Source organism: Thermobia domestica, chromosome 14 (genome assembly GCF_964235325.1).
Source record: "Thermobia domestica chromosome 14, izTheDome1.hap1.1, whole genome shotgun sequence".
In the NCBI taxonomy this organism is placed as follows: domain Eukaryota; kingdom Metazoa; phylum Arthropoda; class Insecta; order Zygentoma; family Lepismatidae; genus Thermobia; species Thermobia domestica.
In genome coordinates this window covers 191,062,371-191,206,549 of record NC_137467.1, presented here as the reverse complement: position 1 = coordinate 191,206,549, position 144,179 = coordinate 191,062,371, and the positions used below count along the sequence as shown (strand labels likewise).

The 144,179-nt window shown below is 35.5% G+C and overlaps 2 protein-coding genes across 8 annotated transcripts; one reads left to right on the top strand and one right to left on the bottom strand.

Annotated features, from left to right (window-relative positions):
• Nucleotides 1-21,556: 21,556 nt before the first annotated feature.
• On the bottom strand, nt 21,557-22,591 carry LOC145670187 (uncharacterized). The gene has a single exon (XM_081738563.1). It carries the CDS (start codon nt 22,589-22,591, stop codon nt 21,557-21,559), a length of 1,035 nt encoding a protein of 344 aa, XP_081594689.1.
• A 28,871-nt stretch (nt 22,592-51,462) lies between these two features.
• Nucleotides 51,463-115,913, top strand: LOC145670513 (uncharacterized). 7 transcript variants are annotated; one of them, XM_081739268.1, is made up of 3 exons: nt 51,463-55,481; nt 70,359-70,812; nt 91,663-97,037. In XM_081739268.1, the coding sequence occupies exons 2-3, from the start codon at nt 70,466-70,468 to the stop codon at nt 92,939-92,941; spliced, it is 1,626 nt and encodes a 541-aa protein (XP_081595394.1). In that variant the 5' UTR covers nt 51,463-55,481; nt 70,359-70,465; the 3' UTR covers nt 92,942-97,037. The 7 variants fall into 7 exon arrangements, with proteins under 7 accessions (XP_081595394.1, XP_081595396.1, XP_081595397.1 ...); XM_081739270.1 differs by lacking the exons at nt 51,463-55,481; nt 91,663-97,037 and adding exons at nt 62,590-62,839; nt 115,815-115,913; XM_081739271.1 differs by lacking the exons at nt 51,463-55,481; nt 91,663-97,037 and adding exons at nt 62,591-62,839; nt 90,391-91,600.
• Nucleotides 115,914-144,179: the final 28,266 nt, after the last annotated feature.

Below are 144,179 nucleotides of genomic sequence, written 5' to 3'. Positions count from 1 at the left end.
TCATCTAAGAGACCCAGAAAACTATAAATTTGACACTGATTCCAGCCATTATCGATCATTTTATATATATCACTTTCTCGCCTTCCCGCAAGTGGCGGAGCTGATCTTGCATTTAAACCGGATCGAAAATGTCACAGTTCATCAGAATGATCCCGAAAACTATGAATTAGACACTAATATTGGTCATTTTCGATTATTATTATATATAGCTCCCATACCCCCGTGCTGCGGCACACGGCATCAGAATATTCACTGTTAATCTCTGCTACTCCTAAAACTATTGATTCGACACTAATATTAGTCATTTTCGATCATTTTTAAATGTTTATCCTCTCTCCTCCATTGCACCCTCCCCCTCCCCAATTATTAGGGCTGAACGTAGATTGAAACAGCATCAGAAGTGTCACTGTTTGTCTCATTGATCCCGAAAACTATGGAGATTGAACAATAATATCGGTCATTTTTTATCATTTTTAAATTTCTCTCCGTCCTCCTCCCCTACGTTGCTTCGTCAAAGTGAATAGCCTAAAGTAATCCCTGCCCCTAAACTCATGTATGCTGAAAATGTGATTTAGATCGGTCAGGTGGTTCAAGATTGAAGTCAGAAAGACAGTCATTTATATTTTATTTTTTTACATATATTCTCCCCTCCCCCTCCCCTACGTTGGCTCGTCAAAGTGAAACGGTAAAAAAAACACTCAAGGCCCGACCTTCATGTATATAAAAAATTAGATCGAGATTGGTTGAGTGGTTTAAAAGTTATTAGGTTTTACTAGTTTTTATTTATACGTCCCCCTCCCCTCCTCCTAGGATGTACCGTTAAAGTGAAATTAGGAAAACGTTACCAGATCCGAACCTCATATATCTTGAAAATTTGATTGCGATCGGTCAGATAGTTCAATAGTTATTAAGTTACAAAAACAGTCACTTTCAGTCTTATATAAATTGGTATTTATATATCTCCCCTCCTTCTCCGCCCCCACGTTGCTCCGTCAAACTTAAATTACAAAAACAATCCCAGGTCTGAGGCTCATCTATGTGGAAAATTTTATCAAGATCGGTCGAGTGGTTCAGGAGTTATTAAGTTTTATTTATTTTTACATTCCTGCCTCTCAGTTCTACCATCAAAGTGAATAGCCTAACCAGCCCAGCCGTGAAACTCCTCCATGTTACAAATTTGATCAAGATCTGTTATGCGGTTCCGGAGATTTAGAGTCAAAAACATAGTGTTTTTCAATTTTATATATATTGAAATTAGTGAAAACTCCATAGTTTTCGATATTCGTGTAAAATACATAGTTTTCGCGGTCGCTGAAATATATATATATATTAGTAGTGTCGAATCTAAATATTTTCCTATGGGGGCAAGGTAAAATTTTACGGCACTTTCCACCAGCCCCTCCGCCCTTTCCAACAGAACGGCGGATGCATCGCTTTTACCACTAGCAATCCTCTACATTGAAACTTTTCCCAAATAGGCAGTACTGGCTTCGATAGAAGGAAAAAAAAAAGAGTTTGAATTGCCGGATCGGGGTAGGGGAAGAGAAAATTCACAGTGTTAGGCAAATTTCAATTGAATTAACAATTAACAATTAATCTGTAAATTTAATTGTTAATTGCAATTAACAACTGAAGTAAGTAATGGTTAATTGTTAATTGCAGTTGGCCATTAATAAAGCAGAATCAATTCCAATTAATCAATCGATTGAAAGTAATTGCAGTGGAAAGTAATTGCAATTGAATTTAGTCATTCAATTGCAATTGAAATTAATTGGCAATTAATTCAATTGCAATTGATTTCCACAGCAATTACATTCAATTGATTGATCAATTGCAATTGATTTTCACTGATTAATTTTCAACACTGTAGTTCAGAGAGGGTGTGGGGCAATGAAAACTTTAGCCACGACCAGTTGACCTACCACCCATCGTGACCCACGACCCACCGTGACCTTCCCTGACCCACCACCCACCATTAACCACTCTTACCCACTGTGACCCACAGACCCGTAGAAACCCATTATCATCAACTCTAACCCATAATTCATGCCCTCTTCTCTACTGACTAAAGAGTTTAAACTTGTAATAAAACAACGCTATGAAATTATCACTCATTGGAATTTGAATTTCTACGATCATTCACTCAAGCACCGCTCTATTACAATAACGGTGGATATGACCTTTCTAATATAAATAAAATAGAGTTTGTTTGAGTGTCTGTCTGTCTATCTATGTGCGGCCTGTGAACAAGACGAGTGGACGAAAGTTTTATAGATTTCGTCACGGGTAGCTTGGTCTAGGCCCCAGATCAAGACGAAGAGTGTTTTTTTTCAACCGGGACCGGCCTGGGGACCAGACAAGTTGGCCGAGAGTAACCAAATTTTGGCCACGAATACCTTCGTTCAGGACCCAGACCAAGGCGAAGCGTTTTTGACTAAATTCGAACCGGGGGTCTCAGGGGGCGTTTACCGGGACAAGTAAAAGTAGTAGAAAATGACCGAAATGAGTGTCAATTTCATAGTTTTCGCCTTTGCTGAGATCAATGGTGAAACTCCGATCGCATTAACTTCCAAATTCGCCCTATTCGGCTGCGGGCCGGGGGTCAACTGAGGGGAAGGGATACCGAAACGTAAAAGTAATCTAAAATGACCGATATTAGTGTAAAATCCATAGTTTTCGCGGTCGCTGAGATAAATGGCGATACTCCCACAGGCGTTGACTTCCAAATACAGCCGCCATCGGCTGCGGACCAGAGACGTTGTTTTTTCAAAATTGGAACCAGAGGATCATAGGGGCTTTTACCGGGATATGTAAAAGTAGTAGAAAATGGCAGATGTTAGTGTCACATTCATAGTTTTCGCGGTCGCTGAGATAAATGGCGATACTGTCATTAGCGATTATTTTCTAATTCAGTCACCATTGCATGCGGGCCGGGGGTGAATTGCGAGACATGCAAAATTATGGAAAATGACCGATATTAGTGTCAAATCCATAGTTTTCACTGTCGCTGTTATGAATGGTGATACTCCCACAGGCGTTGACTTTCAAATACAGCCGCCATCGGCTGCGGGCCAGAGGCGTTGTTTTTTCAAAATTGGAACCAGAGGATCATAGGGGCCTTTACCGGGATATGTAAAAGTAGTAGAAAGTGACAGATGTTAGTGTAACATTCATAGTTTTCCCGGTATCGGCTGGAGGTCAGAGGGGATTTTTTCACAATTGGAACCAAGGGAGTCTCATGGGGCGTTTACCGGGACATGTAAAAGTAGTAGAAAATGACCAATATTTGTGTCGAATCCATATTTATCGGGATTTCTCAGATGTATAGTGACATCCCCGATAGTGTTTACGTTCAAATTCAGCCCCCATCGGCCTTCCCAATGAAAGCACATGTACGTTGTTGGGTATATATTCACACAAAATATATCCAATTTTAGAAATGTTTCTTAATTGTTTTTCCGTTGTTCAGTTTGTTTACATTCATACTTTATCTGATCAGTGCGAAGAACGCGCATAACAGCTAGTACGAAATGGTAAAGTGTTTCTCATGGACCAAATTACAATGAATTCAATTACATAGATAATTATTATAATTATCATTGATAATTATTACCTTGTTGAATTATAGATACTTTTCAGTGGAAAAAGGATTAAAATTTGAAATCCAAAATCAAGGTAAAGGAGACCAACGTAAATGAAAAAAGCATAAAATTTTTAATATAATTAAGCATACCGAAACTTAAAATTTCCATGTAATTAAGCTTACTGTACAAATTGTATATCTCTTTTTCCCACAATTTAATTTCCTTGTGCTCTGAACGCTAAACACAAGCTTCAGCAATTATTATAATAGAAAGCAGTGGATATACAATGCGAAGCACTGTATTTTGTTTCTCAATTTGTTTCTCAACATCGATCGTTTTCGATTATTTTTTACAAATCAACCCACTACCAATTTCCCATATGTAGAAAGTCCTTCCTTCCATAAAAGAGATTTTAAAAATGCAAGGACACGTTCTGTTTATTTTTAGCTCCATATATTGATGTCGAATTTCGTCTCGAGCCGAGTTTGACAAATAGCTCCCTCGTTCAGCTCGTTTTGAAATCATGATCTGAATATGCTGGAACGAGCAACTATGAAAAATGTAAACAGTAACGTGGAATACTTTTAGTGGTGCTCATGACAGGGTTGAATTTTGTCTCGTACTTTTACTGCATCTCGAGGGGTACTTTTAGTGCATCTCGTCTCGTCTCGATGGCGAAACGACTATAGATTTTTATAACGAGACAGCGTCAAATGCCGTGAGCACCGGCGTCATTAACTTGTTCCGCAACCAACGAATTTCGGGATGGTTTTCTTGCATAGTTTTGTGCCATTTTGTACGCCTATTCTCACTTTTTGTGCGTCACCGCAAGTGGATCAAAGTGAGCCTACAAATATGGCAAAACAAGTTTTTTTATTTTCTGCGGATATACGTTTTTAGGGGGCAAACGCAACCACCCAAAATTTTGGAAGTTGAGGCCCGAAAGGCCAGAGGAAGTAATCCGAAGTGAATGAAATTGTGCACAGATATTGTAGACATAAAATGAGGGAATACGAGTTTATTATTTTCCTGAAGAAGAAGAAACGCATAGGTGGGACCCAGACCCTTCCAAAACTTAGATCGTGAAATATCAAAAGTGCTAATAACAGTATGTCAGAGTACTTGAAGGACATGAAGAATTTGAACGATATATTTTGTAGGGACAATACGCAAAAAATAAACGAATGTTTTTTATTTTGTGCGGAAAAGCGTTTTTAGGTGCGAAAGCCCCCTCCAAAAATTTTTGAAATTTGGGGCCCAAAAGGCAAGAAGAAGTGAACAGAAGTGAATGAAATTGTGCACAGATATTGTAGACGTAAAATGAGACAATTAGGTTTCTTATTTTCCTATTAAAAACCGTTGAGTGAGTCACGAACCTTTTTAACCGTTGGTTACGAAGTATCAAAAGTGCAAATAAGCATACGTCAGAAGTTCGTAAAGAATATGGAGAATAGCAACGAAGCTTCGTATAGGGACAATTTGCAAACCAATAAGTTAAACGTGTTTTAATATTTGCGGAGAAACAATGTTGGGGCCTATTTCCATCTGAAAAAAGTAAGTATTACCGTAATAGCGCAGGAAGGAGTGGACTGAAGCAAGTGAAATTGTGTGTAGATATTATATAGTCCCTATGTAAAATAGAGCATTTCGTATTTCTCAAGTGCCTCTATCCGTTTTGCTTCAAATTTGGCTGATCAACAGCAAACTGAACATAAATCAATACGTGTTCTTGTTTATGCGCAAAAACTTTGTAAGCGTTAAAGCTGCTTCCTGAAATACTATAAAATACGCTATAGTGTCTTTGCTTGTACTCGATCTGCCAAATTGAAAAAAATCGGATGGAGACAAGACACTTGTGAAACACGAAAGCCATATATTACATATCCAATATCTACATACAATTTTGTTCGCTTCGGTCCACTCCTCTCGCTACTCAACGCCATGGTCCATTCAACAGTTTTTTATTCTTTCAAGAAAATACGAAACACGTATTCTCTCGTCTTACCTCTATAATATTTGCGCACATCTCATTCACTTCGGTCCACTTCTTCTTGCCTTTTGGGTCAAATTCCAAAATTTTGGACGGGGACTCTTGCCCACTAAAACAATTTTACCCCGAAAATTAAAAAACGTATTCGTTTATTTTTATACTATTATTTATAGACAAAGTTTCGTTGCAATTTTTCATGTCCTATAGACACATCTGACATACTCTTACTAGCACTTTTGATATTTCGTGATCAAAGGTTTGGAGAGGTCCGTGCCCCACCTAACCTTTTTTTTCAGGGAAATACGAACCATGTATTCCGTCATTTTATGTTTACACTATCTGTGAAAAATTTCATTCACTTCGGCTCACATCTTCTTACCTTTCGGGCGCGAACTTTGAAAATTGTTTGTGGGTTCTATTGCTCCCTAAAACCGTTTTTCCGCAGAAAATAGAAAAAAGTATTCCTTTATTTTTTGCGTATTGTCCGTACACCAAGATATGTCGCAATTCTTCGTGTCCTTTACACACATCTGACACATTGTTACTAGCACTTTTGATATTTCATGACGAAAAGTTTGGAAGGGTCCGTGCCCCACCCAGCCGTTTTTTTTTTTCAGGAAAATACGAAACCCGTATTCCCTCATTTTACATCTACAATATCTGTGCACAATTTCATTCACTTCGGTTCACTTCTTCTTCCCTTTCGATCAACAACATTCAAAATTTTGGGTAGGGGCTTTTGCCCCCTATAACACTTTTTGTGCAGAACATAGAAAAACCCGTATTCGTTTATTTTTTTCGTATTATCCATACACAAAGTTATATTGCAATTCTTGATGTCATTTACATACATCTGACATACTGTTACTAGCACTTTTGATATTTCATGATCAAAGGTTTGGAGGGGTCCGTGCCTCACCCAGCCGTTTTTTTCCAGGAAATTACGAAACAGGTATTCCCTCATTTTACGTCTAAAATATCTGTGCAAAAATTCATACCCATAGGTTCATTTCTTTTGGCCTCTCGGGCGTTAAGTTCCAAATTTTGGGTGGGAGGTTTTGCCCCCTAAAACCGTTTTTCCGCAGAAAATTTTAAAACAACGTATTTGTTAATTTTTGTGTATTGTCCATACGTAAAGTTATGTTGCAATTCTTCATGTCCTTTACATACACCTGACATACTGTTACTAGCAAATTTGATATTTCGTGATCAAATGTTTGGAGGGGTCCGTGCCTCTCGAACCGTTTTTTTTTTAGGAAAATACGAAACCCTATTTCCTCATTTTACGTCTGCAATATCTGTGCAGAATTTCATATACTTCGGTTCAGTTGTTCTTGCCTCTCGGGTGTCAACTTTATAAATTTTGGGTTGGGCTTTTATATTGAACGTTTACATTATGTAACTTTTTCTTTTTTATGAGATTCTTGTTTGGGGGGAGTAGAGAAATGCTTTCCTCTGGTGTCTCTTTCTTGCCATTCATCTTGTTTGAACTGCTTAAGTAAGATAATTTTGTAACATTTGATGTCATTTAATTCCGTCACGATAATAAAATTGTCATTCTTAACAATTTGTTTTATTATTTTATTTGCAGTTTGCCACACTAATATATTTGTTACAAAATTGAGGTTTGGTCCAACGCCTTGCGAATTCACAACCAACCAAACCGCCGAGCTTTTTGTATTGCCTGCTATTGGAAGAAAAGGAGAATAGCTGGTGGTAATGCACTTTTGGAGTCGTGTATACAATCAAAAAGAAAATGGCATTCTATTACTATATTATGATTTCAAAGTTGATTTTAATTTTTATATCACAGCATATTATTACTGTTGTCCACAGAGGATTCTTTAAAATGTATATTCTGAACGGTACTATGTTACTTTATTAACACTTTATTATATTTAGAGAGTACGCATAAATGTATATTTATTTACAATATGTTATATCAATTAAATATGTGTGAAAAAATTATATAGTAAGACCTAATACTTTTAAACCACTAAACAGTTTAAATTTATATGTACTGTAAGTGGATTTGCCCAACTTGACTCTATTACTGATATTATAAACACATTAAATTTTTAAATGTTATAAACAAATTATATTGGGTAAAGGCTAGAAGATACATGTCTCACCAATTTATCAACATTTGCACATACAGATTTATTTTCAGAAAATTTTCAAGATACTTACTTATATTTATATTTTAGCACGTAACATTGCCATACACGACCTTTCATTCTACCTATTTCTCGAAATTCCAAAACGTTAATTCACATGTAAAGAAGTTCTAGTACCTCTTCAGAAATTCGAGTCACAGAGAGGAAACAGAGCGACGTCTATTATTAATGGTGGTTCAGGATTTATTAATAGTACTTCATCTCTATTTCTACATTATTCTAAATTACTTTAAAAAATAATTCCATCATTTGTAAATTAGTACTCTGCTACTTTTGGCGACTGCTCAGCTTGGCGGGTCAGATTTTGCACCTACTTTTTTGCGATATTCTACTCCAATAGGGTTGTTTATGGTATCATACGTTAAATTACGTTATCAACATTAAATTCAGACAGCGTTGCAGAGCGAGCGTTAGTGAATGAAGGCGGGTTAGAGCCCCCCATGGCACGTTGTTTTCTATCTTCGTTACCAAAAATTCGCTTTCTTTTCTCACATAAATCACTTCCACTTACATTTCCGTTTTGTATAAATCCCCTACTGCCCTAAAAAAATTGTGTTCGATACTTTCTTGACTACTTGAACATCACTATCACCTCATTTCTTTCGTAAGTCATCCTACTTTTTGCTAGTTTCGGCCCTCCAATACTAAACAATTACCTTACTTTTTAGTGCAAATGGAAATGGAACATAAAAAAAAACATATTATTAGTTATATAAAGTACCGTCAATAATTTTAAATTTTTTAACCTTCCAATTCTTTAAAACCTACAAGTAAATCATAATATATTAAAATAATGTAATTAGTCATATGGTTCTTATAATTTGGAAGATAAAGTAAAGAAATGGAAATAAATTCCTTCCCGGGAATTTATAAGCCAGTGGAAAAACCCGGGAATATTCCCATTTTTAAATTCCTTCCCACCGGGAATATTCCCACTGCCCAATTCTAGTTATGACAGGCTTGCCTGAAATCAAAACAACTTTTGTAGTAAACTGTGTGGTATTTCACGATCTATCAAAGAGGTATCACTCGCCCTATGTTGCGATTTGAAAATTCCATGTATACCCCTCCATACAAAAGCGGGGCGAGCGAACTTCTTTAGCACAAATTTCAGGCTTTCTGTATTGTACATTGACTCTTAACACTTTTCTTATTTGATGCGTAGTTTGCTTGATATTGGCGTGTAATACTCAATTTGAACACTGCACTTTCTATCTGAATGTGGAACCATTTTTGGCGGCCATTTTGAATTTTCCTCTGACATGTACACTAAAGACACATATGTACTCAATTTTTAAAACATATACCAGACCAGGTTGTATTTACTAGTTAATGTTGAATGCTTTGAACAATTAGTAGATATATGTATTTTTGAGTATCAAACACTGAGTACGTGGAGTATCTGAGTGTGAAGTGCTTATTAAGTAGTTCCTCTTCTTAAGTATTACCAACCAAATATTTCGAAATAAATAGCACAGTAACTAACAAAATCTAAGATCACGAATTCACACTCAACATTGAAGATTCAACCTTAAGTATACGATCAAATTATTTCCAGTGGTATTCAGAAACGTGTTTTCGGATTCAAGCGGTGCGCGTTACTAAGCAAGTGACAAGCACATTACTACTTTTATATGTGCGTGATGCTTGCTTTGCTTTGTGGACAAGCAGACCCACGGACGTAGGCAAGGGGTGGGTCTGGACATCCCTCGAAATCCCAACTTTTCCGTAAATTTACACTACTTTTAGTGTGGATTTCGAAATGTTAACATAATTTATCCTCATATTGAGTTTGGGCCCGTCCAGAAAACTTTTGGACCCATTCTGAAATAACTTCTGCGTATGTGCCTGAGCAGAGCCTATATATGCCTATACGGGGTGGAAACGGGAGAACTCGGAGAAAGTCCACACACACGGTGCTTGTCCACCACAAAGTTCACATGGCGTGAGCTTGAATCGAACCAGGGACCCCACACACCAGAGGTGAACTCTCTACCTCTGAACTACTGCGGCCCTTTTGTAGGGTATGGTAATACCAGAAATTATAAATAATTTTCATCTAGTGCTAGATAAATATCGTCCGTGGTATGAAGTAGGTCTGTCGTAGTGCTACGTGAATTACGAGAGCCTGAATTATGTACTGGTAAGATATACGATCAATCCCAGCGGGGACGTGTCCTCCCAATATTTGTAAAAAAAAAAGTTTTCGTCCCCGAACGAATATTTTTGCTCCGCGGAAACTGAAAATGTGTCTGAGGTCAACTATGACCAAAAAAGAGGGTCAACCACCTAGCAGTTAGCTACGTCCACAAAATAATTTTAGACAATATCGGCCTTATGCAGAGTCGTTCTGAAGTATGATTAGTACCATACTAAAGAGTTCGACTAACATGTTTCCTGCAGTCAGGCCTTTAATATGACGCTAATCATACGTCAAAATGACTCTGCATAAGATCCTATCCGCCTTATGCAGAGTCGTTTTGAAGTATAATTAGCTTCATACTAAAGGCCTGACTACTGCAGGAAACATATGTTAGTCAACCCCTTTAGTATGGCATTAATAACGCATCAGAACGACTCTGCATACGGCCCTATATGTCTAAAATTATGCGTCAATTAGTGATGGGCAGTGGGAATATTCCCAGTGGGAAGGAATTTAAAAATGGGAATATTCCCGGATTTTTTCCCTGGCCTATAAATTCCCGGGAAGGAATTTATTTCCATTTCTTTACTTTATCTTCCAAATTATAAGAATCATATGACTAATTACTTTATTTTAATATATTATGATTTACTTGTAGGTTTTAAAGAATTTGGAGGTTAAAAAATTGAAAATTATTTGACGGCACTTTATATAGCTAATAATATGATTTTTAAAGTTCCATTTCCATTTGCACTAAAAAGTAAGGTAATTGTTTAGTATTGGGGAGCCAAAACTAGCAAAAAAGATGATTTACGGAAGAAATGAGGTGATAGTGATGTTCAAGTAGTCGAGAAAGTATCGAACACAATTTTTTTTAGGGCAGTAGGGGATTTATACAAAACGGAAAGGTAAGTGGAAGTGATTTATGTGAGAAAAGAAAGTAAATTGTTGGTAACGAAGATAGAAAACAACGTGCCATCGAGGGCTCTAACCCGCCTTCATTCGCTAACGCTCGCTCTGCAATGCTGTCTAAATTTAATGTTGGTAATGTAATTTAACGTATGAAACTATAAAACAACCGAATCGGAATAGAATATCGCAAAAAAGTAGGTGCAAAAGCTGGCCCCCAATCTTAAAGAACAGCCAAAATTAGCAGAATACTAATTTACAAATGATGAAAAGGAACCATTTTGTAAAGTAATTTAGAATTATGTAGAAACAGAGATGAAGTGCTATTAATAAACCCTGAACCACCATTTGTAATAGACGTCGCTCTGTCTCCTCTCTCTGACTCGAATTTCTGAAGACGTACTCGGACTTCTTTTACATGTTAAGTAACATATAGAATTTCGAGAAATAGGTAGAATGAAAGATCCTGTATGGCAATGTTACGTGCTAAAATATAAAGATAAGTAAGTATCTGGCAACTTTTGTGAACATAAATATGTATGCGCAAATGTTGATAAATTGGTGAGACATGTATCTTCTAGCATTTATCAAATCTAATTGGTTTATAACATTTATAAACTTAATGTGTTTATAATATCAGTAATAGAGTCAAGTTGAGCAAATCCACTTACATATAAATTTAAACTTTTACTATATAATTTTTTCACACATTTAATTGATACAACATATTGTAAATAAATATACATTTATGCGTACTCTCTAAATATAATAAAGTAACATAGTACCGTTCCGAATATATATTTTATAGAATCCTCTGTGAACAACAGTAATAATATGCTGTGACATAAAATTTAATTCAACTTGGAAATCATAATATAGTAATAGAATGCAATTTTCTTTTTGATTGTACATAGATTCCCGGATAAATTCCCATTTTGGAAATCTTCCCGGGAATATTCCCAAAAAAATATCTTCCCGGGAATTTACCCATCACTAGTCACAACAGCATTACCACAACCTAATATCCTGCAAAGTAGTAGAATAACGTTTAGTAATTCTACGGGTATGTGCGATGTTAAAAATTGTAATTTCTATCACTGTAAAGCAAATAATTTCAACACTTACCATGCTACAAATGATGCTCGATATGTCCTCCATTCTGCTCCACACACCTTCGTAAGCGGCGGCATAGGGATGTTCGTACATCATGTAGCATCTCTGGAGTGATAGATGCTTACACACCTTGGATACGCGCCTTCATATCATCAGTAGTTATTGGTACGTTGGACATTACCCGATCCTTAACATAACCCCAGAGGAAAAAATCAAGTGGGGTTAGGTCAGGAGATCATGGAGGCCAGTGAATAGGACCTCGACGTCCAATCCATTTATTCGCCATACAGCGGTCCAATAAGGCTCTGGCCTGGTGTGCGTTGTGCGCTGGAGCACCATCATGTTGATACCACATTCTTATACGTTCAGCGAAAGGAATATTCTCTAACAACTCCGGGTATAGTACATCACTGATAAATGCGGCATGGGTATCACTAGTAAGACGTCCATTAAAAAAATATGGTCCAATGATATATTTACCAAGGATGCCACACCATACATTAAGAGACCACCGATGCTGAGGAGCAATTTGTCTCTGCCATAGTGGATTTTCCCTAGCCCAATAATGCATATTATGTCGGTTTACGTGTCCTGTGTTTGTAAATGTAGCTTCATCGCTAAACAAGATGGTGGATATGAAGTTGCGCTGTCTGTTTTCCATACCTTCTAACCATAGACAAAATTGCAATCTGGCATGAAAATCATTGCCAGATAGTTCCTGATGGAAGATGATATGATACGGATGAAACATGTACTCGTGTAAAATACGCACTACAGATCTTTGGCTAACTCCACTGGCCTGAGCGAGGTGTCTCGTGGTAACATGTGAGTCTACATGCACTGCTGCCTATATTCCTGTTGCATTTTCTTCATTGGTTGCAGAGCGGTAACGACCCATACCTCGTCCCCGGACAAGAGTACCATGTTGCCGCAAACGTCTCTCCAATCGTAGAAATGCCATGTGAGATGTTTGTTGGCGTTGGGGATTGCGCATTGCATACCTTCGCGCCGCGTTACGATAGTTTTTTCTACATTCGCCCAACACCAGCAACATATCTACACAATGATCAAACACCGCCATTGCTCTATTCAAACGCTACCCAAAATAATAATATTAATGCGATAGTGTTCGTTTCCTTGTACGGAAAACTTATCACCAAAGTTGATAATCCGTTCTTTCTACGCTTTTGAACCGTTCAACACACAAGTACAGCCCCTACCTACAATATCCACACTGCCACTTCCCTTTAAGTCACTAACACTCTCACTAACAGCTAGGCAATGTAACATCAATGATGATTTTTACGTTGAACACTACTAGTCAAGAAGAAAAAAAAATAATACCATACTATTCACACTGCATGAACAAACAACACACAGGTACATTCAAATGCTCTCAGTAGAACAATGAAAATCACATTCCCCGTCCCCTGTGTGAATGCAATATACAACGTTATCGTTGTACTATGTTCCGAAGGCCATCGTTTCCATTCCCCAGGCAATGACGTTGACGGGCTTTCCTTACTCTAACTAGGCACATGTTGAGATGTTGCCTACAAGTAGGGCCTAATAGGTACCTTCCTATCCCTTTCTCATAGGATTGTAGTGATTGAGGAACGACGTCTCTTTGCGCATACGTATTGGTATTATTCATTGTCTTCATTCATATTATTATTATTATTACTAGTTTTATTATTATTTTTAGTAGTAGTATCCTTCTTATTATTAGTCTTCTTTTTCTTCTTCTTCTTCTTTTTCTTCTTCTTCTTCTTATTATCATTATTATTATTATTATTACGTTAACCCTTATAGGTCGATTTTGCCCCCGAACATTTTACTTGTTATTCACTTACAGTATGATGATGGAACCTCGTGTTCGACATGTTTTTAGGCCTGTCTGTATTGTACATTGACTCTTAACACTTTTTATTTGATGCAATAATTCGCGGGATATTGGCTTGTAACACTCAGTTTGAACACTGTACTTTCTATCTGAATGTGGAACCATTTTCGGCGGTCATTTCTTTTCTTTTCTAGTGAAGTTGAACTTTATTTATAACCTTTAGATATGAATGCTTAGGCCGATATAGGAGAGACAAGAATGTGGGAAGGTAGCGCGGCTCTGGATTTGCACATCTCAGCATCCGGGTATTTCCCAGGTGGGACTGAGGAAACCCAGAGAAAGCCCTGCCGGAGAAGGGTTCGTGGTTACGCTCGACCTAGCCGAATGCCACTTGGCAAGAGGCTTGCTACCCGTGCACCACTGGCTGCGTCAGTATTGTCTGGTTCTGTACAAGGTACAATGCCGTTATTCTCCTGCTGCGACAAAGGAAGCTACCATCCCCGCCATCCAGTCCATGTTGGTTGAAATATCGTTGTTACCTATCGTTGGCCCACGTGGGACCAACGTTGATAACTGGTTGGAAGTTGAATAATGGTTGTGTCATCATTTGTATTGTCGTTGGCCCAACGTCGATCTATAGTTGATAAATGGTTGACGTTCATTAACGGTTGTGTTATCATGTGTCCCGTCGTTGGCCCAATGTCGATATATGGTTGATAAATGGTTCAAGTGCATTAACGGTTGTGTTATCGTTTCTATTGTCGTTGGCTCAACGTCGATATATGGTTGATATGTGTATAAAGTTGAATAATGGTTGTAATTACGGTTGACTTTTTGTTGGGTTAACGTTGTAAAATGCTAACCGTTGTCAAACTGTTGCGGTAACGGTTGATCTTTTGTTGGCCCAACGTTGACATAAACACTAACGGGTGAAACGTGGTTGAACAAATGGTTGACGCGTCATCAACGGTTGGGAAATTGTTGAAAAACTGTTGTTTTCTTCGTGGGACCAACGTTGAGAAATGGTGCGTTGGCCCAACAAACGCAAAGCGGACATGCCCAACCATCGTTTCAACGGTTGATAATTGGTGATGTCAACTAAAAATCAATATTGGGCCAACCATTTTTGGTAACATGGGTAAAGGATGTAATGGAGGAATACCAAATTTAGTACATAGGTTAAAGTAATCTCATATTTTTTCCGTCCTGCGTATTCACATCTAAAATTATGAAGCAACTAGCGAACATGGAAAAAGTATAAGTTATTGTTACGGTACATTAAGAAGCTGCCAAGTTTATACCTAATATAAATCCAGCATTTGATCATTGTGTAACAGAAAGATTCGGAATTGAATTTACAAACATGTTAAGTAGTGTACGAAACATCAATTATTTTCCACTTCTGGAGTAACCAATGTCGGACCGGCCAGGGCGGGAAGACGGGGATTCTCGCCTGGATCCGTTGAGTCAATAATAATAATAATAATAATAATAATAATAATAATAATAATAATAATAATAATAATAATAATAATAATAATAATAATAATAATAATTTTCTCATACTACCTCTGAAGTAGAAATAATTCTAGGCGAACAAATATATATATATATATATATATATATATATATATATATATATATATATATATATATATATATATATGATGGGTCCTCTTGTCGGGCCCCTTTCATCATTGTTGAGGCCCTTGGGTACAGTCATGGCCACATGTGCTCTTATAATTCGTTTTATCAAGTGCCTGGTTACTCTCTTCTGAATTCGTTTTATCGTGTGCCTGGTTACTCACTTCTGAAAATAAGTAAGGACTACACCACCTACCTACACCAATAACAAAGAACTTCAATTTTACAGTCGAAGTTTAATGGCCTATTTTAAAAAAGATGAATCCCAAAGTGCCGAACTGCCATAACGTCATATTTAGGTATAATGAATGCAGCTGTATGAAATTACTCAACACCTGATTATGGAGCCCTGAAGACTAGCCGGAGCCCTTCCTAAATTTCCTAAATTAGAAGTCGCTTCAGATGATAATCTATTAATGGTGTTATTTGCCTGTTTAGACCAGTAATGGCTGTTCCGATTTTGGGCTCCCCAGCAAAAAATAAATAAATAAATAAAATAAAATAAAAATAAAAAATAAAAAATAAAAAATAAAATTAGGACCTCTTGACATAATCGTAATTTCAGGAAATTGAAGGAGGTCTGGAGGTGCCACACAACCGCAGGGTTCCAATGAACAGAGCCTGTCGTCTGGGGTCTAATCTCCCAGAAACTGTCGGATATACTGGAGTATCGCACAATTTGGCAAGAACATCTCTTATACCTCATTATGCATACTAGAGACTCATGAGACAGAATTCTAAAGTAGGGTCCCTAAATCCTCACCTTGTAAAATCCGTACTTGCAGCCCTATAATTTTGTACTTCAATTGGGCTTTTCAGTTATCAATTCATTTTCTTACTGCGTTTAGTCATTTCTGGTGTAAATGAGGAAACGCCCTGAAAAAGCTTTCTATCCAGTCTCGGGAAATAAACCCACGAATTCGAAGTCAATGCTTTACCAACTAAGCTACGGCCGCTTTGTATCAGTATAATTTGCATTATATAATTGATTTGATTCTTTAAATCAGGAATTTCTATAACCACGTTTACTTTGAAAATAATGGATATTTGAGTCATGCAAAAGGATAATCAGAATCACGTGACGGCACAAAATTTTGAGAAGTGTTGCTATCAGCTTCTCGTTTCAGGTAGTGTATATTTACAACAAATGCGGTGCACATGCACACCGTAAATCCATCTCTCTGTCTCGCTATATATATGTGTTTCAAAATAACACCGATAACATTTGGTAGGCGATTCCTTACACCAGGAAAACACGAAAAGTATAGACCAACCTGCGTGCACAATGCTTCCTTCCGGAGTTATAGGCTGCCGAAAATATGAAAAGAAAATGAACTTTAAAGTCTATAGCTCCAAAACTATGGGACTTACCATAGTCGGGTCAATACTTCACTTAGGAACTACTATGTGCGCTATCCAAAAATTCATGTTTCAGAATCCTAAGGTTCTCATGTACAATTTTTCTATAGACAGTTTGGCTACAGGCATATAATTTGAAGTACTCACCAACTACCTCTATAAAACTCGTTGAAGAAGTACCGCAGGATTCTGAAACATGGGTATTTGGATAGAACACATACTAGTTCTAAGTGAAGTATTGACCCAACTACGGTGGGTCCCATAGTGTTGGAGCTATGGACATTTAAATTTCATTTTTTCATGTTTTCGGCATTTTATAACTCCGAAAGAAAGAACTTGTGCACTCAGGTTGGTCTATAATTTTGGTCTTATCTTGCAGTCAGGAATCACCTCCGAAAAAGTTGTCGACGTTGTTTTGAAACACCATATATATATTGCGATATGATGTCAGAAAGTGAAGGCGTTGCAACTTATCACACTTGGGTTTGGTAACACTGCTAATATCCACCGCCAAATAAGTGTCGTCTGCAACACTTCTATGCAATGTGTCGCTCTTATCCCTGCGTTAGTCGTTGGAATGCAGAAGACCGTTAAACATGCCACTTCCATTGTCGATCTGCAAGACAAAGGAAATGAGAGTACTAATTCCCTTTTTGTTTGCGGAAAGTGTTAAACCTGCGGAAATTATTTGTCGAATGTAAGTGCAGTATGGCGGCAGCTGTTTATCGCAAGGGAGAGATCAGTCAGGCCATCGATGTCAACGACTGGGAACAATATAAAAGTCTTTGAGGGTATGATGATGGAAAACAGACGAATCACAGTGGACGAAATTTCCTATGTTTTACATATCAGTCATTGTTCAACGTATTCCATCTTACAGGACAGGCTAGATTTGCGGAAAGAGTGTGCAGAAGTCATTGATGTGGTGCAAAATTGGTTACAGGTGCAACCGAAAAACTCTTTTTTCGACGGAATCAAAAAGCTTTTGAGATGTTCGGAAAACTGCGTTGGAGTGCAGGGAGATTAAGTAGGAAAATAAAGTGTGTTTCAATTTTCTGTGATTAGGATTAATGTATCTTTTCTCAAGTCATTTTACGGGTGTTTTAAAACCACACAGATAACATTTAGGAACTGATTCTTGACACCAAAGAAAGACAAAAGTATAAACAAACTTGGTGCACAAATGCTTCCTTTCCGAGTTGTAGGCTGCCGGAAACATGAAAAAGAAGTTTTAAAGGTCTTTAGCTCCAAAACTATGGTACGTACCGTAGTCGGGTCAAGACTTCACTTAAGAACTAATATGTGAGTTATGCAAAAATACATATTTCAGAATCCTAAGGGACTTATGCAACAACTTTTATAGAGGGAGTCTGGCTACCGACATATATATACCGTGTGTGTGTGTGTGTGTGTGTAACTAGAAGTTCTGTCCCTTTTAGTGAAGGTCTGTGTTACATTTGCACTGAAACCGTGAGTTGAATGGGAATGGAGATAAGGTGAAGGTCAGTTGTTGGTGTGGGTATATCTAACATACTACCTGCTTGTAGTACTACAGTTACACCGTGAACTTGCGTAAGGACAGTCAACATGGGACCTCCACATAACGTCATAAGGGTGTGAATCCGGTACGAGTTCAAACTGGGGTCAAATGCCGCTATAGCGGAGAGGAAGATATGCCAGGCCTTTTGCTGAGGTTGTCGTGACTACGTGAAAAGTGCACCTGTGGTTTAATAAGTTTAAGGAGGGTGACGAAACACTCGGAGACGCACCACATGTCGGAAGACCAACAGATTGTACAAAATAAAGATGTACAGGTAGGAATTGAGGGGAACAGTGGCCAGACATGTGAGGAACTGAGACATGTGAGGAGTGTGAATGAAGAAACCATTCGGCAGCACCTCCATCAACTTCGGAAGCACTACAAGTTGAGTCGATGCCTCCCACATGATTTGACTCCTGGCCCGAAGGCAACACGTGCAGACACCTGTGTTTCTTTGCTGCCTGTGTTTGTTTGTGAAGAAGGAGAAATTAATATACAGGGTGTTGACATGTGATGAGAAGTGGGTCCTGTACAAAGATCCACCGTTGGTTACCATCCCATGAACCGGTTCAAAATATCTGGAACAAGTACTGCACCAAAAGAAGATTCTTGTGTGTTTAGTGGATTGCTCGCGGCATCACGCATCGGGAATTGCTACCAGATGGCCAGAGCATCAACCGTATACTGTCAGCAGTTGAGCCGTGTTCAAGGAAAACTAAAAACTCTGGATCTTGCACTTCTGAATGGCAAAGGGGTTCTCCTGATACAAGAGAACACTAAACTCTACGTTACTAGGATGACCCGGGACACCATTCTACGCCTTTGATGGGAAACACTATTGAAATCAGCCACAATCCCAGGACATTGAACCGTCCGATTATCACCTGTTCCATTCCTTGGACGATCACTTTAAAGGGTGTCAATTCAAATCCCTAGTAGAGGTGCAAATTGCAATTGATACCTTCTTCGCTCCATGGCCCATCAAGTTCTACCATGACCGAATCCATGCCCTTCCAGAACGTTGACAGAAGGTCGTCGTTTCATTTCTTTTTAACGTTTTCTTCAGACTATAGCTCCGAAAGAAGCATTTATGCACCCAGGATGGTCTATATTTTTGTCTTACCTTGATGTCAGGAATCACCTCCCATAAGTTTCCTTTGTTGTTTCAAACACCACACACACACACACACACACACACACACACATATATATGTGTGTGTGTGTGCTTGTTTCGATGTGTGTATATGGAGAGAGAGAGGGCTCTTTATGTCTCAGGCCGCCACTGGAAGTAACTTGAATTCTTAATGCTGAGTAAAGTATTTAAATTAAATTGAGTTAGGGGCTGTCCATATATTACCTAACGGTATTTTTTACCACTTTTTAACCCTTCCCACACCCTGTAACGCAAGACCCAACCCCCTTTATTAAGTAACACTTTCTAATTTTTGTTTTTCAGCAATTTTGCTTATTTTGGGGGTTATTACAATAAAAACACTAATTTTAATGGTAGAAGGTTTCTTTACAAAATACTTGTATCTGAATATATTTGTAGTGTTCCTTCGCCAAAAAATCAAAGAATTAGAAAACGATAATGCCATAATAATATTTTAACCCATATTGTTGTTTAACTAACCATTCTTAATTCTTGGAATTGCACACTGTCGTTTTTCGAAAGATATCGTACCCATCCTTTTAGATCACAGATGATTGGCAAGGAGCGAAGATTACCGAAACATGCAGATAAAATAGAGTCTAAGAAACTGACATGGACCTTTTTTTTCAGGATCCAGGATGCTTTCGTGCATTTGAAGTTCGCCAGTGCCGACGAAGCAAAGAAGTTCTCTTCCTTGTCGACCACAGATTAGAAGCGTCGACACACATGAAGAAGCAGGGACATCTCGTTTGTCAAAAAGATTTGGAGCAGTTTTTTTTTTTTTTAATTTTCGACTTCAGTTTACCACTTTTCAAATTCTTCTTGTTCTATATCAGAGCCAAAATGTGAATAAGCTCGATTTCTCCAGAAATATTGAAATCCAAAAGTTAAAAAAACAAAAAACCGGATGAATATCCAACGATTCAGGTTTCTAATATCTTGCTTTCCTCTCCAAATCGTAGATCGTTCTGTCAAAGAATATATTGTTTCACGAGAAATAGTTTCTTCTGTTTCACATGCGAAGAAGAATAGAGTGAGTAATGATTCAAATCAAAAGTTGTAAATAATATTCTCAAAAATAGTGATTTAAATGTGAATGCGACGACATTTTCAAGCGGTTGATATCAACACTAACAACTAACTCCAGAAAAGCATATGTCATAAATGCAATGCTGCACTGAGGAAAAAATGTATGTGCCGTACGTAAGATCGAATGCTACATTTAAAAATCCTGTAGTTTCTGGACTTAACGTAAAACTGAAAAGGTATGTTTTATAATATTTTTTATATAGGTGTTCGATCTGTACGTACTTTCCGTATGAAAAAATATAGGCGCTCAGGGTCTCACATATAAATGGACATATCTAACATATAGCTGACGAAGGTAACATACATATATGTAAGTAATAGGCAGACTTAGATTTCAGACATCTTGCAACGGCATGATATAATATTTAATAGCATTCGGACAACGTATGCTCCGTACTGATTTCTGTAGTAAGCAAAATGATTCCGTATTTCCTATTTTTGTACAATATACCGCTCTTCGGAGACCGGATTTTCTCAGTGTGGGATACGAAGAAAACGGAGTTTTATTGTATTGTAATACATTCAAGTTTAATCGCCTGTCATGCTGATGTCTACTAGCATCTTCGAATCCCTTCTGTATGATTAAATTTATATAGGCAATAATTTGCAACTCCCCAAAATAATAGAAATATTTATTTATAAAAAGAAAGGAAATGAATAAAATTATTTGTTTGACAGATTGCATATAAACCTTAGAATAAAAATTAAAATTACAGCAAAAAAAAGAAAGAAAAAGAAAAAAGAGTTACCTAACGAAAACGTAAATCTCCTCCACCAACCTTGTTACTCTTCGTAAAGCAAAGCCCTTCCCCCCACCTTTACCGCGTTACGTAGAATGTGGATGACCTCTTATTCCGTACCGTATGTAAGTTGTGTACTGAATATACGGTTATACAGGGTGTCCGAGAATTATCTATACAACTTTACGACGTTATATTGAAAGAAGTTAATGTGATATTTACATGCGTTTTTTGCATTCAATACAGAAAGTCTTAAAGTTTTTTTTACCTGTTCAGTACACCTCTATGTGGGCACCATGTGTGATACGAAGCACATCCAGACGAAAATCAATTTCAGCCCATGTGCGCTGCAGCAAATCATCAGTTACTGTCTGAAAAGCAGCAAGGGTACGCTGCTTTAGCTGTTCAAGGTTTGCTACGTTTGTAGCGAAGACGATGTCCTTAAGGTACCCCCACAGGAAGAAGTCCAGTGGTGTCAGATCCGGCGACCGCGGAGGCCATGATATCGGACCGTCGAGACCAATCCACCTATTGGGAAAAACCTCATCCAGGTATTCTCGAACTTCTAAAGACCAGTGTGGCGGAGCTCCATCGTGTTGAAACAGAATGTTTGGTTGCAGATCCTCCAACTGAGGAATCACATAAAGCTGAAACAAATCCAGATATACCTGACCTGTGATTGAATTTTCATCGAAAAAGAAGGGTCCAATAATGCGATTATGCATTAACACACACCAGACATTTACCTTAGGGCTATGGCGCTCCATCTCACGTGTTACATGAGGGTCCTCGGATCCCCATATGCGAACATTGTGCCTGTTCAACTTCCCAGACACATGGAATGTTGCCTCGTCACTGAAACAAATCTTTTGCAGGAACTGGTTATCGTGCTCAATGCGGTTCAGCATGTAACAAGGAAAGTCAGTACGTCTGGGTTTGTCGGTTGGCAATAAGACCTGAAGGAATTGCACCTTGTAGGCGTGCAGCTTCAGCCGTTTATGAAGAACATCATGAACCGTTGCCCTGGGCATATTCAATTCTCTTGCCTCTTTGCGAACAGATTTTGTTGGACTACGCACAAAGGCCTGTTTCACTCTTTCCACATCTTCCTGACTGGTACTCGGTCTTCCAGCTCCTTTCTGGTGCAGAACACTTCCCGTTTCCGTGAATTGTTTATACCAAGCTTTAATTGTAGCTCTGGTTCGAGGATCACGTGCATACTTCGTCCTTACATTCCGCTGCACCTGAGGCTCCGACTTCGTTTCTATGTACCAGGCAACAAACTGTGCTTTTTTTGTGGTGTCCATATCTTCATTTATTGTTTGCTAATCTGTAAAAGACAAAAGAAGAACCTGTAAGACTTTCTGCATTGAATGCACAAAACCGCCTGTAAAAGAAAAAAACTTTAAGACTTTCTGCATTGCATGCAACAAACCGCATGTAAATATCACCTTAACTTCTTTCAATATAACGTCGTAAAGTTGTATAGATAATTCTCAGACACCCTGTAGTATATGGAAATCATTGAATGCACTGAAAATGAAAAATGACAGAAGGCTGCAAGGTCGGGGGCAAATCTGCTACAGCTGACGGTGACTTTCCTCTATAGAGATATGGACTCAGTGTTGCCAGACCGATCAGTTGGAAAATCAGAAGACTCGAAGATTAAAAAAAAAAAAAAAACAGGAGAAAGCAGTAGACTCATAAAGTAGCGGCATTTAAGTGTAAATCCAGGGAGAGAAGAAAATGCCATTATTAAAGAGACAGTGGTCAAAACAAGCAGTCCAGAATTCGTTATTACTTTCATTTCAAAGTAATACATGCAAAACATAGATTTGAATTTTAATTACTTGAAAATAAGTTCCATAAAGAAAATGCTTTCCGATGATTAGGTAATCCTTTGGAAGTAGCAAAACCCTCAAGCCCCCTTTATATTAATAATGTTTGATACACACGTGTGTGAAATAAGTCGTAGTGAAAAAGCAAAGTGTGGTGGGAAAATGTCTTATCATGCACCTAGCGATAGTATAGTTATATGATACAGTCACTTGTAATCATAACATAAGATTTTTCGCTGACGATCGTGGACAGGTGATCTAAGCAACTTTTCCAACCAGGGGTAAAATTAGTTCTGAAAAGGTAGGGTAACGCATGATGTCACACCATCACTCATGCCTATCTTTCCCTATTATAGATTTTTAGAAAGTGGGGGGAAGCCATAGATATTTTTGAAAGTGGGGTAACAACGTCGCCCCGCATTCCTCCTCACTTTCACCCGCACTTCCAACAAATGTCCCATTCTAAACAACATGTACTCGTAAATCTTTCCGTAAGTTATAAAGATCGATAACATACAGAGAAATTAGGTCTTTTCATGTAAGGAAAAATGAAAATTATAATATGTTTTTTAACTTCTAGAAGTAAGAAAAAAGCAGGAGATTGTTCACTTTTCATTTTCTTTCGCAGTAGATCAGTAGAACGTGGAAAAAGCAGATTTCCTCCAAAATCTGTAGTTCTGGCAACTCTGCTATAGAGTTGCGACTGGTCATAAAACTAGGGATGGACACATTTTTCCGAAAAATACTTTCTCGAAAAATGGATTTTTCGAAAACGAAAAACGAAAAACGAAAAATTTTTCGAAAAACGAAAAACGAAAAACGAAAAATTTTTCGGAAAACGAAAAACGAAAAATTTTTCGAAAAACGAAAAACGAAAAATTTTTCGAAAAACGAAAAACAAAAAATTTTTCGGAAAACGAAAAACGAAAAACTTTTTGAAAAACGAAAAACGAAAAATTTTTCGGAAAACGAAAAACGAAAAATTTTTCGGAAAACGAAAAACGAAAAATTTTTCGGAAAACGAAAAACGAAAAAATCGAAACAGAAGGAGATGGAACACGAAGGGACGAAACGAAACTGATGAGAAATTTGAAGTTGCGAAAGAGCAACATTTCCTTCCCTGCCTGGTTTGATTGAAGTTATAAACAAAAGAAAAGAAACGCATCATTACATACAGATAAGCTTTACTCCCTGACTGAAATTGAATAGTATCTTATTTCGCTGATGCGGCGTGTTCTAATCGTAATAGCTATTTGAGACTGCTTTTAGCTATCTCGTACTCGCCTTTGTTGATACGGTACGTGGTTTCGTATTCGCTGTGACTGAATATTTTCGTAACAATAAAAGATTGTTGTTTAGAGAAAGGACACGTGTCCTACGATATCAACACTTCTGATATGTTTATTGGCCTAGTGGGAGAAGCATTAGTTCGTTATGAGGAATACCCAACTGAGTTCATTATATCAGTTACCAACGCAGAGCTTGTTTCGAACTATATAAGATAACTGCAAGAAGAGATATTTTCGGGAAGTATTTACAATGGGAAAGTCGAATATATGGGAACATTTCACTCGTGAAAATGATGGTGTTTCTTCAAAATGCAATTACTGTCGAAGTATTATCTACAATCGAAATTCAACGACTGGCTTGTGGTACCATTTAAGATCACGACACGTTGGTGTTATACAGGAAACATCAAGATAGCAGTCACTGGAAGAGATTATTGAGGCCGAGGGTGATCCAGAGATGGAGCCACAAAAGAAACAGAGGTAAGTGATTGTACATTGGTGTCATTTGAATCTTCTAGCCCCCTCCCCGAGTGGGGTAGATAAGATTTATTTAGAGGATACTCGTGTTTGACACTCTTAGAGTAAAAATTAAAAAATAACGTGACACGAACACACTTAGTGGACTATTTATCTAGAGTAAAAATAAAAAAATAACGTGACACGAACACACTTAGTGGACTATTTATCTTTACACTCTTGTAACTTTTAGAATAATATAAAAAAAGGCTGAAATTTTGTTACAAACTAAGGATGCTACAGTATCACAAACATCCACAAAGATCCAGGCCCGTGCTGGCTTACTAATGAGGGCGGTGGACAAGTCTACCAACAGAGCGCCCATACAAACGTGATTACGTTATATATATATATATATATATATATATATATATATATATATATATATATATATATATATATATATATGTGTGTGTGTGTGTGTGTGTGTGTGTGTGTATGTGTGTGTCTGTGTTTTGGAAGATTTAATTCCTGTCTCCAAGATAAAAAGAAAAGTATAGACCAACCTGGGTGTAGAAATGCCTCGGAGCGATGACCATCCGAAAATTTTCGGAAAAATGCAAAAACAGACATACTCCAGAACAAAATGTCGGATTGAAATTGAGCAAAAGTGAATGTCCATTATTTTTAGTCATAGATTCCATTAGTGTACAATCGGATAAAGTGCAGTGGCGGTGCAAGGGTGGCTCCCAAAGAAACTGGGGGAGCACAGTTGTCTTCAATATTGGGAGACGGGCAGATTTAAGGCTTTTTTTGGTGGCGAAGGGGCAGATGAGACTCAGATGAATCTGCTTTCTGAGGTGAACATGTATATTATATATCAGGCGATGTAGATGAAATAGTGGTAAATATCAGTATTACAAATCAGTGCCATGAACTTATTCTGAAATCTGAATACATGCATATTTGTAATTGGTATGCTTCTACTTAGACCGCATTAAATTTTAGGACACGTATTTTATAATAACTTAAATAATGACTTTCCCAAAACTATGAAGAAAGAAAATAAATTATGTATGACGCAAGAATACTATTATTTGAGAAAAATGATGATGATCTCAATAGCATTATAGGAATCGTTACAGGAATTAAATAAATAGACTAACAATAATTAAAGACGAATTTAATGTATTGAAATTGGGGGAGGCAGGCTCCCCATTCCGCGGGATTTATGCCCTATCTACAGCTGATACAATTTTCCAGCATGAGGAGAGGCACATATCCTTTTCTGACACTTATTGCAATTTGTGTCCAAGTAACGGGAGCTGAATTAATACAGATTGGTGTGACGTAAATACGCCAGGATACGAAGTTCAGTTTGAAATATGAAAGAATACGATTCTTTTTTTAAAATGAAACAAGCCAAGAGACATCAATTTCATCTCACTTTCCTTTGTGGCAGTCGGACACAAATCATCACATTTCTCCCCCCAAAACACATTTCAAATCTAATTATTGAGGGGACAGTCTCCCGTAGTTCCAAGGTTGGGGACATGTCCCCCTCATCCTCTCGGGATTTGCGCCAATGACTATATGAATTTACTATATAGAACTGATATACAGAAGGACAATTAAAACCACTTCCCTCTCACGTGGTGTTTCGCAGGGTGCTGTATGCGCGGGACGCACTGCACCCTTCACGGGTTCTTCACCCACAGTAACAGCATGTATTCATTTTATAGAACTAAGCCATACAGAAAAATAAATAAAACCGTTTATCTTTGATGTTGTTTTGCAAGGGTGTCTTGACGGGTTCTTTTCCAACGATAACAGTATGTATATTGTATAGAACTGTGCCATACAGAAGCACTAGCGGATCCAGAGTTATCGTTTGGAGGTGCGGTTCGCTTTCTGGAAGATGAGATAGCCTAAAAGTGACCAGAATTTTAATTTGCAAAAATGGGACACATATGAATCCGGGGCTGGAGAGGAGGGGGGGCGTAAACCTGATTCTCAGATTATATTTTGTGACCCGATTTTATTATTATTATTATTATTATTATTATTATTATTATTATTATTATTATTATTATTATTATTATTATTATTATTATTATTATTATGAAAGTATATTCTTTCTCTAGAGTTAAATTAAATACGAACTTCCGTTTCGGAGGCGTGGCGGTATCATAATTCACTTCACACTTAGTCACCACAATATATCAGATGCACTGTCTTGCACAGTACTTACACAAAGTACTATATTGACGATTGCATTTATATGTCACCTGTTATCTGCCACGAGCCTTTCCCATATCTCCTCTGTGTATATAAATATAGCTTCCCTTTGTTTCACTAAAGTGATCGCAAGAAAACATGAAGTTTGATATAACTATCAATTTCATTATCCAATAGAATGCCTTGACGTTCGTCGACCCCTATCCATGACATTTTTTTTTCACTGTCTCTCTGATCTGATCTTTGATCTATGGCGCTATGGAAAGAACATTTCCTTAGGGCAAGATGTTGGATTTCCGTTACGTTTCGTTTTGCTAAACTCAATATTTCACCATGATTTCAGTTTATCAACATTATTGACATTTTCTTAATTGCGCGTTAATATTGCGGCTACATAAGTCGTACCAAAATCTTCTGATGTATCAAAGATGAAGAAAACATTTCTATGATTGGTATAGAACCCAGGATTCACGGGAAGTTGGGGAGTCATTGATAAGCCTTGACGTTATGTGTGCATGGAATAGTTCATTTCTCAAGAAAAGCTCCCAATTATACTCAATTGATGCATTTAAAGATGAATGTGTAAGGAATTCAATTTCTGGTACATTCAGGAATTTTTAACTTAGGCAGGAGAGAGCAAGAAGACAAATATAGGATACTATTACAAAAGTGTAGACCTCTATACATAGGGTATTTTGATTTGTTGCTTGAGCTTAACGTTCCATGGTAGTGACATGACGGCTAAAGGAGACGTGCACTTATTGATTGTAATGGAAACCGAACCACATTTTTCGTTGAAATGTACCCTGAACGGGAATCAAACTGGGGACTTTAAACACCGTATAGGGTATTTTGTCCGAGTACTCTGCTTTTGCAGTGGTATAATTGAGTATGTAAAAAAAAAAAAAAAAAAGACCAGACGAGGAAGAGGGTGTTGGAAATTGGCTCTATTAATTAATTTCTTAAAAGCAGCATTTAGAAACATGTATGCCTACAACAATAAAATTATATTATAGTATCCTTTACCTAGGTGGGATTTCGCTCCCAGATCCCCAATTTGTTCGGAATACGGCCCTGTACAATGTAGAAAATGCTTCTACGTGTATTGTGGCACAATATTTTGCGTTCTCCCTTCTGTGTCTTTCATATACATATAATTGAATCGAGCTAAAACGCTGTCACGAAATTCAAACACCTCGCAAGGCATTTTAGTCAACCCTCACCTTTTTTTTTTTTTTTTTTTTTTTTTTTTTTTTTGCCTTTCTACTGTACGTTAAGTGGCAAAAAATGCTCAAATACATGTTTCATTATTTCAAATGAATAATCAAATTAGCAACTTTCATGTCTCTAGCCGTAAGGAATCCCGAAATATAGGCATCTTATAATAATAATAATAATAATAATAATAATAATAATAATAATAATAATAATAATAATAATAATACAAAACGCTGAAATATATATTGAATTGTTTTAAGTGAGAAGTCCATATATCTAATTCCATGTTTCTAACCTTCAAAGATTCTTAGATATTGATATCTTAGTATGATAATTGCAATCCCCGCCCCCTTTTCTTTACACCTCTTTTCCCCATTTTACTGAAGTATCAAAAAATGTTGAAACGCATTATTTTAAATGAGAAATCAAAATCAAAATTTCAGTTTTCTAACCTTAAGGGATTCGGAGAGATGATCATCTTATTAAAATAATTCCCACCCCATTCCCCCTTCCTTTCTTTGAATTCCCAAAAATCCTTCCTTAGTGATACCTTAGATCGAAAATCTTATCTACTGTCCGAATTTCAAGTTTCTAGCTTAAGCGGTTTGGCCTGTGCGAAGATCAGGACGACTTCTTTATATATGACTACAATAACAGCTTGTAGCTTGTATTATTTCCTAAGAAAAGATGAAATGCCATTAAAAGTCACAATGAATGTTTCCGTGTTGAACCCCAAAAGTCACAGTTCTTTGTTGATGTAGTAGCTAGCGGACATACCTTTGATAATTGATGCATGAGGTTCTGTGGTTTGATACAAGGTAAGTGAACATAGAACGCACTGCAGTGGTTCAGATCCAACTTTAAACTCTAGTTCTCGTTCTGTAAAGCATCGCTTTTGACAAACGACATAAATACATATCAATCAATCAACCAACCGAAAAGTCTCCTTTTAGATTCAGAGAGCTTTTCGGTAAGGAGCGCTGAATATTCTATATTTCTCTTTATTCAAGGTAAACGTAATTGAAGATTCTGGTTTTGAATCACACATCATTTTTTTCTAGGATATAGTTTTAAAATATACATTTTTAGTTCAAAGAGTGATCCATCTTTCCTTCTTCCTACAGCTGTTCGTTCAACGAATAAATCATTCTCGCTCGTTTGCGGCTTATGGTGACAGTCTCAAGGAACTAGGGACAGAAGTATTCACAATTCAAATATGTCTGTATTAAGTACCATACATTTTGATTAGACTCTGCTAGGCTTGTCACACAGATTGGATCGGCCAGATTGAAAAGACAATATTTTTATTTCCGAAAGTAAACTGGAAGTAAAATACCTTTGGGGGAGCGGTCGCCCCCTCTGCCCCCACGTGGTCGTGGATCCACCAATATACAGAAGAATAAATTAAACTTTTATCTTTGATGTTGTTTTGCAAGGGTGCCTTACGTAAAAGGCGCACTGTACTCTTCACGGTTTCTTTACCCACAGTAACAGTAAGTATTTATTGTATAGAACTGTGTCATACCGCAGAATAAATTAAACCGTTTATCTTTGATTTGGTTTCACAAGGGCGCCTTACATAAAGGGCGCATTGTACCTTTCACGGGTTCTTTACCAACAGTAATAATATGCATTCATTGTACAGAACTATGCCATACAGAAGAATAAATAAAACCGTTTATCTTTGGTGAGGTTCCGCAAGGGCGCCTTATATAGAGGGCGCACTGTAACCTTCATGGGTTTTTTACCAACAGTAACAGTATGTATTCATTGTACAAAATTGTGCCATACAGAAGAATAAATAAAACTGTTTATTTTTGATGTAGTTCGCGAGGGCGTCTTATGTAAAGAACGCGCTGTATTCACCACCAGTTCTTTAGCAATAATAAATGTAAGAATTTATTAGATCTATATATATATATATAAAAAGTTGTACCTTTATTTATAATGAGATGTTTGGGAGGGCGCACCGGGTATGGATTCAAAGATCCAAATGTTTTAGGCTTCTATAATAGTAATAAATAATAACTTGGACGGGGCATGCACATCCACAGCACATTAGCACATTACATACTATGATCATGATATGATTTATTTCAAATAAATAGGTACAAAGTTGTCATCATAGGTATTCTGCCATTATTGGCAAGTCACTTGCCGCAACTGAGAAGCTTCCATGCTCCTTAGTCTTCACGTAAGGGATTGAAAATTTGACTTTTTTTCCAGAAAGATTTTATTTCGATAACTGCTTGGATGAGTATCATATCCAACAACATAGAAGATTTTCAACGGACGTAAAGATCATAATGCAGTTTACAGCAATTTGATATCTCAAACTGATCTGGAGATGTGATACACATTGGTAAAGTTTGCAACACTGGTTAAAATTATGTAATTGCAAGAATTTATTGTAATTACAAGTACCAAAATCTGTTTCTGTAATGTTATAAAAGCAAAGAGAATCAAGATACATTACGAACAATCCCCAAATACGTCATTTTTAGGAGTATCACTATCAGTATTCACGTTTTTCATATCTCCTGAACGATTTGAGACATCAAATTGCTGTAACGGCTCCGAGAAGTTTACGTCTTTTGAGAATCACCTACGTGATTAGACGTTCTGTTTATGTAAGAAATTTTTCGAAAAAAGTCTAATTTTTAATTTCTTGTATTCATTCGAAATAAGCCATGGTCATAGTATTCGACACTAAGGTATTTCGGGTTTGCATTTCACTGTCCGTCTCACTTCTATTCATAGACAGATCCAGGGGGGGAAAGGTTATTCACCTCCCTGAGTTTCACAATCACCAGTGCTGCAAAAGTCGGTGAGAGAGAAAACAGAATCTTTCACTACCTTCTTTCCTCACCGTTGAATTCGTCCTGAATCCGCCTCTGCTTTTATTAATACTATTATCAGGTTTCTAAAGTTTAGATGCTTGTCATATTGCAGCGTCCTTAATTTGCAACACTGAATAACAAATTTGTGTTGTAAGGTTTCGTTTAATATTTAGATTTGAGATATGTAATAACATGGCATAGTGGCGTTAAAAATATAACTTTATATTATGTTGGCAACACTATTAATTTGTTGGTACTGCAGAGTTTATTAGACAGAGTTCCCTTGTCGTTATTTGCATCTTACAAAATTCCAGCCATTTTTGTCAATTAGTTTCAAAATTACATGGTCGTATCAAGATAAATGGCCCATCTCAAATTTTTATACTATAAAGTGGAGAAGTTCCATATAATATAAGCCTAATTAATCATTTTTTTCTTTCTTTAAATGTAAAATCTCAAATGATTGTTGTGTTTTCTTCTTTTAAAGAGACTCAAAATATTTTTCAAGTGAAAAGAAAACATATAAATAGAAGATTCGCAATCTAGTTTTTATTTTAAGCTCAACACCTTGCAAATGTGTTCCGATGATGATGAGGATATTGGTTTTAGTTTAGCGTCCTACTCAGCTATAGAGACGTGAACTCAGCATAACATGAGATACAAACCACTTAAGCTCCAGGTTGGAATCGAACCCGTCTCCCGAACCGAAAACGCATACGCTAAACATATAGTCACGAGGGACCTCGAATGGGGCTGCGTAACTAAGGGAGATGCTGATGAGCAAAATAATGGATGAAATGGTGCAAAGCTATGAAATGAGGAAACGGGAGAACCCCGAGAAAACCCACGAGCACGGTGTTTGTCCACCACAAGGTCCACAAGGTGCGAGGTGGGATCGAACCAGGGACCCCAAGCACCGGAGGTGAACGCTCTACCACTGAGACACCGCGCCCCCATAGGAAATTGTTCAAGGTTACGTACATACAAAGCTCAAGCGACTGAGACATTTTCTCAGGTCAACATGTTCTCTCAAATTATGAAGTATTGACTGTATCCTATCGTCAACTTTCATATACATGGCTTTTCCGTTCTTTTGAGTAATGCTCAGCATTTCCATTCTTCTGAGACATTTTCTCAGGTCAACATGTTCTCTCAAATTATGAAGTATTGACTGTATCCTATCGTCAACTTTCATATACATGGCTTTTCCGTTCTTTTGAGTAATGCTCAGCATTTCCATTCTTCTGAAAACATGATTACATATAGAATCTTCCCTCAATAGTCTTCACAAGATTGGAAATGTGCAGGGGTTCTGGATAATATTTTGTTTAAGCATTTGTGTCAGTCTTCTACTGCTTTATTTGTTCGATTCCTGTGACTGCTACAATTCCAACTTTCCGGAGAAAAATTTGGATTTTCCAGCCATTGCTCCTAATCATTGAAGACTTCGACTCTTCGTCTAATCGGACAGCCTCCATGTTGATCAACAAACCATCAGAAATATACTCTACGGGTACTAGTGCCAGTGTTGGACACATCCGGACGTGACTGCGAATCTCTTTAATCTTGAGATTAGGGATGGCCACATTTTTTCGAAAAATACTTTTTCGAAAACTAAAAACGAAAAACGAAAAATTTTTCGAAAAACGAAAAACGAAAAACGAAAAATTTTTTTGAAAACCAAAAACGACAAATTTTTCGAAAAACGAAAAATTTTTCGAAAAAACGAAAAACGAAACATTTTTCGAAAAAGCGAAAAACGAAAAAACGAAAAATGAAATTTCCGAAAATCGAAAAACAGATTTTTCGAAAAAGGCCATCCCTACATAAAACTTCACAACAAAGAATAAAGCAGATATAACGCAAATAGACATTAGTAATAGTACAGTTAACAATCATAGATGGCAGCACCGACATAATGACGGACGTTTGAAAAACTTTCGTAGCGGATATAAAATAATTCGTAAGTAAGTAACGTGCTTTATCTCCGAATAAAATTAGTTGCTAGCTGTATCAAGAAATGTTAGCTTTTTACTATTAATTTATTAGAAGAATATGAATCGTGACAACAGCCAACGTTATGCCACGCAATATTTGCAAAATATTCATGCATGATGTCAATGTTAACGATAAACACTCCAGATCGATATTCATTTCGATCTATCAGCTGTGACGTACCACACGTCAGTACGGCTGTTTTTTTGCTACCTTCCTGCTCCTCATCCCGGGTTTTTTCTCTTGCCTCACTTCCGAGCACTGTACGTCAGACTAATCCAGCAAAGGGCGTCTAGTGCTACGAGTTTGGCACCTGAAACTACTCAACCTTGACGGCTATCCAAACGGGTCGTCTCACCTTACATTTTTCATCTCATAGCATCACATTATCGCTTTACTAGTTGGCACGGCTTTGTGCCCCTTCATCGGCTTCTCTGATGGCGGACCCTGGCTTAGTTTCTGGACAATCCTTAGAATGTCGTCACGATTTTTTACCGCCAGTTGTCCCTGGTCCCGCTGGTCACACTGCGAAAGTAGAGAAGCGGAAAGACCGCAAGGAGAGACATCGCCAAAACTCCGAATGCTCTACTGCTTCCGCAGCTTCTGGCACTTCAACTCGGACGAGGTCTCGATCACCTCAGAGTCGTACGAGTTTCGCTGCCAAGGTAAAACACTCACCACCAGCTAAGAAACAACACTTTGTTTCCGCCTCTGAATCGTCAGATATGGAAGCCGAAGGCACTTCAGCAGTACGCAAATCATCTGACCAAGTCATTATTTCATCCAACACTACTCCATCTCTGCACTCTTTTCTACTCCAACATTACGATTCTAAGTTCTCTAACGAAAAACTCATCACCTTGCAATTACGCAAATATCTACCTAGCCTCCCACTTCACGAAGTTGTAAAAACACGCAATGGCTATATCTTCAAATCTCCCGATCCAAATTTCGCCACTACCATTCGCAACAAAGCATCATTTGAAATCTTCGGTAAACAATCAATCCTCACCAACCTCACATCTTCCCGGCGTAAACAACCTCCTCCTCCGAAGCGACCTCCTATGCTATCTGTTGTTATTCGAGGCGTCGATCCTACCTATTCAGATGAGGAAATTACGGATGAATTACAATCTGAAGGGCACACAATTCACAAAATCATCCGCATTCGTAACAATAGCGGTGCCACCTACATGGTGCGTGTCCTTACACCATCCCAGGAAACTATTGACCGCCTGCTTACACAAGGTGCATATATCTATAAACGCAGACACCGCGTGGAACCTTCTCGGTCACCTGCGCCTATGCCACTCAGGTGTGAGAAATGTCAAGCGTACAACAGCCATTCAACGGCCCAATGTACAAATCCTGCTGTTTGTGGCTATTGCTCCGGTCCACACCAAACACGCCTCTGTCCAAATATGCAGCTCCCTCCTCAATGTTCTACGTGCAAAGATCAGCATCCTTCTTATAGTTACAAATGTAAAAGTAAACCTCTTCCTGACCAGGCACATCCAGAACTAGTGGCTCCCTTACGCACACAATCAACCTCAACAAACACAGATCAGCATGTTGATGATCCCGTGACAGTAGGCAAATTGTTGGAATTCCTTACACTTGCTCTTCAGAACATTCACCCCTTTCATAGACAGCACGTTCTCCAACAACTCACCTTAGCAGCAAAACAAACCTTTAACGTTTCTCTCTATGCTACTTATTCAAATAATTACGTTCATTTTCATACCATTCGATACGAAACTACAGTCTAACTTCATACATATTATGGATTTAAACTTTTTATTTCTCAATATTCGTTCACTCCCTAAAAACAAAGACCTTTTCCAGGCATTACTATTAGAAGAGCATATCACTGTATTTCTTCTAAACGAAACCTTTCTTAAAAAGTCCATCTCGTGCAGAATCCCTCGCTATGACTTGATCCGACATGACAATACTCTACCAACTCTTCGAGCTAACGGTGGAGCTGCCATTGGGTTTCGCAATAATCTGCCATACAGACATCACTCTTGTCCTCACCTGCAATTACCTGAATACGTCATCACCACCATTTATTTCAAGTCCATAGCAATTACGTTCGCTACAATCTATGTTCGACCTGGAAATCCCATTCCAACTGCCTTCTTTTCATATATATCAGACACGTACAAACATTTCATCATCCTTGCAGATATAAACCTCCATAGTCGATCGGCCCAGGAACGCACTCAGTTTTGTGACTTCATCGCCACTCATACTACTGGCATACTACTTGCACTTCCTTCTCATACTCGACCAATCTCAAACACCACACCAGACATCGCACTTACTTCCAATACTTTAGCTACTCATTGCACTGTCACAGTCCTAGATTTGCTCGGTAGCGATCATGCTCCTATCAAACTGACCTATCATACGGGTCTTGCATGTCCATCACGTTTGCCTACCTCTCGAGTCACACCTCGATATGACAAGGCTGACTGGCTTAGCTATCGCACTTATATCTCTTCTACCATAGAACCCTACCAAGGCCCAGTAACTTCTGATGATCTTACTGAACAAATTGGCACTCTCACTACAGCAATCCAGCGCGCATCTACCCTCTATATCCCGCAATCTTCATCAGTTCCATATCGCCCTAAACTTCCACCCCATTATCTTGCTTTGGTTCGACGCTCTCGCCAATGCTATCGCGACTACCTTCGCACACATAATCCTGATGCACTTATACTTCATCACCAATTGCAGCGTACTGTCCGGAATTATCTCTCCGCCTATAAACAACGCCAGTGGATTAAAACATGCAATAATCTAGCAGACACTTCACATCCAACAATCTATTGGAAACGTTTCAACGCTCTATGTGGCAAAACCTCAAAGACAACATATCCTCTCCTTGTGCATGACAAGCCGCTCCAATCAGATCGAGACATATCAAATGCCTTCGCCGACCATCTTCAAAGCATTTTTACACCATCAGTTTCCAATCATACCTACCGCACTCATCCTACTGCTCAAATCAACACTGATTCACCTCAATTACAGCCTAACATCACTCACACTCTTCCGCAACATGTCCTCACTGTTCCCATTACACCTCATGAAATCACCGCTGTACTACGCCGCAAGAGAAACACCGCTCCAGGATTCGATGGCGTTACTTATAGACATATTAAAGAATGTCCATTTGCTCTTCTATCACTACTTGCTCTTATATATACCTTTATTCTCCGCACAGGTCTGTTTCCCACTGACTGGAAGGTTTCGAAAACACTCATGTTTCTCAAACCTAAAAAGCCACCATCCGATGTTTCATCTTATAGGCCAATACAACTCACCTCCACTTTCAGTAAAATTTTCGAACGGATCCTGGTTAAAAGATTACACCCATACTTAAACGATCATAATATCATTCCACCACATCAAGCTGGCTTTCGGCCCTCATATTCAATTAACGACCAACTCCTTCGTCTTACGTCACTTATCACCAATCATTATAACTCTATTCAGCCATCTTGTCTTGTTCTCTTCGACCTCGAAAAGGCGTTTGATAAAGTTTGGCACCTAGGACTCATCTATAAACTTACCAAATTACGACTTCCTGTTGCATATATCCGGCTTATCTTTCATTTTCTTACCTGCCGTCTTGCCTATGTTGCCATCAACGATCAGCTGTCACACCCGATCTTCTTGTTATCAGGTGTTCCACAGGGTTCAGCATTATCACCACTCCTCTATCTGCTTTTTGTCGCAGACTTTCCTGACCTACCTCCGAATGTCTCTTTATTCCAATACGCCGATGATACTGCATTTCTTGCCCTCTGTCGCACTATGGCACAAATCAATCTTACTCTTCAGGAAGCAATTAATCGTTTCACGGACTGGTGCCACACTTGGCAACTGACCATCAATGCCGCCAAGACACAAGCCATCGTTTTCATTCCACCCCGAAAACGTACGAAGGTCCATCGAAATCCTACCAAGCTATCCTTACAAGTCAATGACGTACCGTTACATCCTGGCAAAACAGTTACCTATCTAGGCATCACATTCGACCACCACCTCACCTGGACACCACATCTCAATTCAGTCAAGGCAAAAGCATATAATAGACTTAATCTTCTGAAACGTTTAACAGGTACCACATGGGGTCTCTCTTCGAATCTTGTTCTTAATACTTACAAAGTCTTTCTTAGACCAGTACTGACATATGGTTTTCCCGCCTGGATCTCTGCACCAACCTCATATTACGAAAAACTTGCCATTCTCGAACGTCATGCATTTAGAATTGCCTTTCGCATCTCATTGCCTAGTCCTACACAAGACCTCTATTCTCGTATTTCTTTTCCTATTCTCAAGTATCACCTAGAAGCTTTACGCTGCAAGTTCATTACCGACCGCTTCACTCATCACCAGCCACTTCTTTTTGATACCATTCATTATCTTACACTTCATCCCTACCGAGCACGCTATACTTATACACCTCTACATTTACTCTTCACGCTATATCATTACACATTGCCTCCTAATCATCCAGCTCATATGCTCATAGAGGACTTTTGCATTCATGCTCATCTACCTCATATATTTCCATCTTATATCGCACAGTGATTTCCTCTGTTACTAACAGGGCTTCCCCATGTCTCCATCAGCCTAGAGCCGCCCCTAGGCAGAAGTTAACTGCATTCGTTTACTTAACATCTTCCTAGTGTTGTGACGTGTTTGCACCTCATGTCATCTATCATGCTCATAACATATTTTCCTCACCGAATAAATAGAATCTTAACGCTTTTTTTTTCTTCACTTTGCTTCACTCATTGTTTTGTCCTTTCCATCACCATGCATTTTTCAACTTTGTCCGTCATTACCTTCTTATACCTTGCTTACATTATGTGTTATTATTATTATTTTTTTTTGTATTGTACTATAATATTTGTATTGTATTTGTAATATATCTATGTTCCCAAATTCCTTCCACTACCGATGTCATAATGATTATGATCGCAAAGATCATAATGTCCATGTCATTTTGATTTAATAAATAAATAAATAACTGTATATAATGAAAACTATAACCCAGTCCTCTAGCCTCCCTTAGACCATCCAGAAATAACCCATGCAACAAACTTTTTCCTTTAACTTCCCATCCCTGAAAGAGGGCGTACCCCTCTTAGAGGTAGCTAGCTTTCAAGCTAGCATTAAAAAAAAAAAAAAAAATCAATGTTAACATCTTTCAGGTCGATAGGCATATCGACACCATCAGCTGTGACGTACCAAACGTCAGCACGGCTGTTTTTTGTATACCTGTCCTCGATCCTGGGACTTGCTCGTCAGATATTCGGTGAGCAACAGCTATCAGACTTATCTCAGCCAAGGGTAGCTTGTTGCGACACGTTTAGACTGGGGCATTTCCTCACCTAGACCACTATCCGAATGGGTGGTCTTTAACCTACAACCTGATACCCATATTTGTTGTATCATCTTTGTGTTTGCTCTCGCTATGTCTTCTACAGGACGAACATCTGTTGATGTAGACACTTCTGTTGTATCCACTAAGGTGGATAAGAGAAAGGAACGCCGTTCTAATCCAAGTCCTGAGCGTTCACGATCGCCTCATTCTAAAGAGGACCCCCAGTCTCTTTCACCACGAGCTAAACGTCATCACACACTTAGTGAATCATCTTCATCAACCACTTCTGGTCACTTCAACATGGATACAGACTTTCCATCACTACCTCGTTCGCAAAATCGATCTTCAGTCAGTAACCTACAGGCTCCAGCAACTACTTCCTTCCTACTTTCTAATTACGACCCGAAATATCAAGATCTCAAACAGCTTTACCTTCGTCTCACCAAATACGTTCCTCGTTCACAAATCACCCAAATAGTCTCGACCCGTAAGGGTATCATCATTAAGTCTCCTGATTCAAATCTGGCTGCTTCACTTCTTAACACCCACTCATATGAAGTCTTTGGCAGAAACGCAAATCTTACTAAGCTGGCTCCCTCTCGCACCAAACAACCACCACCACCTCGACGTTCACCAGCACTCTCTGTTGTCATTAGAGGAGTTCCACCTGACTACACAGACGACGAGATTGCAGAGGAACTCAAACTCGACGGGCACTCTATTCTTAAGTGCATCCGCATTAAAAACGCTTCTGGGAACACCTACATGGTCCGTGTACTTACAAATTCCTCAACAACTATTGACAATCTTCTCTCGCACGGAGCCTATATTTATCGCAAACGACACAGGGTTGAACCATCTAAATCTCCGGCACCCCTCCCTGTCAGATGTGAAACCTGTCAAACGTACAACTCGCACCATACTTCTCCGTGCCCGAACACACCCAAGTGCGGTTTCTGCTCCGGACCTCATAGTACCAAAACCTGCACGAATCTTCAGCAACCTCCACTCTGTAGTACCTGTGGTTCTCATGAACATCCCACATACAGTTACAAATGCAAAGCCAGACCCACAGCCGAACCTTTCAAGCCAGAACTCGTTGTCCCTCTGCGTCCTCACGGGACTCAAGATACTACTGTTCCTCCGCCATCATCTGTATACCAACCAATCTCTATTAATCAATTCCTGTCTTTCATTACTGTTACTCTTCAGAATATCCACCCTTTCCTTCGACATCACATCTTACAACAGGTTCAACAAACAGCTAAAACCATCCTTAACGTCGACTTCCAAGCAACCTATTCCGGTCCAACTGTATATTTTCACTCTGATGTGCTCCAGACGGCAGTGTAACCATTTTAGGTATCCCCACCAGAAACTCAAATCTTTCATTGCCTTCATCATGGAATTGAACTTTCTATTTTTGAATATTCGTTCCTTGTGCCAACACCAACCTCTCTTTGAACAACTACTCCGAGAAGAACATGTTAGTACGTTTCTCCTCAACGAAACTTATCTGACTCCACGTCTCCATCCCCGTATCTCTGGCTATCAGATAGTTCGCCATGATAATGCACTCCCGGCACGCCGTGCAAATGGTGGGGTTGCCATTGGCTTTCCTCCCAGCATTCCTCTCCGACAACATACTTCTACTGTTGCCAATCTCCCTGAGCATCTCATTCTCACTCTCTATTTTAGAAATATATCTGTCACTGTCGCTACTCTCTATGTTCGCCCTGGCCATCCCATTCCGCACGACTTTTTTCACTCCATCTCTGGAAATTTCCGCTCTTTCATAATTATGGCCGATATCAACTTTCATAGCCGCTCAGCCCAACAACAGCAGGATTTTCGAACCTATATTACCACTCATACTACTGGGTTTATTCATACTCTTCCGAAACCAACTCGCCCTGTCAGTAATACCACACCTGACGTGGTGATCACATCATCCAATCTCTCTCACCGTTGCACGATCTCAGTCTTAGATCCGCTTGGAAGCGATCATGTTCCCATTAAACTGTCTCTGCTCCTGCAACGCACTCCTGTCAATTATCAATCTCTTCCCGCTCGCACCACCCCTCGTTTCGACAAGGCCGATTGGGTTAGTTACCGCTCCCACATTGATATAGCTCTCGAACCTCTTCTGCCCCCGACAACCGAAACTGAACTTTATACAACTCTTGTCACTATCACCGACACCATTCATCTTGCATCTACGAAATACATACCTCAGTCTACCATTCATCCACACAAACCGCCCCTCCCGCCTCAATACCTTCCTTTAATCAGGCGTTCTAGACAACTCTATCGTGATTTCACCCGTACCGGCAATCCCGAATCTCTTAGGCTCCATCGTCAATACCAACGTACTGTCCATAATTACCTAGTAGCTTACAAACGCCGAAATTGGATCAAAACTTGCAATTCTCTCTCTGATAACTCCCACCCCACCAAATTCTGGAAGCGTTTTCATCAGCTTACCGGCAAATCCACACGTACTTCCTATCCACTTCTAGATGATGCACTACCTCTTCCCGACGATACTGCTAAAGCCAACGCTTTTGCCACCTACCTCCAGGAAATATTCACTCCTTCTGCACCAGATCCAGTATTTCGCCGACATCCCACTGACACTTTAGATCTTTTGTCACCCGATCTTCAACCTCACCCCGATCATCCATTACCTCTTCACAATCCACTTACAGCTCCTATCACCGTTTCTGATATCCAGCAGACCATCTCCCGAAAGAAGAACACTGCTCCTGGCATAGACAAAATCACCTACCGCCATATCAAGGAAGGTCCATATGTCTTGCTTTACCTTCTCTCTATCATTTTTACTTTCATTCTTCGCACTGGCTTCTATCCTCTACCTTGGAAAACTTCTACTACCTTAATGTTTCTCAAACCTGGCAAACCCCCACAATCTGTCTCTTCATACCGCCCTATCCAACTCACCCTTGTGTTTAGCAAGATTCTCGAACGTATCCTCGTCACTCGCCTTGACACCCATCTTTCAGCATATAATTTACTCCCTCTCCATCAAGCAGGTTTTCGTCCTTCATTTAGCATTTCCGATCAACTCCTCCGCCTTACTACTTTCATCACTAATCAGTTTAACACATCCAAACCTTCCTGCCTCATCTTATTTGACCTCGAGAAAGCTTTTGATAAAGTCTGGCATCTTGGCCTCCTCTATAAACTTTTCTCCTTTCACCTGCCCTACTGTTATATTCGCCTCATCTATCAATTTCTCTCCTGCAGACTTAGCTATATATCAATTAATAATCACCTTTCCTATCCTATCTTCCTTCATTCCGGAGTCCCCCAAGGATCAGCCCTATCCCCCCTGCTTTACCTTCTATATGTCGCAGACTTTCCCACACTACCCCCGAACGTTACCCTCTTTCAATATGCAGACGACACGGCCTTTTTAGCCACAGGGAATACGATTCAACGCATTAATTCTTCTCTCCAACCTGCCATAGACTCATTTCTTTCTTGGTGTCAGCAGTGGCGTCTTACCATCAATGCCGCTAAAACGCAAGCGATTATTTTCTTACCACCTGGAAAGCGCTCCCGTGTTCATCGCAATCCTACAAATCTCCATCTCCGTATATCCCATACTCCTGTCACTATCAGCAAAACAGTCACGTATTTAGGCATTACTTTCGACCAACATCTTAAATGGACTCCATACCTCAAGTACATCTGTACCAAGGCTTACTCACGCCTTAACCTTCTTCGCCGCCTTACGGGCACTACTTGGGGTCTCTCTGCTGTCACTCTTCTTAATACTTATAAATCTTTCCTCCGACCAGTCCTTACCTACGGCTTTACAGCTTGGATCGACGCTCCCTCTTCTTTCTATAAACGCCTTCAAATTCTAGAACGCCACGCACTCCGACTTGCCTTTCGTATCCGTCTTCCCAGCCCTACTCGAGATCTGTATGACCGTACTCCATTTCCGCATATTCTCTACCACCTTGAAACACTCCGCCTACGCTATATTTCTCAACGCTTCCAGAACCACCACCCCTTACTTTTTGACACCATGCACGCCGACGCCACTTTCCCAAAACGAGACCTCCTTCGCCATACACCGTTGTCTCTGCTTTTCTCACTGTATCATTATTCACTGCCACCTGACAGCATTGATCTTCCTCTCGTTTCCGATTTCATCACTCATCTCGATTCACCTTACATTTTCCCATCTACTGCACAGTAGTCCTACTGTATCAACAGGCCTCCCACTGTCTTCATCACGATCCAGAGTAGCCCTGGATCAGAAGATAATCAACATTTGTCCAACTAACCAAATACCTTGTGTTGTGACGTCTTCTGCACTTCATCCTCATCTCATCATCACCTAATAGTATGATCATGGTTAAAGGCCATGATGTCCTGCAGCTCCTCCAGTCAGTACCAGAGCTGAAAATTGATGCTTCCCCCCTAATGTTATTATGATTTTGAAATAAAATAAAGATTTAATAAATAAATTAAACCTCACTTAACCCATCTATCTTTCTCCTCACCCGAGATTTCCTTAATTCCTCATCCCCTAATAAAGGGTATGACCCTTTGGGCGGGGCTAGTCGTGCGCGGCTAGCAAAAAAAAAAAAAAAAAAAATCAATGTTAATAGCTGTCTTTTCACAATGCTGCTCCTAGATTTTAGATTACTTTTTGAAGCAGCACTAATGGGTTTTGTATACCCGTGCTGTGTATTTATTTCATATCGAAACAGCGCTAAAAGTGTCCAATAGTGATGGGCAAAATGATTCATTTCGGAGAGTTGGTTCATTTAGTCTGATTCACTGAAATGATTCGATCATTTAATTCGTTCATATGAATTGGTTGTCAGCGCATTCCCTTCGCGCAAGTGAATTGGTTGGGAATGATTCGCTCATTGAATCAGTTAGGTTTCCGCGCATCTATTTAGCGCAGATGAATTATTCGATCATATGAATTAAGTGGGAATTATTCGATCATATGAATCGCTTGGGCTACTGCACTTCTTTTCTGCGCAACTTAATAAATTCCTCGTGAGGAGAGGAAGTACACCACATGACACGGCCAGCGTTGCATTGGGGTGAGTGGTGGATCAGTGGTATTATGAAGTTTCAATAATATGGTGTTGCTCTGCTTGCATTGTTGTTATTTTGATATTAGGGCTTGAGGCAAAAACTAACACTGTTGCAATCACCACGTTTTTTCTGCCAATTTCAGTTCTCGAGGAAGTACTTTGTTGAAATATACTCCATAAAATTTTCACGGGATACTAGCAGTTTTAAGAATTTATTTGTAACTTCTTATTGTCGTACATATTAATATGCGGAAAAATATAGAGTCCTAAGTGCAATGTATAGGCTACATTCATGTTTTTGGTTTTAAATACAAAAGTACTATGCAATGAGTCCGTAGTAGTATATTAATTTCTGGTGCGTATTATTTCCCCAGGTTATGTACACTTTGTAAAGTACACATTATGTTAATGAATTTTATTCTGTTGTTACGTCTTACAGTTTTGCACTATAGGCTAAAGAAGAGGCGGATGATTAATTAAAGTAAATTGTTATCTCGCAATCCATTCTATTCTATCCTGAGGTCACCGTGGCTCACTGATAAAGCTGTTACCTCCGGTGTGTGGGGTTCTTGGTTTGATCCACTGCTAAATAAGTTTGTGGTGTACATCATGATGTCGGTGAATTTTGTCGGGTACTCCCGTTGCCTCCCACACTCTCATTCCACCTATTCTTCTATAATTATTTACTTGCCTTAATCATTCGTTTTCCTTAGATTAATGGACATAAACGTGGAGTGTTAAACTGCAAAATTTGTATTTTATCCTATTGCATTCTAAAAACATTTGTGCAACCCTTTAAAAAATTTGGGAGGGGTACTTTGGCCCACCCCTTAAATTTTAGAAATTGCTCATTTTATATATTTGGTATTATAGTACTGGACCCTAACATGTATTATTATGATAAATTTGAGTGGTTGACCTCGTTCCCTTTTAGGGGTATGAAATTGCCAAATTTTACTACAACCACGTGTTTGGTATTTTGGTTCAATTTATCCCCTTGGATGAGGTCCTATTACCTTATATGATTATATGGTTATGTATATTGGTCCATTCCCTATTATAAGACATGGGTATACTGATGCACCCCGGGAGGGGTACCTTGGCCCACCTCTTTATTTTGGAAATTGCCCAATTTAAACATTTGGTATAATAGTATAAGACCCTAATATATATTACTATAAATTTGGGTGGTCCATCTCGTTCCCTTTCATGGGTACGAAATTGCCAAATTTTAGTACAACCACGTGTTTCGTTTTGACCTAATTTATTCACTTGGATGAGGTCCTATTACCTAATATGATTATATGGTCATGTATAGGGGTCCATTTTCTATCATAAGACATAGGTACATTGATGCACCCCGGGATGGGTACCATAGCCAATCCCTTAAATTTTGGAAATTTTTCAATTTAAGCATTCGCTATCATAGTACATGACCTCAATATGTATCATGATAAATTTGGGTGGTCCACCTTGTTCCCTTTCATGAGTAAAAAAAAAATGCCAAAATATAAACATAAGCAATATGTTGTATCACTTGTTTGGTTTTTGGCCCAATTTATCCCGTTTGATGCGGTCTTATACCGTATATGGTCATATGGTCATGTATATAGGTTCATTTCCTTTCATAAGACATGAGTACATTGATGCACCCTTTAAAAAATTTGGGAGGGGTAACTTGACTCATCCACTCAGTTTTAGAAATTGTTTAATATAAGCATTTGGTGTCTTCGTACAGGTCTTCAATATGTACCATTATCAATTTGGATGGTCCACATCGTTCCCTTTCATGGGTAAAGAACTACCAAAAATTAAATTTCGGAGGTTATTGACTCCTATTTAGCACGTTATATGGTTTATTACCCTTATATGTTTATGTGCCCTTTTAAATTTGGGAATTATCAGGTAACAAAATTCGGTAAACGTTTTCTAGGACCCATTGGTGTTCCTCTTATGGCCAAATATTCAAAATTTAAAGGTTATTGACCGGTTTTATTATTGAATAACTACAGGATTTATTACTTTTTCATAAGACACAGGTGTATTTGTGTACCAATCTTAAATTTTGGGAGGGGTACATTTCTTATTGTCATATCAATAATTGGTAATTGGATAGTATCTCATTCATTGGGTAAATCATTGTGATCACGTGATCAGTTATTGACCTATGATGGGATTAGGAGTCCAGGACATTGGTACATTTAAACTTTGTAGGATAATTTGAGAATGCGTCATTGGTTTCGATTATTACAGCCAAATATAAACGTAAGCAATACGATGTACCACGTGATTGACCTTGATGAGGTAGTGTACAGGGATATATAGCTAAACTTATTGAATCTTATGACTCATAGTCTTAAGGGAATACATGCTACAACACTGGCAAAGTTATTGTTGATGCAATTTGATTGGTTGATCACTATCTTTCGTGCAATCTGATTGGCTGATCACTATCTTTCGTGCAATCTGATTGGTTGATGAATTTCAAATCTTTGCTGTATTCAGTTTTAAGTTTTGTTTAACATTTAAAAATCTTGGTTTCGTTCAACATTTTGCACTCACTGATAAATATGATCAAAACCGTTTATTTGTTAACCGAATAGTTAAAAACCGGATAAAGTTTGACGGTTAATCGTGAAACGTAAAATTTTTAGTTTGAAATTTTTTTGCTTGAAACTTTTTGTTTGAAATTTATTTTGTTTAAAATTTTTTTGTTTAAAAATTTTTTCGTTTGAAATTTTTTAAAATTTTTTTGTTTCAAAATTTTTTGTTTGAAATTTTTCGTTTCCAAATTTTTTGTTTGAAATTTTTTGTTTCAAAATTTTGTTTGAAATTTTTTTCGTTTCAAAATTTTGTTTGAATTTTTTTCGTTTGAAATTTTTTGTTTGAATTTTTTTCGTTTCAAAATTTTGTTTCAAAGATTTTTGTTTGAAATTTTTTGTTTCAAAGTTTGGTTTGACATTTTTAATGTTTGTGCACTCATTAGTAAAGAACCGGAACTGTTTAGAACTAAAACCTCTGGCAACATTATGGTGCAATAGTACACGTCAGAACATGTGGTTTGTTCTTGAAATGAAAAAGCACAATTCATTGAAATGGATCATTTTATTACACTCCACATACATCCATACCAGATAGTGGTTCTGGATATTGTCGATACAATGTATTTTGAACTTCTTGCACTAGTTTGTCTTTAGCGTATAATTTTAATTCCAGTTGAAGTCTTTTAAGGTCTAATGCAATATCAATTGGTGGAAACTCAATGTCCATTTGACCACAAATAAACTGTTTATCAATACAGGTATGCACCCACGAACGATGTTGACAACCATCATAATATCTAGATATATGTTGTACAATATGCATAACACATTTTTCAAAATAGTACTTTTTCAGGAATATACTTGTTTTGTTGCACACTTCCACTGCATGTTTCACACACTGAAATACGTTGATAAATTTGTTCCATTCTGTTTCCGTTAGATACACCATGTTGCGAGGGATATGAAATGTACTCTTTTTACGTAACAGCACCATCTTCTCTTCGAGGACTGTACGCATCACCACTTCATGATTTGAGCCTAATGATTTGACTATGGTCACATTTAGCTCATCATGAAAATAATCGTTCATTTGGTCGATTCGTGAACATAATATTTGCCATTCTTCACAGGTCAGTTGTACACCAAATTGTTCTGCTTTGCCCAATCGAATCACTGGTTCAAATGTTCTAGCACTGATACCAATCATCACATGTTTTGTTTGAAATATATTTATTGGATAATAGCTTGCGAAAATGAATTCTTTATCGTTAGAAGTACACATCTTTCCTCCTGAAAAGCACTTGCTCAAATGATTTCGTGGGATGACACTGTATTGGTTGATTTATAGAACTACGGCTGACGTCATTGGAAAGGAATGTGCTGACGTTTGAATTCATGGTTTCATCACAGTTGCTGACGTCATGCTGACCAACCACATTCATACAACTATGTCTGATGTGCTGACGTTTGAATTCATGATTTCATCACAATTGCTGACGAATCCGGCTATGTACTAAATTCAAATTGATGACTTCGACCCAAGAGTCTTTTATAGCATAAAGATACAGATCCAGTATTTAAGAAACGCAGCAGTTCTTCTTGTTTTGATGCTTCCATGGGTAAATATCTTGCTGGTAAAATTATATTCTTATCATTTTCAAGCTTCACTACGATTCTTAATCCAAACTCTGTAGGGATCATTTGGCTAGCTAAGATTCTATAAGGTACATTCTGTTGTAAATCAGTAATCTTGGTAAATGATTTCATCACATCACGTGTGTTTAGAAACTGCAGACAAGTAGCCATGATGATGTTATCATGAATACTAACGCGAACGATACTTATATATGATGCAAAACTGATGACGTTTCATTATCATGTTCTGACGTGTACTATTGCACCACAAAGTTGCCAGAGGTTTTAGTTCTAAACAGTTCCGGTTCTTTACTATTGAGTGCACAAACTTTAAAAATGTCAAACCAAACTTTGAAACAAAAAATTTCAAACATAAATCTTTGAAACAAAATTTTGAAACAAAAAATTTCAAACAAAAAATTTGGAAACGAAAAATTTCAAACAAAAAATTTTGAAACGAAAAAATTTTAAAAAATTTCAAACGAAAAAATTTTTAAACAAAAAAATTTTAAACCAAAAAATTCAAACAAAAAGTTTCAAGCAAAAAAATTTCAAACTAAAAATTTTACGTTTCACGATTAACCGTCAAACTTTATCCGGTTTTTAACTATTCGGTTAACAAATAAACGGTTTTGATCATATTTATCAGTGAGTGCAAAATGTTGAACGAAACCAAGATTTTTAAATGTTAAACAAAACTTAAAACTGAATACAGCAAAGATTTGAAATTCATCAACCAATCAGATTGCACGAAAGATAGTGATCAGCCAATCAGATTGCACGAAAGATAGTGATCAACCAATCAAATTGCATCAACAATAACTTTGCCAGTGTTGTAGCATGTATTCCCTTAAGGCTATGAGTCATAAGATTCAATAAGTTTAGCTATATATCCCTGTACACTACCTCATCAAGGTCAATCACGTGGTACATCGTATTGCTTACGTTTATATTTGGCTGTAATAATCGAAACCAATGACGCATTCTCAAATTATCCTACAAAGTTTAAATGTACCAATGTCCTGGACTCCTAATCCCATCATAGGTCAATAACTGATCACGTGATCACAATGATTTACCCAATGAATGAGATACTATCCAATTACCAATTATTGATATGACAATAAGAAATGTACCCCTCCCAAAATTTAAGATTGGTACACAAATACACCTGTGTCTTATGAAAAAGTAATAAATCCTGTAGTTATTCAATAATAAAACCGGTCAATAACCTTTAAATTTTGAATATTTGGCCATAAGAGGAACACCAATGGGTCCTAGAAAACGTTTACCGAATTTTGTTACCTGATAATTCCCAAATTTAAAAGGGCACATAAACATATAAGGGTAATAAACCATATAACGTGCTAAATAGGAGTCAATAACCTCCGAAATTTAATTTTTGGTAGTTCTTTACCCATGAAAGGGAACGATGTGGACCATCCAAATTGATAATGGTACATATTGAAGACCTGTACGAAGATACCAAATGCTTATATTAAACAATTTCTAAAACTGAGTGGATGAGTCAAGTTACCCCTCCCAAATTTTTTAAAGGGTGCATCAATGTACTCATGTCTTATGAAAGGAAATGAACCTATATACATGACCATATGACCATATACGGTATAAGACCGCATCAAACGGGATAAATTGGGCCAAAAACCAAAAAAGTGATACAACATATTGCTTATGTTTATATTTTGGCATTTTTTTTACTCATGAAAGGGAACAAGGTGGACCACCCAAATTTATCATGATACATATTGAGGTCATGTACTATGATAGCGAATGCTTAAATTGAAAAATTTCCAAAATTTAAGGGATTGGCTATGGTACCCATCCCGGGGTGCATCAATGTACCTATGTCTTATGATAGAAAATGGACCCCTATACATGACCATATAATCATATTAGGTAATAGGACCTCATCCAAGTGAATAAATTAGGTCAAAACGAAACACGTGGTTGTACTAAAATTTGGCAATTTCGTACCCATGAAAGGGAACGAGATGGACCACCCAAATTTATAGTAATATATATTAGGGTCTTATACTATTATACCAAATGTTTAAATTGGGCAATTTCCAAAGTAAAGAGGTGGGCCAAGGTACCCCTCCCGGGGTGCATCAATATACCCATGTCTTATAATAGGGAATGGACCAATATACATAACCATATAATCATATAAGGTAATAGGACCTCATCCAAGGGGATAAATTGAACCAAAATACCAAACACGTGGTTGTAGTAAAATTTGGCAATTTCGTACCCCTAAAAGGGAACGAGGTCAACCACTCAAATTTATCATAATAATACATGTTAGGGTCCAGTACTATAATACCAAATATATAAAATGAGCAATTTCTAAAATTTAAGGGGTGGGCCAAAGTACCCCTCCCAAATTTTTTAAAGGATTGCACAAATGTACCTATGTCTTATGATAGGGAATAGACCCCTATACATAACCATATAACCATATAAGGTAATAGAACCTCATCCAAGAGGATAAATTGGGCCAAAAGACCAAACACGTGGTACAACGTATTGCTTACGTTTATATTTTGACAATTTTGTACCCCTAAAAGGGAACGAGGTGGACCACCCAAATTTATCATAATACATGTTAGGGTCCGGTACTATAATACCAAATGTTTAAATTGGGCAATTTCCAAAATTTAAGGGGTGGGCCAAAGTACCCCTCCCAAATTTTTAAAGGAGTGTACAAATATACCGATATCTTATAAAAGGTAATGGATCCCTATACATGACCATATAACCATATAAGGTAATAACACCTCATCAAAGGGGATAAAATCGACCAAAAACCAAACACGTGGTATAACGTATTGCTTACGTTTACATTTTTGGCAATTTTGTACCCCTAGAAGGGAACAAGGTGGACCGCCCAAATTTACCATAATACATATTAGGGTCCTATACTATTATACCCAATGTTTAAATTGGGCAATTTCCAAAATTTAAGGGGTGGGCCAAGGTATCCCTCCCAAAATTTTTCAAGGGTGCATTAATATACCCATGTCTTATGAAAGGTAATGAACTCCTGTATACGCCCATATAACTATATAGGGTAATAATACCTCATCAAAGGGGATAAATTAGGTCAAAAAACCCCGAAATTTAAATTTTTGGCAATTTTTTACCCATGAAAGGGAACGACATAGACACCCAATACTAATAAAGGTACATACTATGGTCTTACCCTACCATACCAAATTTTTAGATTTGGCAATTTCCAAAATTTAAGGGGGGTGGTCCTATGTACCCCTGCCAAAATTTAGGGGGTGGGCCATGGTACCCCTGCCAAAATTTACAGGGGGTGGTCCTATGTACCCCTAGGTCATTGACCCCGGCCAGGGACCATGGGTCCTGAGGCAGGGACCCAGGGGCCCAAAAGTGTCCTATAGTGCAGCCAATACTACTATAATGTTTAAAGTATATATATTTTGTATATCTATAATGTAAGGTTTTATTAACTGTTATGTTGTTTTATATCGATGTATGTAAATTAGAATAATGAAAAATTGTACCTTTTTTGTTTTATATAAATTCATACTATTTAATATTGCATGTAGATTTAAATCTATACATATGTACACATTCAGTGTTCTTATGACGTGTCCAACTCATACGTTCACGTTGTGAACAATTTGTATGAAAAAGGATGAAAATAAATACAATACAATACAATACAATCATCTTCAAGTTGAGGCGAAGCTTCTTCTGTTTAGCGTGTCTCTACCGGAGTGTACGCTGCGAGAGTGCAAAACCAAGCAAGAAATTTCTGTCACGCATCCGTAGAGGTCTAAAATATGACAATTCTTATCACTGGATAGCTCCGGCTTCAAACCGTGCCAGCCACAAATATAATTTCAAATTGTTGCATTGGTCAAATCTATCGGAAGAAAATCAAACGTATTTGCTAAATATCAATATATTGATTTTGCATATATCTGAAAATTTAACATGTTAATATTTTATTTATATACCTCCTATTAAAAGCTATAGGATACATAGTATAGAATCATTAAAGAATATGAATATTCATATACTGTAGTAAATTTTACATTTTATACTGTTCGTCCTATATTTCATACTATAATATTTGTACGAAGTATATTTGCAAAATAAAAATAAGAAAATGGTCGGTTGTTTTATAACGATATTAGTTTCTAGCTAATGTAGAAGTAGAAAGGGATGTTCTCTTTGTAGAATAAATAACATATATACCAAACATTACTGTCACATTAGTTTGTAATATCAGAGATTAGGAAAAAAATCTTACAGGTACCGTTCGTATCTGGTGTTCCAATATAGGAACAACTACTACTGGTACCCGTTCGTTCCTAGTGTTCCAATATTGGAACATGGACATACTGGCGAATTAATTACGGAAAGACACAATTTAATATTAATCGTACAAATAGAAGCCTCTCATTCAGAAAAAACACAAATTTAAAAAAATCGGGCAAAAACGGGTTAATCCTCTAAACAGAGGTCACAATCTGAACGTTCGTTCTTAACACATTTTCTTACAAGCGAATTCTACAGACAGTAGCAATCATCCTTCGTTACTCTAAAAATACGTTCAGAATTTTACATTTAAAAATATCTCATATAATGGGCACAACACACATAGTTTACAATGCGAATACATAGTCATATGGACAGACTAGCATAACACAGTTCCTCACACATGCAACTCTATCCATCACGACTCTGGAACTCACAAAAGAAATAATAAACACTCCTGACCAGAGTATATACACTTGTTTATTAAAAACTAAATTCCAGTGTAACAGTCTCAACAACGTAACGTTGTCTTCATCAGACACTAACTGAAAGAGATATTTTAGAGCGCAGTTATTTATACTAAAAGTGAAAGTCCTTGTTTGCATGGGAAGCCACCTGGGTCGGACTTCCCCGGGCGTCATCTTTCGGCCACCTGCCCTGACTTCATTACCCTCCCACCTGTGTTTATCTTTTCCAGATACACCTGTTGTTTATACTTGACAAAATGCCATAAAACATTTTCTCTTAATCTACCTCTGATGCCTATTAGAAATAAAGTGTATATACTCTGGTCAGAAGTGTTTATTATTTCTTCCTCACACAATACCAGAACTAATTTTTCGTAATTTGTTATGATCTGATCCAGGGAAACATATTCGAAGTCAAACATAGAGCAGAGTATACGTATATTAAACCCAAATCTATTCATCACTAATCACACCAATACTTAATACATACTTTTTACAATATCCGACCATTAATCCTCTAAACAAAAATCACAATCTGAATGTTCATACTTAACACATACGTTTCACACATGCGAATTCTACAGACTGTAACAATCAGCATAAGTTACACTGAAGAAATGTTTAGAAACTTACCCTGGAATACACAGGGGGTGCTGGAGTACCCCAGACGTTATACTCATCGCCATTCTTGCTCTGTTCTCAGGCATATTTTTTGGTGTAGTGATGGGCAGCGGAAATATTCCCGGTGGGAAGGAACTTTAAAAATGGGAAAATTTCCGGATTTTTTCCCTGGCCTACAAATTCCCGGGAAGGAATTTATTTCTATTTCTCTACTTTATCCTCCAAATTATAAGAACCATATGACTAATTACTTTATTTTAACATATTATGATTTACTTCTAGGTTTTAAAGAATTTGGAGGTTAAAAAATTTAAAATTATTTGACGGTACTTAATATAACTAATAACATGTTTTTTTTTAAAGTTCAATTTCCATTTGCACTAAAAAGTGAAGTAACTTTTTAGTATTGGGGGGCAAAAACTAGCAAAAAGTAGGATGATTTACGTAAGAAATGAAGTGATAGTGATGCTCAAGTAGTCAAGAAAGTATCGAAAACAATTTTTTTAGGGCAGTAGGGGATTTATACAAAACGGAAAGGTAAATGGAAGTGATTTATGTGAGAAAAGAAAGTGACTTGTTGGTAACGAAGATAGAAAACTACGTGCCATGCGGGCTCTAACCCGCCTTCATTCGCTAACGCACGCTCTGCAATACTGTCTTAATTTAATGTTGGTAACGTAATTTAACGTATGAAACCATAAAACAACCGCATGGGAATAGAATATCGCAAAAAAAAAAAAAAAATAGATGCAAAAGCTGGCCCCCAATGTTAAAGAACAGTCAAAATTAGCAAAGTACTAATTTACAAATGGTAAAAAGGTACCATTTTGTAAAGTAATTTAGAATTATGTAGAAATAGAGATGAAGTACTATTAATAAACCCTGAACCACCATTAGTAATAGACGTCGGCCTCTCTCCTCTCTCTGACTCGAATTTCTGAAGAGGTACTCGGACTTCTTTTACATGTTAATTAACGTATGTAATTTAGAGAAATAGGTAGAATGAAAGGTCGTGTATAGCTATGTTACGCGCTAAAATATAAATATAAGTAAGTATCTTGAAAATTTTGTGAACATAAATCTGTATGCGCTAAGATTGATAAATTGGTGAGACATGTTTCTTCTAGCATTTACCCAATCTAAATTGGTTTATAACATTTATAAATTTAATGTGTTTATAATATCGGTAATAGAGTCAGGTTGAGCAAATCCACTTACATATAAATTAAAACTGTTTAGTGGTTTAAAAGTATTAGCTCTTACTACATAATTTTTTCACACATATTTAATTGATAGAACATATTGTAAATAAATATACGTTTATGCGTAATCTCTAAATATAATTAAGTGTTAATAAAGTAACATAGTACCGTTCAGAATATACATTTTAAAGAATCCTCTGTGGACAACAGTAATAATATGCTCTGATATAAAAATTAATTCAACTTTGAAATCATAATCTAGTAATATAACGCAATTTTCTTTCTGATTTTACATAAATTCCCATTTGGGAATCTTCCCGAAAAATATCTTCCCGGGAATTCACCCATCACTAGGTTGGTGCTTCCGTGTACTCTCATTTTGGATCATGACATTCACGGTGGTGGGTGTGAAGCAAATTGTCTCGTTTTAGAAGAGAATATATTAAAGGGGTGGGGTTCTCCCGCACCTCACCTGTGTATTTACGTACGTAAAATTCAATTTTTGACGAAATTCCTTTTAGATAATTTGCGTGCATATTTGTTTCATTGCAAGCAAATTTACAGACCTTGTAGTAAACATATTAGAAGATTATGATTCTAAAGGTAATTTTAGTGTGTCCGATGACAATATTGAAGTATAATCGGAAGTCGATGATGAAATTAGTGGAACATTCAACGTTCAACATTCATTCGAAGTGACATTGAGAGTAACATCGAAAATGATCCAGCTATAAGGGGAGCCCCTATATTAGGAAGAAACGGTCATAAATGGAATTCTCAACCATCCGCTCGGAGTTTCTAAAAAAAACTGGGGTTGCAGTTAGCTAGACCCTACATGCTGGACCGCCTCATGAAGAATCTTCCGACTAATTTGTCTATTGGTATTAAAAATATCCTTGGAATTAAAAAAGAACTGTCACCTGTAATTGATTCAAAATCTTGTCTTCCAAAGCAAGCACGATGTCATATGTGCCCTAGGAATAAGGACAGAAAAAAATAATATTTTTGTTTCAGAGGCAAAGAGGCTGTTTATGCTGAGCACAGAAAGTAAGTTTGCATTTTATGCAGTAAGGAATAGCTATGTCTGTTCAAAAATACCTACAAACTCTTATTGTGATTCTTGTAATTGATAAAGTAAGATAAATATATTTAAGTTCGTGTATTATAATTTTAGTAGCGTTTAATTATATGGGGTGCGCTGGCACCCCACCTGTGTATTCACGTAAGCTTTTGTTGTCTGTGTATTCCAGGGTTAATACATACTTTTTACAATATCCGACCATTAATCCTCTAAACAAAAATCACAATCTGAATGTTCATACTTAACACATACGTTTCTTACTTGCGAATTCCACAGACTGTAACAATCAACATCCGTTACACTGAAGAAATGTTTAGAAACGTACACATAAAAACATTCTATACCTTGTATATTTTTGGTAAACCATGAATAATGAGTTAATTAGCTAATTAGTTCCTATGCAGTTTTGATAACATAAAAAGCAAAATATTCAATTATTAACACGATACAACATAATCTGACACACTATCTCAAAAATTCCCGACAACATGGCCTACAGCTTTGTGAAACTCGTTCATACCGATAACTTTAGGTCTATTCCTGTTGCAACCTTCGACTAACTGCCGTTGATAAGGAAATTCCTTCTTTACAGCAGCATTCCTTTCACAGTTGTTTTGATAGCTAACTACGGACGCAGCCTCTGCGTTGCATTGGAGCGCATCGATTAATCTCCATATACTGGGTTGAGAATACCCATTTGTATTTTTTATTTTATTATTCCAGCCTTCGCTGATGTTGTTTGTCCTGTTTTCCCCGCTGATTGTAGAATCTAGCACATATCATATACATGGAGGAAACTGCAATCGGATAGTATTATTTATTTATGACTTCTTTTACGTGGCGAATTTAAGGCTCTGCAGCCTTCTCCGAGCACTTAACCACGTGCATACATTCTTTTTTGTTTTTTTTTTGAAAGCACCAATATATAGAAAATATTAACATTACAAAAGAAAAGTATTGATCTACATAAAAAAGAATATACTAATTAAGTAAAAAAAATAGTTAAACACTTCAAAAACAAAAATTGAAAATAATATACAATAGAGGAAACAAAATAATATGGAGAAACCTTAATTGCATATTGCATATAGCTGTACTAGAAGTATGAATATATAAGCTATACAAATTAACATAGGCTACCTATTGGTTGTGTGTTCACATGTTGGCAATTAATGATCTCGTAAAACGAAGATGCTTCATATCCTTATCATTACTTGAGAGAAGGGAATTTACAGATTTTTTAAATTTGGCAGCTGTAAAAACGTTGTGTATTGAGATAGACTGTTCCAGAGGCGTGTAGTACTTACTGTGAAGGATTTTGAGTATGAATCAGAATTGTGAATGGGTATGGAGAGGAAGTAATTATCTTATGATCTTGTGCTTCTAGTATGAAAGTCTGATAAATATAAAAATCTACGGGCTAGATACGATGGTTCTGACGTAGTAAGTATTTTGTACAATATGGTAAGATTATGTGAATTTATTCTTCCAACTAACGTCAGCCATGACAGATTTTATAAAAAGATGTGAGATGTTCCCTGTAAGTTATATTGAAAATAAAGATAATGCAGGCATTTTACAGTCTTTGCAAGCGCTTTGATTGATTTTCTGTTAGATCAGAATAGACTGAGTCGCAATAGTCAAGATGTGGAAACACCAGTACCTTGACAAGTTTGATATTCAGAGAAATTGGTAAGAAATTTCTTAGTCGATTTAACGTATGCAGGGTACCAGATGCTCGCTTACAAACTCCATTTATTTGATCTGACCAGGAGAGATTTGGATTTAATATGACTGACAAATTTTTGACAGTTGTGGAGAATGGAATAACAGTATTGGAGAATTTTATATTTGGGAGCTGATAGACATTAATAGACGAGAGAATTCTTGGGGTGCCAATTAAGATGCACTCCAATTTTGTTGAATTTAATTTTAAACCATGAGCCGTAGACCAGTCGCTTATTTTGTTTAACTCAGTATTTATTTTCTCAATCGCATTATTAATATCTTGTTGGGGAAAAGAAGCATATAACTGAAAATCATCAGCGTAAATATGGTATTTACAATAGGTGAGAATTTAAGGGAGATCATTAATGTAAAGGGCAAAGAAAAGGGGGAGTAGGTGGGGGTCACCTGACACCCGGTAGCTGAAAAATCGCCTTTTTTCCATGGTCTCCTGAGAGCAAGGACTCAATTTTCCAGTGTCTCACGATACGCTATGACCCACGCACCGTCCACCCATGGTCTTATACGACCTCTATGTTAGGGGTGTATTTGTTCCCTTTTATGAGCACTTTTTTGGGGGTGCACTCATTCCCTTTTATGATCACTTTATAGACTCGTTCCCTTTTATGAGCACTTTTTCCACCCCCTATTTTAACATAGCAGATAACACATAAGATTACGAAACATATAGCATAGCAGAGATAACACATAAGACTCGTTCCCTTTTATGATCACTTTTTCAACCCCTATTGGAACATAGCAGATAATACATAATACTACGTAACATAGCAGGGCTGTACTCGTTTCAACCCTATTTTAACATAGCAGATAATACATAAGATTTATTCTCTTTTATGACCACTTTTTCCATCCCTATTTGAACATAGCAGATAATACATAAGATTCATTCCCTTTCAAGGGGTGTACTCGTTTTGTTAGAACCTTCCCTCGTCCTTTCTCATCCAGGGCTTGGGACCGGCAATGGCGGAGTTAAAAGGTTAGGTTATTCATTTTGTAGACATTTTAGCAGAGTTTAAAAAAATAACGACGTTTGGTTATTCACACACACACATATATAATCTCATGTCAACCACCATCACACATACATGGTTTACGGATAACTTAATCTCGCGCCAGTGACCATCATACATACATGGTTTACGGAGAACTTAATCTCGCGCCAGTGACCGTGGTTTACGGAGAACTTAATCTCGCGCCAGGGACCATCACACACACACACACACACACACGGTTTACGGAGAAATTAATCTCGCGCCAGTGACCATCTCATAAATGAATAAAGCATAATATCATTAGCATCAATAGTGGTAAATGAGAATTTGTTTAAGAAATTGCGTAGTGAATAACCAGACGCACGGCATGCTAAATATAAAAAACAATAGTGTCCAAAAAATTGAGATAAATCACCTTGAATTCGTCTATTATTCCATGTATAATACAGACAGTTTCGTTTTAAAAACCTTGTATGATGATGTATATAAGGTGGAATACCATAGCTATCGAAATACTCCCCCACACGCATATTAGTTATATAAACAGCAACCCAATGTTCCCTAGTCTTATCACTAGAATGTGTATTTATAATTATGGCTGCTGGAAATGTATGAATAAACAGCGGTAGCTCATCTGCAGCATATACTCCAATAAAATGGTTTTTAGGCAGATTTTGTTGTAGCGCCTCATAAAGTTCAAGTGTATTTAACATTTTTTAATTAATATATATTTTTCTCTGGAAATCAATTTCTAATTCTGAGAATTCACCGTAAATAATCGCTGTTACAGGAGATGGCTACCTTAACCACACATCTCAATGTAATAAAATAAAACGTTGAAGTAAAACATCCAAAAACTCATCTCTTAATCTATTTACTTCATTCACTTTCATAATGGGTTTGTTGACTCATCGTTGCTCCTGCTAGCCTATCTTCCTGAACACTTATTAACACGGCTTCATTTCTACCTCAAGATTTATCAGTATACACTTTCCAGCTTAGGAACATGTAAAAGGTTAAAAAGAAATATAGCCTTGGCAATCACATGTTCACCCAAGTTCTGCGATCAATTCCCCTGCCGAATGTACAGTAACACAGAATGGGTCCTTTGTTTTCTTTCAACGAAAGAAAACAATACAATGAGTAGCTGACGAGGGCTGTATTTGCGTCGAATCACGTCGCACTGATTACGTCTTCAACACTTCCCTTCGGTTCGTAGGCGTCAAAAACTTACACACGCATATATATATATATATATATATATATATATATATATATATATATATATGGATATTACTTTACGAGCGGCGGTATTACAAAAAGAAGAGGCAAAATTTTTAGCGATAATAGAATTGCAGAACTGATGAATGACTCCGACTCAGACGGTTATGAGTTAGTAATGAATAGTAATGACATTGATTATTCTGTGCTCAGTGGCGTATTCGGGAGTGAACAAGGTAGTAACTCGGTTTCAAGTGAACCTGAGGCTGCGCCGGGAAAGAGAGAAAAAAAACGTGTCGTTCCTATTCAAAGACAGATTCTGATGTAGCTTAGAGCGATAAAATTCAAGTAAACGCAAAACCCCTGTTTAGTGGTGTCCCGGGAATTGATCAAAATGCTGGACTATCTACAGAGTATTCCGCATATAAAGTGTTTCAGCTGTTTTTACCGATAAAGTTTTATAGTAAAAAAGAAGTTGAGTTGATTTTGAATTGAACGTCCTGTTCAGCAGTGAGGCTATATGAGACGTGGACCTACTGATAAACGTGGAATCCAAACTACAAATACGTAGCATCCGCAAGTTGAAAGGAAGTTTTTAATAAATATTACGTTTATTGCAGGAATGCAAATAACCACTCGCCCGGGGCGAGTATTTAATATCATATGGAAGTTAAGTAAATTATTTTTATTATGTGATGTGGGCTAGTAACTTTCTTTCTTGGGCGAGTAAACTTTTGTTGCTTATTTGCATCCCTGGTTTATTGCCTGATATATAAAGTTGGACTTTGCGTGGGAAAGTGCTTCGAAATGTACAACACTAAAGAGACGTACTGGGACTCCTAGATCTGAAAACAGATTTTCTGTGAAGTGTATACTCAATATTACATATCAACTAAGGTTGTGTCGTATAATAAAGTTTGTGCTTGTATTTGTTTCTGTGCAAGTGTATTTTGTACTGCGTGCAGTAAGTGAAAAACTGACAGAAAGCAACAAATTTTCGAGGACCATCACATGCAAATCCAAACAAAATAAGAGTTCGCTTTTCTAATTTTGAACACTTGGCACATTTACTGTATATCCTGTTAATTTCTAAGAAATTGGTTCAAAATCTGTGGAGACATAAAATTTTAAAAATATCTAAAAAGTGCCGGACAGTGTGCATGACAAGTTTAAATACCCGTCCGGCTGAGAGTGTATAGCGCCAGGAAAGTGTGGCAACGTAGCACTCCGTATAAAGTGCGATAGGAAAGGGCGCAAAGCTGAGAAAATCATAATGTCATATTTGTGATTGTTTATCTTTTAAAACAAGTCAAAACAGTTTGGTTGAAAAAGCTACTTTAAGATCTTTCTAAAAGTTTTTTCAGATTGTAAATACACCGCAGCAATTCAGAGATAATGATGTCTCACTTTTTACTGAATAACAAGAAAATTACTATGTGTTGAGTAATGAAATTTTCAGAACTTACAGGTAATATATGCATCTACATATCGTGCACAGGAAATTATTTCATGTTATTTCCTTTCCGAGATATAGTCCTATAAACATTGATTTACCAAAAAAGTACGAAAAAATACGCACTTTTTCATTAATTTCTATTTTTTTCTCACTACACAGTACAAAGAAAATTTGTATGTCTTAAGTATTGAAAAGACAACATTCCAACAATTCCAACGAGGTACGACAATGTAATATAAGTTTTGACTGGACGTCACGGCAGCACCGCCAAGTCAGGGGCCTATCTTTATGAAATGGATAGTAGTTCAACTGTATTGTCCGCTGTTACAAGGACATTTACATCGTCAGCATATAGTACAATATGTTGGGGATACATATATTGAACAAGATCATTTATGTAAAATAAAAAAAGAATTGGCCCAAGAATTGAGCCTTGAGGAACACCAGCAGAGATAGTAGGAGTTTTGGATGGAAATGTGACTTGCTTATTGTTGATTATTTTTTGTACTTTTACAACTTGTTTTCTGTTTGTCAGGTACGAGCGAAACCATTCATGTACTACACCCCTAATACCATATTTCTGGAGTTTTGCCAGTAGAAGAGAATGTTGAACACTATCGAATGCCTTGGAGAAATCAACAAATAAACGTACTGCATATTTTCCCTTATCAAGTACTGTAGAAACCTCTTTAATAAAGTTAAACAACGCTGTATCAATTGATTTGTTTTTTTGGAAACTATGTTGAGAAGACGAGATTAGGTTATGACAGGATATAAAATTTCTCAAGCGCGATAACATTAGTGATTCAAAAATCTTCGAGAAAACAGACAAAATAGAAACAGGCCTATAGTTTTGAACATCATAAGTATTTCCTTTTTTGTGCAAAGGTATAACTTTTGCGGTCTTCAATCTGTCGGGGGAAAAACGCCTGATTCAAATGATAGATTTACAAGAAAGCATAGTTGTTTCACTATTAAATGCGCACTCTTTTTTATAATTAGGGATGGGACTTCATCTATACCTGCAGAACGGGTACTAGAAAGCCTTTTGATACAGTCCAACAATTTTTCTTCAGTTACCGGAGTTACATACATACTATGTTTGTTGCATGGAATATTTGGCTCTACAGCGAGATCCAACTTTCCAGGTGGTAAATTCGTATTAAGAAAATACTGATTAAAGACTTCAGTAATGGCAGCAGGATCAGCGAAAGAATTATTTCTATAATTAACTTGTGATATTTCGCGCATTGGAACAGTCTTTGATGAATTGTTTATTACGTTCCACGCACCTTTCATTTTGTTTTTATATCCGTGTATTGTGGTGTCATTGTGGATTCTTTTGGCTGTTCGAATAACTTTCTGATATATTCTTTTGTACGTTTTTATATGGGAAAAAACTTTAGCTGGTAAATTAACACAGGTTTTCTTAAGTTTATGATAATATTTAAGATTTTGCTTTGAAACTTTTATTCCTTGCGTGACCCACTTTTTCATGTTAATATCTTTCCGTAACTGTAATGGAAATGCTATGTTAAAATTATGTAAGAAAACATCAACAAAATAATTGAATTTGTCATTAGCACTTCCATTCATGGATATGGAGCATTCCGCTAAATGGTCCAGAAAAATGTGATATATCTGTCTGCAGTGATTGTCACATTTTGTGGTAAACCTTCCATACTCCCTCCACCTATAAATACATCCATGCTATTAGAGATTGGGAGCGCCTAATGGTCGGAATCGCATATTTTAGGTCGTATCGACCTTAAGATGATGGGCGTCGAACCTTAACAACACCTATTCGAAACAACTAGAGTGTCCTTTCGTCAGAAAACGTTACTTTCCTCCAATGGTCCAGTGTGTATATTTCTTCCCGAAAGTAAAACGTTGTTTCTTCATGTGGTCGGTGAGTAAAGGTTTCTTAGCAGCAGCACGAAATGGCAATTTCAGGTATTTCTGCAAAAATTCCTGAGCCGTACGGGTTTCGTATAGTAAATATACACTATTATTAGTATATGTAATATTACAATAAGAATGGAGGCAATGATTTATTGAATCAAGAAATTAAAAAATATAACTTCTACTCTCGACACAAATAGAGTCTTTACGTGTTTATACGATTAACGCAGGCATTTTTATTATATTTTCACAAGAAGTTTAGTACTGTACCAAAACGCAAACTAAGGGAATGATCTGACGAAGGAAGTCACTATTGTAGACAGTATTAGGTCTCCGAAGGCTCATATACAGCTATGTATTGTATTGAAGTCATAAGTGAAGTGAGTTTGAAGTAACTACATAGAACGGGTGTGTTTCAACGAAGTTCAGATGAGCGTTTACTTAAACGTGTTTAAGGTCAAACTAACTTGAACATGTTTCAATGAGCGCTGACGGATATTATAGTTATATGAATTTATTCAGTGTGATAATGTGATTTCAAAGGGGACGTGTATGCGTAATTATAATATATGAGTACCTTGTCATTTTGATCTGCAATAATCTAAGAAAACGAAAATATATATTTTTAACGATACACATACCGTAAGGAAATTATGTTGTGAAGGTAATGTTCCATTACAAGATAACTTCTTAATTTCACCTTACATGAGGCAGTACTTTTCTTTAAATACTACGAAAAAAATATGCCTTTTTCTTTCCTGGGTACGCACATTCGCTGACGCGCCTTCTCTCTGTGAACACACTACTGCACAGGTCCACCAGCTTTGCCTTCCCCTGACTTGGTTATATACATTTGTTTCAGAGACGAGCCATCACAAGTCAGTTCGTTTCCGTGGATTGCATGGTATTTTTAGCACTCATACACATAACTCTCAAGCTCTTTTAAAAAGTGATCTTTTACTGAGGAATCCAGTTCCTCCAGAAAGTACAATGTTGAAAGATTCTAGAAATTGATTTCACAAGGAAAAAAAGAGGCTTATATATTCATCTGTGGATCCATAAACTACATCTGTGCCAGTCGGAAAGGTATGTCGCAGTAATCAAAATCCAAGTTCAGTAGAATTAGTTCATCTGAAATGAGACCTATTTTTTAAATTAGATTTGTGGCCGCGGTGGCTCAGTGCTAGAGCGTTCACCTCTGTTGCTTGGGGTCCCGGGTTCGATCCCAGCTCCCGCCAAGTGAACTTTGTGGTAGACAAACCGTGTGCGTGGGTTTTCTCGGGGTTCTTTTATTTCCTCCCACTTTATTCATTCCACCATGTCATTCATTACTCATCATCACCGTCTCCTTTAGCGTTATTTGCATAAACGTGGACGTAGAACTCAAAGATTTCATTATCATGTAAATTAGAGTTGTAGCTGCCTGCCTCTTGTTTATGATATGCACTTAACACGAAAACAAGGGAGAATAACATAATGTGTCCTGGCTTTTCGAGAGAACTATCTATCATTGGAGGAGAAGAAACTCAGTACGGCTATTTTAGTGCAGATTAAGAACATCTTTTAGTTGTTTTTTTTAAAGAAGTATTGCTAGGCTGCTGATTTTTCTAAATGACATCCTGCTGTATTCTATATTGTTTGTGGTATTAGCTCATCAACAACATACAGATTTATATTTCAGCGGACGAATATTCACAAAAAGATACTCGTGCGAAAAAGTACATATCAGCTTACGCTAGTTAGTTAGTACAACATAGATTTCTGTATCTTCAATGATTGTACATTAAAATGCGGAGCAGCACTACATAGTCAAGCTGGTATTTCTTTGTGTAAGTAGCAGTCTAATGTTTTGCATAGGACTGCGGTAGCTCACGAGTAGCGAGTACACCTCTGGTGCGTGGGTTCTCTGGTCCAATCTCAGCTCGCAAAGTGTGATCTTTGTGGTGGGGAAAATAATGCTATTGATTTGTGTTGAGTTCATTTGAAAAGCTCATAAAATCCAATGGTTTGCATCATATAAGAACATTCTTTTGTGCTGGATTAACTTGAAAAACTTGCATAAAATCTAGAAGGATTTTTCGTTACTTGTCACATAAACGTTAAGTTTAAAGTGTAATAGGAGCAATATTATGAAATGAAGAGTTACTTTTATTGGGTCTGGTAGTGTATTAGAAGGTAGTGTTTTTGCCTCGATTCATCATACCTCATTTGGCGTTATTTTAATTAGTTGCAGGGATACTTCAGTTTAACTAAATTAATATTATTAAAATTTTCGTTTTTTTTTTTTTTTTGTTTGTTTTGTTTTTTGAGGACTTCTAGTTGTACCATTATATCCCCAGTCTTACATCACGTAAGATGAACATAAGCTAACGTAAATCTGGTTTGTTAAAAGTAATGATATTACTTAATTTTTTTTACAAGTATTTCTAATTACTTTTTAAACTTAATTTCAATTTAACGTTTCCCATCAATTTAGACACTTCTTATTACACAGTGATAATGTTGACTACATATACTGTGGTAGGTTTAAGAATTTAAACCGTAATCTCTGGGCTACGTATTTGCTAAATTTCCAGTATTAATGTCAAGAAGTGGTGCCTAATCTTAACACTAAAATAAAGTAAAAGAAATTTGAAAATAAAAGGGCTGCTATACTGAGGAAAGGAATTTAGAATGTAGGGTTAGTTCAGTTCAGCGTAAGACCCCTGATTTTCCTGCGACATTTGTAAGTGTTCTGGATCATTGTTTTTGCGAGAAAAGGAAGAAATTAAAATAGATGGTTGTGATGATATGCTATTTCTTTCAATAATCTTTGACTCCTGTCGACGAATTCTTTGCACACTAATTCAGCTAGAGATAAACTATTCCTAACATTCGAAACGAAATTCGCTATCAAAGTTCTGTATAGATCAAACAGCCTTCCGTGGTTGAGAAATTGGCCAGGAATTTTCCCACTTTCCGTAAATCTGCCTAGACATCACGTCAACCCTTAACCTTACGTTAGTATTTCTATAGCGAAGAGCACAGAGTCAAAAACACTCTCCGTTAGGACGAGAGATATATATATACTGGAAAAATATATTATCCTAACAATAGCCAAGATTCAAAAGTACAAGAGAAAGTTTTCTCTTGGAATTTGTCTTCCTTTTTCGTTTTCTAACTAAAAGTTTTGACCCATTAAACATTTATGTATTGCTTCACAAACAACCACTCTAATGTTTATACATGGTGAGTTGAACTGTTGTAATCAAAATTTCCGCTTGTATCATTAAAAACCGTGTGCTTTCTCAATCCTGCTGCATCATGTTTCACTCCAACTACAGACGAAAATAATTGGCATCTGTACTTGCCAGAGAAGGATATTTTTTTGATTAATGGTGTTTTAATATACTGGAAACCAATGGAGCGTTACCGAGTTTTTCACCTCAAAAGATACACTTGGGAATTAGACACGTTTCAACAGTACACCAAAAGAAACTGTAAGATAAGGAATTATCTCTATAATGTGTGAGCACTAAGTTTCATTTTTATTTTATTTATTTTTTGGCTCAATACTTTCACTGTTTGCACTTGTAGACGAAAAATTCCGTACAAGAAATGTATCTACCTTGAAACTAATAGTAACAAGTTACTAAGATTATCTACTGACTAGGAATCAATACTCGGACTACTACAGATCAGAGTTAAGATGAAACTAAAATAATTTTAAGACGCATGACATATACTCTTCAAAAGAAGTGACACACATATGGTTCTCATCTTCTTAAACTGATGTCTAATAATGGATAGTAGCATCGGTACAAAACAAAAGTAACAAACTAAAAAACAGAAGTGACAGAGAGGGACAAATACCGAAAGATCGTAGTAAAAATAAAGAAATAACGGGAAGTTTACCTAATTCCATTAGTTTTAAAGTGAAAAAGGCGTGCGCAGTGCATCCTCTATCAAAGGAATCAGGAATGGCAGCGATAGAGATAAGAAATAAAGTGTATTTCAGTAATGAATAATCTAACTTATGTTATAATAACTGTAAGTTAAAAACTGCATTTAATTACTTAAGTACGTAAAAATTCGCACCAAGTAAAATAATAAACAAGGATTATCTTAAATAACCAATACAGCGTTGGGAATGACGTATTGCACAAGCACACAAAACAGCATTTGTAACAAAAATTTAAAAAATAAAGCTGCACTTTATACCGTTCGATAGGTAAAACTTCGTGTCACGCATTTCAACTTGCACAGCGGTAACAAATCATTGCACTAGAAGCTAACATTATTCACTCTATACAGTTATAGATTTCGTTTGACTGAAAAGTGTTAGGTAACTCATTACTGCCCATGTATAACCGCTAACTGCAATGTGCTGCATCACAGAGATGACGAAATGAAGATGTTGGAGGATGCTTGAGAAAACCAATGCATACAGTGCTTGTCTAGCACTAATTCAACTTGTTACAGGCTGGAATCGAACCAGGAACCCAGATCCACGGTAAGGGATATTCCTGTAAAGTACCACTATCTCCTACCTTTTTAATTAAACTATTTATTAATCAGTTATTCCTGTATAGTATTGAATTATATGTTGAAAAATTTTACCAGTTCTTCCTAAAAAGTGAATTACATAAGCTTGGAGAATGAGATCTGTAAAGCTATGATAATCGACTCTAGGTGAAATCGAGACATTTTTTTTTTTTCCTGTGAAACAAGAAAAAATTACAAAGCAAAGAATAAATATTAGGCAGTGTCACCGAACAGCATCTCACATTAAGCAATTAGTTTCGTCTTTTATATCTTTTGTTTTTTTGTGGTAACATCTCTATCTTTAGCTTCAAAATATTTAACTCAAGGTATTATTAAAAAAAAAAATTATAACAAAATATTTATTATTTATTTATTTATTTATTTTTTAAATAATGGCATTGATTTTATATCTTTCATTTTTTGGGACAGTCTCTTGTAAGTTTCAGTGACATTATTCACAGTGTTTATACCATAAATTCTTGAATTAGCATTGTCTCTTCCATTTCCTTCATTTTTTCTTATTATAATCATGAACATATTTCTTCTTCATTTGAAGTAAATTTCTACGTATATTAGGTGTAAGTACACTATGTACATATATGGAAAATTAAATTTTTATTTATAAGTCAAATGGCAATGTATTTCATTTTATATATAAAAAAACTCTCACGTGGAAAGTACATAGAACGAACATACAGAGCTCTTATGTCTTTCTTTCGTTACATTGAGAGTTACTGTATTTTTTAAATATTAGTGTGTACCGAAATAATACGCAAATATGTTAGATGATCTTGTTTTTATGCATGAAAAGAAATCGCATTTTCTTTTCTGTAAAAGGTTGCATCACAAATTTAACATACAGATTGATGCCTCATTCTGTCTTGCACCGAAAACACAGTCACAGATATACCTTGAATGCCAGCTTTATGAGTTTCCAACATGTTATAAATGCTCATTAGTTAGAATTAATAAATAACAAACTTACTTCGTCATGCAGCTCAAACACTCCCCAGAATCTTACGTCGATAAACGTAATACAGACAAATTCTCAGTTCAGTAATAAGTATTTCTGATCCTTACCTTTTGAATACAGAGAAATTAACAGGTTGTTGGCAGCAAGGAACCTAATAAAATTGACCATTTTTACTGCCTTGTCAAGAACAGTTTTCATTTTAGAGGGCATACGGCGTGAATATATATTAGTTTCTTAATCCGTATGAAGGTATTGGACCAAGTACTACTTTCGAGCAATTAGCTTAAAAGATGTGTTTTACGTACACAATCGCAGTTGGTAATTTAGTTGTTTGTTCTTTGGACTTTTTCTGTAGTATTCTTCATTGATTCAAAACTAGGTGCTTTAAATTAGGACTGCGGGTGTGAGAAACATAAAAAGAGAGAGTTTAGGGAAGAAAAAGAAAGTCTCGGGGTTGGCCCGACAACAAATTCGGAAACACTGGTTTAGATAATAAAGCTTGCAAGAAGAAGTGTATCTTGAAAATGATAGGACATTGTTTGGGCATTGCAATATATTATTTTAATTAATATTAGCTGAATTGTCTGTTCCTTGCATGAAAAGAATAGCTGTACGGAAAGTATTTGATCTTTTTACCCTCTTAGGAGATGCGATTTAATGAAAGTATGATAAAATTTAGTAATTTTACTTACTGGCATCGAAAGTCTTATTATTCATCTCAGCGACACCGATTGAACACAGCGCTTCTTTCGATTACTTTTACATGTCACTTCCACATCTGGCTCGTCTTGCTCTCACTAGCATGACGATGAAGTATGAGTTTGTATTTAAATGGCATCAGGAGTGTCACTATTTATCCCAAAGATTCCAAAAACTAGAATTTTGGACTAACATCTTCTCTTTTTCAATAATATTACATGTTACACCTTTCCATTCCCTCACCTTGCTCTGTGGCAATGACGTAATAGAAAACATCCTTAGGCGATCATCCTCTCATGTACTAAAAATCATGAAGTTTAGTACTGCGATGAATGAGGTACTGGTGACCAAATATCGTTATCTTTTTATTTATATAGTTAATGCCTTTCCGCTTTAAAAGGAAAATTTCATGAACCCATATTTGTTCCTTATTTCTAATGACTGTTGTGAAAGGAGTTTCATTTTCCTAACACGAAGGTTCGTATGATAGCATTTATTTGCCATTATTTTTGAGCTCCCACTATACCTTTTAAGGTACACCTTTTGGAAAAACTAGTGTAATAAATTCATAAGCTTGGCAACGGTTTACTCATGTACCGCAAATTATCACAATTGGTCTAGATGGAGTTAGTCGTCAACCACTTCTACATTGCTTAGATTATATCTGCCAGGTTGGACTTGGGAAAATGCACAGATGAATGTTGGGAACAGTATTTGGGATCAGAGGGATTTCTTTTATTCGTCGTAACTTTTCTTTTGCTGCCAAAAGCAACAGGATTCCTTCCTTCCCTTAAAATATTAACGCTTTTTTTTTTTTTTTTTTTTTTTTTTTAGCTTCAGGGTTATGTTTAGGTCAGAAACGTAAGTATCAAAGATTCATTTTCCTTGGAAAGGAAACGTAACTATTTACATCTTTTGATAGGTCTGTTAAGGGCTTCAATCATGTAGGATAAGAAATTAATCCAAGGGTATTATTTTGTAAATTACTTTCCCTCATTAAAATCTTGTCTTGCTGTTGGTTTTAAATTTTCAGAATGCTGTTTCTCGAAAACAGTTGACCTCTTGCTTTCATTCGAGGAAAACATTAAGAGCTACACGTATTTTCAAGTTCGAGGTGTTTATTATTATGTATAATGTTTCTGTACCAAAATTATGGTTAGCACCTCTCGAGAGAATCACGATCTTATTCGAAAATATTGTCATAATATAAATAGCAGATAGTTTAAATTCATTTCCAACCATGTACGAAAGTTGTATACATTTTATTACATTAATATCACACAGTAAATTTTACTGAGATATAGCTCTAAATTTGATCTTCTATTTTTAGGTGCATCTAACAAATGTGACTTCTAAGCATGTTCTCGTGAATTTCTAATAAGCTTCAGTGAATGTCTTAATATTATCAAAGAGTAACTGTTACTCCTTAATAGAGTGATGGAAGGTAAAGATGACACAAAATATGAATTAGTAATTCCCGATCCTAATATATTTTTGGGAGTAGAAAGAAACGATGTTTTTGTTGAAAAAGATCCACTTGAAGATAAGGATGTGTCATTTAAGGATAACACTGAATCCATATTAGCATTAGTCACAGAAGAATGTCCGATAACGCACCAGGGCTTTACCTCTTGTTTGGAAGTGAAAAAGGAAGAAATCCATTTTACTGATCATGATAAGGTGAACACAGACATATGTACTGTATCTGCGGAATCATCTCAGTTACTATCAAGTAGCAAAATAGAAGTAGAATCTTATGCTTCAAGTGAATCTGAATTTCAAAGGTAACATTTTATTTTTATTCTTATAAAATACAATTCGTTAATACAGTATTTATTTAGCTGTTAAAGAATTATGTTCTCTGGTAATTTAATAGTATTTTAATGTCCATCTATTAAAGTAACTATCTAGAAACGAGATTGTTCGAAAACAGCTAAGAGGCGAAATGTCTACATTCAGTCATGTGTGAATTTCACTGGCGCAATGAAAAATATCTTTTGTTGAAATTTACTTCAACATCATTTATACCGCAGTCTTACTATGTCTTTGTTTTATTTAAGATATGTGCACTTGTCCAATATATAAACGTGCGTCTGAATTTTTCTAAATCCCTTTAAATGTAAGTTTGGGAACAACGCATTCGAAGTAATAGGAGGGGAGGTCATACGGTAAAGTGGTAAGCTTCCGAACACAGCTTACATTTCGCTGTTTGAAATACTATGATTCTCTTTTGTTGCTTAATATAATGATACTTCCTTACAGGTTCTTATTGATTCATACAACTTAACGCAGTAGTTAGGGAACCCACCAGAATAACACCGACAACAAAAAGCGCAATAGACCAAATGCTCCTAAACAAAGATGTCTTAGAATATTCCGTGAAAGTTTTCAATACCGGATTTTCCGACCATGAAGCTCAAATTTTTACTATTCTAAATGTAACCAGTAGCAATATTAATAGAATATCGAAAACTATCACTAAAAGAAATTTTAGCGCAGACAATGTGGTCTACTTTAACTATCTCTTAAGCGGTGAAACATGGGAGGAGATCTACAAGCAAACTACAGTAGATAAAGCCTGGGAATATTTCCTTAACATATATAGTAACTATTTTAATGCAGCATTCCCGACTACCACTCGTAAAATTTACACACATAAGACAAAGTCGTGGATAACTTCAGGAATAAAGAAATCGAGCAAAACAATTAGAGTTGACACAAAGAGTCAAACAAGAGTTATCGAACCCGGAACTTAATAGATATTACGCGAATTACAAGCGCATATATAGACATGTAATAAAAATGGCTAAAAGAATGGAATATGACAAACAAATTGAGCGTTCAAAAAATAAATCAAAAACACTTTGGAAAATAGTAAAGAGTGAAACAAACAGTAAAGCATCTTCTAGGGAGATAGGAAACATTGAATTGAATCATGTAGATACTAAAATAACTGACCCAGTATTAGTTCCTAATATTATGAACAACTATTTTACTGAAATCGGAAATAAAAGTGTAACGGGTACTAAATTCGAAAAAAAATCTACGGAAGATAGGCTACAAAAAACGATGTTCCTTCAGCCAGTGATACCTAACGAAGTTGCTCAAATAATTTCAAAGCAAAAAGACAAATGGTCAGTAGGTTTTGATAGCATTCCAATGACAATAGTGAAGAAAAGTTCCGCTTATATAGAGGAACCTTTGACATATCTTATAAACCTTTCCTTTTCATCAGGACAGTTTCCTCAAAAATTAAAATTAGCACGAATTAAACCAATTCATAAAAAAGATGATAAGGTAGATAAGGTATAAGGTAGAAAACTATAGACCCATTGCCTTACTTTCGCCCTTCTCAAAAATCATTGAATCAACTTCTTGGAAAAATATAATATAATAAATATTGCTCAAAATGGTTTCCAACGCAAAAAGTCAACTGAGACGGCGATATTTAATTATCTCGATTATATTCGGGATGCATTAGACGACAGGAAAAAATGTACTGGCATTTTTCTTGACTTAACTAAGGCATTCGACCTTGTTTCGCATCAAATACTCCTCGAAAAACTAAACAATATCGGTGTAAGAGGAGTTGTAAATAAATGGTTCCAAAGCTATTTAGAAGATAGAAATCAAGCCGTAGAAATTGATTACACGGATCAGCGGGGTACAAGTTTCAAATATACCTCTGACATCAAACCAATAAAATGCGGGGTGCCACAAGGCTCTATTTTAGGTCCTACTCTCTTTATAATTTTCATCAATGATTTTCCAGCTTACATAAAAACAGCCAAACCAACCATGTTTGCTGACGATACAAGTCTAGCCATTACTGAATACACTGACAGTAAAATGAAAGTTAGTATCGAACAAACAATAGAAGAATTAAACTCATGGCTTGAAAATAATAAATTAAAATTAAATACCGTTAAAACTACAGTAATAAACTTTCATCACTCTCGAAATACACATGTAAATAATCCTATCATATCTATTAAAAATAAATTTATAGATAACGTTAAAGCAACGAAATTTCTAGGACTCTGGGTAAGTGATACACTAACGTGGGATAGGCACGTATCTGTACTCCAAAAGAAACTTTGTAAAGTGCACTATGCCTTAAAAAGTGTGAAGACATCATTCAACATATCAGCCTTAAAAGTAATTTATCATAGTCAGTTTGAGAGTCTACTTACGTATGGAATAGTACACTGGGGAAACGCAGCAGAAAGTAAGACAATTTTTAAGATTCAAAAAAGAGTGCTGAGAACAATGAAAGGTACAAAATCAAGAGTATCATGCAAAAGAATATTCCGTGAGCTTAAAATTCTCCCACTGCCTTGCCTTTATATATTACGAACGGCAATGTTTATAAGAAAATACCTGAAACCGCCTCTTAAATGCAACAGTGACATTCACAGATACAATACCAGAAACAAAAGCGATTTTGCAATTCCCATTCATAATACAGCACTTTACCAAAAAGGTCCAAAATATACAGGAATACAAATTTATAATAGCTTACCCATCAACATAAAAAACTCACAATCTGATCACCTCTTTAAACAAAGACTAACAAAGTACCTACAAGAGCACTGCTTTTATACTGTCTCGGAATTTTATAAACATGCTCAAGCTAGAAACTTGTAGTTGTATGAATCAATAGTAAGGTATTTTATTTTATTATTACATGAATAGTCATATTTATTTATATATTATTATAATCAAATATATTGAATACGTGTTTCCTAAATACTAAATGAAGATAGCATAATGTAAAGAAAAAAACTATAGATTCTCGCACTATGAATAAAATCAGGTAGATGAATAGATAAGGTATGGTATTTCTATGTACATATATGTATCATGTTGTAAGACTAAGTGATGTATAAGGTAGTATAGTAGTAGTTTATTATATAGATAATAATAGAATTTGACATGTTCTATACCGCATGTACAAATGTACAATACTGTGGTCTCTTGAACGCAAAATAAATAAATAAAAAGTGTTACCTTAACAAGTGCAGAAAATTGGTTGTAGGTAAAAAAAATCGACCACAAATTTTCTTATAAAAATGGGGAGAAATATAAAGAAGTTCTTTTCTTATCCATAGTACTCGAAGAAATCTTCATAATGTGTTCATAGCCAGACGGAGGGCGCGGTGGCTCAGTGGTAAAGCGTTCACCTCCGGTGCTTGGGGTCCCTGGTTCGATCCAAGCTCGCGGCGTGTGGACTTTGTGGTGGACAAACACCGTGCTCGTTGGTTTTCTCGGGGTTCTCCCGTTTCTTCCCACTTCATTTCACTCATTTTTCATAATCACCGTCTCCGTAAGCCTAACCGGCATACCCGTGGGATGTACAACTCAAAGATTTCATTTCGATAGCCATACGTTGTGAAGTCTCTCTTTTCTGCGGATTCAGTACTTTTAAACCAGACTCTAATCCCACTGGGTGTTTTTTCTTATTTTTATTTTGTAACGTTTCAGTTATTTTTGCCATGCACGTGTATATGCATTACACAGTGGTGATTAAAGTCCTTCTAACCTATCCGAAATTAGGAAGCCGCACGTACAGTAGAAGTTTTTGAATATTTTCCAACGTAATTCTTCCCTAGTGCTAAGCAATTCTTACATCGATCCATGAGATTTTCGGAAATCTGAATATAAATCCGGGCTTCTTGTGCTCAGGTAGTCGCTATCATCTCTTCATCACTACTAGGACGTGGTTCATACTGTCGTTATTATTATTATAATATTGTATAAGTGGCATGGGTCTGATTCTGGAGAGAGTACGTAGTTCTAAGCTGACGTTAAGCCGGAAGTTCGCGTTTCATGTAGCCTTCCTGCTGAGACGCGACACTTAAAATTATTATTTTTATTATCAGATAGGGATCAGAAAGAAGTCAGAGAATACTAAATTTAGTGAGACATTATTTCTTCGCAGTTCTTACACCTAAGAACTTTATGTTGTCTTTGTGCATCAGAACGATTCTACACAGCCTTTCCCTGTGATTTTACATTTTATATTTTTACGCAATTGCCTTAATATTTCTCAATATTATACGCAGTCACGTGTCACTATTTACTAGAATGCACCATACGAACACCCTCAGACATCTCCCTACTCCGAACAATCTCATATGAGAACTTTGAGAATGAGAATAAGGTGTTTTCTTTGTGTTTTCAAACTTGTTTTTTCTTAGGTTTCATTTGGTGGATGTAGGTAATATCTGAATTAAGTATTTTACTAAAATCTGCTTCTATCCTGTCTCTAAAGATAAATAATATGTTCACAAGCGAACACTCGCTCAAGTTTTCGTATAGAAAAGTTTTTCCGGAAGGAAATCAAAATGAGTTTGGTCTATACTTTGACACTTTTCGATATGTCTGCGTACGCAATGTTTCAACTTCAAGGAGAAAGAAAGAAGTAGACCTCGAAAGAACACTGAGATTTGCTGCTTACTGTGTTCAGCATTCAGAATTGGGAACCAGCCTCGTCATTTTCCTCATGCTCTGCCAAAGATTTGTATGTTTAAAAGATGTTGTAACCTTTAATCCTAAATGCCGGTAATTTCTATAACACACAAAATGTTTTTGGTTCTGGAATACCATGTCGTGGATAACATCAATATTTCTCTATCAGTATTGTTGAATGTACACCGGGGCGAAGTTCACGATAAGAGAATTTCTGACATTTTTGAAAATCTGCAACTCAATTAATCACAGTAGCAATAGAAGTTGTACGGTTTCTCAACAATTGGCACATATCGAAATGGATTTTTCGTTTATTATCCTTCTTGTAGAGGTAGTCAATAACACCTCGATTTTTCGCACGCTGATTCTTAGTTACGCCTATACACAGGGCCATTATGCCGATGTATTGGGAGTGATGAAGGTGATAATTCTGCATCCACCATGTATTTTGTGCTAGCTTTGTGTATATATATTAATTTCGGTGATATTTGAGAAAATATTTAAAAACAGGGGATATTACTATTACTAGTACTACTATTACTACTTCTACTACTACTAGTAACTTCCACTTCATATCGTTACATGTACCACTTGATATACTTTACGTGCGATTCGCTACCTTTTACATTTTATCAGACAAATTCTAATTTAAACAAAATGGATATATGGTCAAGAATCGTACGAATAGGTTCAATTTCCGTCATCATCTTCATGGAAAGTTTAGAAATATCTATAATTTCCGATTTAACATTGATCCTCTAGGATTAGAAACTATAATGATTTGAGAAAATTCCTTCAATAAAATACAGCGTTTAAAAATCAGATTCCAGTTCTTCACTAAATTGTAAAATAATAATAATCTGAAGGATAATTTGTCAGTTAATTCTGTTAACAGTACTTGAAAATATTTAATGTTACAGGTATAAGTGACTTCTAAAAGCGTCTAATTATTTCCGGTACCACTTGTGCTGCTTTTATAATCACATTTTGTTGTTTATTTGGCCCAAGGGAGCCTAACGTTATAAGGAATAACCTTCTCGTCGTAGTCGTCTTCTTGTTTTAAGTAAGTCCTTCCCCAGTCCATTTTTGGGCCCATACATTGTTAATGTTGTCTGTTTTTCTGAAATATTTATTATTATTATTAATATTCACTTTGAAAAGTGTTTCGTTATGCAGCTATATTAGAACAAAAGAAGAAAATGTGATAGTCTACTGTTGTATGATGTTACAATAAGAGTCGTATATGATTGGTAACCTGAGCTGTAGTATTCGGTGGGACAATAATTGGGTCAATGGCCCCAGTCTTTACCTAATATAATAAGGTATCGTAATACGTAGTATAATAATAAGCTGAATAATAAGGTATTCACTTGTAGAAACCATCTTATAGGCAGAGTTCCATTTTATTGAATAAAGGGAACAAGATTTAGAGTTCAGTAGTCTAGAAATTTTTATTTGCTGCTAATGAATTTTCTAACAAATTTTCGCAGTGCTACAGCTTAAATTGGATATGAATCCCAATTATCATTAACGTAGCCTATGTTAACTCGATGAGTACGTTTCGCAATATTAATGATAGCACTTTAAAAAATACCTTAGCCAATAATGATTTATCACTAAATCTTTTTATTTCAAAGAATGAATGAGAGAGTGACTTTTTACTTTCATTGAACGTTGTATCTCTTTGTGTATCGTCAGACACATATAGCGCTACCGTTGGTCCAAAAGTGAATAAGAATCTGTGGGTGAATTGAATATCTACGGGACAGCTAATCCAAGTCAAATTATAATTTTCCAGGGCCTGCAAAAAAGTGTCCAAAGATGCAACTAATTCATTATTTGGCACCATCTATACCCAAAAAGAATTGCCAAGGACCTCAAACAATTTCGATTGTAATGACCTAATAATCAAGTTGATTCATTTTATGATAAGATTTGGCCACTCTGTAAAAGTCAGAACACAAATCTACCTAGTTAATGGATTGGTTTGGTATGGTTTAAATTTTAAAAGTTACGGGACAGCTCTAATTAACAAATTCCTTTTCACAAGTACTAATTTCATTTTATAATGACATCATTACATAATTTGCTGTGTCTGTTGAAACATGTTAAGAAGAGCCAGGAAATAACGACAAGAAATTCACGAACAACTAATTTTAACTGAGCAATGGTAGCAGGAATGACTTTGGAACAGAAACATGAAAAAGGAAAGGGGAAATATAAAGAACTTAGTGTAAGTTAATCTGTCTGAGCTAGCGTCAAGGTACCTTAAAATGGAGTTGAATCAGTTTGTGAATTGAATATTTTCCCGAAGAAGGATGAATTGATCCATATACGCTCAACCAGGATTGGAAAAACCATGGTTTTTATTGAAAAAACCATAAAAACCGGTTTTTTGGTTTAAACCAGTTTTTTTTTTTTGGTTTAAATCAGGTTTATTTGGTTTAAATAAGTTGCTCCATATATTCATATCATATATGGACAGAAATAAGTTTGTTTCGCCTTGATGTTATTATGCAACAGCCGGGTTATGCTAAAAGGGGTCACATAAGCTTAAAGTGGAATAAAAACTTCTTCTCGAGTTACATCCGAGAGAAATTGGCCTTCATTCTAACTCGGAACCAGGACTAATTGGCCACAAATGCGATACGTCTGCCGACTCACTTACGAAGGAATCCTGATAAAAATACGTTGTACTGATCTGTACACGCTTCTTAATATAACTGTCAAGAGTCATTTCAGGAGGACAAAAAGATAAACAGTTGCACAAGTGAAACCATTATACAGAATTACATATGGGCAATTTCAAAGTACTACGGAGAACAGAAGAACTAATTTAGTTCAAGTTAGTTAACAACGACTTTTATTGGTCCAAATTAAATACAATGACTTAATTTGCATATCAGTAAGAAAAGTGAATCAAGATACGAATTATTTGAGTCCACTTTGGCTCAGACTCATTTATACATAAATAGATACCAAAGATATTTCTCATTTCACTAAATGCTTCTCGTGGAGTCTGTATGACCTCCCCACCACACACACACAGACAAAAAGTACGGCATTTCGATGTATTTTATCAATAGTACACATTGAAACGAAACAATATTTAGAATTTTTCTTTGATTGCAATTACATAACAATAATAACTACAGAAAATCACAAAACAAACATTTTATAAACTTATATGTATAAAAAGCTGCTTTTGTAGTATAATCTTTTTGACTAATGAATGGGGAATTTAGGTCTGGATATAATACGAATAATATACGGGAGTGAAACGTGATAACCCACAAATGTTTATACATCAAGGTTTTACAAACACTTACACTTTTACGAACATTTTTCGTTTTTTGGTTTAAACCAGTTTTTTTTTTTTTTTTTTTTTTTTTTTTTTTTTTTGAAAAAACAGCTGGTTTAAACCTTTGTTTAAACCATGGTTTAACCACGTTGGTTTAAACCAGCCAACCATGCGCTCAACTAGCACATATTACATATATATGCTTCACAAACCACATCTTCGTGTGTACAGGTGTAACTACTACTTTACAATGCAGGGTTGTACTGATTTTCACGGGAAGACATATATTTTCTTCGTTGTTCTACAGTATCCAGGGTCCACCATGTAAAGAAATGATCTGTTCATATGATTTTTTTTTTTGAACCAGAAATAACAGTCAATTTTTGATACCTCTTGTTGTAGGAATAGATTAGTGTGAAGACGGTAAAAACTCTTGCTATGCTTCATTAATTAGTCAAAACAACTTCTTCCTGTTCGTGATGTCTTTTACACGAAAGCGATCACCGTTAAAATGGGAATTGGTCGATTTTGTGAAAATATTGCTATTGTCAAACGCAAATTCCTGGCATTACGCTCACTAAGTATAAACGCTTTAAGCCATTTTAGTAATAATTAATTGCAACTATGTAAAGTTTGAAATGCTCAGATTATAATTTATCTCAAATTATTTATTTCCGTGTTTAAGAAATCGTCAAATGCAGAAAACAGTAAGGTAGCGACTCTACGTCATATCTTCTAGAGAAGGAAAAAAGAAAATAAATAAAAAAGATCAATAGAATTATTTAATAAATAAAAGCAACTGGTGGTATTCGAACAGAATCAGAAGTTTTGAATTCGAAGAGACAGGAAGAACACCGACAGATTTTGCATCATTTTAACGACAAGAAGTTCACGAAAAGTAATTTTAACTGACTTTGGTAGCAGGAATGACTTTGGGACAGAAACATGAAAAAGGATAGTGGAAATATAATGAACTTACTGTAAGTTAGACTGTATGGCCTAACGTCAAAGTACTTTAAAATGGAGTTGAATCAGTCTGTGAATTGAATATTTTCCCGAGGAAGGATGAATTGACTCATATACGCTACACTAGCACTAGCACTGAAACATCAAGTTTAAGACCTTGGTATTGTTTTTGATAGTAAGATGTCGTTTAATGATCGTATTCAAATTATTATGGCAGAAGCATATAAAAAACTAGGTTTCGTTATTAGAAACACAAGAAACTTTACAAATTTGTAGGCTATTAAACTATTGTATTATAATATTGTTAGAAAACTGGAGTATGGGTCAATAATTTGGTTACCGAATTATAGTTCTTATCAGAGACAGATAGAAAATATTCAGAAAAAAAATTACGTTTCCTTTTTTATAAGAAATATTTTTCATCGTATAGAGTGGGAATTTCTTATAATGAAATATTACAGGAATTTCAGTTTATCCCGTTACATAAAAGGCGCAGAATACATGAACAAATGTTTCTTTATAAATTTATGAATGGAAATATTGAAAGTAGGAACATTTTAAAACAGATTTACTTTAATGCAGGTCAATGTAACTTAAGAACACGGAACTTTTTTGTAAATAAAATACCTAAGACGAACCGTTATAATAATTCTCCACTGTTTAGAATATTAAGCAACTACAATGACATGGTAAGAAATCATGATCTGAATTTCACTTTCAATGTTTACAAGTACAATATTATTATGCAAAACGCATTAAAAATATAAATTAATTCTAATGCATAGCTGTAAATTTTTGAATGTATATGAAATGTAAATATTTAAATAGTGTACAACCTATGTTTAAATGTGTGAAGGTGCATTATTTATATTGTAATATGCCATATAAACAAATAGTATCACTTATGCACGACAAGGAACATCAATTCATTAATAAAGTCAAAGATATAATACCTTGTGATTTTAAAACAGGGTGTTCCAAAAGACCGAGACGAATGATCTTTAACTTATTACTTGGACTTGCAAATTTTGGACTTAGTAGATATGGTCCATATGAGGTTCATAAATTAAAATCAGCTATTAGTCAAATGCGCGCACAGAATGATTATCTAAACTCTCAAATACAGGAAATTAAGAAAAGTAATTTTGAACTCACACATTTGGTGACGAACTTTTCAGTAGCCGTCGAAAAATTGATAAGCGAAACTCATCATAGTATATTGGAATTGATATGTACAACAGCCACAAACGAACGCTACCTGATCGCTCTTCTTAATTTTCAAAATGTAGAACAAGACTTTGATAATATAATACAAAGCATTCATCAAAATAAAATTAATGACGCTTTAATAAAACCTGCTTTATCTAAAAAAAATGATTAGACAGAATATAAACTTAAGAGGAACATTAATGGAAAGAGATCTTGGATTATTTTATCAATGTTCAAAGGCACTTTTAATCTCATTCGACCCAGAATCTGCCAATTTAGACATTATAATACAAACACCAATTGTGCACACTAATGATTATCACATTTTATATAAAATTTATAACAATGGATTTCTAACTAAGACAGCTCATATACGTATTCAGACACCTGAATATGCAATTTGGATGGACCAAGGAATCTATGAGTTAGACTTATCACTATACCAATCACATAATGTGTTCTCTATATGTAAATATCAGGCACAACCTCCATCTCAAGAAACAGGCTGTCTATTTAATATAGTTTTTCGAAACACAACCGGTAGCTGCCATCGGAAACCTACGTTTTTGAAACATACGTCAGTTAATTGTGTTAACAGTACTTGAAAATATTTAATGTTACAGGTATAAGTGACTTCTAAAAGCGACTAATTATTTCCGGTACCACTTGTGCTGCTTTTATAATCACATTTTGTTGTTTATTTGGCCCAAGGGAGCCTAACGTTATAAGGAATAACCTTTTCGTCGTAGTCGTCTACTTGTTTTAAGTAAGTCCTTCCCCAGTCCATTTTTGGGCCCATACATTGTTAATGTTGTCTGTTTTTCTGAAATATTTATTATTATTATTAATATTCACTTTGAAAAGTGTTTCGTTATGCAGCTATATTAGAACAAAAGAAGAAAATGTGATAGTCTACTGTTGTATGATGTTACAATAAGAGTCGTATATGATTGGTAACCTGAGCTGTAGTATTCGGTGGGACAATAATTGGGTCTATGGCCCCAGTCTTTACCTAATATAATAAGGTATCGTAATACGTAGTATAATAATAAGCTGAATAATAAGGTATTCACTTGTAGAAACCATCTTATAGGCAGAGTTCCATTTTATTGAATAAAGGGAACAAGATTTAGAGTTCAGTAGTCTAGAAATTTTTATTTGCTGCTAATGAATTTTCTAACAAATTTTCGCAGTGCTACAGCTTAAATTGGAGATGAATCCCAATTATCATTAACGTAGCCTATGTTAACTCGATGAGTACGTTTCACAATATTAATGATAGCACTTTAAAAAATACCTTAGCCAATAATGATTTATCACTAAATCTTTTTATTTCAAAGAATGAATGAGAAAGAGTGACTTTTTACTTTCATTGAACGTTGTATCTCTTTGTGTATCGTCAGACACATATAGCGCTACCGTTGGTCCAAAAGTGAATAAGAATCTGTGGGTGAATTGAATATCTACGGGACAGCTAATCCAAGTCAAATTATAATTTTCCAGGGCCTGCAAAAAAGTGTCCAAAGATGCAACTAATTCATTATTTGGCACCATCTATACCCAAAAAGAATTGCCAAGGACCTCAAACAATTTCGATTGTAATGACCTAATAATCAAGTTGATTCATTTTATGATAAGATTTGGCCACTCTGTAAAAGTCAGAACACAAATCTACCTAGTTAATGGATTGGTTTGGTATGGTTTAAATTTTAAAAGTTACGGGACAGCTCTAATTAACAAATTCCTTTTCACAAGTACTAATTTCATTTTATAATGACATCATTACATAATTTGCTGTGTCTGTTGAAACATGTTAAGAAGAGCCAGGAAATAACGACAAGAAATTCACGAACAACTAATTTTAACTGAGCAATGGTAGCAGGAATGACTTTGGAACAGAAACATGAAAAAGGAAAGGGGAAATATAAAGAAGTTAGTGTAAGTTAATCTGTCTGAGCTAGCGTCAAGGTACCTTAAAATGGAGTTGAATCAGTTTGTGAATTGAATATTTTCCCGAAGAAGGATGAATTGATCCATATACGCTCAACCAGGATTGGAAAAACCATGGTTTTTATTGAAAAAAACCATAAAAACCGGTTTTTTGGTTTAAACCAGGTTTTTTTTGGTTTAAATCAGGTTTATTTGGTTTAAATAAGTTGCTCCATATATTCATATCATATATGGACAGAAATAAGTTTGTTTCGCCTTGATGTTATTATGCAACAGCCGGGTTATGCTAGAAGGGGTCACATAAGCTTAAAGTGGAATAAAAACTTCTTCTCGAGTTACATCCGAGAGAAATTGGCCTTCATTTGAACTCGGAACCAGGACTAATTGGCCACAAATGCGATACGTCTGCCGACTCACTTACGAAGGAATCCTGATAAAAATACGTTGTACTGATCTGTACACGCTTCTTAATATAACTGTCAAGAGTCATTTCAGGAGGACAAAAAGATAAACAGTTGCACAAGTGAAACCATTATACAGAATTACATATGGGCAATTTCAAAGTACTACGGAGAACAGAAGAACTAATTTAGTTCAAGTTAGTTAACAACGACTTTTATTGGTCCAAATTAAATACAACGACTTAATTTGCATATCAGTAAGAAAAGTGAATCAAGATACGAATTATTTGAGTCCACTTTGGCTCAGACTCATTTATACATAAATAGATACCAAAGATATTTCTCATTTCACTAAATGCTTCTCGTGGAGTCTGTATGACCTCCCCACCACACACACACAGACAAAAAGTACGGCATTTCGATGTATTTTATCAATAGTACACATTGAAACGAAACAATATTTAGAATTTTTCTTTGATTGCAATTACATAACAATAATAACTACAGAAAATCACAAAACAAACATTTTATAAACTTATATGTATAAAAAGCTGCTTTTGTAGTATAATCTTTTTGACTAATGAATGGGGAATTTAGGTCTGGATATAATACGAATAATATACGGGAGTGAAACGTGATAACCCACAAATGTTTATACATCCAGGTTTTACAAACACTTACACTTTTACGAACATTTTTCGTTTTTTGGTTTAAACCAGTTTTTTTTTTTTTTTTTTTTTTTTTGAAAAAACAGCTGGTTTAAACCTTTTGTTTAAACCATGGTTTAACCACCTTGGTTTAAACCAGCCAACCCTGCGCTCAAGTAGCACATATTACATATATATGCTTCACAAACAACATCTTCGTGTGTACAGGTGTAACTACTACTTTACAATGCAGGGTTGTACTGATTTTCACGGGAAGACATATATTTTCTTCGTTGTTCTACAGTATCCAGGGTCCACCATGTGAAGAAATGATCTGTTCATATGATTTTTTTTTTTTTGAACCAGAAATAACAGTCAATTTTTGATACCTCTTGTTGTAGGAATAGATTAGAGTGAAGACGGTAAAAACTCTTGCTATGCTTCATTAATTAGTCAAAACAACTTCTTCCTGTTCGTGATGTCTTTTACACGAAAGCGATCACCGTTAAAATGGGAATTGGTCGATTTTGTGAAAATATTGCTATTGTCAAACGCAAATTCCTGGCATTACGCTCACTAAGTATAAACGCTTTAAGCCATTTTAGTAATAATTAATTGCAACTATGTAAAGTTTGAAATGCTCAGATTATAATTTATCTCAAATTATTTATTTCCGTGTTTAAGAAATCGTCAAATGCAGAAAACAGTAAGGTAGCGACTCTACGTCATATCTTCTAGAGAAGGAAAAAAGAAAATAAATAAAAAAGATCAATAGAATTATTTAATAAATAAAAGCAACTGGTGGTATTCGAACAGAATCAGAAGTTTTGAATTCGAAGAGACAGGAAGAACACCGACAGATTTTGCATCATTTTAACGACAAGAAGTTCACGAAAAGTAATTTTAACTGACTTTGGTAGCAGGAATGACTTTGGGACAGAAACATGAAAAAGGATAGTGGAAATATAATGAACTTACTGTAAGTTAGACTGTATGGCCTAACGTCAAAGTACTTTAAAATGGAGTTGAATCAGTCTGTGAATTGAATATTTTCCCGAGGAAGGATGAATTGACTCATATACGCTACACTAGCACTAGCACTGAAACATCAAGTTTAAGACCTTGGTATTGTTTTTGATAGTAAGATGTCGTTTAATGATCGTATTCAAATTATTATGGCAGAAGCATATAAAAAACTAGGTTTCGTTATTAGAAACACAAGAAACTTTACAAATTTGTAGGCTATTAAACTATTGTATTATAATATTGTTAGAACTAAACTGGAGTATGGGTCAATAATTTGGTTACCGAATTATAGTTCTTATCAGAGACAGATAGAAAATATTCAGAAAAAAATTACGTTTCCTTTTTTATAAGAAATATTTTTCATCGTATAGAGTGGGAATTTCTTATAATGAAATATTACAGGAATTTCAGTTTATCCCGTTACATAAAAGGCGCAGAATACATGAACAAATGTTTCCTTATAAATTTATGAATGGAAATATTGAAAGTAGGGACATTTTAAAACAGATTTACTTTAATGCAGGTCAATGTAACTTAAGAACACGGAACTTTTTTGTAAATAAAATACCTAAGACGAACCGTTATAATAATTCTCCACTGTTTAGAATATTAAGCAACTACAATGACATGGTAAGAAATCATGATCTGAATTTCACTTTCAATGTTAACAAGTACAATATTATTATGCAAAACGCATTAAAAATATAAATTAATTCTAATGCATAGCTGTAAATTTTTGAATGTATATGAAATGTAAATATTTAAATAGTGTACAACCTATGTTTAAATGTGTGAAGGTGCATTATTTATATTGTAATATGCCATATAAACAAATAGTATCACTTATGCACGACAAGGAACATCAATTCATTAATAAAGTCAAAGATATAATACCTTGTGATTTTAAAACAGGGTGTTCCAAAAGACCGAGACGAATGATCTTTAACTTATTACTTGGACTTGCAAATTTTGGTCCATATGAGGTTCATAAATTAAAATCAGCTATTAGTCAAATGCGCGCACAGAATGATTATCTAAACTCTCAAATACAGGAAATTAAGAAAAGTAATTTTGAACTCACACATTTGGTGACGAACTTTTCAGCAGCCGTCGAAAAATTGATAAGCGAAACTCATCATAGTATATTGAAATTGATATGTACAACAGCCACAAACGAACGCTACCTGATCGCTCTTCTTAATTTTCAAAATGTAGAACAAGACTTTGATAATATAATACAAAGCATTCATCAAAATAAAATTAATGACGCTTTAATAAAACCTGCTTTATCTAAAAAAAAATGATTAGACAGAATATAAACTTAAGAGGAACATTAATGGAAAGAGATCTTGGATTATTTTATCAATGTTCAAAGGCACTTTTAATCTCATTCGACCCAGAATCTGCCAATTTAGACATTATAATACAAACACCAATTGTGCACACTAATGATTATCACATTTTGTATAAAATTTATAACAATGGATTTCTAACTAAGACAGCTCATATACGTATTCAGACACCTGAATATGCAATTTGGATGGACCAAGGAATCTATGAGTTAGACTTATCACTATACCAATCACATAATGTGTTCTCTATATGTAAATATCAGGCACAACCTCCATCTCAACAAACAGGCTGTCTATTTAATATAGTTTTTCGAAACACAACCGGTAGCTGCCATCGGAAACCTACGTTTTTGAAACCTACGTCCGTTAATTGTGTTAACAGTACTTGAAAATATTTAATGTTACAGGTATAAGTGACTTCTAAAAGCGACTAATTATTTCCGGTACTACTTGTGCTGCTTTTATAATCACATTTTGTTGTTTATTTGGCCCAAGGGAGCCTAACGTTATAAGGAATAACCTTTTCGTCGTAGTCGTCTACTTGTTTTAAGTAAGTCCTTCCCCAGTCCATTTTTGGGCCCATACATTGTTAATGTTGTCTGTTTTTCTGAAATATTTATTATTATTATTAATATTCACTTTGAAAAGTGTTTCGTTATGCAGCTATATTAGAACAAAAGAAGAAAATGTGATAGTCTACTGTTGTATGATGTTACAATAAGAGTCGTATATGATTGGTAACCTGAGCTGTAGTATTCGGTGGGACAATAATTGGGTCAATGGCCCCAGTCTTTACCTAATATAATAAGGTATCATAATACGTAGTATAATAATAAGCTGAATAATAAGGTATTCACTTGTAGAAACCATCTTATAGGCAGAGTTCCATTTTATTGAATAAAGGGAACAAGATTTAGAGTTCAGTAGTCTAGAAATTTTTATTTGCTGCTAATGAATTTTCTAACAAATTTTCGCAGTGCTAAAGCTTAAATTGGAGATGAATCCCAATTATCATTAACGTAGCCTATGTTAACTCGATGAGTACGTTTCGCAATATTAATGATAGCACTTTAAAAAATACCTTAGCCAATAATGATTTATCACTAAATCTTTTTATTTCAAAGAATGAATGAGAGAGAGTGACTTTTTACTTTCATTGAACGTTGTATCTCTTTGTGTATCGTCAGACACATATAGCGCTACCGTTGGTCCAAAAGTGAATAAGAATCTGTGGGTGAATTGAATATCTACGGGACACAGCTAATCCAAGTCAAATTATAATTTTCCAGGGCCTGCAAAAAAGTGTCCAAAGATGCAACTAATTCATTATTTGGCACCATCTATACCCAAAAAGAATTGCCAAGGACCACAAACAATTTCGATTGTAATGACCTAATAATCAAGTTGATTCATTTTATGATATTAGTTATTTCTGCAGAGACATTAGTCACTGTATGAAGGGTGAAAACCTTCTTGGAAAACGCGCTGAGATTTGGCCACTCTGTGAAAGTCAGAACACAAATCTACCTAGTTAATGGATTGGTTTGGTATGGTTTAAATTTTAAAAGTTACGGGACAGCTCTAATTAACAAATTCCTTTTCACAAGTACTAATTTCATTTTATAATGACATCATTACATAATTTGCTGTGTCTGTTGAAACATGTTAAGAAGAGCCAGGAAATAACGACAAGAAATAACTACAGAAAATCACAAAACAAACATTTTATAAACTTATATATATAAAAAGCTGCTTTGTAGTATACTGTTTTTGACTAATGAATGGGAAATTTAGGTCTGGATATAATACGAATAATATACGGGAGTGAAACGTGATAACCCACAAATGTTTATACATCAAGGTTTTACAAACACTTACACTTTTACGAACATTTTTCGTTTTTTGGTTTAAACCAGTTTTTTTTTTTTTTTTTTTTTTTTGAAAAAACAGCTGGTTTAAACCTTTTGTTTAAACCATGGTTTAACCACCTTGGTTTAAACCAGCCAACCCTGCGCTCAAGTAGCACATATTACATATATATGCTTCACAAACAACATCTTCGTGTGTACAGGTGTAACTACTACTTTACAATGCAGGGTTGTACTGATTTTCACGGGAAGACATATATTTTCTTCGTTGTTCTACAGTATCCAGGGTCCACCATGTGAAGAAATGATCTGTTCATATGATTTTTTTTTTTTTTTTTTTTTTTTTGAACCAGAAATAACAGTCAATTTTTGATACCTCTTGTTGTAGGAATAGATTAGAGTGAAGACGGTAAAAACTCTTGCTATGCTTCATTAATTAGTCAAAACAACTTCTTCCTGTTCGTGATGTCTTTTACACGAAAGCGATCACCGTTAAAATGGGAATTGGTCGATTTTGTGAAAATATTGCTATTGTCAAACGCAAATTCCTGGCATTACGCTCACTAAGTATAAACGCTTTAAGCCATTTTAGTAATAATTAATTGCAACTATGTAAAGTTTGAAATGCTCAGATTATAATTTATCTCAAATTATTTATTTCCGTGTTTAAGAAATCGTCAAATGCAGAAAACAGTAAGGTAGCGACTCTACGTCATATCTTCTAGAGAAGGAAAAAAGAAAATAAATAAAAAAGATCAATAGAATTATTTAATAAATAAAAGCAACTGGTGGTATTCGAACAGAATCAGAAGTTTTGAATTCGAAGAGACAGGAAGAACACCGACAGATTTTGCATCATTTTAACAAGAAGTTCACGAAAACTACTTAATTTTAACTGACTTTGGTAGCAGGAATGACTTTGGGACTGAAACATGAAAAAGGATAGTGGAAATATAATGAACTTACTGTAAGTTAGACTGTATGGCCTAACGTCAAAGTACTTTAAAATGGAGTTGAATCAGTTTGTGAATTGAATATTTTCCCGAGGAAGGATAAATTGACTCATATACGCTACACTAGCACTAGCACTGAAACATCAAGTTAAGACCTTGGTATTGTTTTTATAAACACCACCTCGTGCTTCATCAAGAGGAACTTCCACCAGGGGGACCTGCAGACGACGTTTAGCCCCTCCCACGGAGCAGATGACGAAATTGAAGCAGCAGCGCCACCGCCACCCAAGGGACGCTATAAATTGGACAGAAGACTCCAGCTCAGTACCAGTTCTCTGGTGACCCTCGTCTAGTCTGCTACGGGACTCTTGGAGTAACCTAACCCCAGGCCCCTAGTCTGCTACGGGACTACGCCTATCCTATCTCCTGGCTTAGCCTGCTACGGGGCTCTGTCTGGGAATCCCAACCTCAGCCGCTTAGCCTGCTACGGGGCTCTGTTGGCAACTTAACCTGCCTCTGCTTGCTACGGAACATTGGTTCCTTAACTCCACTCCTCTTAGCCTGTTACGGGGCTCTGTTTGAGGTCCTGTCTGCGAACACTCGGTCAAAGACTACCATTTACTTACCTTTTGAAATAGAGATCAAATTGTATAGTATTTTGTACAAATATTCTATAGTGGATTTTATAATAAAACTGCTAGTGGGAGTCGATTCCGGACTCTTTTTATTAACAGCTCTACATCTTCCTTATATATGAGACAAAAATACACAAAGTTTTACAATATATAAACTATTTATCAAACAATATATAAATGTGTGTATGTAAAATTGTATTTATATATTTATTATTATTTTTTATATTCTTTTGTAAAATTCTTTGTGTTTATATTATGTGTATTTTTCCTTTTGCTTAACTATAAGTTAAATTGTTAATCAATTGTAGTAAACGCTCCCATAATTGGGGATGATCGTCCCTGTTGGAGTTAGATTGTTAAATAAAGAAATAAATAAATATTACAAATATATGCTTCACAAACCACAACTTCGTGTGTACAGGTGTAACTACTACTTTATAATGCAGGGTTGTACTGATTTTCACGGGAAGACATATATTTTCTTTGTTATTGTACAGTATCTAGTGTCCACCATGTGAAGAAATGACCTGTTCATTCCACTTTTTTTTAACCCTTAATAATAGTCAATTTTTTATATTTCTAGTTGGAATAGATTAGAGTGAAGTCGGTGAAAACTCATGCAATGCTTCATTGATTGGTCAAAACAACTTCTTCCTGTTCGTGATGTCTTTTACACGAAAGCGATCAGCTTAAAAATGGGAATTGGTCGATTTTGTGAAAACATTGCTATTGTCAAACGCAAATTCCTGGCATGTCTCCGGCATTACGCTCACTAAGTATAAACCCTTTAATCCTTTTTAGTAACAATTAATAGCATCTATGTAAACTTTAAAATGCTAAGATTATAATTTTTTCTCAAATTATTTATTTCCGTGTTGTTTAAGAAATCGTCAAATGCAGAAGACCGTAAGGTAGCGACTCTACGTCATATCTCCAAATGACGTTTTGAATTCCAAAATGCAAGAACCACACCCACAGATGTTGCATCATTTTGTAAAGCCTATTTTAGATGTTTGGTACATGAGTTAATCCCTTGTTAGACGATCTCTTACTCTATTTTGCTATTGTGTTTCTTTGAAAATATTTTTTTCCTGTCACCGAAAAAGTTTTATGTACTTGCCAACTACTATAAAGTTCTGAAATTAGTGCATTAGGTACTGCAATAGAATGATTATTTCGAATAACAAACAAGCTGCGTTTCTTCTCTACTTTTTTTTCTGATGTCTTCCCTTCCTATTACCTCAAGTGTGTACTTCAATATTGACAATTCAAAAGACCTACGAAATTTCAGGCACGCAAATATATTTTGGGATAGTGCTCGTTTTATTAGATAACCAAGAGTAAGCAGCCATGGTATAAAACAACTCGTGATAAATTAATATGTACAAGATGAGTAGTCTGATTTTGTCCTCTCCGCAGTTTGTCCAATGGACAAAGAAAAACTCAGTAGTATGCATACAAGGTATCCGCAAGGAAAAAGTACTGAATATTACTTATTTTTATATATTTCTTGGCGATACTCAGGTAGAGAAATGTAATCCTCATTCAGAGAGAAGCGGTTTCCTTCTGATGATTTCGAACCCTCCGAAATTTAAATTCATTCATGTTTCCCATTCACTTCCGTAGACGAAGCGACTTATTATTAGGCAATAATTTGATATAATACTTCTCTTGTACCTTTCTATGTTTCATTTACATTATTATTGTTATACTGTTAATCGTTGTGTTGCAAAATAGTTGCTTCATTCAAAAACTCAAAAGTATTGAAGGGTGCTACTCACTGTATAAATCTTGCATGAACCACACAATTTCCTAAGTCTTTCACATTTATATAACACCATTCAAATATTTTCAGATCGAACGTGTTCTCTTTGTATGGATGCGGAAATAATCTTCTAGAAAATTATAATCAGATGTTCTTTAATACAATATCTTCTGATACCAGCCAATTGTGTTCAAATGTATTTAACAAAAAACATATTACTTCAATAAAGATGCCAAGTGACATGTCTGATGTCTACACGAAATTCGATGGGAAGTGTACTGAAATTTCACAACTGAAGAAGCCAGTTCCTCAGAAAGTTCATTTTAAAAATCATATGAATACTCGCCCAACTGAAAGGCGACATACTTGCCCTCAGTGTGGTAAGGACTATTCGAATAAAAAGGGCTTAAGGAGACATATGTTTAGTCACACAGGTGAGAGGTCATACACTTGTTTTGAGTGCGGTAAGGTTTATTTTCATAGAAATAGTTTAACAGCGCATATCGAAAGTCATAGAGGAAAAAGACCATATTCTTGTGTGCAGTGTGGTAAGTGCTTCGTTATGAAATATAGTTTAACACAACATATGTTTAGCCACACAGGTGAAAGGAGATATACTTGTCTTGAGTGCAGCAAGTCGTTTTATCTGAAATCCCATTTGAAAGATCATATAAATATTCACCAAGGTATTAAGCCGTACAGTTGCAACGAGTGCAGTAAGGCTTTTACTCAGAAAAGTCATTTAAGAAGTCATTTGACTTTACATTCAAATGAGAGAAAACATTCTTGTCTTGAGTGTGGCAAGTCATTTCGATCGAGAGGAAATTTAAGAATCCATATTTCCCAGCACACTCAAAAGTTATACAGTTGCTCTGAATGCACCAAGGCGTTTCGTAACAAATATTCTTTGATAAAACATGCTAATTTACATAGAGGTAATAGGACGTTATGTTGTCCTCAATGTGGTAAGGGTTTCTTTCAAAAAAGGGATTTAATGAAGCATATGTTAACCCATACAAGCGGTAAGAATTATATTTGCCATGTATGTGGTGAAGATTATTCTGAGAAGGATCATTTTACACGTCATTTAAAAATTCATACTGTTGAAAGATCACAAACTTGTCCTCTTTGCTGTAAATCTTTCATTAATAACATTACTTTGAAAAAACATATGTTCATCCACACAGGCGAAAGACCATACACTTGCCTTGAGTGTGGAAAGTCGTTTCGGCAGAAAAAACCTTTAGAATACCATATAAATACTCACGCAGGTGTAAAGCCTTATAGTTGCGATAATTGCGGAAAAGCATTTTCTCGAAAGCATACTTTGAAAAAGCATTTATTTAATCACGCATGTAAAAAGCCGTGAAAATACGTTGATTTTACGAAAGCAAATTATTACAAATTGAGAAAATGGTTCCCAAGGAATAGTTCTTGGCAATTTTCTCCTTAAAATGGTTTTCAAAATTACGACTATTCATATGGTTGAGGGGTCTTGCATTTGTATTAGTGCTGCAGGGCAATTACTTAAAAATGGAAATTGAGAGGTCATGTAATTGCCATTCCAGTTCACTTCCTATGTAGATGCTTGAATGGTTGGAAAGAATATTTTCACAAAATATAAAACATTCAGTCTCAATTTTCGTTGTTTCTTTATAGTCCTGTTTTGCTAAATGAACCCAATTGTTACCTTTCATCGAGAATTTATTAATCTTTTCCTGCGTCACGACAAATCGTTAAAGTGGTGTGATACGACAATTTTTAAATTATATATATTTTAGTACAAAGATATTGTATAATGATATTCATATTTTTAAACGTTGATAAATGTTCTTCGTTATATTTGTACAACTACTGCATCACTTTATAATGTTATATCAAACTTACTCAAACTAGTGTTTTCTAACAGCTCCGCTTCCTCTTTGGAAGACGGGAATTTTCATGTTTGTTGTCCGGAATTTAAAAATGAACTTTCGGTTTTGTAGGTTACACTACTGTTTATAAAAGGACTTATGAAGGCAGAATAGTCGGTCACTTTTTGTGAAGGACATCTAGAAACAACCAATCATTGACACTTTTTATTCTTCTTGAATTTTATTTCAGTAACTCATCTATTCTTTATGCTAACTTGGTTAGAACCAACCATTTTAGTATCTAAAGCTAAATTTTTACTTTATTGACACAATGACCTTAAAGTGTGTTGGTAAATAATTTGCTTCTGTCAAAAAATCCGTGTTCGATCGTATGTGAACTTATTATTTCATGTTGCTTTTCCTACTTGTCTTAATTGGCCCAGTATCTCTATTAGTTTGTCACGTCGAAAATGCGTATTTTTGATAAGGTTATTATTATAATATTTACGTTGAGAACCCTCGACTTCTGACGGTTCTCAGGACTATTTACTCTACTTACCTACAAATATATATAAAAACTCTGCCATATATTCTTTTCTTTATTTTTTTCTTTTCCATTCATTGGTTGTTTCTCGTAATTTTTTCAGGCCGGTACAAGAAATATCTAATAAGGTCATTGTGAGTTTGTACTAGACAACATTCTTTTCTCTTTCCCATTCTTATCCCACCAAATTTTACATAATAATTCGACCTTTCATTATTCATCTCTTTGTTCTACAGATTTTGACGTGAAACATAAAATTTCAGTGTTGCTGTATATATATATATATACATGAGCATTAACATGATGCTTATGAGCATTTGGTGAAACCAAACAATTTGTAAGATCGGAGTAGTAATACATCTACTAATTTGGTGGAACAGATTACAAAGAGAAAATTTTACGTAAAAGAGTATGCAAATATTGGCGATATTTTTAACTTCCTATAATACCAGAATATCAATTTGACTTCTCACGATTGATCCCTTTCGGCTAAACCGCACTATCAGAAACAAATTTAATATATGAACAGCAATAGTACAATATTTCGTAACTTAAGTGCTTTGAACAGATAAATACGTCGGCACACAGATGTTGCAATGTGTCTTAATGCGCTAAAAGACTAACCTATGCTAAATGGCAAGTCTTTCTTTACAGGCATAAATCAGGATGCGCTGTCTATGCCATAATTATTACGCTTTAGGAACATTATAGGAAACTTAAGAAAAACTATTACCAATGGTTTAGACTACTATGTAAGTAGAGAATGGCATTTGAAAAGTTGTTGACCTCCGATCTTTGGTGTTCCAGATTTTAAAAACGTTGGATCTGAATAATTATGGGACTATATATTATATATATATACCGTCAACGATGCTCATGTATGTAATATTTAGTGCTTAAGCGTAAAAGGTGAACAAGGGCGTAATAATAGTGATATGCTTTCTCAATATATTAGTATCTTAGTTTACGTTGAACATTGTTGGTAATCTATCTCCATTTTTTAATTAACGAAGTTCAAGATTTTAGAAAATTCCGCTTTTCGAAATTTTAATGCACAAGTAAAACTCTTACCACTAAAATGTTTTTAAAAAACAAGCAGAATTTCAAATGTAGATTGTGAAATAATATAGTGTTTTTTCAAACAACCTGTCTTTTAATAACGATCTTTCCTGATTCTGTGTATATGAATTTTGTAAAATTTTCGAATTGAAATAATACATTTTCGTATGTCTGAAATGGTAAGTGTGTATCTCTTATTTCTCTTTCGTGGAACAGGTTACGAGTACTATAAAGAAAAAGTAAACATGTGAATATACGTGTTAGTTCTTTGCGTTCTCTAACAACCGAAGGTAAATTATTAGAGTTGAATGAAGTAGTAGCAAGTACACGAACAGATTTGCAACTTAAAATGATCAGAGATTAGATACTTAATAAGCATCAGCAACTATTACCAGGTGCATGAGAACTTACACAGATCAAATTATCAAAGAGTATTGATGGTCATTTTTTGGAAGCGAGAGAGAGAAAAAGGAAGAGAAATGACAATTGAAAACTATTTGTTTTTCCTGAAAATGATGTGTGACTAAATATTGTTCTGAAAAGTTGATATATCTTATCATAAAAACATTTAATAAATAAAACCTGATTATTGTCTTTTCTTCACGTAGTCAAGGCAAACTTTGTTGCATTACAAGGATGAAGTATTTTCTTTAGTTTTCGTCAATGCAGGAAACTGGAAGCTTAAACGATGCATACTTGAATACTAGAATAAGAAAATATATATTTTACATCTTGAATGAAATTTAATTTTTAAGCTGTGTCACGTTTATGATTGTTAAAAATAAACAAATTACTTCTGTCCTTGAATTCATTTCAATGTTACTAACCGCTTGCCAGCGGAAGGAGAGATGTATCATTGTGTTGAGTTCGCTTTCGTAAGAATAGTGGAGAAAAAGATCTAACATCACAGTTAGTAGTCTGGTCATAGCTGCGAATTTTAGCTGTTCTTCTTTCCTCTGTCTATTTGATGATGCTAAAAATGAGAAAAGTGTATGGGGAAAAAATAAAAGAAAATATGGGTATTGTACATTATTTTCAGTTCTTATTTTATTATAACTATGCATTACGATTTCGTGTCTCTGGTATTAACCGGAGTTTTCTAAAATTAAAATTGTATTTGTTATTTTTAGGTTGCGTAATATTATAGTCTCGAGTTCTAAAATTGTATGTATTGTTTCAATTGATTTCATTCATGGCATTAATTTATAATGATTTGTTCCAGGCTATTGAGCTTTAACTTTGCTTTGTAATTAAAGAAAAATCTTAAAATGTTACAATTGTAATTTGTCCCATCTGTGCCGAATTTATATTTTTGGACGTACATGTGTCCTCCAGACTCGAATATCTCGATATATCATTTTTTCAACACGTTGTAGTTAATGCGTCGTACATCCTGTGAAGCACTCTAGTTATATGGTAGGTTTCAAATGATCACTGTAAACATAATGGAATCAGAATGGGAGGATAAGGATTGAAACAGTTCTTAATATCTTTAAAGTTTAATTGCGCCATCTAGAATGAAAGCTCGGACGACTACATCAGAATTTCGATATTGGTCTGGAATTGTCATTAAATTTATCTTCTTTAAATTGTGATTAAAGGTATAAACGTATACTATTCACTGGAAAGGATTTTTTTTTGTATCTATGAGGCCATTAATTTTTGATAGTCATTTCGGAACATTAAGAGGCATAACCAGGCTAAGAATGTCCCGTATGACGTGTCGTTCCCACGTTGAGTTCAAGCAAAGGCTCCAAGGCTAGAATATATTGAACTCTTCACCATATTGTTTGCATCCAGTGTTATACCCTCAAATTGAACACTTTTGTCCACATAAATATAGACTGCCCTCTACAAACGAAGCCTAATAATACCCTGGAAATTCGGGTCAGCCGAACTGGCGTTCGGCGTCAACCGGTGATTGAGCGCAATTTTGCCAAACCTCCTTTGAGAAAGCCACGTTTTAGGGGGCGCATATTTCAAGCATCAAATGTATGCGTCTTACCAATGACATCCAGTATGTTAAAACAATAAAACCTTTGACAGTAATAACACCAGTAATGTATGTTCCTTATTAAATATATTACATTCTGTTACAAATGTGATATGAATACTATATTTCATTTGGTTAAAATGTTCACATGATACGCAAATAAATGTACATATCTTAGATATTAGTTTTCTAGGAATGTCGTTTATAACCCCATTCCCATCTATCCGAGGATCAAACTTGATACCACGCAAACCGAAGGACAACTCCCTAATGTTTTAATTTTTTAAAATTTCGAGACAAAGAAAGTCTCGCTACAAGAAAACAATTACATGTTATCCACTAATCCATAAAATAAAAATAGGCCATGTACGGTGGTCGAGTGATGAAGCATCTCTCGATTACCTCTATCGATAAGCATCTTTGATTCTTATGATACAAGTTTGTAGTGGAAACGTATTTGTAGGTTTCATTGAATTTTCCATCAATTCTTCTCATTATTTTAAATGCATAATTTCTTTCATAATCATTAATGTTTACTTAATACTTCTCTGCTTTAACTCAGGGCATAATCGCGGTACGCTGGATTAGTAAAGTATTTTTAATTTAACGTCCGACAATTATTTACGCGAACTAAGGGAGACGATGATGTAATGAAAGATGGTGGAATGAAGACAGTGAGGAAAACGAGAAAACATTGAGAAAATGCACGCAAACACTATTTGTTCTCCACGAATCACACTTGGAGAGCTAGGAACGAACCCGGGACCCCATACCCCGCAGTCGAGCACTCTGCCACTCCGCTACAGTTGGCCGAAGTAAGAATGTCACCCTTGATGTCCCGAACTTTTGGTCTCTCTCCTTCTCTCTCTCTCTCTCTCTGTGTATATGTGTGTGTGTGTGTGTAAGGTGCAGCCAAATGAAAATGTCAATTTCCATGTACAGGCTTTATTACTGGAGATATATATATATATATATATATATATATATATATATATATATATATATATATATATAGATATATATATATATAATGACCATTGTTGTTGAGGCACGAGATTATGAATGCCCTGAAGGAACAACTACTTGGATTGAGTAATGGCGCCACTAGTAACTAGTGCTTAACAGCTGACAAAAGTTTCCATCTTTTTTTTCCGAATCCTAAATAAATGTAACTCATTACAACAACTAACATCCCTCTTAAAATCTTATGATTTTCCGAGGAGATAGATTAGTTTGCCCATTATCAATAATTCTATATTTCCAGGAATATCTATAACTTAATACTAGTACACCAAACATCCAACCATTCAATCCAAAATAAAATAAAGAAACTAAAAATATTCCCCCATATAATCCAGTCATTCACACATTCATCCTTACTACCATACACCAAATACAACCATCCCCTAGTATTAGTATTAAACGAGTCGTTACGTCATAACATCCTGGTAATTCATAAATTTACATTATTGAAGATTCATCATTATATATATATAAATATATATATATATATATAAACATAATAAATAAGTCACTTACTTCATAAGTCCACAAGTTGACAAAATAATGGAAAACACCGAATTACCATGGTTACCTTCATACGGTCTTGAATGATTACATAACTGGTGCAATCTCCATATAACAAAATAATAGACATCCTCGCATATCAATTGGTTAACCAATTCCATATAACAATTGCATAAATGTTTCCGTACAAAATACTAACGATTTTCCATACAATACTTGACTAACGATTTTCCATACAACATTTGACAAACGGCTTTTCCCGGCCTGGAATTTAAAAATATCTCGATTAGCACAAACATAACACAATTACACAATAACAATATAAATATAATTAGAATTCTTTTTAAAATAAGTAACACTAAATTTTCCTAAACCGTTTGACTAGAAAGAGACTAATAGAACAGGCTATTTAGCGCCAACATAATTCGGTTGCAGAATTAATAATATACAATATCTTAATACGTTATATTTTACAAAGTATACTATTTTATTACAATCTGTATAATTCACCTTAAGTTACACCCAAATTACGTAGTAACCTGTACAATTTAGTTTGATAAACGTGGGCTTTACGAATATCAGATTGATCATTAACAGATTTTAAACGGACGGTACTGGTACCTAAGAAAGCTTCGATCGTAAATGGGTCCGTCCAACGAGGACACGATTTACGAGTTATCTGCAAACGAAGACTTAAATTGAGATTTTAATAATACTTGATCACCTATAGAATATGATGTCTGCACTCTGTTCTTATCGTACATACGTTTTCTTCTAGACCACGCTAATTCCATGTTCTTCATAGCATTTGCCCAAATATTTGAGTCTCTCTTTCGTATATCTAATTCGTCTATTTTCCAGCGAACATCTAGAGGGTGACATACCTTATAATTAAAGGTCATCTCCATAGGAATACATTTTAACTCAGAATGTTAAACTGAATTAATAGCAAATTCAATTTCATGTAGACCCGTGTCTCACATTGTGTGTTTATTGCTAAATTATATCCTAAGACTATCACCAAGCACCCTTAAATAACTCTCGGCATTATTAGATGCACAATGGTACGGTGAACTTCGGATATCTTTTATACCATGGCTATATAGAAAATCTTTAAACTTGACTGATACATAAACAGACCCGTTATCATGACTAACCCCGTATTTCTCCCATATTTCGCGGAGATGGGAGTCAATAAACTCCCATATTTCTTAATTAGTTTAATGTTAATTTTGGCATACATTAACCCTAGATTGTCTACCCTTAATTCAAATTTTGCATGCAAGTATGTTCTAAATCTTTCAATGGTATCAACCGCGACCATCAATTCAAGAAGATAAATGGGTTTATTTAACTCATAAGGTCGTAAACGTCTAGAAAAGAATCCTACCGGTCTCAACACATTATCATATTGCAGAATAGTTTTCCCAAGACTTTTCAGTGTTGCATCTGAGCTGACTGTAAACTTCGCGTTCATATCAGGTAATTTTAATATTACATCAGTTTTAAATAACTCTAATCTGATCTAATGACCTTTGCTTCTCTTTTCCCCATTTAAATGGCACCTTAGGGGACCTCATCCTATTCAAAGGTTCCACAATTTCTTGAAAATGAGCTACAAATTTTGCATGATATTGTAGAAAACACAGTAAACTTACTAAACCGCGCCTATTGCGAGGTGCTGGTAACTTCCTGATAATATCTACTCTAGAAGGATCTAAATGCATCTTCTAATATATATCCTAAATATGAAATCTTTGTCTGAAATAGCTTTGATTTACTTAACGAAATTGTTATTCCATATTTCTCAAATTTCTTTAAAACTATCTAACAACTTTTTATGACTATCTACATCTGAACTATACAACAAAGCATAATCATAAAACCATTCTAGCCTCTCATCTTTTAACGAATACAGAATATCCGTTAATATTTTTGATAACATAAAACTTCCAGAAGAAAGTCCGAACGGTAAATATTTAAATTCGAATAGTCCTCGTTGAGTCATAAAAGCGGTATACTTATAAGAACCTCCTCTTAAGCGTAAATGCAGATATGCTTTCTTTATGTCAATGGCAGAGAAGATTTTCCCACTAGATACACTAGCTAACACACCCTCAATACGCGGTGTAAACTGAGGATTTAGGTATAGTCTCTTGTTCAAGGATTGATAGTTAATTACGAGCCGCTTCTCATGTTTTTCCTTTCACCAAGAAACAAGTGAATGACCAATTACTATTAATTTTTTGTATTATACCTTGTTTTAACCAATCATCCAAAATTAAATCTAATTGTTTTTGATCGGAACGTGCCATAGGGTACGCTTTCATTCTAATAGGCTCTTCATTATTAACTTTTATTTCATACTGGTAACCCTTAATCTCTCCTATCAAATCCCTAAATACATTAGGAAACCTATTAGGAAAGTCCTCAACATACCTTTGTAAAGAGGGATCTCCTTCAGCAAGCAGTGGATCAACTGGTATTCGACATGTTGAGACTTTACTATCCATGTTCTGACAAAGGAAATAACTGCGGTTTGCAACGCTGTTCATCTGCTCACCCTCTCCTTCCATCGTAACAGGTTCACCACTCATACCACCATCTAACGTCTGAGAGTAATAGGGGGGAACTAGGAAATAAAAACTTAAGGGCAGAAGCATCCAGCTTATTAAAGTCACCGTTTGGGAAATAACTAATAGGTATTACCACTTTTTCACTAGTCAAAACAAACTTATAAACTCATATAAATTTAACTTGGTTATCTTATATACTTCAATCCCAAACATAAACAAACTATAATGATTGCTCCCATTACATACTGGAATTCTATTTACATATTGTTGGAAACTACCATTTGTTGTATCTACAGTTAATTTTGAAACGGAAGTACAAAAAGGAAGAAATGGGTTATATTTATTACTATTGTTAAATTCCTTCCGCCTTATGCAGAGACGTTTCGAAGTATGATTAGCATCATACTAAATGTCTGACTACTGCAGGAAACAAATGTTAGTCGAACTCTTTAGTATGGTACTAATCACGCGTCAGAAAGACTCTGCATAAGGCCCAATATCTTTTTCTCTTTCATTAACACAAGCTACATTCGGCTGGCTGTCAACTATTCCCCCCTCTAAAATGCACCTGGTTTGGTCGCATTCCTGACCTACATTACAGGGATTATCTGACCACCTGCTCCCAAGGTCATCGCACACTGAGCTGTGTTTGTAACAACGAAAGAACTGCCACTCGAAGCAGACATTCGTCTAACTTCATTTTCTACCCCTGAGGCGTTTTCTTGCCAAAATGACAAGTACAACAAATCATTATTCCTGTTTATAAATAATACCTCGTCGCCATTATCAAAATGGTTTAAATTCAATTGCCAATTAGCCATGATAACTAAATATATATATATATATATAGTCCCACAGTCTATACTTATCTTTACGTTTCTGAAAAATATATATAAAATAATGATAAATGCTATCAACCACATAAGTACACTGCTGCACCAGAAAAACTACAACCGAATAGAGAAATCGTCCCTTCGTATTTTTCTTCCCTTATTTCCACTAAATCCAAACACCATACTATGAAATACATTTGCTTTTAATGGAAACCTCTGAAACCAACCCAACCTGCTTCTAGCGCAGTGTTGCCAACAAGTTGATACAAAATGCGTTAAATGGAAGATGAAATGACTCCAATTTTGGGTGAAAAGTCGCTATTCGCGGAATTTCGTCTCTCTCTCTTTATCTATCTATCTATATATCTATCTATATATAGATAGATAGATAGATAGATAGATATGTGTCTGTGTGTGTGTAAGACATATGATTAATTTAAGTCCTAGTACTATCTACGCTACAAAAATAAAACATAAATGAGTGAATCACATGTGACTAACAATAATTTCACTTTTAATACAATATTTTTTTTTTACTTTATGATCAGTTTCACTTCAACAAAATCAAAAATGAGTTTAGAAAAACTAAGAAAAGTAAAAGTTCACAAAGAAAAATCTTACATATTTCACTTTTACTCACGCTTCTACAGATAATCAGCTTGCTATCGGTAATATATATTATTTGTGCCTTTAAACGGAAGTTCTACGAACTAATGGATATTAAAGGTTGGAGTCGGTCCCCGTTAGAAGGTAATAGATAACAGCAATCAAAGCGGAAATATGAAGTTAAATGATATGTACTTCCCCACCTCGTCAACACCTGCACTGATTCAAATAAGCGAAGGGAAATAAACGTATCTGAAGTGATTCGAACTAATAGTACTTGATTACAGGTCAAGTTGTTCGTAGCAGAAAAGTCGCTAGATTTGTAAGTCAGTCTCCAAAATCTCATTCAAAAATCACCGAAAAAGTCGCTTATCAGAAAAGTTATTTTTTGTCGCTATCCTGGAAGTCAAATCCCCTAGATTTAGCGACTTTTCCCCTAAATTGGCAACACTGTTCTAGCGGCAGAAAATTAAATCTCATAAGCAGCATAGAAATTTAATCATTCTGAAAGTTTATGTAACGTACCTACTACCTAACTACTTAGTCTTCGGTAAAGTCACTGGGAGAGGGGGTATAAATTCTCCCTCCATTTTATTTAGTAGAATAAAGGCAGGTTTTATTGGGAAGGTAGCGCATAAAACTTCCGATATTACCTTAGTAGTGGGATCGAACCCAATAATTTTCTACAATAAGAAATATGATGGCTCTTATCTTGGCACATTCATCTATCCGTAAAATATAGGTATATTTTACGATACAGAAATGAAACTCAATGATTATAATGAAATAACGATTTATCAAAAATCTCAACTGCATCAAAATTATAAACAAGAAACAATTAACCAACTGAATATCGGTATTGGACCGCCGTAAGGGCTTTAGACTACATTGATTAATCATACGCAAAGGGTCCAATAACCAAAATAAATAATTAATTCCAACTCACCAGTTTGAAGATTCCCAACCATAGACATCAAATATAGCTGGATACAATATATAATATATATCACCAATATATTGATAGCACATTAAAACTCACTTTTCCCTACATATGCCACTATCAATTAGACTTTTCAGACTACTTTAACAATATATCTCGGAAAATTTAAACCACTTCACTTTTTTAAAAAAAAACAAAACTATTTGAAAAATACACTTATCTTTTCGAACTTTCATTAATATTTTAATATACCAGACTAAACCATTTGTATTAATCGGAATTATAACGACGTACATTCGATAAGTAACTTGAAAAATTGACTTATTAGATGAACTATTCCTATAGTTTCCAATAGACTTCTTCCCAGTTTGGCTTTCAGAATGATTATGACGGTATCGCCTGTAAAGCGCTATAAGTACAAAATAATTCTACCGTTCGCCGCTAATGGCGCCACTAGTAACTAAAGCTTAACAGCTGACAAAAGTTTCCATTTCTTTTTCGGAATCCTAAATAAATGTAACTCATTACAAGTTCTAAGAGTAGTGGACAAAGTGATGAAGCAAAGAAAAATTGAAAACTGGGATAAGGAGAAAATGGAAAAAGCTTTAATGTTTGTGTGGGACAATAGTTTCTGCAAGATAAGTGATAGGATACTGAAAATGAAAGATGGGTTGAGCATTGAATCATATATAAGCCCAGTAATAGCAGATCTGGTAATGAATGAATGGGAGAAAACAGTGATGGAAAAAGGTAGTGGATAAATTATTATTGTTTTTTATGTATGTAGACGATTGTTTTGGAGTATGGAAAGGAACCAGAAGGCAATTAGAAAAATTTATTGGAGAATTGAATGATGAAAGAAAAGGTATCATGTTAGAGAAGGAAACAGAAAAAGAAGGTGTAATAAATTACATAGATATCAAAGTAATGAGAACAAAGGAAGGAAATGTTATAACATCGTGGTTCCAAAAAGAATGTGCAGCAGGGGTTTACTGCAGTAAAAGAATTGATGTTGATGAAGGAACAAAATTGAATTTCATTAAAATAATGGAAGAGAGGATCAGAATGATAAATATGAAGGAAGATCAAAAGGAGAAAGATATAGAAAGACTATGGAAGCAGCTGAAACAGAATGGTTTCAGTGAAAAGGACAAGGAAAAGAGCAGGAAGTGGTGGAAGAAAAGTAAGAAAGAAGAAGAGAACAAGAGGAAACGATGACATGGTATTGAAAGTGCAGGGATGATATTAGAGAAGATAAGAAGAATTCTTAAGAGAAAAGGTATCAAGACGTACAGGCAAGGAGGAATGAAGATAATAGATATCATCAAGAAATAGAAGATGAGAACGTCACCGGAATTATGTAAAAAAAAAAAAGAGTGATACATGAAGTACCGTGTGGGATGTGTGATAAGGTGTATGTAGGGGAAACCAAAAAGAGAATGCAAGAACGTTTAAAACAACATAAAGATGACGTAAGATTGAAGAGAGTGAGGCTGAGAAAGACAGCCTACGGCGCAACGTAACAACACGAGTATGACGTCATCAACTTAGTCCGACTCACTTTTCTAGCTGAATAGTGGAATTTTAACTGTAGTTCCCTGGTTCTACCACAGGTTAATTTCAAAATTTCTTAATGTAACGAGTAATAGCATATTTATGAGAATTTATTTAGAATCAAAATAATTTCAGGCTATAATCGAACACATACATAACCACCCCCTTTTATTATATACATGTTACACTAGCGAAGCGATTTAACACAGTGAATATTTGGGTCAAATTATAGATCTTATATCATTTCCAGTATGTAGGTAGAAACCAAGTTAAAGTAAGAAACTTAACAGAATAATTAATATATCAGCTGTGAGTGCCTGCATAGAATTTCAATGCCTGTATTACTTCGGGGTGGCGAGAAAAAAGTAAAATATTACAGGAAAGATAGAATACATTTATAGCAGAAAGTTAGTAAAATATGAAATGAAATAACTAATTTAAGATCCTATGTTTATTACCGAGGCTAAGGGAGACAGTGATGATGAGAAATGAACGAAATGGTTAATGAAGAAAGTGGGAGGAAACAGTAGAACCCCGAGTCTCCAGAAAATTCTCTTGGCGCAAGGTGTAATAGAATCAGAGATCCCACCCACGAGAGAGTAAAAATTTGAGCACTAAATAGTCTACCATCGCTTCTTACCTGCTCGCTACGAACGCACGTGCGCGTGTACCCATAAATTTCACTCTGCCCTGGCGCGGAATGCATGCAATTCTTTGTTTTAGTGGTCACCAAGCATAGGTTGGTGCGTGTTTTCTGGATGAAAAATATTTTTACGGCAAATTAATTTCCACACACACAATGAATCTGCGCAATTATTTGGGCACGCACCATAGGTAAGTAAGTTTGCAGAATCACTTAGGGAGCGTTTCAGGTAAGAAAAATGAAGTACAATTTCTTGTTTTAATTTGATGAATTATTGTAAATCTGGACGTTTGACTATGAGAAAATATTCGTGCGATAACAGCAATTTCTGCCAGTCATTGTGTATCAAAGTCCGCTGTCCCTGTGAATTAGAAGTAATTTGATACAGGAAGTTACTGGCGTCTCGGGCATGTAAAATTTGGGGGAACATCAAAGAAATTGATTTAAGTGGTACTTCCTAGTCCATCCTGATTACCTTCGATTCCATTTTTACCCTTTTGCTGACCTTCACGGATCCCTGAGGCATATCAAGAACTCTGTTATAATCGTTTCACAGCCTGAATATTATATTCCAAATAAAAAAAAATTGTTATTTATATGTTATTCTATTGTCAGTAATAACATATTAGAATAATTATATTAGAATAAAATATTGAATAATTTGTACTTCAAAATATTGGGGGACGTGACGCCAGAGACGCCCGTGCAGAAAGCATTATCTTTGCACTCCCTTATGTGCCATTATATTTTAGAAAAGAAAACTGAGTTATAAACAAATACGGTATTCTGCTCCCCTCATTTTTTGCATGATATTTTTCTACAGGTTAAGGAATCTTACAGAAGTTATAAAAGACGATTTATTTTCACAAAAGGAGGCCGAGTATAACGAATTAATTTACGTCTGGGTCAACGCTTGTGCCGTGAAGAACAATCGAGTAATACTAACAAATTTGGTGGATAAAAGTAATAAAAAAGTACCTTTTTATTGCATTTTTTGTTAAATATACTGTACAAGACTCTGTATCTGAATTCACACGCTGCTTAACGCCTTTCAAATAGCCTGCACAGTTGCTGCGCTTTTCCACGAGCTTTGCCCTGCCGTAGACGCATATACTAACAACTTGTACAAGTTAACCCAAGGGTGTCGGGTAACTGGTTGACACTGCTAAAATATGCATTATAAATATAACTCATGCACAAAAAGCTATTTTCTTATTCACTTGACTTATTTAATAGCTTACTATGTGTTAACCTACAAAATTATGCGTTAAGTATAAAAAAGATTGCGTGCAAGGAACATTTTTATTACGAAAGGTGTGCATATATAGACATTATCCATGGTGAAGCTACAGAGTATTCGGATAATACTCAATTTACGGGAACTGTTAGTAGATAAAAGAAAGAATTATGTAACATTTTTATTGGTGTTGAAAACTAAGTGCAATTATAAAGGAGAAATACAAAGTATTGTATTTAATACAAAGGTAGAAATACAAAGTAAACAAGTAACACCACATCATAGTAAGTGCAAGAAAGGCATGTTCGTTGGGCTAACGTTAGTTTTGTACACATTTCCACCATCTCTTAGCGACCACTGAGCTGTGTCACGCACCAACATTCTCAGTGCTTACTCGGATGCAATACAAAATCTGGTTTTCAAATTAGTATTTCGCAAAGTTGGCCCAGTGGATGTAGCATTTGGTTTCATGGTCGATAATGAGTAGAAAATAATTAGGGCTGCGTAGAAAATAAATAAGAGTTCAGAATATCTCGTCTGGAAAATATGTATTGAATGTAATGTCTCACATAGAAAAGTACATGAGTTCCTATTTGAAGAGCTGTGTCTCGTTTCGTCTACAGCGCAATCATAAATTTTTTCATTTTTACTAATAAAAAATTGCGGTGATAGAATTTCGCAGACTTTTTTTAAAGAGAGACAAAATTGTATCGCTGAATTTTCTGTCTGTTTTAGTTTACAGGAAATATTTCTGACAAACAATAGATTCAATATTATTTGCAGTTTACGGGTAGCAAGTACCTTAAAATAATAAACCTAACCGAATAACTAATATACCAACTAAAAGTGCCCTAATTTTTATACAATTCCAGTCATAATCATAATCATAATTTATTGCATCCGTTCGTCATACAACGAAATTGGACGTGTCATTTATATATATACCAGTATACATAAACATACATACTATTATTACATATAGATTCTTATGGTTTCACTGATTTACTTACTATACATTTAATTTTACGTATACGAATTATTTTGTACATATTCTTCAACCGAGTTACAGCAATGTTCTATCAAGTACCTTTAAATTTGGATCTAAAGCTATTGACAGAGACCTGATTTTTATACATGATGGAAGTAGATTGTATAATAGAGTACCTTTGTGCGTAACTGACTTATTGTATATATTTGTCCTATGTGCATGCAAGTGAATGTCGTCTTTACTTCTTGTGTTATAACTGTGAATGTCTTTGTTAACAATAAATTCACTACTATGTTTTTTCAAATACATTAATATTTCGAACAAATACATTGAGGGAAGAGTCATTATTCCAAGTTCCTTAAAAATATTTCTGCAAGAAGAGTTCCATTTTACTCCTGCAAGTATTCTTACTACTTTCTTCTGTAGCCTAAAGATAGCAATACTTTTAGGTGCATTTCCTCAGAACAACAAGCCATATTTTATTGTAGAATGAAAATTTGAGTAATATATACATTTAGCTGTTTTTACATTAATCTTATCTCTTACACATCTAATTGCATTGCATAGTTTGCTTAGCTTACTTCTTACATGTTCTATATGTGGTTCCCAGTTGAAATTATGATATTTTAACTCCGAGAAAGATAGCAGTTTCTACATATTTAACTGTTTTATTGTTTATTTTTATTATTGCATTGGCTTGATTACTTTTACCATTGTTAAAATTTAAGGCACATGATTTATTTACATTAATGATTAGGTCATTTTTATTTATCCAACTTGAAAGTTGGTTCATTGCCGTTTGGCAGTTTGAAGCTAATTCGCATTCATCTTTCCCACTAACTATTATGTTTGTATCATCTGCATATTAAGTCACACATGAACTATTAATACTTTCAGAAAGATCATTTATATAAAGAAGAAAGAGAAGTGGTCCTAGAATTGATCCTTGCGGTACTCCACGATTAATAATTTCTTCACTTGACACACATTTTTGAATTTTATTTTTAACTATTCCTGTGATTTCAGTTACTTATTTCCGATCTTTAAGGTATGATTCAAACCATTTATTAGCTAAGCCTCTAATACCATAGCAACTAAGTTTTTCTAGCAATATATGATGATTTACTAAATCGAAGGCTTTTGTTAGATCTAAAAATATTCTTATAGATATTTTTTTTCCTCATCCAGTAACTTTCTGCAGGTTTCTAGAAAATGAAAAATTGCTGTCTCAGTAGATTTACCTTTCAAGAAACCATGTTGTGTGTTGGATATAATATAATATTTGTTAATGAAATCCATAACCCGATTGAACATTATTTTTTCCAGAATTTTACCTATAATGGGTAGCAATGATATCGGTCTATAGTTTTCTATTTCATTGAGTTTACCTTTTTTGTGCAAAGGTTTAACTTTAGCAATCTTCAGTTTATCAGGAAAGGTTCCTGTGGCGATTTAAATATTTGAGAGATAGCATAATGGTTTAACTAAATATTTGTAACAACTTTTTACTAAATTGTTAGATAATTCGTCCGACCCAGCCGAATTCGAATTTTTCATTTGTTTTATTATGATGATTATTTCACTCTCTGTTACTGGTTTCAAGAATATTGATTTATCACATTTTTTAATTTTAAGTTCCGATAAGTTAGTTTTACTAGTTCCTTTGTTTTTAATAAGAATTGCCCTACATTTGTGAAATATTTATTAAAAGACGTTGCTATGTCCTTTGGATTTGTCATGTTCACGCCCTCATAAATTATGCTATTTATATGGGTACTACGTGTTTGCATGTTGAGCTCTTCTTTAATTATTTTCCACATTGCCTGTTTTATTGTGTGACTGAAGAATTTTCCTACTGTTATAATTTTTTTCGCTATCTTCAACATTTTTTTGTAACTAGTTTGTGTTGTATGTAAATTAATTCATTCATCCCGGTAGGGTAACGCTTCCTAGTTTTATTAAGTGTATGTTTACCATGTTTGCTTTTAAGATTTCAGGTGTAATCCATTTTATTTTTTCTTCTTTATTTTACTAAAATTATTTATTATTGGAAATGCTACTTCAAAACTATGTTTTACAGTATCATATATTTTCTCATATACGTCATTCACGTCGGTTAGTTCATAAATATCATCCCACGTCTCCAAGCTAAGCAAATAAACAAAATAACTAATATTATTTGAACTAAAACATCTCGTTATTATAGGTGTTTCATTGGGTTTCTCTATAGTTGTAGGTGTTTGTTTTAAAATGTTTACTTTTACAATTTGTGCTTCATGATCTGAAAAACCTGTATTTATAACTTCTGAATCATAATTCATGACTAATGGATTTAGTAAAATCTGGTCAATGTTAGATACTGAGTTTTTTGTTATTCTTGTAGGTAATTTAATTGTGGGATTTAAGTTGTACGTTTGAAGCTTCGAAGCTTTCATTGAGTTTTTCACTTAGAAAATTTACATTCAAATCACCTACAATAATTGGAAAGTATTTTTAACATGAAAATACGCCAAAGTTCTATCCATCTTATTGATAAATATTTCAATGTTACTGTCGGGCGTCCTATACACACAAATAATACATATTTTTTGCAAAGTTATCTCTATTATACAACATTCAAACTGTTTTCTTCATTAAGTTTTTCAAACATAATACACTTTTTTACTTTCATTTCATTCTTAACAAAAACACATCATCCACCTCTTGATAAATTAGTTGTACAATATCTTGCTGCACAGGTAAAGTTTGGAATTGCAATATAGTCAATCTCATCATCTCTATGCCAATGTTCTTTATACATATAATATCAACATCTCTGAGCAAATTATGTAACTGTACTGTTAATTGGAGTTGTTTTTCTGTATTAAAACCTTGTGTATTTTGATGGAAGAGTGTAAGTGGGTTATTTTTATTAGTAGGAATTTTATTATCGTATTTCTTTGGAGGCTGATCCACATTTTTACATATTGATGTGTTTTGTCGATTTTTAGTGTTCAAATTAAGTTTTAATTTGTTCGAATTCGTACCTTGATTCTGATATTTACCATCTATTTGTGCAATGTTACACATAAAAAATCACCATTACCGAGTTTAAAAGGAGGATTTCTAATTCTGTTTGATTGTCGTATTGGATATGGTATTTCGTTATTATTTACAGTACGTTTCTTATATGTATCAACCTTCGTTTTTTCAGTTAGTTCTATTGCCGGATAATACATATAACTAACATTACTGCTAATCTGCCCTTGCACTAAAACGTCATTACTAGAATCTTCAGTTTTGTGATCTACCTTATGATCTGTTTTCTGTATTAAACAAATTCTCTCCACATAGTTGAGTCTTTCATCATAACGGTTTACATTACCATCGGCACCTATGTACACTACATTGTCTACATTACTTTGCACATTGGTTAGATCATCTATTTTATATGAAAGCGATATTGCATTGGAATTTATACTATAAGCTACATTTGCAGTTATCATTACCTTTAACTTACTACACAAATACTCTTTCCCTGTACCATTTAAATGTAGCCCATGTTTTGTATGATAACTTCTAGGAATATTCTGAATATCCAAAACTTTTACATTATGGAAATGTTTACATAAGTTAAATATCTTAATATTAGTATCGCTTACTGCTAAATTTACACAAGAGAGATTGTTCAGATCATCAAGAGTATTGTGACTACAATAACATTTGTCTGTAATAACATCGGGAGGATTTCACGCAATGTTCTAGTTACATCTTCCGCTTCATTTCTTGCCACATCATTACTACCACCAATCAATACCATTGTATCCTTGTACGTCATTTGTTTGCTACTTTCAATATAGGAGGCTGCTACCTCATTCAGCTTGACATTTGGTTTCACAAACCCAGTTACATTGGTTAACTCTTCATTTAAATACGAAGCTACACCACGACCATGAATGTCAGCTACAATAATAGTTTTACCAGGCGTAGAGGATTTTAACCTAAAGTTCTTCTTTTGAGTTCCCTTGTACCTACCTAAACTGTTCCTCTGCACATTGCACTGAGATTTGGTTACTGTACTATCCGAATGCTTAACTGATGCATTCAACTCATCAGAATTCAATACACTAAATCTGTTTTGGGTACTTACTTGATACTGTTGATAAGCAATTTTCTGTTCAGAGGTATTAACAGGTTTATTAGTTGAGGTTTTTGATCTGACTGTAATCCACTTATTGTTTAAACCTTGCACTACTGTACGACATTCTTGTTGAGTAGAAATATTTCTTCTGTCGCACACTGTATTAACCTTCTGGTTCCCGGATGATTTCTCTACACGAGCTGGTTTACTCTGTCTTTCCTGATTATCTTGAGGCGATGATTTGAGTAGCGGCGAAGGATTATTTTTAATACTGTTTGTGTTCGTGCACTTTCTGATAACGTCACTCCAAGTAGTTTGATGTTGCTTTTCACACACTGTTGATTTCAGACACTTCTAGTCTTTGTTCTTTAGTGTACACAAATCTTCCCTTAATAACATCACAATTTCACGGAGTGTTTCAATTTCTTCATGTAGTTTAGTAATCTCCAAAAACATCGAATCAACAATTCCTGTGTTACGCTGATTGTCTTTTGTTTCATTTATACACAAAACGCAACTCCAAATTTGAGACTATTCTTCATTACTTACACCGACGTTTTTACCAAAATCAAAATGTTTCTTACAGTTGAACAATGAATTCCATTTCTTGATATTCCATTACACCTACCACAAGTTATTTCTTCATTATTAGATACATCTTCTCCAGCTTTAGCTGCATGTGGCACAACACTATCCGCCATCTTAGTTGTCCCCTCGTTGACACGCACTCAACACGTTGACGCAATAACAAGTAGTGCATATAGAAACCTAGATTTAATTATTGGATAGGGCTGGATTTCTACAAAGAATCAACATTTATAAGATTATATTTTTCGTATGTAAGGTCAAAATTAGAATACTGTTGCAGTGTTTGGACACCAAATGTCACCAGTGGTTTTGCTAGTTCGGACTGGCGTGTAGGAAAAAAAGAGGGGAGATACAATACATATGTTCCATCAATTTATGGAAAAATTGTACATACTATGTCAGGTAGCAAGAAACTCAAAATTCAGGATTATTCATAAATGTATTAACCAATATTAAATTACAAGATCGAGAACAAATAATTATGCAACAGCTGAACGATTTTGTACTAGTATAAAGTACGCCACACAAATTTACAACATTATTTACTCAATTTTCTTATTTTCTTACCGGAAACATGTGAGTTCCTTTGAAAGTCATTTTTTGTCTTTATCAAATTTCCAAGCATTATTTTACTGGTACGTAAACATATATTTGATAACACATCTCGCAAAGTTTGTTTGCATTGGCATACATCCTCTAGATTGAAAGATGTGACATAGCTGTTTTGTAATAATTTGATGACACTTAATTGATGTAACACAGACAATTGATTCCGTGTAGACAGAAATAAAACCTAGAGATACTCAAGGAGCTTTTGTAGAACATGCGACGCAATAGCAATTGCGGAAAGCGCACATTCTGTTGGGACTATTAGTTTTCCGCAATCCACTTCAATAAGATCAATGGGAACTTCAACATCAACTTCTTTTCCAGATTCTACGCATAATTTACACTCTACACAATTCTTACGATCCGATTCCTTTCTAACTACATAACCAGATATGTAAGTTAGAATGGGATCACATTTTTTTTATATTTGTTCTAATACGAAATCATGCTCAAGAGCACTAACGAACGCACCAATATCAACTTCAACATCTTCAAAATTCTCAACTGGAAGAGATTTCAATGGAATGGAAACACTAATCCATTGACTTCTTAATGGCTCTGATTTTGGGAGTAAAAGTGTGATAACAGTGGAATCACTTTGCTCACTTTTGTAATTAGACTTGTATCCACTCACGCTACAGTGACGAGGCATGGTGATGGGAAGCAATTAGCCCACATAAATTCTTCGTTCAATCTATAAATAAAACTAAACAGGCGTCAGTGAAACATCTAAATACGATTTACAGACATGGGTATTTAGTACATTTTAAAAAGGAATATTATTAATATTACACGAACAAACATATTTACTAAGTAAATCAGTCTTTTGAAGAAGAAAAAAGGCTCTTGTGTTATAAATGGCAGTAAAAATAATTAGTGATAGATTACATGACCGGTAACCACACAACTTTCTCGATGCCAGATCAATTATCAATGATATACATATGTAGGGTCTCCCAGACAACATGCTACACAGCTTGTGGGTAGATTCTTTGAACCAAACTGGTTTAGTTTTCTTAATACCATTTTCTAGACTACGACTTCGTTTGTAAGGGTTGCCAATTGCGAGGCATTATTGACTATCAAAAATAGTAATTACAATTAAAAACTGGGCAACAATAATGATAATATATTGCAGCAAGGTGCTGTGTATACAATTAGTGCAATGAATACATGAAACATCAGTCACACGGTATTAAGAAAATAAATTTGTTCCAAAGAATCTACCCACAAACTGTGTAGCATGTTATCTGGGACACCCTATATATATATTAATCATACATTGGAATATAACACGAAGAACTGAGCCATGAGTTATTTTAAACATACTCAGTTGCGCTCTTCTGATACATATGCTGATATAAGTGTTGGAAAAAAACATGTTTTTTATTTTAAAAAACTAAAAAAATGTGTTTTGTTTAAACCAGGCTTTTTTGGTTTAGATAATTTGCTCTATGTATTTATATCTTATATGGACAAAGGACTAGCTCAGGAGAGTAATGCTCCCGGAAGTAGGAACGAAAAACACAGTTCTGATTGGTTGGCGTTAACTATCTCTTACCACGTTGCATTCAAATAGCAGAATTCAGACGATTGTTGTTGTCGGTCCTCGTGGTCGAGTGGGTTAGCGCTATATGCTAGTAACGAAAATATATTGTGGCGTGAGTTCAAACCCGGCAAGACGAAAGTTTTTTTAAACATTTTTTTTACATTTTTATAACACTTTTTAAATTAAAATAATACAAAAATAATACTCAAAAATGTGATTTACTTACTTTTGTGCAGATAAGTAGTAGTAGTAGGAACGGGTTAGAAGCCCCGCAGGGCTCGTTTTGTTGCCCTTGTACTCCATGATATAAGGCTCGTTTTGTTCCCCTTGTACTAAATGATATAGATTTTGTGACCAACTTAAAACAACTGACTAGGATAGCGCGTAAAACAGCTGGCTAGAGTAGCGCGCGAAAAAACGTACTTCCGGGAGTATTACTCTCCCGAGCGGGTCGTATGGACAGAAATAGGTTTGCTTCGACTTGGTGTTATTATGCAACAGCCTCGGAAGAGAGACACTAATGTCATCTACAAGCACGTAAGATAAATCAGGCCACGAAGTAAACTGGGAAAGAGCGAAAATATTGGGATACGAAGGGAGACAACTGGTTAGGAAGTGGAAAGAAGCGAAGAGGATAAAAGAAGTGTATGATCAAGCTATGAACTGGAATACTGGTTTGAGTATTAATGAAGAGTGGGAGGTCATTTTGAAAAGAGAAGAAAGAAGAATGGTAGAATATAAGGATAATATAGGTTTAAATTTATTTATTGGCGTATTTTTTATATATTCATGTAGTTAGTTAGTATTCAATATTCAGGTAGAAAATTTCAATATTTAGGTAGTTAATTTGTATTTACTTTAGTTAATATATGCTAAAAGAAATATAAAGATTTGTTAACAATGTATTATTTCTGTTAAGAATTTAAAATTGACACAACAATGGACATAAATATTGAATTTTAATGAAAAGTGATCCCTGATTGGTGGAGATAACAAATGATGTAATGTTATTTATGATTTCAGTTGGAATAGTAGTCTGAAGAAGGAAGAAAGTTTGGAATACTTCTGAAACTGTAACATTTCTAGTTAATTTATAATAAAGAATATAGGCAACCTTGTGAGAAAGTTATGTTTAGTTTGTGTTTAAGGTGGACACAAGGTCTTTTTATCAATATATCCAAGACAAGTTACCTTTCTTGGTTTCTTTTTTCTAAGCTGAACTTTTAGAATATCTTTTTCCTTTAAAAAAAATGGAAGACAGAGAATTTATTTTATGGAAAGTTCTCCAGCAGGTAAAGATAATAAGTTTTCACAATGAACAAAAAACACGATGAGAATAACCGCTAAAATTATGATTCTTTTTTCAAAAAATAATAATTTGATTATTACTTCTATATCTGGTTTATGGGTTCTTTGAACGTTATGATGAACACAAACTGTGAGCGTGGGTGTTCCTGGAGATATATCATTTGTTTCTAGATCGTCATCCATCTCAATATGACCGTCTGATTTATCGTCGGTAAATAATCGTGGAACATTAAACCGAACAAAATGTATCTCCTCTATTTCACATTAGACGAAGGAACTGTTAATAGCTAACTTTCATAACAAATCTTCCTTTTGTCAGGAAGAGAAATTTGAAGTTTGAAAGTGCACAAATAATCCTGGTGTTTCATTATGTAATAATAAACCTATGCATTTTAATTAATAGGATACAGCGACTGAAAGAAAAAATAGGATTCTTCCAGAACCATTTCTTCTTACAAATTTAGTAGCTTATACTGTATTTATGTCACTTTGTCTTAATAGCAATCCCACTTGCTCGGATAAAAGCAAATAAGAGGTTTTATGTAATTGCTTCTCATTCCTTTCTGTTTTTGTATACACCAATGTTAATGTACACTCACCAGCCAAAACATTATGTCCACCTCTAATAGCTGATATGTCCAACTTTAGTTTGCAAGACAGCAGCGATCTTTTTTGTAATAGAAGCAATGAGGCTTTGGTAGGTGACTGGATGTGTACACACAAGTCACTTATTTCTTGTAAATCTAAGAGAGAGGGATCTCGTATCGCGCGTTTAATGACATCCCAAAGATGCTCACTTGGGATTGATATCGGGTGAGTTTAGGGACTGTTGCAGCAATTGAAATTCATCACTGTGCTCTTCGAACCATGCAGTAAATGTACATGATCAGCAATAAGATGCCTATAGCAAGAAGCCTTCATGGCTCTTGCACATATACTGCTGGGCCGATCGATTAGAATGTGAAGGTTTTTCAAACAATAATGAAGCTACCAACGAGCTCTTGTCGTCCTACTGTGCACATTCCGTGCAGCTGTTCCTTGGAAGACGAGGGATTCTTATCCGATCGTCAATGTGATGAAGACAACATCATGCAACGCTGTCTCATTTCTCTCCGTTCTAATCACGATCGGCGTGTGTCCAATTTAGTCGTAATCGACGATGCTGTGAGGTTAACATTGGTAGACGTGTGGGAGGTAGACTGCGGAGACACATATCTAACAGTGTACGGTGAACTGGATGCCTAGACACAGTCTTACTTTGTTCACTGTTAGTCTCTTTAAGTCTGCTGTTAATTGTGCAACAGTTCGCGCCTCATCCTGTTGCCCGTCTCGGCAGTGTACGATGTCCCACATCTTTAATGAGGTCAGGCTGTCCTGCGCCTTGTCGTTTGGTGCTGATTTCAAAATCATTTTCTCACCTTTGCAATATGCTAACCACAGCAGCTCCGAATACACGACAAATCACTCTGTTTGCAAGATGCTCGTCCCTAACTACGTGACCATTACAGTCTGACACCTATCAAACTCTGATATATTACTGAACTTCCACATTTTAAATACAAGCATTACACTATCTGATCGAATGAGATTTTTGTCACTGTGTGACGACCCGTGCCTCTTCCGTCAGCCCTACGACTTCCTTAAAAAAGTAGTGGGTGGTCAGAATGATTTGGCTGGTCAGTGTAAATAATTGTAAGTGTAACTCGAGCTGGCGAAGAACTAAATTTTCCTGCGCGACATCATTTAGTTGGTGCATAAAGTTTAATGAAACCGAAAATATGACAGAAAGCCGGCAAAGGTCTTCAAAGGATTTCTACTCAGCTACAAGATTAGTTTTAATTAATATCACCGAACGAAATCTCATGTCTTCCCGAAAATAAGTAGCGGCTTTTCGTTGTAGGAGTTCCTCCTTAGTGATTGACAACGCAGCAAAGACAATGGTCTTATGTTTTATCGAGCCGTTTGTAAGGAACAATTAATATACATCCATAAAATCTGAGTAGCATTGTCTAAGGCAGATATTTATCGTAATTGGGGTCGTGTAATATCAGATGATAAGATATTTCCCTCTGGAAATGATGGTGCATGGCTCGTTTTTAGTCCTGTATGAGAAAGTATGATCACCAGCACATGCGTCAAAAACAACGAATGGAGCATAGCAAATAACTTACACCGTATAGAGAGTCGATTGAATAGCCAAAAGTAAGTGGATATTTTACCGTGTGGATTTCTCTCAGCTGTAAGAAATGAACTTGAATATGCACAGTCCAAATTCAGCAAGATCTTATTCTCAACATGTATTATTGTAAGGAAAAGAATAATAAAAACCGACATGAGGTTGGTTTGTAATGCACACAAAAAGATCTATTGTATGGAAAACGATAGGAAAAAGAGGCGAGGAGATTTTGTTTACAATTTTAGAGAGAGTTTTCTAAAATTATAAACAACATTATTAAAATAGATTGTTTTCTTCCTTTGTCGTTTTTATTCTTATTTACTCTGCTGATTACTTTTTTGGTAGTTCCATATTGAAGGTTTGAGCACCTGGGCTGCATAAGAGCTTCAAAGCTTGTAGATTCTGCCATTCTCCTTTCGAAATAGGAAACTTCCCTTAAAAAAAGAAGAAAAGATTTTGCAAATCACACCAATAATTATCGTGTTGATCATAGCATCCTATTCAAACTGTTCTCAAACGATTAAACCTACTGTAGCGTCCTGGGACCAACTAAAAACATCTTTGAATTCCGTTATTAAATCATAAAAACGTCGTTTTTCACTATCTGAAAGCTCAGAGTTCACATTAACTCCAGTGCAGTGAAAGTGATCACTTTTATGTGGTTGAGGACCATTTTCAAGCGTAAAGTTAGTACACAAATGTTCTTCCCTATCTTCTACCGCATTACCTAAGATCTTATTGCGCCATAAAAGAAATCGCTTCTTGGTGGGGTTAGTTACCCAAATATGTAAATATGTAATGCACTATCCACATATGACCCTTGCACTAACAAATTGACAATACTTGCTAAAAGTTTGGTAGGTTGCAACCAATTTCTAGAACCTATAAAATCAAAACATTTGATGACTGGAACACACGTTTTTGTACTGGATGGCAACCATACAAAAGACAAAACCTTAAAAACTGGTGTGACTAAGGTTGCAAATTCATGAGACACATAATTAACATGAATCTGGCAACGTTGAAGGTGGAATCTTTCCAAACTTTGTAACTTCTAGAGTCAATTCATTCTGATCTAAGTTAGCTTTCTGTGCAAGCAAAAAATCCTGTCCAAGAAGTGGAGGATGTGTATACGTAGGGACACAAAATATATGTGATGGATGACAAAATATGGCTAAATGGATGACAAAATATATGTGATTCCAGCCGGAATCGAACTAAAGCTATCTTATTAACTGACAAAGTGTTCCCCGTAACCCCTTTTAAAAAAGAACACGTGCCCATTAACTTAGCACCACGTGAAACCATGTGAGAGCCTATACAGGAAATCTGAGAACCAGAGTCAAGAAGAATAGGGCCCTCCTTTCCACTTGTAATAGCGTTACTATGTGGTAGAGTTCCTTCAATGTATATAGGAACTTTAACACGATTAAGAGTAAATGGCCCTTCACCATCAACACTCTGTACTAGTTTAAATTGCTCCTACAATGCTGAGAAAAATGGTTCTCTTTGCCACATTTGTGACAAATTACAGGACGTGTACTAAAATTCCGTGAATTATTGTTGTCACGAGAATCACTGTATTGTGATTGCTAGCCACTCCCCCTACGAGAGGAAACATTACGTCTAAAGTTATTATTATTATGTCTAAATGAGTTGCGCTGGTCAGTATTTTTTCACTCTCAACTACTTTTAGACTAAGCTAATTTAGCTGTTTCTGAATTGCAGCTAAATGATCTTTGTAGTCTTCTCTCAGCTGTGAAGCGGAAACAGGAGAGTTCAAAGTCCGAGTCGGAACTTGAGAAGATTGAGTTTGCACTAAATGTATTTGTTGCACAGCTGTAGTCTCCAGAAGATTTAACTGAATCGAAGAATTTGCTAAGAATGGATTTTTCTTCGTGATTTTATATATTGCTTTACGTTCAAGCAACACACGAGCTTTTTCTTCCTCAAGTAAATCCTGAAGCAGTGCTTTCACAGTACCGTATTTCTTCCTTATTGACAACCTCATGCAGTGGCGGCGATTGGACGTTGAAAGTGGGGGGGCAAGATATGATCTGAATATGTGTATATCAATGTTAGTGTTCCTGGTTGTTTCTAACACTTTGTTTGACGAAAGGTTGTATAACTAATAGGATACTATATTTTTCAGTGAAAATACTATATATATCGTGTTTCATATTTAATTAAGTAAATTTACAAGATTAATTTACTTAATTGCTCATGATTCCTTGCTCATGAACATCTTAAAATTCTGTCTGGAAAATTGTGTGATCAGATTATTTAATAACATATTTGTAAAACAAATAAATAGAAAGGATATTATTAATCATACTAATGAATAATGAGGCTTGTTTTGTAGAAGTTATATTGAAACTGGGGATTAATGAACAACTTACATTTTTAATTCCACACTTGCCATTAAATGTATGTTATTACTCTTAGAAAATGAAACACAGTAAATACTACAAGCATATGCTACGACGCAATTGTAATATTAATTCTTTTGAATTACAATTAAAACGCATTTCCTGTAGCTGTCTTAACTCCACGGGAAGACAAATAACCAATACACACTTACGCAACGACAAATATTATATGGTACCATTTTTCTATGAACCAGTAATGCAAAAACTTTACATTTCCAAATTCATACATTAACATATACATTAACCATTTTAAATTATGGCTTTTTAAAGATAAATTATTGAATTTCAGTCAATCAGCTACAGCATCGTCCCTATCTATCCTAGAATCATGGTTAGTATCGCATTCTCTTCAGAATAGAACAACCTTTCAAACGGTTCCATTTACGTTTTCCTATCATGTCGCTAAGACGGGAAATTTTGAAGGAAATCTGGATTTTTTCTGATTTTTTCATACTTTGATTCCCTCTGGACTCCCTTTGTTTACGCACAGATCTCAAAATCACCGGAAAAATACGAAGGGATGTACTAAATGTGTATAAAAAAATCAAGCTTCTATCTTGAAAACTAAGTGAGGGAAAATGTTTACCAATGAGCTAAGAACATTCCCGCAATGCCCCAGATGACCCGTATGTAATATAAAATTTTCCTGAGACATCCCTATTTATACTATGATCATTGTTCGTACATCATTCCCTTAAGAATAGAACATACTTTCAAACGGTACCACTCACATGTCTCCATTATGTACCTGAGGTGGGAAAATCATAAAATAAATGGATTATTTGTTTTAAAAAAATCCTTCTTTGTAATTTTTTGCCCCTCTGTACCCCCCTGTTTTAACGCAGAAATCTGAAACAAATCTGAAAAATACCACGGGGTGTACTAAATGTGTGTGCAAAATTTAAATCTTCTAGGTGCAAAAGTAAGCCCGCCAAAAATAATATTTCTACAATAATCCAGATTCCCGTATAAAAAAGGATCTCAGGTAAAAATTCCCTGAGACATCCCTATTTATACTAGGATTATGGTTCGTACATCATTCTTTTTACAAGAGAACAGCCTTCCAAACGGTACTATTCACATGTCTCCATCATGTATCTGAGGAGGAAAAATCGCGAAAAAAGGGATTTGTTAAAAATATATCCTCTTTTTTTTTACCTTTTTACCCCTCTGGACCCCACTATTTTATCGCAGAAATCTGAAAATAATCTGGAAAATATTAAGGGGTGCACTGAATGTATGTGCAAAATTTCAATCTTCTAAGTGCAAAAGTAAACCGTGCAAAGATAATAAAATGTCATAAAAATATTTTGTTTAGTTATGACGTCATCACACTACGTCTCGACGCAGAAAGGCGTGAAAGCATATGTAATATGTATGTTCTACAATGTCTTCAGGCTTGAGAAAAAAACAAGTAAAAAGCGTTTTTGGTACTTTTTTAAATCGAATAATGAAAATTCTAGCCTATCACTGAAAAATAGATGATATAATTTAAGAGAGTTAAGTGGTCACTTCAAAAAAGTGGGGGGGCAACTGCCCCCTCTTGCCCCCCCTAATCGCCGCCCATGACCTCATGTATTCATGAATAAGTCCGTCTATAATAAGCTGAATTTACTTCGTAACCGGAACATCTTTGTCATTGCGAAGAATAAGATTTCTCTTAGCATATACGTACGGAACTACAGAATCAGTTTCATTCTGCTCACTTGCTCTCATTTCCTGTTTCCTTAACTGAGGTAACAAAGAATTCTTAAACGCATCAAGAAACCTCTGTTTAAATTGCGCGTATGTCATATCAAAAAAGTCTGACTGTTTTGAAAGTGTGTCAAACCAATAACCCGCAGGACCTTTCAACAAGGAACCTAGAATCTATTTCTTTTTCAAATCCGACCAATTATTAACCTCGGCTAATATTTCAAAATGATCAACATATCTCTCAATATTATGCCTATCCGCCCATAAAATAGTTCTGGCCTGAGAATATGTGACAAAACCCCTATATTATCCGTCTGTCCACCTTCAGCCATGTCTCACTGAAACAAACAGTCACTATTTGGAAAAAGCGTAAAAACTGTGAAGGGTCTTCTATATTAGATAGCGAGTGTGAAAACCGTAAATTTTTTCAAGGTAGTCTAAACACTATCTTGTAAAATGAATACTCCCTGGAGAAGAGGCAATTGGTTCAAAAAATTCAGTTATATCTAATTCATCACTAATGTTATAGCCTTCCGCAAAATGACGCAACATAAAAATACACTAATTATATATATAAATTAAATATAGCATATTAAAATTACTATAAACAAACCACAAGACCCATTTCTGCTAAAATTCAAATTCGTAGAGCTGCAAGGTACTACAGAGAAAGATAAAAACACAACAACAATTGCATCATGTTGCATTACCGAAAATAGTGTCGGCACAGCACTGAATGCAACCTAGAAAATGTAAGAAAATCGCGACCAACTGATTGGGGATGTTGTCTTCACCACCAGCTTTTATGAAAAGCTGGAAACATGAATAATTAAATTGTATAATTCCTTCATGAAACTGCAAGAATACTAAATTCGGGATCTAGCTTTAACAGAGCTTATATTGTAATTATGAAGGAAATACACAAAATACATATTTTAAAAGATGTAGCAGAATTTGGGTAGGTAAACTAAAATCTTAGGTTCTGTAAAATGTAATGATTTGCAATATGAAGTCCCTTCAATACGTCAGTTGATTACAATACCTTCAAGTATTGAAGTAGCTCCATGACCTTGTTGTCTAACGAAGTTTTTCCGCCAAAATCTTATTCACACTTCCCCGACAAAATCGATGTTCGTGGTTTTACAAAACCCAACCCCCTTTCTTCTCTTTTTCCATAAAAGGTAGCAAACTTCAAATGTTAAGGTACACTCACAATCACGTTGTCTTGAAGTAAATCGAAAGTTCTAGAAGGTTTAAGACATAAATCTCCAAAGATTACACAGGCGTTACCCTCAATCGACCTCACAGAAGGTGACATCCTCCAACGTGAACTTACAAATATAGCTGATAAAGTATAGAAAATAAGTTTTTTCACAATAAAATAATGTTTATGTTTTGCGGATATAAATAACTTCATTCTGTACAAAATATTGCTTGTCATGTTAGTCAATATCAAAATACACTGACTCAAAAGTGTAACATAACAAAGTATAGCTGAGATATGACAAGATAAATATTGTGTAAAAGTAGCAAGTTAGGGGAAAATGTCAGGACAAGGAATAAAATTTAGAAATGTGCAGGGTAAAGGACTTCTGCTATTGCACCTAGTTTAATGAACCAAACAAGTTTTACAAAATGCTTCAAAGAAGCTTGAGGCTACATGAGTTCAAATCTTCTTGGGAAAAAATTGTAAGTGACATCCACAAGCATCGAACGAGGAACTTCCGGGACCATATCTATCATCATGTAACAGTAGTACGTTATTGTACAATGAAAATTTTGGAAATGTGCTTTTATCCTCGAATCAGTATCAAGTATGAGAGAGTGGGCCAAAAAGAACAAGTGGGGTACAAAGGTTCATTGACTTTGTCGACCTGATAGTCAATGTCGTAAAAACGAATAGCTGACATTGCTTACGGAAAGGTGCAGTTGCTCAAGCAAGTATGATGACATTAGAATATTAAAAATCAGGTTGAGGGGCAAGAGTGATATATTTTAACTAATTTAATATATAAAAATTCATTGAATATACTTGAATTGCACGCATGTCCGTGACAGAACAAGATGGCATGAAACTCTAAATTTCGTTCAAAAGTGTACATCCCCCTCTTTTCCCCCTGGACTTTTCATATATTTTTAGTGTTACTGTTGTTAATAAACAATGCACCGTCTGTATTGCTTTTTGTGGTACTTGTTTGCTTTCGTCATTGCAGGCAGAAATTTTTGAAATGACAGAGCAAAATGTCTACCCATTCTTGCAGGCGTCAGGAAATATATGGTATTATTCTATCTACTTCACTTGATTTTCGTTCAAAAATCAGAAAATATATCGCAAGAGTTAAGGCGAACTTATGCGATCGGGACCAACGTTAGTGCGTTGGAAAACACTGACCTGACATATAAATGTTTGAAATATTTTGTTATGCAGACTTATGGTTTTCGAGCCTTGGGCGATCAAAATTTCCGTAATATTTATGAAACTAAAACCTGTAAAGCAAACTGAGCGGATCGAGATTAACTCTGGTAAAGTGGAAGATTTTAACCTACTATAAAGGTGTGTGTAATATTATACTATGCATGCCTGTGGTTCTCAAGTTATTGGCAGTCAAAATTTGCATGTTGTTTTTGATAAGAGAACCTAACATATAGTATGTGAATGAACCGATCGGATTCAAATTTCTAATGATAGCAGATCTTGACCAATTATATGAACACATTGGATGTTATATGGTGGATATTTGCTTTTAACGAATGGTGCGTAGTCGAATTTTCCGTCATATCTTCAAGAGCTAAAACCCATACATCTAACTCATCCGATAGGGATCAAACTTTTTTTTTATGGACTTTAGTTCTGAAACAGATGACACAGTTATCTGATGGGATTCAAACTGAACATGGTGCTGGAACTTGGTCTGTTTATTAGGATGTCAAATACTATGTTGTATAGGCTTTCGGTTCCCAGAGCTATGCTCAATTGAATTTCTTAATCATAGAACATAGGGCCTAGTAAAAAAAATAAAAACACATTTTTGAGACGAATATTCGGACCTAAGAGGAATGGGAGATGAGGGAAACTTCATAACAAGGAACTAGATAATTTATACGGTTTACCAAACATTGTTAGGGCCATCAAGTCTAGGAGGTCACATTCGCAGATCATGTAGCCAGAATGGAAGAAAGTAGGAACGCTTTTAAAGTTGTAACTGAAAGTATAATCGGAAAGCGATCATTAGGAAGACCTGGGCGCAAGTGGGACGACAAGTTTAAGATGAATCTAGCAGAAATAGGAATAGCAAGTGGAACAAAATGAATCCAGTTGGCTAAAGACAGAAGTCAATGCAGAGCTTTTATTAACACAGTAGTGAACCTCCGGGTTACGTAGGCCATAGAGTGAATTAGTTAATTAGTTTGAAAATAGAAAAAAAAATTGCGTTTAAATACCAGTAATAAAGGACAGTTTTGGAAAGAAAAATAAGAATTTAGTAATGGATGATCTTTTACAATTATATCTATTTCACTTGTATTTCTTACTGATTCTACATTTGTATTTAGATTACCAGGGGCGGATAGGGATCATTAGGGGGGCGCGGGCTATTTTTCTTACAAAGGCCACTATTTACGGGCAAAGTCAATAGAAATTTGTATGCTAGTAACGAACCTGGATAAGTATTACTGTACAAATTAAAACTGCAAAATTAAAAAAGCACATTGCACAATTTTTTGCACTCGCCTTCCTTCTAAAAAATGTATATTCTTCTAACTCTGAATCACTTATGCCATCAGCACAATGAGTCGTTTCTTTTCGGTTCTACTCGTAATCAGACTGATTTTCAAGAATTCCAACTTCCGTGAAAAGTCCAAGAAAAGACTTTTATAGAATCCTTTACTGATTTTTTTCAGGTGAATAAGTTTATGGAAAGCCCGTCTGTAGGTTCTCTTGGTTGAAGTTACTGGAGTCCAAGATATGTAGAAAGTATCGTGCTTGTTGAATCTGGAAAAAATACTCGAAATTACCGTATCAAATATCGTATTCAATGCTTCGTTGCAGTATCTGATTATTGGATCAGAAACAGCTCCATTTTCATATTCATAGGAAAACATAGAGGAAATGGTGCAAATGTGGAAACGTGAGGGTAATGTGGAAACGTAACGTATGTTGACTGCAGAGAGCTTTACCCTTTCGGCGATTGCCGTAAACAATCACCCTCGTCCCCATTCGTCGCGACACAACGCTATGAAGCGGTCGGCCAGTGTAGTTAATGGTGGTGAGTCGATTGTTGTTTACACATTTTCGTGAAGTTTTTGGAGGTAAGTATGTAGTAATGTTAAGTCTAAAGTATCATAGATGTAGTGTAATACATATCAGAGTATTCTGAAAGGGAGTTATTGGGAAGGTATTGGTGGCTTTCAATCAATCACAAGAAAACGTGTTTTTAACTTAACTCGTACAATCCAATTTGACTACAGTGCGGGTAACTTGGAAACATGTGGATGAGGGAAATGTGGAAACGTTTCCACATTTCCCTCACCCTACAGTCCATTGCATTGTTTTATTATTAGTAAATAATTTATTGAATATAACACACATTTGAATCATACAAGTATATGTTAGATACTTTTTATTCTTGGCCTAAGTGAAGGAAGGGCGGAGGCGTAAGGCTTAGGAGTAAAGCAAAGTGGAAACTGACAAAGAGGCGGTAAAAAGGCAAATAATTGTCTCCACGATTTTTATTACAAAGTCCCAGCGTACCAAGTACCTCTTCAGAGGGTCCCAGCGTACCAAGCACCTCTTCAGAGGATCCCAGTGTACCGAGCACCTCTTCAAAAGTTTGTGTGTCACCATATGAAATAATGAAAATACCCTTTTTGAAGAGGAAGACTCCGAATAGAGATCGTAAGCCGAGTTCTTGCGCTGTTTTGACATCGTCTCCGTACAAAAAACAGCTCGAACAATCCTTATCTAACCGTAAGAGTACGACTAGACCTAAACAGAAGCCGCTTGCAGGCGGTAAGAAAACTAAAAAAATGCCCAAAGTTCCTCCTGTAATTAAAAAAAAAAGAAACAAACTAAACTCTGCAGTCTCTTTTCCAGTTGGAGTAGAAGAGCCCACCGAAAAAGACATTCTGTGCATATTTTATGGGAATCCATCTTCGAAAGTTATGCGTAGTGAACTATGGATTCAATGTCAATTATGTGAGGAATGGAGTCACTCTTAGTGTGCCGATGTGGAAACAACCATTATGTGTTTACACATTGATTTACTGTAATTTTAGGGTGTTTTCACATTACCCTCAGTTTTTAAAAAATCGAAATATGCTAGTACATGTGTAAAATATTTTTTTATTTTTTACGTATATGGTTTTTGCACTTGTGAATTATGGTCCCATATTTCTAACATTCTAAGGCATTTTGAGGCAATTTTCCAGGTTAAATTAACGATTCACTGCTTTTTTACAAATGAAATACAAACTGGGTTTCCACATTTACACCCTCTCTTCTATTCTTTTCCACCTTCTAAGGCGTGTTGTCGACAGGCCAGTAGAAACAAAGAAATCACGTTTTATTTCTTCCAATTTATTATTAACCCATACTGCAAATGTTAACGCTGCATTCTTAAGAGATTCAAAATCATCTCTCTGCTCTTTCAATACGGACAAAGTACTCTGTGTATTTGATAGTACTACAATACACCATTACCCTGTATTCTCAGGAACATTTGTGCTGTGAGAATTGTTTCGAACTTGATCGTTAGGCTTTCACCTAGCTTCTGATTTGATATTTTCTGAAGAAGCAATTTTCTTCATTGTTATGGTCAACTCTATGTACAAAGCACTTTCTGGGTTCGAAATACGACCTAACTTTTCCTGAAAAGCAGAGTGTTTTCCACCTCCGTGTAACTGTAAGACACCTTTATTGGCATTTAATCTTCCGAATGTTCATTCGCAGATAATACTCACGCATAAATATTGTATAGTCATTCAGCAGAACAAACAATGACACAGAATCAATGCAACTTTATGTCAGATCACATATGACATGATTGAGTATATGAGCGTGACACCACACGTGTAACTGAGCATAGGTGTTTTGAAAAATCCGACCATCCTTGTCCTTGAGCCATCGGTTGAATTTCCAATATACTTCTATCAAGGTTCAACTTCTGCAGAATTTCCAGCAGAAAACCGCAAAGATGCTGGTCTGTGGTAGATGCATTTTCCAATGGCAACAATTCTTTTTTTTAACAACATATCGTAAAACAATACAGCACTAGCCTGTTGAGTAGTATCTAACAGAACAGAAAACATTCTAACTTGAGAGACTTCTTTCGAAATCCCTTTTCTGATAAATGTGTTGATAGTATCCAAAACATAATTCAACGTGTTTTCTGATAGTTATGTGACCACCATCCTGCTTATTTCTTCGTACATTACTTCTCCCTTCACCCTTCTCGATGACATTCTCTAAATCACTTATAAGAAGTTCAATTTTGTTTAACAAAAGAAAAATATCCAAAAAGTTTCCAGGATGATCTGTAGCTGTGTTTTCCAGTCTATAAGGTGCTTCATTTTCTTTCCCTTTTTAAGTGAATCCTCTTTTACTAATGAGTATCACCACTAAGAAAATTCGATATTATCTTCCTGCTCTACTCAACCTGATACTGTCGTTTTTTTATCTATCCTTGAAGAGTTATTTCTTGATACTATGTTCTCTTTTGTTAGATACGTGAGCATCCATTTAGTATGATGTAATTTGGAAGACTCCTGTGATTTCTAGTATGAAACTAAAAAAGCTGTTCAAACTTAGCAAACAACCAAATAATATAGAAATTCTTGATTATTATAAAAAAATAAAATCCCTGTACAAAAAAAAGTTATTAATAAAGCCAAAGGGGACTATTATAGTAATAAAATAAACAACGCACAGAATAAAAGCAAAGAGTCGTGGAAAATAATAAAGTGTGAATTAGGAAAGAAAAATAAAAAACACAAAAATATAGAGTTACGTATAAAAGGCAGAAACTTAACTACAAATGACCTTAAGTTGGTTTCTGAGTACTTAAATAATTACTTTTGTACGGTTGCAGAGAAAGCTATACGTGATATACCTACCCCAAGTGGCACAAGTAGACTACAGCCGCTTAACTGCATCAGTAGGTCATTCTTCCTTACCTCCAACTTCCCCACATGAGATCGTGGAAGCAGTAAGTAAATTTCATAATAAAAAGTCTGCAGGAATGGATGATATTCCACAGTTTATTTTGAAAAAATGTATCCACATTACCACACCTCCATTAGCGGACATTAATGAGTCATTTTCCCAAGGAATCTTCCCTGATGCACTAAAACTCTCAGTCATTAAACCCTTGTTCAAACAAGGTGTAGAAACGAAATAGAAAACTACCGTCCCATATCACTTTCTTCTGTTTTTTCAAAACTTGTTGAAAAACTAGTACGTAAGCGACTACTAAGTTTCATTAATGAACAAAACTTAATCACGAAAACGCAACACGGATTTATAAAAGGCAAATCCACAATTACTGCTATATATGAACATATTAAAGTAGCTATAACGTCTGTTGATCAGAAAGCCAATACCGTTGGCATATATTGTGATCTCTCAAAAGCATTTGATTGTGTAAACCACGATATACTTTTTGGTAAATTAGAAAAAATATGGCATCAGGGGTATTGCTTTGGAGTGGTTTAAATCATACTTATACAATCGTTAAAAAATCGTACAAATTCTTCATATGGACGAAACAACTAATAGTCTGAGCAAAATAAACTCAAATGAACGAATAAATAGAAAAGGTGTTCCACAAGGATCAGTTTTAGGACCAAAACTCTTTCTTCTAAATCTTAATGATTTATCCTTAAATATAGAGAAGGGTAATTTACTCCTTTTTGCCGATGACACAACAGTAATAACTGAAAAAGACAGATATAGCTTGCAAGAAACCATTGATCTTACAACATCCCAACTCACGCATTGGTTTTCTTCAAATAAATTAAAACTAAATACAGATAAAACAAAGTGTGTTTTCTACCATTTATCTCACAGAATATCACACCAACTCCCACAGATATCATTGAATAATGATTATGTACATTTACTAGTACTGTAAAATTTTTCGGTATGTATCTGGATGATAATTTCTCACGGCAAGAACACGTACAGAAACTAAGCAAAAACTTAGCCCAGGCTATGTACATAATACGAACTCTAGTTCCAACACTTAATCTGCAATCAATTCTGTCCCTGTACTATGCCATATTCTTTTCTCATATTAAATACGGAATTGCGTTCTGGGGGTCTTCGCCGAAGCTTCAGAATATATTTGAACAACAAAAATGTGTCTTAAGAGTCAATACTAAATCACCAAACGCACCAGCTGCAAGAAAATATTTGAATCATTGAATATGATGACAGTCCCTTCTTTATACATATTTGAACTTCTGGAAATTACCTGGGATCATTTAGATAATATTAAAAGAGATGGTGATACTGACAACTATTTTACGCGTGGAAAAGATAACTTATCCGCTGTGTATCATAGAACATCTGCATACGGAAAATCACATATCTATATGGGTGTAAAGTTGTACCAGAAACTACCTGGGTACATAAAAAATAGTCATGGAAGGAGTTTTTTTGTGAACTCAGTGCGCAAACTGCTATTAAAAAAAATTATACTGTAAATAAATATCTTAGCAGCAAATTTTGAAACTTCCAAAAGTAATTAAATTCTAATTGTATATACTAGATTTATGCCAGTTCATGTAGTTTTATGTATAGTTAAGATGGTAAATACAAATATACAGTAATTAAAATAGTAATTAAGTTAATACACACACACACACACACATATATATATATATATATATATATATATATATATATATATATATATATATATATATTATTGTATAGATAGTAGAATTGGTTTAGCCTATTTTTATTTTCACAAGTTATTGAACACAAGAGCATTGTATTTGTTTTAAGTATTGTATCGAAATTATGTACTGACGAGTTTTATACCATTTTGTACAAATGTACATGTAATATGGTCCGGAGAATGATTAATAAATCTAAGAATTCGATACTCTGTTCCCTGCTGCATCTCGCTTTTTAATGTTCTCACTGACTTCAGAATCATCATCACAAGAACTAGAGCTCTTCTGTTCATTTTCTTCTTTGACAGCAACAATCGTAGCTGATGATGGAAGCGCACTAATTTCGACTCGTGAAAGTGGAACCTTGTTTTTCATTTTCCCAGTGACATTCGTAGCTGATGTGGTGGAAGCACTAATTTTAGCATTCATGAACATTTTCTACTCTTGACTGTAGCATTCGTAACAAATGAGGCGGAATAGCTAATTTCAATAATGTATTAAGTCTTTTGGTAGTCAGTAGTTGATAGTCTTGCAAGTTTGGAGCCACTAAATAGGTACGTGATCTTTCTACAGACATCAGCATCCGCTTCTAATAGCTTTGGCTTTTCTTCACGACGCTGCATCGATTTTCATGGTGTAAAGCTTGGTCCATTCAATCCGAAATTTTCTTTTATATATTGCTTCTTGGGGGCGATTCGTTGAGGGGCGCACCGGGCGCCGCCCTGTAACGCGGTGGCCCTATCCACCCCTGTAGATTACAAACTTTCTTAATATTTATGCCTACATTATACTTCGCTTTCAATATTTCTGATATTACAATGGCTCTTATATATTTGTTCGCTAATTTTGATCCTATTATTATGTTGTTATATTTCAAATTTATATATTTATTGTTATTGTTATTTTTATATTTTTATTATTAATATTAGATGACTGATTGGGTAGGTCGTGTTGTTGTGCCGTAGAATGTGTTGTTAGACATTCGAAAGCGATTTATTCTTCTACTACAGAGCGTTTCGCTTTACGGATCAGAGACGTGGACATTCAGAAAAGCTTCAATATCCAAGCTGGAATCATTTGAAATGGGTGCTGCCGCAGAATGCTGTACATATCACGGACTGAAAGGAAATGAAATGAACATGAACTAAAGAAAGCTAGTGAAGATAATAGGAAAAAGAAGAAACAGCATGCTTGGTCATCTTATTCGGCACTTCGATTGGATTACCTTGTTATCAGAGCGAAAGGCAAAAGGAAAACCAGGAATGAGAAGACAAAGGATAGAATACCTAGATTCAGTTATTAAGAAGAGACCTTATCAAAATACAAAACAGCTCTAACAAGGAACAGAATAGTTTTAAAATTTCCATGTTTCCCACGTCCATGACGGTAGTTTGCCCTTCTGGTTGCAAACTACCGCCGACATAGCTCTAAATTTCACTGTAGCATGCAATCCTGTCCACGCACTCAAAAGGCCCGTATTTAGGTAAGTGGTATTCTGTGGTCCAGCATAGGAGTGTAGAATTTAGGGTGCGGCAAAATTTTGAAATTTTTGGAAGATTCACATAAAGTAATATTTAAAACAAGAAACCCGCAGTCCCGCGCAAGCGCGAAAAGATATGTTAGTGTATTTAATTCGCTGTAATTACAGTAGTCACTAATTAGCTAGCTTATCTTATTATTTTTAAAAAGTCATATCTAGCTAGACTATTTAACTGATTACTTAAGGAGCAACTTTTCCAAGATTCCTGGAAAGTTTCAAAGTTAAGTATCCTATCTAAAGGGCCAGAAGAAGACGCTTCAAAAGTTGGATCTTATAGACCCATTTGCTTGCTGAAAAATATTTCCAAAATTTTTGAAAGAATAATCCTAACCAGGCTACAAAAATATAGAGACGTTAAGGACGATCAATTACAATTTGGTTTTAGAATTGGAAAATCAACAAAAGATGTTACAAATAGATTAGTAGATAATATAAAGGAAAAAAGGTACGAATGAAAATATGTCTTAGCACTCATTATAGATATTGAAGGAGCTTTTGACAATCTTTGGTTTCCCTCTCTTCTAGAAAATATCAGAAAGTTAAATTTGCCTATATACATAATAAACTTAATAAGAAATTACTTATTAAACAGCAGGGGTGTAGCTAGCAGGTTTGTGTAGGGGGGCCCGTCGCTTTTGAGGGGGGGCCAGCTACAATGTACAAAGCCAAAAAAAAATGTGTTGCTGCTAGTGTTTTTGGGGCCTGAAAGAAAGGAAAATTTTGGTTTCCTTCTGGAAGACTAAAACCACTATTTTAGCTTATTATTATTATTATTATTATTATTATTATTATTATTATTATTATTATTATTATTATTATTATTATTATTATTATTATTATATTTAATAATAATAATAATAATAATAATAGTAATAATAATAATATCATTCATAAATTATATTCAAGATAGTTTTTATTATGCTTAATCAAGAACTACTGCCCGGGACCAAACGCTATACTTTTGTGCATAACTATAAAGGTAACCAAGAAAGTTATGTCCCTTTTCGTGGAGGTCTGTGTTCAATTGGACCTCACACTATGAGTTGAATGCGAGTGGAGATAAGGCGAACGTCAGTTGTTGATGTGGGTGTATCCAACATACTACCTGGTTGTTGCAATTCAGACAGACCGTGAACTTGCGTAAAGACAGAGGGAACGTGGGACATCAACAGAGCGTCATAAGACATGTATGCTGAATGAGTTCAAATGGAGGTCAAACGCCGATGTAGCGAGACAGAAGATATGCCAGGCCTTTGGTGAGGGTGTCGTGACGACGCGGACATTGCAGCGATGTTTTTTTAACAAGTTTAAGAACGATGACGAAACACTCGAAAACACCATGTGCCAGAAGACCAACACATGTACAAAGAGGAACTGAGACTACAATTCAGTATGTGGTGAAACCATTCGGCAGCACATCCATCAACTTGTGAAGCACTACAAGTTGGGTCGATGGGTCTCTCATAATTTGACTCCGGGCCAGAAGGCAACGCGGCAGTCGCCTGTGTTTATTTACTGTTTCGGAGCCATTTCTGGACAGGGCGTTGACATGTGCTAAAAAGTGTGTCCTATACGAAGCTCCACGGCGTCGTCATCATTGGTTAGCATGCCATGAACCGATTTCAAAACAGCCGAAACCAGCTCTGTGCCAGAAGAAGGTCCTTCTGTGTGTTTGGTACATCGTGCATCGGGAACTGCTACCAGCTGGTCAGAGTATCAATGCAACTGTGTACTGTCAGCAGTTGAGCTGTGTTCAACAAAAATTCAGAATTCTGGAGCCATCATTTCTGAATTGCAAATGGGTCCTCGTTTACGGGACAACGCTAAGTCCCACGTGGCTAGAATGACTCAGGACACCATTTTCCGCCTTGGATGGGAAACAATATTGCAACCACTATATTCCCCGGGTATTGCACCGTCCGATTATCACCTGTTCCATTCTTTGGACAATCATCTTAGAGGACGCCAGTTCAAATCCCTAGTAAAAGTCCAAAATGCACCTGATACTTTCTTCGTTTCACGGCCCACCAAGTTCTACCGCGATGGATTGCATGGCCTTCCAGAACGTTTTCAGAAGGACGTTGATGCTGATGGGGACTATTTTTGATCTTCCAGGTTATGTGACATATCGATGTTCGAAGGTGGTGGGTGAAAAAGCAACAAAACTTTTCTTGGTTACCTTTATATTTAAATTTAAGACCTTGTATACAGAACCTATCTACACAAGATTGATTTTCTTTGAAATTTCACTTAATTTCTTTATGGTTTCCTGACAAAAATATTTATTTATTATTCGCGACTAAAAAAAGAAAAAAACAATCATTTTATTACACTGAGTAGAAATAAAAGAGCGAATGAAATCCAAATTGAATAAAAGCATTGTTTCTCACCAAATTTTCCATTCTCTATGTCTTTTAAAACACTTGTTAAAGCATATGAAATATACTGTACTTACAAATCAGTTTAGTACCTTAGTTTTATGGCTGTATTTGTAGTACCTTGTTAAAGCGTTTGTCTTCAAACTGTCAAATATAAATCGCAGTAAATTGTATAATCTGCTGTCACAAAAAAGTATCCTATTTTTCGATCGGTATAACGAAGAGATACTATACTATTTTTCGATAGGTATAGAAAAACAATATTTCTCCATACCATTTTACCATAAATTATTAATTGTCAATAAACTTTGTTACTTTTAAATGAATGAAGGGAGATAATTTTACTATGATGTTTTAAAAGCTGGTCATTTGGAGGGGCCAGGAAACCATTTGGGGTGGCCTGGCCCCGATGGGCCCCCCCTTGGCTACACCCCTGTTAAACAGAAAAATCATAATACCGAACGAAGAAGGAGACATAGAAATTGATACCGAGAAAGGTTGCCCACAAGGTTCTATCCTGTGACCAACTTTATGAGACATTGAGCTACAACCGTGCTTGGTAGTATTAAACAAGATGCAGGAAGTGGACATAGTTGTTACATTTGCCGACGATATTGCAATAACAGCAACTAGAAATAGCAGAAGAGAATTAGAAATTAAAACTGCAAAAATAATAGAAAAATTAGACAAATGGAGCAAAGAAAGTAAATTAAAATTATCAAAGAGCAAAACTAAATACCTAATTTTTGGAACAAAGTTACAACGAAACCCAATAATAAAGCTAAATGATATAAATCTAAAAAGAGAACAAAAAATAAGATATCTTGGAATAATATTAGATGAAAAACTAAATGTTGATGCACATTTTAAATATATAACAACTAGAGGGAACAGCATAGCAAATAAATTATTTACGATAGCTAGAAACAAATACAAACTACCATTAAAAATAATAAATTTGTAAAAAGAAACTATTTTAGCAGCTGCAATAACATATGCATCATGTGTTTGGATTGGGAGAACATTAGAAAATAAAACATATAAGAATAGATTAAATAGACCACAAAGAAACTTACTAATAAGATTAAGTGGAGCTCTTTCATGAACATCACAAAGCTCACTAAGTATAATATTAAGAGAAAAACCTATGAATATTGCAGCTCTGCAGAGGGCTGCGAACTATTGGTTAAGAAAAAGAAATCTAGACAAAATCAGGAATACATTTGATAAAGAACTAAATACCGAAAAAGAAATTGAAGATCATATGATAGCAATTTTGAATGAAGATTGGCAAAGGTATGAAGGAGCTCACAGAGTACATCAGATATTTACAAACATAAAAGATATACTACAGATAAAACATTTGAATCCCACTTACGTAATAAGTCATTTCCTAACAGGACATAGACCGTATGAAGACTACTTATATAAAATAAAATCCAAACGAACACCAAACTGTGAATGTGGAGAAATTGGCACAACAGAACACCACATTATCTGGTGCCCAAGAATGGAAGATGACGTGATATTAAGAAGGGATATACGAAACAAGACTTTACAAGAAATATTTAACTACTAAGGAAGATTGTAAAAAATTGAAAAACATAACTAATGAATACTCGGATATAAGAAGAAATATATACAGAAAAAATTTAAACAATGGAGAGAATTAAAGTGATGAATGAAAGAAAACGAACGAATGTGAGACTTGTTCCTGGACCGAAGAAAAGACTCCAGGAGGGGAAAAACAGGAAACCGGAACAAATTGAATGAATGGATGCACATTCAGCGTAGGGACTGGAAGAGGAATTCAGGTGCAAGAGTGTGTGAAGAGGACAGTTGTGGTGGGTTCACGGGAGGGAATAAGATAACGATAAGAAAGGACATAATGGAAAACACTGCATTTACGGTTCGGGCGCTGGGAGAGATTGGTGAGGACAGCAGTGGGATACAACGGACCGGGGTTCACGCTAAGCGCTCCGAGTGGACCCCGGACCCAGTCTATAAGAACCAGCCAAAATACCATGGAATGCAAAATGAGCGGAAGAGTGAAAGTAACAATAAACGGAAAAACATACAGGCTGAAAAACTAAATGCTTAAGTTAAGCCAGAAATTCATGTAGTGCAAGGGGAAGTTATATATATATATATATATATATATATATATATATATATATATATATATATATATAGAAAGTCATATACGAGAAAAACAAGTGTCAGCGATTAGTGCTAGTGGCAGCAAAAGCCTACAGTGTAGTGTAGTGTTAAGAATAGTATTTTTGGTGCGCAAGTGTTAGTGTGAAAATACAGGTGAAAACCATTAGAGCAGTGAAAAAATAGGTGAATACAAAAAAAAATATTTAAAAATACGTATATGTGTATGTATGTATATGTGTGTATATATATACATATAAAACATATGGGTGAAAAACCTAAACACAGGGAAAACCTGGAAGAATCAAGAAAAAGACTAAGGTAAAAAGAAGAAGAAGCCAAAATGTAAAAACATAAAAACATAAATACTCAGATAACACAAATACCAAACACACATACAGCAAATACACAACAAACAAGCAAACTAGATTCAAACTCTTTTGTTAAATTTTTATACTTTTTTTGTTTTGTTTTGTTTCGTTTTTTGTAAATTTTCCATTTTTGTGGTTTCAGTTCCCTCCCCATCCTTTCCCTCTCAAATTTTCCTACTTTTTTCACTTATGGAAATAAAGAGAAAAAAACTGCCATAGAAATCATTCGCAATGATGATAACTCGTCGGTTTTTGAATGCTCTAGGTAACCGACTAAGAGTAGAGTGACTGAGCGAATGAATTTGAATTTGAAATTTCAACTCTCCCCCCCTCCCCACTCAAAGGAGTGAGGATGAACTTGAACATCATGAAAACTGATATCGTTAAACTCAGCGACCTCGAAAACTACGAATTCAAAACTAATATTTGTCGTTTTCGATCACTTTTAAGATCTCACCCTCTCCCTGGGGAGTGGAGTATGACCTTGAATTTGATTAAAACTCTCACTATTCATCTCAGCAACCCCAAAAGTATGAACTCAACTTAATATTGGTCGTTTTCGGGGGTGAGGCAAATTATGTAGAGCACAGGGGCGCACAATATATAAATACAGGCCTGCCTAGTGATGGGCAGTGGGAATATACCCGGTGGGAAGGAATTTTTAAAAAATGGGAATATTCCCAGTTTTTTCCCTCGCCTATAAATTCCAGGGAAGGAATTTATTTCCATTTGTTTACTTTATCTTCAAAATTATCTGATGTGGTATATCAGATAATTACTTTATTTTAATATATTATGATTTACTTCTAGGTTTTAAAGAATTTGGAGGTTTAAAAATTTAAAATTCTTTGACTGTACTTTATATAACTAATAGTCATCTCAACGGGTCGGGTCGGGTTGAAGACCGACCCGATCCGTGACCCGACTCATGATCCGATCCGATTGACCTGACCCGACCCGAGCTGACCCGAGTAGCCTGACCCGACAACCCGACCCTAGCTGACCCGACCCGACTCGTAACCCGATACGAGTCGGGTCGGGTCAACCCGACCCGTTTGAGAGCACTATGGTCACGACACTGGGTTACGCTAAAATGCACTCCCATTGGGAATTAAACCCGGACCACGTGTACCGAAGTCTTACACGTTAACCACTAGCTAGATCAAGCGGGGGATTTGTATATACATCTTAATGAATATTTGGCACTTTTGAGGTTTAGTTATTTCTTTTTATAACTAATACCAATGTCCGACGTAGGATAATTTTTTTTCTTGCTTTAGTTCTATATGACGAAATTTTTCTTCAAGGTCAGTGTTCTCACCTGCTCGGACGGCAGGGGGTCTTCTCGGAAGGCAGTAGCAAGAGTCTCTTGGCGAAGACAAAAGGAAATCGTTTAACTACAGTGATAAGGGTTGAGGAAACTGGAGAATACTCGCGATTTTTTCCAACCCTTTAACTTTCATTTCAAAATAGGTTCTTATGATTCCGGGACCCGCGCCACTTTGATTTTTCTTTGTCGATAATTAAAACGTATTTTACAGTATATATAGTTGCAAGTAAGAAGATACATAATATGAATTTTGTAATTTAAAATTTAAAAGTACAGTATGATAATAAATTATAAAGTACTAATTTTATTTCATCACTTTCAGTTCAAGAAATGAAATTCAAACAATTCGCACCCTAGGTCTTGGTCATCAATACTGCGTCTTATTCTTTGTCTTGCACAGTCAAGCCTTGGTCCTGCATTTCGTAGTCTTGGTGGTATTTCATGCTATACAAGAGCCAAGAATGCTCGCCTCATAGGTACAAATGAAGACCAAGTGTGATTTTGATTATGGTCTTTCGTACTATACGGAAAGCAAGAAAATATGCTCATCGTACTTAGTGATCACAAAAACAAGGCCAAGAGCAAGATTACTATGCACTTCGTCTTGCATATCCAATCTTTATCTTATTCTTGTATCGATGTTCTTGGGCTTGGTGAAATAACATGAAATATTCAGTTTAAGATCCCTCGATTCTGCACCGAGGCTAAGACATATGGTGACCATGAGAAATGAATGCAATGGTGGATTGAAGAAAGTGGGAGGAAACAGGAGAACCTCTAGAAAACCCACTACACGGCGTTGCTATACCACAAAGTCCACTTAGCACAAGCTGGGATCGAACCATGGAGACCATGCACCAGAGATGAATTCTCTACCACTGAGCCACCGCGGCCCTGCTTGGGCTTGGTCGTCCATATCCAATCTTTCTTTCGGCCTTGCTTAAACAATTTCTAGTTTTGTTCTAAATCCAGACTCCCAATTGGCGTAGATATTAATATTGCAGTCGATTGATAAAATCAATCTTCCAAATTTAAAAATTAAAGTACACACAATTGCAAAAATAAGCATTTACCATAAAACACTAGCTGCAAGTGTTCAAAATAGATTTATGGCTTCTATAAAATCAATTGAAAATTGCTATTAATTGAAAAATTGAAAGGCAGCTAGTGAGAAACAGCAGTTTTCGACTCCAGCCGACTTTAAGCTCAACCTAAACTCAGTTGACCAAAGTAAACTGACCCGACCCGCGCTGACCCGATTGACCCGACCCGTTTGAGAGCACTAATAACTAATATGATTTTTTAGGTTTCATTTCCATTTGCTCTTGAAAGTAAAGTAATTGTTTAGTAGGGTGGGCCGAAAAGAACTTTTCATTTTTTTAAGTCGGTATAGAAAATGACCTCGCAGTGAAAGGCTTGGAGGTACAAAACCCCGGAGGAGGAGAAACCCCTGGGTGGAGGTACAAAAGAAAATGCCTCTCTGGGTGGATTGGCTCAAACACATGGCGTAATGCCTTTGAGTCACCTGCATTTGTGTGCTCTATCAAGAAGCTACCTAACACATTTTCAGAAACACTAAATTGTTTTTTACTCCCACGCCCCTTCTCTAAAGGCTCCCGCCGTTTCAAACTTCGAACAATAAGACTGCCTGTATGGTTTACCGACTCTGTGAATCAATGGGAGAGGATACATTTCTGCTGTTCTTTTTTCTTTCGCACGACTAACTTCTTTCTCATCTCCAGGTTTTCGGGCTTTTTGATAAACTTGCTGAAATTATGCTAGATTTGGGCAGGATGCTAAAAGCAAGATGCTAGGTGCCAAAGACATGCAAATTATGCTAGATTTATAGAGCGTCTCACTCTTAGGTTGCAGTACAGGAGTAAATGGGAATGCTTTTCCTTATGCCCATTGTTGCCAAATTTAGCCTAAATTTTAGAAATAGTTCTTTTACTAGATACGGATAGATTATTGTAGAACATTGCATTCTCTATCAAATAACCTGTTTTTCCCATATCAAGAGGAATTTTCAAGTATTGAAATAAACTGAAACAGTAAAATATTACTAATGGCAAATTCTAACGTCGCGTTAAATATATCACGTCATAAGTTCGGAACTATACGAGATACAAAGTTGAAACTTAAACAGGTATTAACACCATATTTGGTATCAATGTTGGAAAAGTTTGCTTTCAAAAAAACTTTTCGAATTTTAAAATAAAAAATAATATGTAAGAGAAAGTGCGTACACTATTGCAATGCACAGTGGCGTATTTAGGGGGGTGGCTTCCGGGCTTAAGCCCCCCCCCCCGAAATCTTACTTAGTATAGTAAAGTAAATGAGATATCTTGCAGAATTTTCACATTTCCAGGCAAAGCCCCCTCCGAAAGTTAGCAAAGCCCTTCCCGAAACAAAATCGTAAATACGCCACTGGCAATGCAATATATAAAAAGTTGAGTAGTGAAAAACTTTTTTTTTTATTTTTCAGGTTAGATGGGGGTGCAAAGCGAGAAAAATGTTGAGAAATGAATGAAGTTATTTTTTTAAAAAAATCCAAGCCGATATCTTTCTTTATTTAGGTTTTATGACTTTTAGTGTTAAGAGTCAACTTTCCAAAGCGCGCGCATCTGACCAGAAGAAAGGCAGTGACAAAACTGGCCAATGTTATTTTCCTTACAATGTTTGTTTTAAAGTCACTGATACAGACTTTCTTGCTATACCGATGAGTATTCACTATTGATGCTGTGCGAGCACGAATCTACTACTTAACAGCAGCATGATCGCAAAATCGAATCCTGGACCACACCTACGAGAAACATTGCGTCAACTCCACTCAATCTTATGTTTCACTTACTTCGCTCGTTTCCCTTTATATATATATAAGACTGACATTCAGACGTATAGCTTTTATTTTCTTTTTTCCAAGAAAGACAAATTTCAGTCGCGGGTGAATAGTAAGCAGTGAACACGAATCAGGATAGTAATTCAGTTAGCAATAAAATAAATCACAAAATGCAGTTGGCACTCAAAGAAAACCAATGTGAGGGCGCGGTGGCTAAGTGGTAGAGCGTTCACCTCCGGTGCTTGGGGTCCCTGGTTCGATCCCAGCTCCTGCCTTGTAGACTGTGCTGGAGAAACACCGTGCTCGTGGGTTTTCTAGGGGTTCTCCCGTTTCTTCCCGCTTTCTTCATTCCACCATTTCTCTCATCTCTCACCATCACCGTCTCCTTTAGTCTAACCGGCATAACCGTGGTACGTAAAACTTAGATTTCATTTCATTTAAAAAAAACAACTGTTTCTTGAGAAGATCAATATCTATGGAAGAGGAAAATGCAGGCCAAAATCTGTTAACAATAAAACTTCTCACTCATTGCTAATGAAAAGTTATTAGCTTTTGTAATTGATTGGTTTACAGTTTGCACGTGACCTCTAATGTCCTTTCGAATGCTGAAAATTTTGACAGTAAAATTTGGTTTCGTTTGTAATCCCATTTTTCTTATTTACTGTGGATACGCAGATGAAAATGGAAAAGAGGCGTTCATAACAAATAACTTCATGAGCTCACAAAACAGAATGAAAAGGCTCTTTGTTCTTTTCCCCCTATGCTTCTTTAGGAAGCATGAAAGAAACAAAATATTTTCGGAGGGTTTGATTATATTGTGTGGTTTTGTTTCTTCACCCAACTATCTGTACCTTATTGGCTGTCACTAAACATCATTTAAAGTCACAAGTTGTGTGTTTGTTTAGAACAGATATAATAGGGTATCTTTTCATTCTTCTTCTGTTTGCTGTTTGAAAATGATGTGTCAGAAGTGAGTATAGAAACCAGGGCGATTCAGTTCCTATTCATAATTACCTTTGTGGATTGTTGAATATTTAAAATATTTGATGTGTCCTGCGCAATGCTGTATTTTCTGTATGGAGAGTGAAGTGCGGAAAAGACGTTCAATTGGTAGGCTGTGTGGGAGAAAGGGTCAAGCAGTGCCGAAATTGTTTAAGTGGAAGCAGTGAAAGTGATTAAAAGGGATTTAGGATGCGTCTTTTCTCCTTTTATTTTATATTTACAAATCTTTCGTCAATATTCACAAATGCATTTATAATTTCTTAAAAAAAAAAAAAAAAAACACTGACCAAAGCTTCAAACCCACTGTATTTTAAACTGCAATATGTAACGGTTTCAGATATCTAACATATCCTTTCTCTTACACTATAGATCATAAATGAAAATACAGACATAGTCATTATTATGAACAATTTTCTTTTCAAGTTTTTTTAACAGACATATATATAGTCATGGTTATAAAAAACGTTAATTTCTATTTGCTGAGGCCTTCAGCCAATCCCTTAAGTCTCTGTGTTCACTTTCCGACCAATCACGTTCCACCATTTTTGGTTCTTATAAGGGCTTTTTTTAATTTTCTTCCTGCCTACGCTATCCAAACTTCTTTGCCATAATTCATTAACAGGTATCCCCCTGTCCAGTTCATCAGTTTATCTCTTCCTACTATAGTGCGATGGTTCATTTAGACCTGGTATTTGTTAAATATCATACTGTTGTTCCGCGGATAAAATCGGATCTAAACCATCGGAAGTGGGGAGCAGCCGTCTTCACAGTATACTCAACGATGTAACTTTATTTGAAAAACGGAATTGGATTTGCGGACGCAATATAGACGAATGAGCGTTTTCGTACGTCATATTTTCTCGACACGTATCACTATCAGACTATTCCAGTTTTCACTCTTATCCAACTTCAGTAGCAGTGTTTTACCCATTGCTATTCCTTAGTTTGCCGCACAATTGTTACAGGACATTTCTGTGTAAAACTGTTTAGCCTGTCACTTATTTCAATCAGGGGCGGATAAAGGACGGACTTCTGGGGGGTGGTGGGTTGTAATACTGCAACTTAGAGCTACTTTTAAGAGCTCCAAGCTCTGGGACATGTATTATTTATATATAAAATAAGAAAGTTCCCTCTCGCGGGGGGGGGGCGATTGCCATCTGGATCCGCCTCTGATTTCAATCATATGTTTTCTATTAGTTTCATATGTTCTTTCGATTTCATATTGCTGTTATCGAAATTTTATTGCAACGATATATAAACCACCATAA

Bases quoted from the DNA above. Each gene is read 5' to 3' on its own strand.
- LOC145670187 (XM_081738563.1), bottom strand. From the start codon at position 22,591: ATGGACACCACAAAAAAAGCACAGTTTGTTGCCTGGTACATAGAAACG.
- LOC145670513 (XM_081739268.1), top strand. From the start codon at position 70,466: ATGGAAGGTAAAGATGACACAAAATATGAATTAGTAATTCCCGATCCT. The intron at 70,813-91,662 runs GTAACATTTTAT...AAATATTTTCAG, and splicing joins AGTGAATCTGAATTTCAAAG to ATCGAACGTGTTCTCTTTGT.